Below are 144,179 nucleotides of genomic sequence, written 5' to 3'. Positions count from 1 at the left end.
TTCCTCTTTTCATTTAGCACACAGCCAGCTTTCTGGAGTGACACTGAAAAAAGCGCTGTGAGGGGTTTTTCATGCTGCATGCTCTCCCTCTACAAGCATAGGAATATCGGCCTCATGATTATTACACCTCTGAAGTCCAGCAGCTGAGACAGACATCTGTGAAAGTGCTCTGGTCCTGAGTCCATGCCAAATGGCAAGATGTTGAGGCAGCAGCACCTGGAGGGGTGGGATGAACGTACTGAGCTCCATGTTTGTTTGTTCTTTTCCTCTGCCGGTGGATTGTGCCAGAACCCAGAGTGGGCATCAGCATTCATAAACCATTTAGCAGCATTCAGCTGAGCCAGCTACTGGCCCTCTGAGTCTAACAAACAGCATCTCTCTGTGTGTACTGTCTCATTAGCTCTGAAAGGTCAGATTCAATCCTTACCCTTCGCCATTAACAGACCAGAGAGTTTGGGGATATTTCAAGCACTTGGAATTTTAAAGTAACACAGTACAGTTCACACTAACACAATATTCAGGTATTATGTCAAGTTGTCAAAAGGTATAAAACTAAAAAAAAAAAAAAAATCATGAGATGCTTTTCATTAGAGTAAAAATGCAAACACTAAAAAGTATGTATATGTAGTGCTATTACTTTTTCAGTCATTTAGTACAACCTACATAACAACACCAGAAAACTGCTGGTTTTCTATGTCTTATTGTGGCCAGTCTTTGCATGTGTTCATGTAGCTACCTCTTCTAAAGTCTTTATCCTCTGCTAACCAGCTCTCTATGCTCAAGGACGGTCACTAGAATGACATCAGCCCAGCATCGTAAAAAGCACCAGCACAGACGGAGGCAGATGAAGGTGCTCAGAGTTAAAAGCAAAGCAGCGTGCAAAGAGAGATACAAGAAAATGAAAGTGACACAGAGAAGAGCTGGCAACAAATAGATGGCAGACGGAGAAAGTGACTGTGAAGTAAAGAGGGAAAACATGGTGGAGGATGGAAAGAAGTCAAAGAGGAGGAGACAGCCCTTGTGTTTAGTGCTGTTTGAAGCAGTTTACTTAAACGCATGCTCTTTGATTGTGGGTAAAGTTAAAGTTAAAGTTAAAGAAAGTCATTCCCCACTGAGTATGTTTCAAGTGGTTTATTCTGTAGCGTAAGGACGTGTTCTTCTGCTCAAGTTGATTAGGTCCAGGTGATAAAAGTTTTATTCAAAATTCACACAAAACATGCTTAAACAGAAGTCCAAGTCCATCTTCCCCAGGAAATCCTGCTTATTGCACCTCAGAGGCACTGAACTAAACACAACCCACAAAGGGTCATGTGGCAGAAGAAAATATTTTTTGAAAAAATCTTTGAATACAAGATTAATAAAGGGTGTGTCCTGTGTGACCCAGTAGGTCACTATTGGTGACTGTCTACTTCCTGTGTGCTTCTCCGCTCCTCAGTCCAAATACAGTTGGTATGTAATGTCCTTTATGTAATATGATCATTTGTCAGTTGTCTGTAAAAGGATGTTTTAATATGTACCACAGGAGTTGTTGGGGCCTACTAGCCATGCTGGAAGCTACACTGCGTGTCTGTTGACCCATTTCCACACGCTGCTGCTTTTCCTTTTTGGAATGCTCATTTTTGGTCTTTACCATATGGGATTGGCCCTCTTTGGTCTTTGTAAATACCTCCTTTTTGGCTTGGCCTTTTTACTTGTGCTTTGCCTTCTCCATCTGTCTTTTTACCTGTTCTGCCTTCGGATCAGTTTGCTTCTGGGATCCGTTCGCCTGTGGCTCTCTGAGCCTTTTAACTGCTTTTCCCCTTGTATGTGTTTGTGTGTGTGCTTCGCTTTAGGAGCACTTGACTTTAGAGACATTTTGGGCATAGTTGTCTGTTTTGCTGACCCAACTTTCTTATTGTGCGCAGCTAACCACGGTAGCTGTACTGCTTGGACTCCAGACAACCGTCAGTGTGGTGGTAGATTTGTATTTGGTTCCTTTATGTTTTGTTGAAAAGTTAATTTTGTCTTTAATTTGTCAGTTCTTTGTATCGATGAAACATGTCTTTTACAGATGGGACCTCGTCTCCTGCCTATTTTGCACAATGAACGAGTGTCTTATAAAAACTGGTTTATAATTGATAATCCCTGGGTGAAATTCCCAGGGTGGCATTGTCTCCACCCCTCTGACTCGCCTCATTTGGAAATTGTAATATGTGACATTGTGTTCTGTCCCATTTCATATAGGCTACTCCATCTATGAGATGTGAGTATGTCTGGCCTGGAGTTGTGCGTTTCCTGTGGAGCTCTATACTACATCTGTTGTCGTGGTCTCATCAGCCTGCCCAGTCTTCATGGAATCCTGCAGTTATCCACTCCTACCTGAATGAACAATTCTCCAACCTGCCTATGATTCCTCTTACATTTTCAAACTGTCATGTAACATCATCAGTTTGTATCATAAGATTCCACATGTACACTTTAGTCAGATATGTGTATCTATGACAGATGTATGTTTATCTTGCTGTTCTCTCTTTCTTCTGTCTGTACCCGGCTGGCCTTAGGCAGATGGGTCCCTCCATATGAGCTGGGTTCTGCTCGAGGTTTCTTCCTGTTAAAAGGGAGTTTTTCCTTGCCACCGTTGCCTTCAGGCTTGCTCTGGGGGTTTCAGGCCGGGTTTTTGTAAAGCGTCTTGAGACGATTTGTATTGTTATTGACGCTATATAAATAAAATTGAATTGAATTGAATCTAAAAGATGTATCCTTTTATGTATGTGGAGTCCTGAAGATCCACATTTGTAGCTTTTACCCATCCCCAAATTGCAGAGAGCCTGCTAAGCATTTTTATTTCCACCTGCCATGCATTCTGCCAAATGGTGGCAGATCTGAGAGTCATTACAATGCCAGCAAAAGAAAGACACTAGCTGGACATCCCCCACTGGGTCCTTGCTTCATGCAGCTTTCTACCTTCAGTGTTTTCAAGGTGTTTTCCTGGAATGCTTTGACAATAAGTACATTAAAGTTTACTCTTGTTTCGTGCTAACAGAGCAGGTATTCAGAGTCCTGACCTACAAAACAGGAGACAGACTTCCTAGCAAGACACAAATGGCAATCTAGCACAAGAACTTAATATTGTCGTTCTCTATGGCTACGGAAGCCAGTCGTATTCCTAGGGTAAGTTTCTGCTTTAGGGTTGAGAGTAGTCATCGCCCAACATTCCAGTTTGTATAGCTAATACATGCTCTCATACAGATTTTTCTGTATGAGAGCATGCAAGGACCATTAGGAAATCCTATGGGCTTTTCCCTTCAGAATAAGTCATGGCATACATTATAATTAGTTCTGTTTTAGAACGGGAGAGAATGAATAGTTTTGTGTTTGTGGTTAAGCTCCAGAAGGCTGGATGTGGGAATTTCTTCCAGTATCTCGGAAATGGCTGATGTTCATGGAGGTATGGAAACATTCATTTTTATTGTGGTCTTGCAACCAGTCTGTGCCCGGTAAAGAATGTCATCTGGAATGTTGCTGAGGAGTTTATGATAGTGTGCACAAACATCACATTAAATGTGTGAAGCAAAAATCCATATCCATATCATCCAAACAAGACTTCCATCAGCATGTTGCAGTCCTCATCATATGTGCTGAAACTGCTGCTTTAGGGCAACTCTCTTCTTAAAGACTGTCTTAACCTATCTCAGTGTGTATTGCCACATGAGGAAGATGCCACTGGCAAATATCATAAAGTAGTTGGTGCCTCTAGGGGATCTGGAGAAAAACACAAATTAAGATGATGATCTAAAAAAAAATGATCTTACATTCTTTAAGCTTTGAGGCCCTTTGAGCCAGTACTAAATTCAGTCGATGTGAATGGCAGTGTATCAATAAAGTCATGGGCTTCCTCTCCTTAGCTTTAGCCTGCACCCCAGAGAGTCCAGATCACAAGAGCACAGCACTGTCACAACACTGATACAACTTTATCCAGACAGTCATAAATTTCCAAGAAATGGATAATGTATAGAAGCGTAATGTATTGCTATGTCTGTTGTCTCTGCGACAAAGGGTGCTTTATGAAGCTCACTTTTGATCTCCTCTCTAGTTCAGCAATAGCATTTATCAAATCGTTTTTACAAGAAAAAAATAGCTATGAATAGTTGCCAATGTTTGTGGATCCCGTTCTTTTGTCTTGTACCTTAAAGGAAAGTCCCTGTTTACCCCAAAATATCCTTTTCAGTATTTCCCTTTTTTTTTTCTTAACCTTTTTGTTGTGGCACTCCATTTCCCTATTTTTATTTATTTATTTGTTCATTTAGATCTAAATCCATGTGGCCTATAAATGTCTGGACACACTTTGGTTTGTCTTTGCTGCCTTGGATAGGCCACTCAAGTTTGCAAACCCAGTGGGGCTCCAATCACCAAATTCATCAAGTGCAAATAACAGGCATTCCCAGCAATACAATTTGCAATGCTCCTCAGAGGCTATGAGCCAAGAGAACCATTGGTAGTTGCTGGATTGAAAGTAAGTGGCACACAAAACCTTTTCCCAGCTGAGACAGACCCGCTGGATTTGGGTTAGGTCAACAATTCGTCACTATGTTCAGCTTTTCCTGAAAAGTCCTTCTTGAAAAAGGCTTTGTTTTTCTTCCCTCAACCATTATGAATTGAAAAAAACATACACTAAATCTTCACAATCTTGGTTTCAGTCTGTGCTGTTTGCCATTTATTTGAAATTTCTGATACCTGAACATTTTTCAACACAAGGCAGAAATCTGACTGAACTGGAAGCAACTCAACCAAGAGGCGAGATGTGAAATGAAGAGAGTAGACTACTGGGAACAATTTAATACACAGTGTTAATTAAAAAACATAAAAATATAATTCAGTGATTATATTCGTCAGAGAAGGCCTTGCTGGCCCTGACGGTCTGCCACTAGACCACAATGATTCGTTTAAAACCTTACAGTGGTATTGCACTTTAAGTCACTACTACAATGATTTCAGCCTCAAGTTGTGGTAATTGCTGCTTAATATATGATATTGAACTCATTTGTGTCAACAGAAACGCTTCTCTAATGCACTGACCTCAGACCAGCATTCACAAGCCTAATGCACTCAGTGCTGTGTTCTGTTATATTAGGCCAAGGAGAATTTGTCTCATGTGAATCCTCTGCTGTAGCTTCATTAGTCAGCTGTGAACAGAGTTCAAAGGCCATGGCAGCAGTAATACAACAGCACCAGCAGGACTGCAATCAGCAGAAAACAAGCCTCTATGCACAACTGTATAAAGTAATTAATGTACCCAGATATAAAAGAGCAAAAATAAGGGTTTCTCTATAAAAACACAAGCAAAACAAACTACTACCCCTTCATCACTCAAGCAGCTTATTAGAATAAACTGTATTTGGTAAATGTAACTACTTACCTCCCTCTGCGGATAATGTTAAGCTGTCTTAAACTGCATCTGCTCAGTGACCAGGGTCTGTGTGCTGAATTGCTTTGTGTGATGTGTGGGAGATTGTGTGAACACAGAACTGCACAGAGCAAAGTCTTGGTTTGATCACACGCTAAAGCACTGCCCATAAGGGAAGCAAGAGAAAGAAGAATGGAGGCGAGTGGGCAGATGCATCACACTTCTCTCCCTTGTTGAAAGCTCTATTGCCTGGCCACATGGTGGAAAACCTCTAAAATAGTGCCAGGACCCCCTTAGTCCCATGAGATGAAGACAGCGATGAGTAGGAGGAGGAGGGGGAGTACGAGGATGGAGTCAAAGAGGTGAGGCAATCATTCCTTAAAGCTTCTTACTAAAGATTTTCTGGGGAGTGGCATTCAAGTGATGGACTGAGTCGCTTGCTCTGAGTAGCACGCTGAAAAGCAGAGAAACGATTTATCACAAGGTCTAGAGCATCCTCAGAAACATGCAAGAATATAGTGGGCGAGGAAATCATGTATGTGGAGTCCCATCTATTCTTTGTAGAAGGCTTCTGATGGATGAAGTTAAAAGGGGCAGGCTGTGTGGGCGACAGACATCAGAGGGCATGGGGGAGGGGCACAAAGCATCTCTACTCTGAGCCCAGTTCCCTCAAATCACCACCAACCACCACTGTTCTTCCACTCAATACCCATCGTTCGGTTGTGATCAGGAGGAACAAAGACAAAGATATGTTTTCTCAAGGATCACATCTACTTGTGGTTGTAAGTTTCCTTGCTGGTGTACTGAAACAGCCACCAGCTCATCCACCAGCTACAAGCTGTTTGTTGCAGCCTCTGTTGCACTAACTGATTTAAAAAAATATACACTACCGGTCAAAAGTTTTAGAACACCCTAATTTTTCCAGTTATTTAATGCAATTCAAGTCGTGCAAGTCTAATGAATAGCTTGAAATGGTACAAAGGTAAGTACTGAACAGCCAGAGGTTTAAAAAAAAAAGGTTTGGTTAACCAAAACTGAAAAATAATGTACATTTCAGAATTACACAAAAATGCCTCTTTCAGGGACACGAAGTGGGTTAACAATTTAAAGCTGTTCTGTAGCAATGAAGGTTGAATCAGCCTTGAAAGTCCTTAATTGTGTACTTTAATTTCAGTCTTCTCCTATTGCACTACTGATGCAATTTGTTTGTTTGCCCTCACACTAATATTCAGGGATTGCAAGAGGCCATTCCATGATTGTTTCTCTTTTTATGTTCATAGCAACCAAGGTGGCAGTGGTGTTTTGTACAGCATAGGACAGTGCATTGTCTGCAATACACCATGGTAGGAAATGGTCAGTTTAAAGGGGAACTACTGTTTTTTACAACCTGGACCTTATTTCTAGCATAAAATACAATCGTTTACTCACCAGTATCACTTTTGTTTCATTTGCACTTGTTCAGGAGATAATTAGATCAACGTATATCCATATAACGGGAGTTTTCAGGGCATCAAGATGCAGCCTCTAAATAACGCATTATCTGCAGCGAAACTCATTCATTTCGCCAATATTTTGTTATGATATGCTAGTGCTATTCCCCGTTGAGCCCAGAGTTAGCTGTTATCATCACTCCAGGCCTGTAGATTGACGTTCTGCAACAAATACCATATACCTTATACCCATTTCCCTATTGGGAGCAGTTCAATACGACACTGCCACGCAGCAAAACACATATAAAAAACAAAAAAAATATATAACTCTGCTTTAACTCGCAATCTCATTGGATTTCATCAGCAACAGCAGTGGTTATACTGCTAAATGCAATAACGATAACTTCAGTTCCACATTTACAACTAATCTCACTGCAAACTACATTAAGACAAATATGGCTTCAAATATAGCTCACCTAGAGGTTTAGTTGCAGCTTCTCTGATTATAGGACTGCTTGTGTTCTTCACTTGTTTGACGTGATTTCCCAAACCATTTGACTACCACACCCACAGTGTGGATGAAACACACTGATCACATGGATGCCAGATTACAAGATGGCTAGCATTCATTTATTTAAAAACTGGTGGTGGAGAAAAGGCATCCTCTTTGGCCCAACAAGTCCATGTGACTTAGTGGACTGAACTGGTCAAGTTCTGATAATAACAAATCATTTACAAGTTTGTGATTCTCACAATAATGTCTTTATTGTTTTACAACTGCTCCAAATCCAGACTTATCACAGCAAATATCACAGCAACTAATAGATGCATTGTGAAGCAATCACACTTCAAACCTAGTGCCACTCTGATGCTGACACTGTGGTACTAAGCGAAACTACTGAAGCTGTTTCTGTTTGTAACTTCAACCACCAGTCATTTGAGCCTCATTTTAGAGTCACTTTAGCTGCCATTATCACAAAGACAGAGGAGCCACAACTGGAATTGTTACAGTATATGTATATTTTTTATGTATTCATGTATTATTAGCGCATATTTGATCACAATTTATATATTAAATTTATGATTCACTCATTATTAATTATATATTTTTTATTCATTGATCATTGCTTACATGCAGTTGACTAATTGCTGAGTCTGATAAGCATTAAACAGCTCAATCTTTTCAGCAGCTATAAAAATACTTCAAACTTTCACTTTGAAGCAAATTTTACATGTGCTGCTAAAGACGACTGTGTGCTGAGTTGGCCCTGTCAGCACTCGCATCACTCCAGCTGTGGCACTCTATTTCAGTTGTGCTTAAACCCCCAGTTTTGACTTTCCATTCCATTTAACTTGATCAGTTCATTAAGAAAATGAAGCGTGGGACCCTAATGAGGGCTTCTTAACGAGGGAGATCAAATTGCCTCCATGAGCTGGGTGTTTAATTAGAGGGGAGGGAGGGCATGCTGAAAGCTGAGGAAAAAAAAATAAATAATGTGGAGGAAGGACAGATAGATAAGCCTGCACGGACACACAGGTGCTCTGATTTGGATTTTTCAACAATTCTTTCTAAATAGTATGGAAATTAAATTCCTGTGAGTCACTGGAACTTTATTTGAAAATCATCAGCATTTTAGCATTGTCATTATGACCATGCTGGGATGCTTATGTGTGCCATTGTGCCTAAAAATAGCTTAACAGAGCAACTACTAATAGGTCTCAGACAATTGTTTAGGAAAATGCCAACACTTCCAGACATGTTACTGTATTGCTGCTTGTGTTGGTCCAACTTTGGGCTGTAGTTGTGCCCCAAGGAGACCAGACAGGAAGAAAGCTCATTCTTTGAGCTGGTCAGCTTAGGGGGACCCAGGGTCAGATCAGCACTGTGAAGTGGGGTGGACTTACTCCACTTCACTCACTCTGTTTCCTATCAAACTGATGTTTCAGCAACCTTGTGGGCCGATGGTGCTGGTGCAGGTTCTAAAACTACTCATTTCCTCATTCCACAGGAAGCTTTAGCTCGCATCTCATGATGAGGTGGGAGAGAGTATGTACTGTTGCATGGTTATGTATCATGGTAAAAAAACTTGCATCTGAGAAGGGTCTACCATATGTATTATCAGTGTCTGGTTTAGTGTCACCTACCCTCCAAACAAATATTGTAAAATAGGTTTGTTTTGTTTTGTTTTGTTTGTTTGGTAAAATTCCCCAACTAAGGCTTTTCAGATTGTGGAGTTTTAGATTAATGAACCCAAGCTTGCCTGTGCCCTCTTACAAAAGTTCACTCTACAACGTTTTCAGCTATAGTGTCTGGTTTTGCATCAGTTGCCATGCATACACAGAGCAAGTGTATTGTCTTGATTCAATGTAAAACTGAAAAAAAAGCATTCTTTACCCACATTCATACAATACACATAAAGGTGGTCTGTATGCAGCGTTGGATCGCAGAGCTTAACAGTGATACGTATAGTAATACAGTGCACGTATAGTTTTTCATTGGACCAATAAGCTAAGCTGCCGCTCCACTGTTAGTTATATTAAGCAAATGTGTCACTGTTTAAGCAATTTAAATGTGGGGCCAAAATAGCAAGGGGAAAAGATATTTCAGGTTACAGGTAAAGTGCTTGATATGTGTTAAAACCACCCATCTGCATTATTACTGTGGCTGTTTAGGAGAATCGGTTTGTTAGAGAGATTGTGAAGAATAATGAACTCGTGGGAGGGAAAAATTGTGTATTTCTACAGCATAATCCATCTTTCCTTTCTTTTCTTTTTTCACTTCCTCCTGTTCTTTTCCCAGCCGGTTGGTTTGATAAACAGCCTCTTATGAAAGGACTGAGGGGAGGGAGTGCAGGAATGAAGACGCCACACTAAACCACACACACACGCACACACACACACCCGCACGCACGCACACACACGGATACAATGAGCAGGAGTTCTCATCTTTTAAACAAGAATAAGTCTGAAGTTTCATATTTCATTAAGTGCTGATTATGAGGCTCTGTTGTCAGCACAGCACCCTCCAATAATCTGTAAGCCATTACAGGCACCTAAAAATAACCAAGTTAACATGCACAGCTGCTGAGCCAACCGGCAAAATTTTAATAAACGTCATGTAACTGCTGCAGCAATCAAATTTAATGGGCCTGAACCCGGCAACACTGCCTCGCCCCACAGTACAGTTTGCATAAAGAAAATGACAAGCAAACCCAATAACAGCAGAACGTTTGTTTCTTTTACATATTTAATTCATAAGGTAGTGTTGTGTTTACAGTACTTTACATTTGGCTCAATATCCACTAATGCTCTGCTGGGAACCCAAAGTGTCAAGGATGAAAGGAAAGGTGGTATTTGGAGACAGAAGAGGAGGAGGGCAAGAAAAGGTACAAAATGCCAGAGTGCCCAAAACAAGAAAAAAAGAACTCATCTCGACTGTGATTCAGTGTGCACCAAAAGGTATAAATGGCTCACACCAGCATAGGCTATGTGCGTAGGCCACATGCATAGGTTATGTGCTTTATGGCATTTATGTCCCGTAGAGTTATAAACTCTGCTTAAGATGATAAAGTATCCCTTTGCAGCCTATACCAGGTCCAGGAACATATACACTTATCAGATATAACATTATGACCACCTTCCTAACATTGTGTTGGTTCCCATCTTGCAGCCAAATCAGCCCTGACTTGTTGAGGCATGGACTGGACCCCTGAAGGTGTGCTGTGGTACCTGGAGCCAAGATGTTAGCAGCAGATCCTTTAAGTCCTGTAAGTTATGGCCTCCATAGATCAGACTTGTTTGTCCAGCACATCTCACAGATGCTTTACTGGATTGTGATCTGGGGAATTTAGAGGCCAAGTCAACAGCTCAAACTCATTGTTGTCCTCCTCAAACCATTCCTGAACCATTTTGCTCTGTGGCAGGGCGCGTTATCGTACTGAAAGAGGCCACAGCTGTCAGGGAATACCGTTTCCATGAAAGGAACATGGTGTGTACATGGTGTGAAGCAATGCTTAGGTAGGTGGTACGTGTCAAAGTAACATCCACGTGGATGGCGGGACCCAAGGTTTTCCAGAAGAACATTATCCAAAGCATCACACTACCTCCGCTGGCTTGCCTTCTTCCCATAGTGCAGTGGTTCCCAAAGTGGGGGCGCGGATGGAATGAATGAATCAATAAAGGACACTGCTTGCGATGAGATGGACAAGTTTTTGACGGGCTCCCACGCAAACGCAAACCTGTTACACTGAACATAATTACACAGTAAAGGGGGGGCGCGAAGATTTTCTTATGTACCAAAGGGGGGCCCAGCAGAGAAAGTGTTTGGGAACCACTGCCATAGTGTATCCTGGTGCCATGTGTTCCCCAGGTAAGCAGAGCACACACACCCGGCCATCCATGTGATGTAAAGGAAAATGTGATTCATCACATGCTCACGTGCCCATTGTTGGGAGTTTCGGCAGTGAACGGGGTTAACATGGGCACCCTGACTGGTCTGTGGCTATGAACCATACACAACAAACTACGATGCAGTGTGACACCTTTTTATCAGAACTTCTTCAGCAATTTCAGCTACAGGAGCTCGTCGGTTGGATCAGACCACATGGGCCAGCCTTCTCTCCTCACGTGCATCAATGAGTCTTGGCCACCCATGATTTGACACTGTCGGCTGCTCCGTCCTTGGACCACTTTTGATAGATAATGACCACTGCAGACCGGGAACACCCCACAAGAGCTGCAGTTTTGGAAATGCTCTGACCCAGTCATCTAGCCATCACAATGTGGTCCTTGTCAAACTTGCTCATATCCTTACACTTGCCCATTTGTCCTGCTTGTAACACGTCATCTTTGACAACTAAATATTCACTTACTGGCTATTATATCCAGCCCACTAACAGGTACCGTGATGAAGAGGTAATTGGTGTTATTCATATGAAGAGATAATTAGTGTTATTCACTTCATCTGTCAGTGGTCATAATGTTATGCCTGATTGGTGTAGATTACATATTCAGAGGAGCTAAGGCACCCAGTTGGAGTTTGGAGGAGGACCACTGCTCCTTTGTTTTGAAGGGACCTGGTTGATGTGGTTCATGCATCTGATCAGAATGCATACTGGGCACATTCCATTGCATATTGCATCTGGAAGACCCTGAAAAAATTGCTACACTTGGTTAGCTTGCTTACATCTATCTTATTGTGTCGCCAGTGCAAGTTTATGATTAGCAACATATGAAAATGGTAAACATAATTTTTTGTTGCTGACTTACCCCCAGCCCACACCCATGGTGCCACATCCCTAGACCACTTTGATGGCTTCTAATCTGGCCATACCATGACCTGTAAGACTCTACAAACACATTTTACATGAATGTTTTGCAACAGGTTTTCTATACTTGTATGCATGTCCATAATAAATGCGATCTGCACTTGTTAAAAAAAATAAAATAAAATAGTAAATACTTGTGAAGGCCAAGCAGCCTGGAATGTTATTCTCGGGGGCAATCTAAGTGTTAAATAGCAACACAGCCCTAGATGATTGCATTCATCTTTCTCAGCCTAACCCTGTCCACACGCGCAGGCTATTACTCCCCTCCCTTGACACTCGCTGACAGCGTGTCACCCCCACTTCTTCCCCAGCACAAAGGAATCTACACAGCACCTTAAGATGCATCTTCAAAGCTAATCCACTCCACACATTGATTTGAGCTGGTTTTGTTTCCTTCAGTAGCAGAGGCCAAGGGTAGAAGGAAAGAGAAGAGAACAACACAAGACGAGGTAAATGAAAGGAAAAATCAAGAAATGTGAAGGGTCGATCCAGTACTGTAAAGACCAGATCAACACAAGAGTAAATCAGACACAGAGGAAAACATGTGAAGCTTAAGAAACGAGAGGGAAAGGCAAAAAAAAGAGGACATGAAGCAGCAAAAAAAAAAAAAACGGCTGGAGAATAGCGACACGTAAGTTCATCCCCCTCGTGGCTTGCATCCAAAGCTTTTAGAGAACTGAACCTTTGACTAGAGATGTCAAGCAGAAAATACCAGGTGATTATAAAACCCTGTTAGGGGCTGAGAGAGCGGATCCATTAATGGCTTTGTCATGAGATGTGTGGAGTCAGACCATGTCTTCAGCTAAACACTGAAAGAAATTTTTTTTACAAGAGAACTATAGTCAACAAGCTCCCTACAGAGCCTACAGAGTAGCAGAAAAAAAAGGTCCTTATTCTGGAACAGTTTCCAATAAACTAATTCACGATATTTTAAACCTTAATAACTTTCAGAGAAATGAAGGAAACAAACACAGATGTTTTAGATGAATGAGTGAAGAATTTAATGTCAACTTTGGACAGTTTGACAAATGTCTACATACTAGCTTTTCCAGGCTTTTCAACATTCTCATGGTCATCATCTGTGTTCTGAAATTCTCAGAGCAGCCCACTTTTAATCAGATCACCTAACATTCATGTTAAGACTGAGTGTGAATCGGGCTTGTTATTCTAACCACTATAATAATAACCACTCAATAATGCAAAGGTAGTCACCGAGTAGATCAGTAACTGCAACAATGGCTGACCCTCCTGCCAATAGACTTTTGAGAGTGCCTGAAGAATGCACGGATGAGCCTTTTATTTGTAGCTAAGAACAGCCCCCTCAGCCACACTTCCACTTCCTCACACACTGGTTACAACATCCTCTTCCTTGGCAACCAGCAAAATGCAGTGCCAAGTACTGGTAGTCTGGTCCCTGTAGCTAGCTGAGATTGTGCAGCTTATCCAGCAAATCTTCATGTAGGTTGGTCGAATGATTCCTATACTGAGGCAGGGCCTGGCAAAGGTGGACATAGACTCCAGTTGTTCTAATCTCCATGAGCTATTTAACAGAAAACTGGGCTGAGAAACAAAATTAGCACCATTTAGGATCCACAGCAGCTGCCGTGTGCTATTGCTGCTGTGTACATATTACTGTGTCACAACAGCTTTTCATTTATGCATTGCAACTGGTCTAGCCTTATCCATGAATGCCGCCCATCTCTGAAGCTTTTTCACTTCATCTCCATTTGTATGTGCGCAGTGAAAGGTTAGGAAGAGAGCCCAGACAGCGGAACAGATGGGAAAAGGGTCTGTTTGAATCCTCTTGCATGTCAAGGCCACATTGTAGCTCCAGGCGGAGTCAGGAGAGCAGGCAGAAAGCCATCTCCACTGCTACTTTCTACTAGCTTTCAACCTCATTTTGGCCTCCCCTCCTCCCTTTTGTTCTTCTTTTTCACTCTTCTTCCACTCCCTTAGGCAGCACCTTCAGTCCATCAACACCTCTTCACGGAGAGAAGGAATCAATAGCGCTCAGGTCTGAGCAGTGGAGGAGGCATTGATCGTTCAGTCCCGGCGACTGCCCTTTCTCTGTCTGTTCAGTAAGCTGGAGGCCAGGAAGTTTTAGGGCTGTTTTCATGTCAGGCGAACATTTATCTAATTTTGGACCTCTAGAGATGCAGCAAGACAGCATTACACACTCTTCTCATCATCAGACTCCTTGGTTCGTAGAGTCATGAATCATGAATAACTTCTGACTCTAATACCACATTTATACTTGTTGGGTGTTGGGTGAATTGAACGATTTGACAAAAAACATCAGCTTCAGCATGTTAACTGTTTGCATGCTAACATGATCTCATGGTAAGTTAATATATACAAGACTGTATTAAGTTAACATGGTAAAAGAAAAAACAACTACTAAACATCAGTAAAAATAAGTAGAATGTGCTTTATAGAGCTTTAAAATGAAACTTGAACCACCAGGTTGTGTATGCTGTTTACTTAATATGTCTCGATAAGGATGGTAATCTCATATTTTTAATTCAGCATTTTGCCAGAATGTCACATTTCATAAGGCTTTAATGATCACAGGTGTACAGTAGACGAGTCCATGGTGAGTAAAGGGTTAGGAGTACATTATGTAAAGACAGACACAATGACAGATCTCCAGGACAAAATATCTCAGTCACCCTCTAGTAGCAGACAATTTCTGTCATGCTTTAACATTGCTTTTCTTTAGTGGGTGCAAGTGGTCATCCACCTTTCTATACAGCCTAAGGTGTGTGTGTTTCAGTTTGATTCTAAACAGTGGACTCCATCCATTGTGCTGGATCCATTGCATCTTACCATTAATGATGTGCTGCTGACATCCTGGTCACATTTGTATGCTAGACCTGGTCTATTGTTGGATGAATGGTGAAAATTCAAATAAAACTGCCTTAATTGTCGAATGTCTTACGTTGCAGGCTAATTTCAGTATTGCATTACAACCCAGTTACTCCAGTGCATGTGAACGTGTTCATTGAACACCAAGATAAGCTGGGGGGGGGTTTCAGTAACCTGAGGGTCTGTAGTAGTGATTAAAGAATTCTTAGAGACATTTTCGTACGCTCAGATTTTTTATTTTTTTTTTACTATCAAACCTCATCTTCCTTCTTGTGTTTTTTTAGCCAGTCATGTTCCCAAATCTCTGTTGTTAGGTACTAATGAAAAAAAGAAATAAAAAATTGTAAAAGGTTGTATTTTTTTCTTCACCCTAGGGCTAAACACTCCTGAAAGTTGGTTCTTTCATCCTTCACAGAGCAGTTGGAAGCTAGATATCACTTACAATGAATCTGCAGAATATTCTCAAACCTCCTGCATCCTTATCCACTTATCTACTGCTCCCCAATACACTCACTGTGTTCTGTTCAAGCAGAGTCGTGCCAAAATATGTCTAAATTCTGCTGTAAACCATTGGTTGTAAACAGCTCAGTCTGCATGCCATTCTTATCAACATCTGGCATCTCACACACAGCTCTCATCATCTGGATTACTCCAGAGCTACATAACCATGCATACCTAAAGAAGCTTGTAAAGAGATTAAGCTTTTTTAAAGGTTTGCTCGTGTGGTTGTTCTTCTGCATAATGCTTGCTGACATGACCCTGAATTAATCCAGGAGATTATTAAACCGTCTGGATGGCTGAATGTCTGAAATTACTCCTTTGCTTAAGCAAATAAAATGACCATTTAATGTTGATGTCATTTGGAGAGGGTTGAAGTTTTGCTCCTGGTTTTTATTATCATGGGACTGGCATTTGGTCATCGAGTCCCTTAAACCTCTTACAACTTGGAGAAAAGTGGAGAAAACATTAGATTTGTTGAACAATAATGGACAAGCACTACATCGTCCTCATATGAATGCAGTAAATCGTTATTGAAGTACAGCTCAGTATGGATTATTTATTGAGTTTCAGCATGGAGCTTTAGTGCCACCTAGTGTACAAACTGAGGTAGAGCCTCAACACACACTAACCCAAATACTCTTAAATATACCGCATCGCTTCAGTCTTTACATAACAGCAAACACTGTGGAACATCTTTAATTTATCAAACTAATTTCCATGGCAAAAGCCTTTCACGATAAAATAGATTTTTCCATTAATTTCGGGTTTTGTTTTCCCTTATTCAGATGAGGTGGTAAGTTCTTCTGTCTAATCCTCCTTAGCTAATATTAGTCCAAGCAAGTCCAAGCCCTACATGTGTATTCATGATGAGACACAGCTAAGATCCCTACTTAAACTACATTTAGGAGGATAAAAGATCCACTTTGGGTAACAAATCAGCCTCTCAGTGAACAACACACATACGAAGAGCCATGCACGCACAACGCTTATCACACACTTGCTTTTGCTTTCTCAGCAAGGCTTTTGTGAAATGAGGAGCAAAACTGCTGAGGAAATGGTGTGCTGTGTTTCAGGTCTTATCATGGCTCATACATTATATATCGATGGAAGCACAAGTCATAACCTTTCCTTTTCACATCTCCATATAGTGTGATCTCAGCACACAGCAGCAACTTCTATTTCTGTTCTGCATCACTGAGGCACATTTGTGCAGCTTTCTGTAAAACCTTTGTATGTTCACATTATTGACTCGCCATGAAGATTAATTGCAAACCTCTGAAGGCTGCCCTCCTTCTTCCTTTCAGAGGACACATGCAAGTTTATCTTAGTTACCGAAGAAAGTTTTTACCTATACACAGATGGATGCTCATTTCTCAATCAGCTAGTGTTATGCACAAACACTGTATCCACACATATCAACATATTTCTACAAATATTCCAATCCATGTTAAAATGCAAGGACAGGAAACTCTCCTCTTCCTGGGCATGTGGAGAGGACACACAAGTATAAACTTATGCTCACTGAGCATTTTATTAGGAATGCCTGCACATCTGCTTCCCCGTTCAGTTATCCAATCAGTCATGTCACAGCAGTGCAATGCATAAAACCCTGCAGATGCAGGTTAGGAGCCAGACTAGAGCTGATAGAAAGCCTGGGACCAGTGGAAAAGCTGCCCAGAACAATCCAACCTGGATGTGGATGGACTACAACAGTAAGGTCTAGCGTACAAATGTGACTACAACAGCAGAAGACGACGTAGGGTTCCATTTGTGTCAGGAGAGAACATAAATCTAGGACCGTAGTGGGCACAGACTTACCAAAACTAGAGTGCAAGACGTGGCCCGGGCTGATGAATCTCCAGACTGAAGTTGGAAGACTCAGAATTGTGTGTGTCAACAGTCCAGGTTTCTGCTGGCACTATGATGACGTGTGGGAAAGGTTTTCTTGGCACATTTTGACCCTTAACAGCCATCAGTCGTGATTTGAATGCCACATACTCTATCAGTATTTTTGCTAAGCATGTGCGCCCTTTATGGTCACAGTTTTATATGTCTACTCCCAGTATGGTAATGCATGCCACAAAGCAGATATTGTCAGGGAGTTCAGTCGATTTCAGTGGCCTCCTCAGAACACCTTTGGGAGTTGGCCAAGCTACAGATTGGCAGCACAAACGTGCAGCTGACAAATGTGCAGAACTGATATGATTCTATCATGTCACCACGGACTCCAAACTCCATGGTTTCCAACAGAACTGAGATTGTCTGAAAGCAAGGGAAGGCTTTTAGTATGACCGTCCTGATAGTGCTCACTTCCAGAAAACAATATTATACTGCCTGCCACCATCTGTTTTGTCGCAATTACAATTACAGTTTCTACAGTACTACTCAACAGACTTTAATTCCACTTTTAAAATAACATAATATTTTCATGGCTATATGTGCCATGAGGGAAGAAAAAATCCATTGATGGAATAACCTGACCAGATAGACACGGTAACAAAAAACAAAAACAAAACAAGCAACTTTTACATTTTGCAGTTGCATTAAATGAAAAAGAAAAGATTATTTAGTATAGGATGTAGAGGTCCATTACATCTGGAGTGCCTTTAAGAAAAGAGGGGAATTAAAGCCTAGTTCTAATATAGTCCATGAATGGCTTCCACATTTTCTTAAAGTAATTTGAGATGCCACGCATGGCTTTGTCCAACGCTACTTCAATTGTTCTCTCCCACTACGCCAAAAATGGCTATCAAGGGATCTGGCTGAACCACCATTTTGAAAACTTCTGATAGTGTGTTGAAAATTGAGCTCCATCTGTCACACAATGGGTCCACATCCGGGAACATTCTCGAGAGTCTAAATTTGGAAAAGTGAAGGCGATGCAATATCTTAAATTGGATGAGGCCATGTCGAGCACAGATTGAGGCTGTATCCACCCCCTCTTGGACTTCTTTCCACTGCTCCGCTGTCAGGGTCACCCCCAAATCACCCTGCCATGCAGACTTTATAAATTCCAGTGACAGGTTTTGTTGATTGGACAAGAGATTATAAATGAAGGCAATAGTGATAGGGTTTGAAGGAAAACAGGGATTCCAAAGGGGACTCCTCAGACAGATTGGGATAAGAGGGTGTGTTTGTTTGGAAGAATTTGAAAAGGTGTGATTGTGGTAAATTAAACTTCCCCCGTAATTGTAAAAAGGTGGATAGGGTCATATCGATTATGCCATTACCTTTCCAAATGTCAAAAGAATCATCCATAAGGGGAGAAAAGGTGGCTTGGATGGACAGGAGACAGCAGGGAACCATTATGTCAACCATATTGTTTTCTCTCAGCAGAGCATATTTTCAGAGATTGGGTTACAAGGGTTATTCATAGTGCATAGTGCAATGATACAGAATCTGATGAGCCAATACACGCCCAGCCTTCTCACCATGTTCGTATGATCTATGTTTAGTCTGCAGTAATAATTTAGCTGAGTCATCAGTGGAGAGTAGGTCAAAGTCCAATTGCAGGGAAATCCTCTTATTGTAGAGATCAAGTGATATCCTTCCAGTTTTTAATAATGCGTTGGACAGTTCTTAACACAATTTTAGCAGTTTCTACAATCTCCTTAGATGTTTTCTCTGCTTGATGCATGCCAATGATTTGACCCTTCTCAAACAGACTAACATCTTTTCCACGACCACGGGATGTGTCTTTAGACATGCTTGTTTAATAAATGAGAAGCTACTCATTGCCTCAGTTGGGGTTAAATAACTTGTTGGCACACACACAAAAAATGGTTTAGTAACAAAAAAAACAAAAAAAAAACATGAACAGCACAAGGTGTTGACCTGGCCTCCAAATTCACTAAATACCAAACTGATCAAGTATCTGTGGGATGATCCACAGAGACCCCTCCCCTCAACCCATGTTTATTTAAAAACATGTCATTGATGTAGTGGGTTTATATTGACTTAATAAATTTATGGTAGCCGTTTGTCATATTTGAAACACAGCATCCTTTATGAAAAGTACAATTCTACCTTCCACTACATGTGCTACAGTAGTCAGACACAGGGACTGATGAGTGGCTCAGCCAACCCATCGATGTCAAAAGAAAGGAACCATCTGAAGCAGCACCCGTCTACCAGTAAGCCGGAGGATGGGAGGGTGTATGTGTGAACCTTTGAAGTTTGAACAGACTGACGTAAAAAATAATGTCCTTAATTTTTTGTGCATTTATTTTGTATGCAGACCTAATGAGGAGCAGGCCGTTAGCCTAATTATGGTAATAAATTTGACACAGCCACAGTCCCTTTAAAGCTGTATCATAAAACAAAGCAGCAGTGTTATCTTGTCTTATCTCTCTTATCTACATCTAGAGCAGTAGTTCACACGGTGGCCCTTGAAGATTCCAAACTTGGAAACTACCTCTACTGCCCTAAAATGGCAATCTAAAAATAGTTATACAAAGTTGCACTGACCTATATTTTGACTCAACAGTCAATCAACCTCTGGACACAGTGTTTCTATACTGTATATAATGATTATGGTAATTACATATTGTGCATAGCAGACAAAGGTTATTTTGTATTGTCTTTTAAAAAAAATAAAAATCTGCAATACATAACATCATCATTTCTATGTCAATATTGGTTTTGTCTGACACAGGACAAGGGCAGCTTACACCCTACTAGGGATGAAAGTTTAGAATTATCCATGTGGATTTGGGTAAATGTCACTTATCTGTGGGCAGTTCTGGCAGACACACTAAGTGGGCTGACCCATTACAGGAGGGCCCATTGGAGAAACATCTGCTGATGTCCAGTGGAGAATGTCAAGCATCAGTCTTTGTGGAGAATATCAGACATCAGGCTTAGGTCACATGACAGGCAGACCTCCAGCAAATATGATCCAAGCACAGTCTTAAGAGTCTAGTTCAGTATTTTTATTGAGCCTCTTAGAAGAAATATTTATGGTATGGTGTGTACTGCATCTGTGGAATTCCATGCCCTGTACAACAGGGCAAAACATGAAACATGTGTGGCAGCTAGTAAGGACTGGACAGGGGGAAATGGTTGGCACAGATGTATCTTAGACTGAACAGTAAATGAGTTCTCATTAATGGACTGGTCTCTGCTACATTTATACCCCTTAGCTGCCTGCTCATCTCTGTGCTGAAGTTGCACAGACACCCATTTATGCATGCATGAGTTCTCTTCATCTGCAGTTGGCTAAGTAATCACACTTTTCAAAAGCTTGAACTAATGTTAGCTGGTGAACGTTCAGATGTCACTGAGAACAAAGAAAAGCTTACAAGTGGACCTTGAATTAAGAATATTCTATTAAACTGCTGTTAGCAAGTTGACACTGAGTATTTATAAAGGCTTTTCATGAATTATGTATATCTATTCAATAATAAATAGTAAAATTATTGGTGGGGTGGCACAGTGGAGTGGTGGTTGGCACTGATGCCTCACAGCAAGAAGGTTCCGGGTTGGAATCCATGGGCCGACTGGGCAGGCTCTCCCTGGGTCTCTTCCTCCCACTGTCCAAAGACATGCTTGTTAGGCTGGTGATTCTAAATTGGCCGTAGGTGTGCATGTGAGTGTGAATGGTTGTCTGTCTCTCTGTGTTAGCCCTGTGATAGGCTGAACCTGTCCAGGGTGTACCCTTCCTCTCGCCAGATGACAGCTGGGATAGGCTCCAGCACCCCCCGCAACCCCTCACAGGACAAGTGGTTACAGAAGATGAATGAATGAACAAATGAATGTATATTGGTAATTCATTATTATTGGTATTGGTAAACATTTTTTACCAATAGTGAAAATGTAGGACTAACTCCTCATGGTTAGGAGTTTAGAAGGCCTATAAGGATTATTTTAAGTCTATTTTAATTACATCAGATATAAAATACTCTACAGAGTGCTGTTTGTGATGTAAAAACTTGAACAAAGGTCAATCACATTAGAACTTCTGTACCTTTAATTTAAACATTACCACCTATGAAATAACACTGAAAACCAATGGGGCTCATTTCAGAGAGAGACAGACTTTTTTTTTACAGTCTATTGTAAGACGCATGAGGTCCTCCATTCATCCATTTTTTTCTGTCTGGCTGCAGAATAGGTCATAAGCTCCACCTTCTCCATGTGGATAGGACTTGGGCCAAAGTAAAACACATCAAAGAATTTTTTTTCAAGGATGGTTTCTGTCATTCTAGACAGTTAATACTGTATAATACTGATGCATACTCAAGTGTGCATTTCTTTGATAAGTTTTGAGAAACTTATCACCTCATGATGACTACCAGTTGGCATGCCAACTGCTCCGTAAAGTGGTGCCATAGGACTGTGAGACTTGGGAAAAAAATAAATATGTCTTACCAGTGGTACCATTTGATTGCTTAAAAAGTTCATGAGCATCCAAACTATGTAGTGTCATTAAACGACCACCAGGTGGTAGCACAAAAACACGGATGGAACATAAAGACACTAGAAGTATCATTTTGAAACCATACAACATTTACAGCACTAAGTTATAACTCATTTACAATTCAATTCAATTTTATTTATATAGCGTCAATAACAATACAAATCGTCTCAAGACGCTTTACAAAAACCCGGCCTGAAACCCCCCATTCTTTGGAAAGAATAAAAAAAAGTTTCATATTTTAGTTTCTTTGAAGTAGCCACTGTTTGCCTTGATGACAGATTTGCACAGCTTGGTCTTCATGGGGTCTTGTGGAAGTGTCTGTCTCTCATGCAGCACATATCCCCATGCAACTATTGTATTAGCCAATCCATATTATGGCTAATGTTTCAGCTACAGAAGATCAAGAGTTCTGTCTGCTGCGAGGAGAAGTTCATGAGAGTTACCAGTTTAGATTAAAAGAGATTAAAAGTTAATAATAACTCAGTTTAGAGCTCACATCAGTGCTTCCCAGACTTGGAAAACAATAACAAGAAGAGAACAGCTTGGGACAAGATAACCAGTGAATGGTCATTAGACTGGTGGATGTCTGGACTTTTGTCTGTTGAGGCCAAAGGTAACACAGCAGCTGTGTCTTTTTGAGGTGCAGAAGTTGGTATTCCAATGTGTGCTTCATGAAGCATAGAGGAGAGGCGATAATGGTATGTGTGTGAAATCTGTTGGTCATTTATTCAGAATTCAATGAATCACTTAACCTGTATCAATATTCTGCTGACCTATAAACTAAAGCAACTGCCATATAGATTTTCACTTGTTTTCACAGTGTGCCTTATGGTCTTCTTCGTTTGTTTTTCCATGAGTATGACGTACAAAATGTAGCTTATGTGACTTTACACGAAATGCACGTCTCATACTACCTTGAAGAATTGTTTTGGTGGTCCAGTCGATGAATAATTAACAGAGAAACCATCCAGGATTCTGTCAGTACTGACCCTTCACCTGCTTATATAATGGCCTTAGAACATTAGAATATTACTTTGACCTCAGCTTACTGTGCTATTGCAGACCAAATAGAACAGGTGAGGAAGTGAGTATTTCATAGTTCTTGGTTACAAATAAGACAACTGAGCGTATCAATTAATCAACAATCCAAATGGTACTCAGGTGCATTTTACAGCAAAATATCATAGAGTATTTATAAGGAGACAGAAGAGGTTCGGCTTGTCAAACACTGCAGCTTCGATAATAATAAAATGGTAAAACAAAATGAAGATTGCTTTTCTCCCAGTGTGATAAATATATGTTTTCTATAATGATCTATCTATCTATCTATAAGTAACACACATGCTGTGGCGGATTTGACCTCGTTCTCCATGATCCTGCTTATTCTTATTCTTTAGGTTGTCAGTCAGACAGTATGTTGGTATGTTAGTTGATCTAGGACAGGGTGTTCTTTGAGATTTACACAACTTGTCTTCAGGGGGAGGTGATGTACGCTACAGGGACAGGAACGTTTGTCGATTGGCGTGCTAAAGACGTCAACTGCCGTCATGACTGTCGGGAAAGCGCACTGCACGCTGATTGGCTAGGTAGGCAACGCTCTTCCGTATAAATGTCAGTGCGGCTCAAACTACTGTGTACATATTGGGGGGTGTAGATATCTGTAATGTTTTACATCTAGACTTGTATTAATTTACTGAAACCATAAAACAGGAAGATACATTGTCCACCCGGCTTAGTAATCTTTCACTGTATATTGTTAATTATAGCGTATCTTCTTGGCTTCGGCAAAGCGCTATGGACTAGCCCATTATTGAGTAACCCCTCAGCACCCGGTGTTCCGTGACTCACCAGAAACATGATGTAACTTTTGCCGGCTTTCTATTACAACACAGCCAGAAGTTCAAAGAGAAAAAGAAGACCCCCCGTCCTTGTGTAGGGAAACATTCTCGAGCTATTTTTTGAATACATGGCTCGGTTTCGTTAGTGTGGGTGAAAAGATAGCTGAACGGTGCCAGAAACGTGGTCTTTCTCTTTTGGACTCTCTTTTGGTAGCTACAGTAAAGAATGAATCCTGCTCGCCGCTGTTCTGCTTTATTCGGCCAGCTTTGTGTGCCGGTCCGGGGGAAACAAACGACAAGGAGAACCGTTTTACCAGTTTTGGCTCAGGCTGGGACACGGTACTGTCACCCCGGAGTTGGAGGAGGTGGAGGAGGAGGAGGAGGGGGAGTCAAAGGGACCTGTCCACAGCTGAATCCAAGCGGAGGACACAGCACCGTGGCAGCACCAGGTACTGTACGCCTAAGTGTCTTTGACACCATGACAACTCAAGTCAAACCCATGCCATTTAACCTTTGGTAATCATCTTTCAGTTCCTCTCGTGATACATTCAATAGGTTTCGGTGTAAAATGTCACTGGCCTACTCTTGTTCATTAAACATGTTTGTAAGTTTAGATTCTGCCATGATTGTATTGTAATTCCTGTAAATGGAACTTTCACATGGGAACAAAACTGTCCATTGATGAAACTGTCCTCCGTGCTCAGGATTCCTTCCTCACGACAAAGTAGCACATTCTGTGTCTGTGTCCCCCACATGCAGTACGTGAAGAGCAGAAAGAAACAGGATAAGTTGAAATGAATTTGAAAGGATGCGTTTCAAAAATATCCCTGAGGCAATAAGGAAATATTACCAAACAACTGGTTAGATGGGATACGTGGCAACAGTATATTTCTGCAGAGGGCAAAATGTTAAAAATGTAACCCCTTGGTAAGAGTCACAATGTTCTGAATAGCAGTGAGTGGAAAGAATTTAATGTAGTTTGAAAAAGAGAGTTCTACACTGTTGCCACTTTCATGATTATGAACAACTCACGACATCGTGACTATAAATCGCTTCAAGTACTAAAAGGTGGAAAAGTACTACATAAATGCAAGACTCATTTTTTTCCCATATTTATTGGTGTTTTTGAATGTTAGGAAGTGGAAGAATGATCTTGGTCTTGTGTTTATCCACATGTGGTACTGGGGATCAGACCACTAACCACTCTGGCACTTTACTGTTTGCTCCCTTGAGCCACAGCTGCTTAAATGCAGAATAAATCATAAATACAATTTCACAGGCCTAGATTTGGGATGTGGAGGATTTACACCGATCAGGCACTATGGCCACCAACATTATGACCACCTTCCTAATATAGTGTAGGTCTCCATTGTGCCTCCAAAACAGTTGTGAGTCATCAGGGAATGGACATGGGCCTTCTGAGGGTGTCATGTGGTGTCTGGCAACAGAATGTTGTTATTGGGGGCCTTTGGGTCCTATGGGTTGAGGGGAGGGGCCCCTGTGGATCATCCCACAGATACTTGATCAGTTTGGGATCTAGTGAATTTGGAGGCCAGGTCAACACCTTGTGCTGTTCTTCATGTTCTTTGAGTTGTTCCTAAACAGTTTTTGTATGTCTATCTGTGTCAGGCTGCATCCTGCTGGGGATGGCTGCTGCCATCAAGGAGTGTCATTGCTATGGGGTGGGGGTGCCTCTTTAGAATCTGCAAAACAACACAGAAACATTATGTAATTATTTTTTATTTGTGTAGGTAAATTTGCTTAAAAAGCAAACAGAACAAATACTTACATGGGAGAGAAAACCTTCAACCAGCTAATCTTTGCATTATTTAAACTATAAGACCATCAGAATGTACCATTTATCAGAGATGTTGTTGTTTTCAGTCAGAATAGTAGTTTTCTTCTTTCATGGGTTCAGAAGTTGTCACAGAAGTGTAGGAGTCTTGTTGGCATGCTGGCTAATAACTTTCCCGTGATAGGTGCTGTCTTTATACATGTCTGCGGTCCCCACATACTAAATAAAGACAGAAATCTGTAGCATTTCTTTCTGTCAACCAGTCCCATAGGGGATGCTTTTTTTCCTCCTTAGCCGTAGCCCAGTACTCCTGCTAAGTAACCAGTTCTATTTATTCTCCCTCTACAGCGGTACAGGATAATCTTAATGTCCTCTCATGTGACTCCTAAGCAGGTACCTCTGTGTAGTAATCTGTTCCAGCTACCTAATTTCCCCCCCCCTGTCACTGCAAACCATGACATTGTGATTCTAATCTCACTGCAGACAAAAGAAGCTGATAGATTAGTGTGGAGGACAAGCGCCAAGGTTTGCTACTGAGATGTGAATGCACAGGATTTGCCTGGTTACTTTCCATGTATGGAAATGGCATTAGTGCTGCTTGATTGTACAGTATACCATTGAGCAACTGATTGAGTTTAAAATCTGACAACGACTAGAGTTAAACTGTTATAATGTTTCAAACATTTGGGTCCGACTGCAAATCTATAGTCAAATGTGCTTGTCAATTATAAATCCTGTGTAATCCCGTATTGAAGCATTTGTAAGGAAATTAAGCTCTAAAGACTAAACTTATTACTTAATATTGCTGTGACCTTGCGATCACACAGTGATGTTACAGAGTGATTATTTGTCTCTTACAAACAACTTTACCATGTTTAGTGTCTGGTGTGAGCCACCACCTATGAGAAGAGATATGGTCAGATGGGAACTTTACCCAAAATGGAAACAGCCTTGAAAACATATTGTGACTGATGATAAAAAATAAATAATAGCCTTCAAAAAGTACTACTAGTTAATCATAAGCCAGCCAGAAACTAGTGTTCAGGTCAAAGTTTTCCTACAGTTCTAACCGAGCTGAAGGTTTGTCTATTTTAGGACTTGTCACAAGGAAACAGCTCAGAGTCATCCCTGTGGTCAAGTCACACCTGATTAAATACAAGTACATCCAGTACATACTCAAGCACACCTGACCTGAGTTAGTGGCACAATGGTGGCTTAAATGAGCTTCTTTAATGGTTTCTGTGCTTGAGGTCAATAAAGGCAGAGACTCTTGATGTTTAAGATGATTAATGAAAAAAGTAGTTGCACTTTTTTTTGTCCAGTATACACACTTTTTTGTAGTGACGACCCACAAAGTCACAATAGCCAGGGAATAAAATAAAATAAAAACATGAATCAGGTCTAAATAGCTACTGTTCTGAAACTGTTGAAACATGAGATTTAAGGATTTTAGTGCTGATTATTGGCCGTTTCATTTCAGATGGGTTTCATCAGTCTAGAAGCCACTTTTAAGTGTCTGTATCGTTCTCAGTGGAATTCAGGACGGTGCTTTCACAGACAGCTCCATTTCTGCTCTGGGTTGATGTGAAAGACAAGTGCCTCATTCATTTGCAACCACTCAATCTAATATGGAGTCCTGGTAAATTAGTTAATTGGCACATGGTTTCCACAGCAGAAGGAGGTGACCTGGAATTTGATCTGTGTGTGACCAGCACCATGCATCATATTCTGTCTTATTATTCAGCAGCAGCTTCATTCAGTGCTGCAGTTGGATTTGTGACTCATCCTTTGCTCACTGCTGACAGTAATGTTAGAGGAAAAAAAATCAGTGTTAAAAGTGCTTCTGATAAAAATGTGAGTCATATGCAACTCACTCCATCTACAGTGACTGTTACTGTGGCTTCTTATTGAGCCAGCTCTACTAGCACATGACAAATCTTAGTGTAGCTTCCTGATGCTCCTATATTTATTTTCAGTGACAAAGTTTTACTTTACTTGGTATGTACTGTGACGTGTGTTGCTAGCTACTTGGTGCTTAAACAGGGAATTAGATGGTGAGCTTTTCTCAGTCTGACTGCCTGTCTGACATGTCAGTTTCCGGAGGTGTTCTCACTCCTCCTGTTTTTTTCAGATGCACTTGGAGTTAACATGTCGATATTGACAAACTGATCTCAGCATCCATTTCACATCAGCTAGCAGCTAATTCACAGCAACTAAAAGTCAATGTGGTGGATGAAATTAGATAATAATAATAATAACAATAGAAGGTTTTATCTCCTTCTCCTAAGTTTTTGCCATTAGTGACAGAACTTTCCAGCACAAGAGAGGCTCAGGTGGAACTAGTAACTTTAATGATGGTTCCACTGAGGTTGCATGTAAAACAGTGTGCATAATGGGACCTTGGCAGCTCCTCACATAAACGCCCAAGGTTTAGTCATGACCAATGTTATTAACATCACCTCTGCTTATTGCAGGGCTAACACAGAGAGACAGACAACCATTCACACTGACATGCACACCTACACAATTTAGAATCACTAGTGAACCTAACCAGCATGTCTTTGGACGGTGGGAGGAAGCTGGAGTACAGCTTTTCATACACAGGCAATACTTAAAGTAAGAATATTAGCAGGATATATTTACTTGTTGTTTAGAAAAAGCAAAACCTAGACTATGACCAAAATTTTGCTTTAAATACACTGTTGCCCATAAAGTTGGAGTAAAATGTTTTTTTTTTACCTCTTGAAATGAAATTATTGTCAATGTAATTTATTCATGATAAAGTGTAAATCTTCTCAAAACGTTATTGATCTGTCTCTTCCAAGCATATAACTGATGTGTATAACTGATGTGTATAAATAGGAAGAAAAAGAGAAATGTGTCTGAAAACTAAATTATTGCAACTTTATGTGCAGCAGTTTATTATGGTTGTTGGTAGTTAGTGAAGGTAGTGTATGAATGCCATCACAATTCACACTGAAGTTTTCCCTGACATTCCAGTTCACTGAGATTCCTCTGTGGATTGCCTACACTGCACAGCTCTCATTTGTGTGAGTGTGTCTGAGAGAGAGAAAGATAGCATTCTTGAGTCGGTCCATAAGTGACTGAGTCACCTCCTTCATCTGGCTGCCGCAGCAGCAGCAGCAATCACTGGGACTGTCGCATAAGAGTCACACTGTCCCTCCATACCCACATCCAGCGGACTGTCTTCACCCACTCAGTGCAGGCAAAACGGAGGAAGGGCTGATAGGACAACGAGCAGGGAAGAAGGAAGGGTGCTGGGCAGGTTAGCCTTTAGACAGTCTGAAAACTGTGTGCATTTCCTTCATCAGTTTTGTTCCATGTAAGTATCCATTGATGTTTGTGTGTTAGGCCAGGCGTTTTGTTGTCCTGTTATTGAGGCAAAGGAGGACCGCATCAATCTGTTATGCAGACAAATGGAAATCTTGTGACAAAATTGTGCCTCTGTTAACTCTGGTAACTCCCCACAGCCCTGCAATATACACAGCCTTTCTGAAACTTGACACTGTCAGAGTGGACAGATTCAGTACCGTGAAGGCTGAATGTAGTGGTGAAAATGTTTGGCACAGTGTTACATTGTTGCTGTAACGATGACAGTGCCAGTTGTTTAGCTGTTTGCTTGGAGAGTGGCAGTTATTTTGTAACTTGAGTATCGAATACGTACAGATAGTGGATGGCTTTCATGCACTTATTTGTGCAGGCACTCATGGCTGATGATGGGCTGGATTCAAATAAAAACTTTGGTGTTCCAGTAACTTTTCTTTAACACCATCTAGTTAAAACCTCCAAATCCTAAAATATGTCCAGCACCTTTATGACAGAATATCTTTCGAGAGAAACATGTTTCAAGAGAATGCTATACATATATAACATATGTATTGTTATCTCTTCCTCCCTGGCAGATAAACCTCAGAGACTTTCAAACAAGACTGATATTTATTTCTCAAGGTATACCGTATATGACTAATTACAAGATTACACATTAGATTACATTAGACCCAGTCCACTTACAGTGCAATGGGTCATGGAAACTGTCCACTCAGTCTATTTTACTGTTGTGTAACTTACTGTGTATTTTAACGTAATTGTTAATAGTGAGAAACAATGGTGCTTGTGTGAAACAACATGTCATAGTTATATCTGCACTGACCAGCCTACAAAAGCTAATGTTTGACTCCCAACCAGGGGTAGTTAAAAAAACGCTTAAAGTGCTAAAACTTACATTGACTGACATATTATGAATCGAAAGGTGGTGGTGGTGGTGGTGGTACCTACTTTAATAGGTTAATTAAACAGATGAATAAAAAAAAATTGACGTTTCTACTTCCACACTGTCTAGCCCTGCCATCCCCATCTATTGGACAAAATGCCCCAAACCCCACCCCCTAATTAGGCAACATCCTTATCCATGTGGCACACGCTAACAATCATGCACATGCACAACAGATACACACCTATCCAATCCCCATGAGTCTGTCCTTTTGCCTCATTGGTCCTTTAGTCTCTCTCTCTCTCTCTTCATGTCTGAGACAGGCTTTCGGTGTCTGCCCACTTTCTAGAGGTTATTCTGTCACCGTGACAGCGTGGGGTAGGAAGTAGGAGGGAGGGGTGGAGATGATTCAGAGATGATTCAGAGAGAGAGAAGCAGATAGACGCACTGGGGGATGAGACAGATAAAGGATGAGTCATAGGATGGACAGACCGAGGGGGAGGGTGTGTGAGAGGGAGAGAGAGAGAGAGAGAGAGCGATGTCGAGCTATGTAATGAAAAGAATAAAAGAAAAGAGGACTGGATTGAATGACTGAGAGAGGCTGACTGTCCGGGTCTTCAGACATAAGAAGGAGAAAAACCTTTGTTCAGATATGGAGGGCATAGGTAAGACATTGTTACTTACTTACAGTGACAGGTTCGGTGGAAAAGAGACGAGCAGGTAGCACTAAATCTACGTGTCCAGCATAGTTTTTACAGTGACTTCTCTCAAGGTAAAGCTTTTAGTGATTCCATTTGTATGTGGTTATGGCATCAGAAAGCAGTGATACAAAGTCTACATTTTAAATGAAAGTCAAAAAGGCTTCAGTCTGATGTGTGTCTGCAGTGTGACCTCTGTACCTGTCTGTCCAGCTAACATCAGATTATTCTCATATGCCCACAACCAGGTATCTATTACATAGCCATTGGATCAATGTTGAGCTTAAATTTGTTAATGTATTCAAGATGCTGACATTTCGAGTCAAGAACATATGACGCGCAGACATATGCCTGTCTGCTCATGGGCAGCTTCTGACAGCTGACCAATCAGACAGTTACAGACAGAGGCTGGGGGCTAGTGTGAGTTAATTAAAGACTTACATGAGGACTTTCATGAACTGTACATCATTCAAAGATATGCTGAAGTAGAGCCCCAGCATTAAGACTTAGATATTTAAATGGCTCAGTAGGTGGAGCGGGTTGTCCACCACTAACCCTCCGGCTCGATCCCCAGAACACGCCACATGCCGAAGTGTCCTTCAGCAGGACACTGAACCCCCAGTTGTCAACTGTGCAGAAAACACTGTCAAAAAGAGGCTTAGGAGGCTTTAGAGGAGCAAAACTCAGAGGACAAAAAAGTAGCCAGAGCAACTGTTAAAGTAGGAACACATTATGTCATTTTAAGCATTTAAAAGCAGAAAGAATTCAGTGTCCTTCTGAAAAATGAAAGGATATATTCACTGACATTAAAATGAATAATTGTTCAGTTAGTACTCTGCAGGATTTTGATGGTACAGCCTTTCTTGGTCTAGTATGACCAATAGCTTATGGTTGCTAATGTTAGTAAATGTAACAAAGCTCAAGTTCCTATAATGACCACACATATTGTCTCTTTGTTTCCCCTCCTTCAGTTTGTCCAATGGGTGGCAGCAACAGCAGGTTGTTTGGTACATTGGCCCAGTCACTGAACAGTACCCCCTTGGCCCAACCAGACCCATACTCAGAGGAGAGCCCGGACCAAGACTTGGACCCAGAGCTTCCAGAGGCAGACCCGGATCAGTTGCTCAGAGAGTGCGAAGAGGCTCTGCAGAGGCGCCCGGCCCGACCACACCGGGATTTAGTGTATCCAAGCGGCACGGCGCCGTGCCACCAAAAGCACAACTCCAACGTACGAGTCATGCAGTGGAATATACTCGCACAAGGTAGAAACGTGTGATTAGACTCACATTTATGATAAAGTTATGTTTTGTCATGGTGTGGTTCTTGGGATCTTTGTCTGTCCACCACTATGGTCCCAGATGAAATGCTAGAGTCTGCTAGATGGGCTGAGATTAAATGTTGTACATTATACGGTACATTTGTACACTGACATTCATGGTCCCCAGAGGATGAATTGTGTTGACTTTGGGGGTCCCCTCAATTACCTCCTACCACCACCATCAGTACCATCCTCATTTACAGTTTGTTGTGAAATGTTCTAGGCTATTGTCAGCCACTGGGTGTTTCACCATTAGGATGAACTGCAGTAACTTTGGTGACTTTGTATATAGCCATATAAAGAGCTCAACTTTTTATTTGTCCAGTACCAAATAAACACAAACTTTGTGCTAAGTGTTAAATAGCCTGCCATAGAGCTGCTAGCATGGCTCGTCCTTTTATGAAGATGAATGAATTAAAGGATACAAATCTTTTTCTTTCCAGCTCTTGGTGAGGGGAAGGATGGATTTATCCGCTGTCCACTGGAGGCTCTTAACTGGCATGAAAGGAAGTACTTGATATTGGAAGAGATCCTCACCTATCGCCCTGACATCCTGTGTCTGCAGGAAGTGGACCACTACTACGACACTTTCCAGCCAATTCTGGCCAGCTTAGGTTACCATGGCACCTTCCTAGCCAAACCCTGGTCTCCCTGCCTGGATGTAGAACAGAACAATGGCCCAGACGGCTGTGCTCTCTTTTACCGCCGCTCACGCTTCTCCCTCCATACCACAGCTCACCTGCGGCTGTCAGCCATGATGCTGCCGACCAACCAGGTAGCCATCGTCCAGATGCTGAACTGCCGGTTAACAGGACGGTGGTTATGCGTGGCTGTCACCCACCTGAAGGCTCGTAGCGGCTGGGAGAGGCTGCGGAGTGCGCAGGGTGCTGACTTGCTGCAAAGCCTGCGAAGCATCACATCCCGAGGCGGCAGCCACAGTGAGGTGGGATCGGGCACCGTCCCTTTGGTTGTGTGTGGGGATTTTAACGCAGAGCCCTCAGAGGACGTTTACAGACGCTTCAGCTCCTCTCCCCTGGGCCTGAACTCTGCGTACAAGCTGCTGAGCTCTGACGGACAGACAGAGCCAGCCTACACCACATGGAAGATCCGCCCCTCTGGAGAGAGCTGCAGCACACTGGACTATATCTGGTACAGTCATGATGCCTTAAGTGTGGAGAGCCTGTTGGACATTCCCACTGAAGAGCAGATTGGCCCAGACCGCCTCCCTTCTTATCACTACCCCTCTGACCATTTATCACTGCTCTGTGACATTAGCTTCAGGGAAGATCCCCATAGATTGATGTAGGCAGCATCACAGCAGTACTGGACCAATAGGAGGAGTCAGGACTCAGTAAGTGGACTGCTAGACCAGAAACATTGACTTAAAATATAAGTAAAAAGAAGAACATTTACAATCCATGGTTTATGGTATCATGTCCTACTAGGCAGGCATATGATGCTTATTTTATTTTTCTAGTATCATAGTTACACTTTAAAAGAGCTCGTAACAGACTTTATTCAGAAGCAGCAGGTTTCATGCAGGGATCAGGGAACTGCTATCCTTTCACAAAGGGCGTGAAAACCTGGCAGCGTAACATCGTAACTTGTCACAGTAGGAAAACCACATCACCACCTGTATTTTCCCTACAAAAAGTCTATGGCAGTCTGACTTCCTGTACCGTCTCATGTGTTCGATGCCAAAGACCACATGCCTATGTGGATCTTAAATTGCAAACTTGGCATGTGTGAATAATACAGCTATCAATAATTTAGTTGAGATTTGAGCCGCCAGAGTCTTGTGTCAGTGTTATTGAGTTCTGTATCTAAACATTTTTAATTGAATTTCAGCTGGAATGGCAGCTAAAGGCTTTATCTGCTGAACTTTGAATACTGGAAAACAACTGCAGTTATTTATAAAAACTGTTATCATTCAATTGTATTAAATTATTCTTTGGACTGCTTGTGCAAGCAGCTTTTCCTGTAGTGCTTTAATTTATTTTTCTCGGTTTCATGCAGGTGATCATGGTATCGTTACTTTGACTCTGCTATACATAAAGAATGTTCACATATAAATAATATTAAAATAATTATTTTTACCCTTATTGCTGTCCTGTCTTGTTTGATTTCCTGTCTAATTTTAAGTTTTTGTTTCACCACACACCACTATTGATTAGAAAAATAATTTGCAAAATAAAATGACTGAAGAGATTCCATGAAACAACAGTCTGAAACCAACAACTTTGAGTCTGCAGCATGTCTATGTCTATGTCCCTGTCCTGCACAAACATCATCCCCAGTCAGAGCCTCTTAGGCCAGGCCAAATCAGGCAGTGGTAAGCCTCATTAATGTTCCTGTGGATGAATGTGAGCTAGTTCCTACTCATCCTTTCATTCATTATTGTAACATTCATTATTGTGCACTTGTCCTTGAGAGTGCACACCTACGGGAAATTTAGAATCGCCAACACAGTGAGAGGAAGCCAGAGTACCCGGAGAGAACCCATACAAGCACAGGGAGAACATGCAAACTCTACACACAAGGGCTCCAGCTGGTCGGTGGGTTCAAACTCAGAACCTTGCTGTGAGGCATCAGTGCTAGCCGCTACACCACTAGTTCCGACAGCGCATTCCAAATGTGAAAATCCATCTTGAGAACTGGTGTTATTAGCCAGATGTTCTTTACAGCTTCTAATATTTAGTATTCAACTGAATGAGCTCATTCTTAACAAACCTACCTCAGATAACAAGTCCTTTCCAAGACGCTTTATAAAACCCGGCCTGAAACCCCCAGAGCAAGCCTGAAGGTGACGGTGGCAAGGAAAAACTCCCTTTTAACAGGAAGAAACCTTGAGCAGAACCCAGCTCATATGGAGGGACCCATCTGCCTAAGGCCAGCCGGGTACAGACAGAAAAGAGAGAGAACAGCAGGAGAAACGAGATAAACATTCATTTGTCATCTGACTAAAGCATACATGTAGAATCTGATGATACAAATACAACATACAGCTGATGATGTTACATGACAGTTTGAGAATATAAGAGGAATCATAGGCAGGTTGGAGAATTGTTCATTCAGGTAGGAGTTGGTAACTGCAGGAGGCCATGAAGACTGGGCAAGTTGATGAGACCATGACAACAGATGTAGTATGAAACACACACGAAGATGCAGGGGGAGGGGAGGAGGAGGGGGAGAGGGACACACAGCAGTTAAAATGCTATACAGTTATAGCACAGAATTGCATGACTAGTAGTACAGTAGATAAGAAGTTAGAGGACAAGAAAGTGAAGGATGCAAGGAAGAAGAGGACATATGCTCAGTGCATCGTCCCCCAGCAGCCTAGGCCTATAGCAGCATAACTAAGGGATGGTTCAGTCCAGCCCTAACTATAAGCTTGATCAAAAAGGAAAGTCTTAAGCCTGACCTTAAAAATAGAGAGAGTGTCTGCCTCCTGAAGAGAGGAGCCTGATAGCTGGAAGCTTTACCTCTATTCTACTTTTTGAAATTCTAGGAACCACAAGTAGGCCTGCACTTTGAGATCAAAGTGATCTGTTGGGATGATATGGTACAATGAAGTCTTTTAAGATATGATGGAGCTAGGCCTTTAAGGGCCTTGTATGTAAGGAGGAGGATTTTAAATTCTATTCTAGACTTTAAAGGGAGCCAGTGAAGAGAAGCTAAAACTGGAGTAATATGATCTCTCTTGCTAATTCCTGTCAATGCTCTTGCTGTGGCATATTGAATCAATTGGAGGCTAATTATTGTCAGAATTTCAGCAGTGGTTATATGTGAAGATGAAAGTTAATCAATACAATGCAAGAATAGTTTTTGTAATTGAGCCAGTAAATCTGAATTATATGATAAGGACCATATCTGTTTTCTGCTGAATAGTTTCTGTAGATAACACGATGGGTGAATTGCTATTCTGGTTGTTGGCAAGAATTTAGATAGAGTGTAGAATTTGTTTTCACATATGACAACGTGTGGCTGGGGTAGTTTTCTGATCCAATAAATTACTGAAATATTAGCAAGTCATCTCCATCAATTAAGCGATCTCAACTATAACTATTTTCTGTGGTATAGCTGTTACAAGCTCCTTTTTGTGTGTGTGTCTGTGTCAGGCTGCATCCTGCTGGGGATGGCTGCTGCCATCAAGGAGTGTCATTGCTATGGGGTGGAGGTGTCTGGTCTGGTCTAGGTGGGTGGAACATGTCTAAGTAACATCCACATGAATGCCAGGTCCAAAAGTTTCCCAGGAGAACACTGAATACTCACAAGATGGTCAATGGTTGTATGTTGTGTATGTCTAATTGTTTTGGGAGATGAATAAAACAACTTCAGATGGCTTTATTCACATTTGTCTTTTTTTTATAATACATATTTCAGTAAAATCTACTTCAATACATTGATAGTACAAGAAAAAAAATAGTATATTATACTTCAAATGTGTAGCACACCATTTAGTTCATTTACCTGGACACAGACATCCTTTCACTCCCTTTTTAGGAACAGTAAAAAAAAAACAGAAGAGAGAAGAGCGGGAGAATGTGACAGTGCTGTGGAGTAACAGAATTCTGCAGACAAATCATTGCAGACCGAAACAAAAGAATTCAAACTACATCTGTACTGATACATACCAGCTGAGTATCAAAAATGCTTTTTACACTTTCGTTTACAACAAAGTCTTGTCAGGCTTTTTATATTAGGTTTGATTACAAAAAGACTTCTTTTCATTTACAATCTAAGGCAGCCCATGTTTTCTGAGCTCTGAATGATCTGTGTGTATATGTGTGTGTGTGTGTATGTGTGTGTACAATAGTCCCTTTGATCCTCTGTGGGGCTTCAGCAGCTCCATAGTGAGGGCAGGAATCTCCCTGGAGACTAACATCAGGGTGACAGTCGGAGCCAGGAAGCAGCTCTGCTCTGACAGAGGAAGGTGTGAGAGCAGTGTCCACAGTCACGTCCATTACCCCCCCCCCCCCCCCTCCCAAGGGCAGGGCTCTCAGGACTCTGCTGATGTCTCTGACAGGCTGGAGGGGGGCAGCGCCTCCACTGCCACCTCTGATTGTGCTGCTTCAGGCTGACTGCTGGAGGGCTTCTGGGGCTGGGTGGGGGATTTGGGAGAGCCAGAGTGAGGCTGGCTGACCTGGACAGAGAGCTGCGGCAAAGGCTGGGCCACAGCCGCCGGTTTGGCCAGAATGAGCTGTGGTCCTGACCGGCCTGCTGCTAGCTGGACCGTAGACGCAGTGACTCCATGTTTAACGGTGGCTTGCCCTAACTGTGTAGCGATAGGTTTGGCTTGGATAAGCTGCGTGAGCTGGCCTGATGAATTAGCCTGCATAAGGGTGGCCAGTTGGTTGGCTGGGATGGTGATGATGGTGATCTTCTCTCCTGCTTTGGAGCCACTTGGAAGCATGGTGGGCAGCGCTTGGATCACCAGTTTGGGAGGAGCGCTGGCGGAGGTGTTCGCTACCGTTACTGGGACGCCAGAGGTGGTGGTGAGTATGGAGGAGGAGTTTAATGTCATCTGACCTAGTGAGTTGGTCATGACCACTGGCATGGCTCGAATGGACCTGTGGGAGAAAACATGGAGAGAAAAAAGATACCATGAGTTGCTTTTACACTATGAATCAAGTTTCTTAACTGACTGGATGAATTCAACAATCTATTTTATGTTTATATATGTCAGACCACTTAAATCTTGTTTACTGTAATGCTGTCATAAGCAGATTCATCAGATTCTCAGGCTAAAGACATTCTCTAGGACAACAAACGAGACCAGCCTTCTCAGACCTGGTGGCAGTGTTGCTGGGGATGACCGTGACATAGGTCTGCTGAGGGTGGGTGGCCGCGGGGGAGCTGGCAACCAGGCTGGCGGGGCCCTGAGGTTGAGCCGAATGCCTGCCAGACATCAGGCCCTCGCTGTCCTCCACCTCCTCGCCCTCCTCCTCGTCATCAATTACTCTGATGTTTTTGGGCATGTCCTTAAACTGGTAGGCCAGTCGCTGACCCTCCACTTTGGCGAGGATGCCGCGCTGGTAGTAATACCTACACACACGCACACACACAGAATCACAGCTGTGTTATTACTATAGGATACCATTTCAGAAAGTACAAGAACAAAAGAAAAAATGGATTTATACAAAAAACATATATACATTTTATATCAAAAATTATTCAAAATTACACAAAACCTATCAAAATGATGTTTGTTTTTTTTGTCAAACCGTTTCTCTCATAATTATGACTTTAAATTTCATATTTCTGTCACTTTTAATCAAAGAATTTGTACTTTGATATTAAGTCCTTTATATCACTGACTTCATGTCATTGTTTTATTTATTTATTCTAAATCTAGTATGCAGACGGACTATGATCAGGACTATCAGGTGTTTGTGCGGAGGACAAGCTGACCTCAGGGCTCGACCCATGGTCTCGTAATTCATGTCGGGTTTATTCTTGTGTTTCCCCCACAGTTTGGACACCGCCTTGGAGTCCACTAGTTTGAAGATGCCCTTGTCTCTCTGCATCCACTTGATGTATTTGGGACATGTGTTTTTATCCTGCAGCAGTTCCAGGAGAAACTCCCACAGATAGGTGGTGTTGCCTGGAGGATACATGACACAGAACAAGCTCCAGATCAAATAGTTATCTTCACACTCATGTGTTCATACATTGACGGATGGAACTATCCGGCATTCTAGCATGATAACATAGCTGCTATTTCCCCATGGTAGATAAACACGATGATTTGCAGCCTTCAGAGAGAGAGAGCTGATACTAACCTTTTCCTTCCCTCTGCCTCTTCTTGATCCCCACATCGAAGGAACCGTTGGAGGCAGGCTGGTGTGTCTTGGGCTTTCGTCCACCTGCACTCAACACAAGCCACATATATAGTTAGAATTGCAGTCACATACTTTGACACATTGTCTGATACGTTAGTTTGAGGGTTATGTGATACACCTTAAGGTTTTAACCACACACTGCCACTCAAACCCAGAGATTGCTGACATATTTACAGAGGTGTGTGGACAGCAAGCTGAATGGTGACAGCCCAAACAGTATCATTTATTCATATTATTTCTTTAATAGCCTTTATTACAATCGCCCATAGCCTAAATTAAATACTTACTTCATTATAATTTATTCATAATGACAACTCGTCTTCAACTGAACAGTATCACATTGAGATCATTAAAATATAATAATAAACAAATCCGTCAAGAGAAGCTGAACAGCTGTCTGATGGCGTCAGAGGAAGGAAGCCTCCACTTGCAGCTTCTACATGAACAAGCAGAAGGAGCAACATGTGCTATTAAATGATCAGGATAGTTTTTAGTACCTATTGGACAGCCACCACCATAGACAGCATACCTATATGTCACTGCCCTGTTTTGTGAAAGATTGGAATCTGTGCAACAACAAAATGCACAATTTGATCCAAGTTCAACTGTTCTGTTAGCCTTAGTGAGTTTATCAAACTAGCACATTAAAACCCTTTTACTTTTTAATCTATACTCTTTTAACCTGCATTACCAAAAATACAGTCTGGCTATGTTTGAAGACTACAGAAGTGACATACTATGGCTTTAACATGCTTGTGAGAACATACAAAACATATGCAACCCACTGGTATTACCAGGCGTATTTGGGTGGCACTGACCTCCTCTCTTCTTCTTCGCTGCAGGTTCACATTCAGAAGGAATGGGAAAGGACTCCTCCTCTATGGGTCCACACTCTGTAGACACCTCCACTACCGTCTCCATCATCACATCCTCTGCTGGGGGGGGGGGAGACAGAGAGACAGAGAGAGAGAATGTTGTCATTGACTATAAGCACTATATTCATCAGTACAAACTACCGTAGCTCTTTGCAGGTAAAGCAATAGAGTTTAGTTGCTGAGTGAACGGTACAAAATTTCTAAAACAAAATGACCATTAATAGGAACAGAGAAGAATAACATAATAACCCAGGAGATAACTGAAGAGGAAATGCATATGGCTATATAAAAATTGAAAACGAATTAAATGGTTGGTGCCAACGGCTACCCAGCTGAATGGTATCAAATCTTTACCGGTACTAAAGGACTGCTTTAAGGTACTAAATTATGTAATGTTCTTCGGGGTGGGGAGACCCCATTGTCCTGGACATGAGCAGTGATTCTGGTCATTCCTAAGCCGGGTATGGATAAGACAGAATGGAGTTCCTATAGGCAAATAAAAATTTTGACCCTACATGAGAAGCAGGGTGGAAGGAATTCGAACAAAGCTATACTAATATATCTCTCCAACCTTTATTGGAATCCACAAGAAACACCTAGACTGGATGGCAACACATTTAAATATCTGATACAAATTTTTGAAGACTCAAAATTTGAAAGAAATGCACAGATATTACACTGGGCGGCATATGATACAGAATTTACACCAGACGAATTAGACTCCAGCTTTAAACAATGGACAACTAGAGGCATCATCGCATACTGTAAAATAGCCTGCAGTAAAGGGCAGTACAAGTACAAGAACAGAATTACAATTTGGAGAAACAGGACTTTTTTTAGATACCTTCAATTGAGACATCATGAGGAATGAGTGTAATCAAGATATACACTTATGCACAATGCTAATAGATGACTGATTTCCAGGATGTATTCGCCATTACAGTTTGAAAGGGGATTATACTCAATGTATGTAAAATCAAGATGGGAAAAAATCTGAAGACTGGTCATATAAATACGTAGGACACTGTCTACCAGCCAAGCTCAATACTATGGAGAGGTTTTACGTGGATCAGTGAGTCACATAGACGTGCGCAGATGTGACAGCTGAGACAGGACAGATATTTTATTTCTTACAAATATAATTGGCATGTAGTAAAAAAGCAATAACCAGGTATAACTAAGTAAGGAGCGTCCAACAATTGTGTAATGGATAGATACAATTCAGGAAATCTATATCATGGAACAATTTACCTTTTTTTTGGAGACACAATACTGAGGAATGTGATAAATACGTAAGGGAATGGGAGTCTTACATAGCCTGGGTGTTCCCATACTGCTTTGCGCGCGATTTCATTCTCGCTGCAAAAGCAGTCTGGAAACCATCGCCCATATTTTCTCCTGAGATAGGGAACCAATCACAGAACGGGGGGGGGGGGGGGGGGGGGGGGGGGGGCAGCAAGACGATGACGACGTCTATGCGCGACACCGAAGTTTGTAGTGTGTTAATCCAACATGGCAGCGGACCTAACGTTACCGTTCAATGCAGCCTTAGACAGTGTTTTAAGTAGCTTAGAACGCAAGTTTATTTTAAAAAAAGAGCAACGTTTGGCGTTGAAAGACTTCATTGCCAAGAAGGATGTGTTTGCTCTGCTACCAACAGGCTTTGGCTATGAATCGCGCGCAAGGCAGCATGGGAATTACCAGGGGCATTTGATAGACATTCGTAGCGCCCAATAAACGGCTCTAGGCATTTGTAAAACCACGCCTCAAATACGAGAAAATAAACACGTAGTTTCCAGACCAGCATCTCATTGAGATGTGCAGTCGCGTCAGCCAGGCTAAGTCTTACATGTATCTAAGAAGAATTTCTGTAAATCACTAAGGAATATTACCTTTGTCTGGAATACATGGTTGTATTTTCTTCATTAAGGTTACCACTATAATGGACTTCTTTTTTGAAAACACCCAGACTCTCTGTAATTTTAAGTTAACAAGGAGTCATGGCATGTCAAGGGACAATTATGAACACCTCTGTCTTTTTTTTTTTTATAATTATTTTACATAGGGTCAGTTTGCATACTATAATGCCCTCCTGGCCTTTCTGTGTTATTGTTTTGTTGCATGAAAATAAAAAAATAAAGTTAAAATAGAGAAATCAGAAAGGTATCTGAATTTATATACCCAGACTCTGTTTAAATAAATGCACTCAAAGCCCATCTCCAGGTTTCCATCTATTAGCAATGAAAACAGTCACTTCAGGTGTCTAAATGACTCATAAATTCCGGTGTCTATCAAAGGAGGCAGTTCAGTCACTGTGTTTCTTACCTGTGCTGCGTTCATTGTGCAGTCCTCCTGGAGACTCCATATGAAGAAGAGCTTCAGCTGCTTCAAACGTTTTATCAAAACACACCATGTCATGGCCCGACATCTCAACTGAGAACAGGAGCAGACAAAAACCTGTCAGCACGCACACCTCTGCAAACAATACATGCTCACTGAAACCTATAGCATAAGATAACCAAAAAAATCCTGTTTATAGTTAAAAAAAAAAAAAACTACATGGATGACAGTTTCAAGTCTGCAACTTCAACTACTTTAAAATGTTGACTTCCTTGTTTCAGGTCTGTAGAGGCAGTCTGTTCCTCCCTTCCTGTTTCCTGTAATCTGTCTAAATAGTTTAGTGTTGTTCCTGCCAGCAGAGGGCTGTCTACATCAACCTCAAGCAGCTCAAGATTATACAAAGTATCTGATGAAGCGTTATTATTAAGAGAGTGACACAAAGCATTAAAGTCCCAAATGAAAAGATTGTTTTATAAACTCAGTCCATGAACTCATTCTAACTTCCCACTTTTTCTAAATAACTATAATTATCTTATAAATCATTCCACTATTTATGAGTCAGGTTTGAAACTCACTGGTCTCAGCCACTTCTGTGACCACCTCCTGTTCGTCAGCCACATCCTGCATCAGGTACGTCTCATCATCATAGACTAGAACCTGGGCTGAGTAGCACTCCTCCACATGAGCACTGGGCACCTCCTCCACAATTACAGCTGGACAGCTCTCCTCCTGCAGCACCACCCCTTCCTCCTCTTCCAAGTCTTCCCCCACTATCACCGCCTCTACCTCTTGCTGCACCACTTCTTCCTCCTCTTCAGTGGGCTGCTGTTCACAGGGAAGAACATTTGAGAAGATCTGAGACAAATGAGATTTAACTGCATCGAATTCCATGTTCTACGAGACCAAAATCATACAACATGGCATGTGAAATCTAGCTTCTTTTTTTTTTTACATCTGTTGATAAAATATATACCGAGGGATCTGATTACAAGTGGAGAGCCCTAAGTTCAGATGTGAACGCACCCAGGACAAACTCATTGAGATCCGATCTGGGCTACATTTGATGACATTTTTTTTAGCAGTGTGAACTTATTGTGTTGTGGGCATATTAATGAAAACCTACTCCTCTGCATAACCAGAGTGTCATTCATTTCTGAAAGAAAGATATTCTAGATGATAGACTGCCAGAAAAGGTAAAACAAATGTACATGTGGTCTGTTCATTAGTAAGAAAGCACTAGAATGTCTTTTGTCCTTGTAGCTGGTAACAAAATACATAATTTACAAGATATCAAGAAATAAAAATGTTGAATATCAGCAGGCTCTGTGTAATTCTGTTATAAACAGTATGAGCATTTGGTTAATCAGCCACGTGCTGTTGTTGATGTATGTTTAGTAGCTATGTAGAGTTAAATTACTAAATGTCCACAATAGTGGACACAGCCTTTATTTACTTTATTCATTTTATTACTACAGACTTTTTATCATCAGTCTCTGGGCCAGCTGTTTGTAGCAGTGGCATTACTGTGCTTATCGATGGTCCCAGCGATTAAGTTAAAATCTGATCTTTGACTTACTTGATTTTCGGGATTGTACATTGAATTACAAAATGATTCACTGTTGTTTATATTGGTGGTGCAAATTCAAACTGAAGATGTTCTTAGGGCTCTCAGGAGTCAGCAGAACTCTTTGGTCAGGAAGCTTAATTAAATTTTAAAACATTAACTTAAGTACCTAGAGAGCAGAATCTACTGCTCTCTGTTCTAATAATACGGACTGCAGTCACATTTCATAACACGCAGACTTTCCTGACAGAGGTTGTTTGGATACAAAGGCTTACCTGTTGGGACTCCTCCACGACAGTCACATATTCCACTATGTTCCCTCCACCATCTGACACTACCACAGAGGTCATCACTCATTCCTACCAAAATAAAAGCATAGTGAGGGTCAGGATGAAAGAGGCTGCACTAACAGAACAGTGCTAAAAGTTCTACAAGTCCGGTTTGATTTAATTTATTTTAACTTCTGAGTATGTTTGTAAGCAGAGGGGTGGGGTCACGTGAAAACCCCATGAGCGCCAACTCTCCTCATGACTGCATCCCAGTAGTGTAGTGGTCTTTGTTGCGACAACATTATACCACATTACACTCCAGTCAAAACAATATTCTTGTGAAGGCTAAATTAAGTTTAGAAATGATAGGTAATTAAGGTTTAATTTTAATAACACTGTTAAAACATGTTGAAAAGGCATCTGGTTTTATACAAGAGCCACAATCTGTGAAAGCTAACAACAAGGGAGACAAATCCCAAACTTCTGAATACAACATTTAAAAATGAGGCTTGTAACAGCCTTTTGTATATAGATGTTGTTGTTTCATTGTTTAATTTTGTTCTAACAGTGTATATAAATTCAGAAACCAAATGCAATGGAGATAACTTAAAGGCTCTGTATATAGTGTTATGTTGAACTGATATCAAAAAGAAATGGCTAGATGAACAATTTAACTGTTATTTAAAAATGTTTTTGTGACAATTAACTGTAAAGAAGGCAAGTATCCTGAAAACATGCTGCTCGGGGAATGCCAGGACAAATTATTCAAATCAGGGAGAGTAGCTAAAAATCTAGCAGTGCCCTCCAAAGACACCTCCGACTGGGCTTTAGAGATCAGACACTGACCATCATCATCACCAATGTTTACTTTCTGCGCGGGGCGGCACGTCTATGTGACTCACTGAGCCTATAGCTGCAGCTTCAAACTCTCCAGCTAACTACTTAGCTCATGCTTCGGCTAATAATAAACAAGACCAGGTCGACTTAGCGGCTTTTTACGTTATGGACCTCCCATATTCACTGCCATATACATCAAAACAGCATTACAGCACCAAAATAGAGAATGCCCTCAGTCCAATAACTTAGCAACTGTTAGCATTAACATTTGAAATTGATATCGAAACAGTTAGCAGAATGCTAGCTAGCATATGCATAGTCTATATATTGTATAGCAAATAACTATAAACTGTCACTGACTGTCTAATAAAGCAAATACGACACGTGTGTATGAAGTTGTGATCTACCACAAGGTGATGATGTGAGAATGCAATGAGTTTCCTGCCCTTACCTTGCTTTGCTTCTGCCAGCGAAAAGTAAGCTTCACGGCTAGCGCTAGCTGGGCCAAACGTTAGCTCGCGTTAGCCAAGTTGACAAGGCCAAAACGATTACTTCGCTCGCATAAACCGGCGTTTATAAGGCTCCTGTGCCTCAGAAATAAGTTCGCAGGCACCTATCGATGCCCTGCGCTGAAAACTAAAGGGTGAACGCGGACACGGGCCCTGAAGTTGTGTTTTGATTCCTGCTCGTTCCTGCTATCCTGTAGCTTTCCGGCGCGCCGCCTCTTCGCTACTACCGATTCAGCGGGTCAAAGCGCAGAGCGCCGTGACGTCACGAGGACGAACCCAGCCGACGGTGAGCCGAGTCGACGGGGAGCCGAGCCGACGGGGAGCCGACTGGGAGCCGAGCCGACGGGGAGCCGACGGGGAGCCGAGCCGCTAGGAGCGATCTGTTGGATCGCTGCAATGAGACACAAAAACACGCGTTCCAAATGAGAGAGAAAATATAAATATTCCTTTCAGTGTGATTGTATTGATTTCACAACTGGAATTATTATACGTTTTTTCAAGTCAGAAAATAAGCAGGGGCCCATGTGAATTACTGAAATAAAACAGGGTTTGTTTGCCGTAATCCTCCTTTCTATTAACAGAAGCCAGTAACAATTGTTACTGGCCATTAAAAGATCTTACAGCGCCTATAACGTATGAGGTATTGTACATAATCCATAGTGTTAGTTCTCTGCAAAAGTAGACTATTCAAAAGTTTAAGTCTGACTCAGTCAAATGGTACAAAATGAACCTTGAAATAGTTACTGTGCCAAACTCACAAATTAACAAACTAACAAATAGTTGTTGCCAGGTAGCACTTTAGTAGAAATGCTAAGTAGTCTCATATTTATATAACACTTTTCTACCTAAGCACTTTACACTCACGGTGAAACATCTACCCATTCGCTCACACAAGCATAACATTCACACACCTTTGCCAAGCACTGGAAGCAACTCTGGGTTCAGTGCCCAGCACTATGTCTGCAAAATAATGCAGCTCGGCCTTTTTCTTCACCTTGATGGTGAACTCCTCCCTCAGACCTCCTATTCCACCAAAGCCTGCGGTTTGGATTTAGGTTTTGATGGGCTGTGTGATTTCTGAGTGGGCAACATTAGGAAGATGCAAAACACAAGGGGCAAAGTGGTGTAGTAGCAGTTCATTTTAACTTAGCAGCTTCATTTTTCTGGTGCAAACCGGTATGCTTATTACTTTTACAATAACAATATTTAGTCTAATGTCATATATTTGCAAACAATTTGAGTGAAATGTTGAATCTCTTTCATGACAGCAGCACTCAAATACATGAACTCTAACTCACTAAAACCCATGTTATTTCAATATGATCTGGCAATGTTCCAAAGAGCTACGTTCATGATGGGTAAGAGCAGCAACACACGTCAATGAGTCAATAAAGCTCCTAAAAAATATGGTTTCAAATCATAAAGGTGCCACGTGATGTTTTTTGTAAACATACTAAATTTTACATTAAGTGTAAATCACCAGATGATCTCCGGTGAGCTCAGGTGGATCAATTTTATAGTAGAGGATGCACAGCGGACTTAAAAAATAAAATAGATGGACTGTCAATACATCTCGCTTGGCTGGACCAGTTTGCATGATAGCAGACAACAGTTTGTTTGGACAGGTGACACCATTGGCAACAATTGAAACCGCAATTTGTGTGGTTTTCTTTGTAAATTCAAGTGGCATGTATGGTTTTGGAGAGTGAAATTGTGGATTATTAATTTGCTCCCAGTAGTATTTTCAAAATGAAATCAACTATAAATGATTTCCATGTTGAGTTATATTGAACACTTTTCATAGTGTTAATATAATTTGAACCTTTTTCAGTGTTAAAAAAACAACACACTGATAGTGTTAACTTTTGACACTACACACTAGTGTTAGGTAAATTCAACACTGATGTGTGTTAAATTTCAGCTATTGAGACTGTTGTTCCAACTCTGTTAAAGTGTTAACTGTTTAACACTTTCAAAAGTGTTAGTTTAACTCGATTTAAAGTGGACCAATACAGACACTAGCATAGTGTTGAATTTAACTCCCAAGGATTTAACACTTCCGAATTTGCCGTGTACACTTCATCACTTCATTAAGTAGTTTCTACCTCTGCAGAGGACGTGCTTATTTTTCTATCTTTCTTTCTTATTGCTGCTCTGGGTGACAATGTTTTATTTTTATTAGGTCTACTTCTTCTGCCTGAGTATAGGTTACCAATCCAATTGCAGTGGCTTATAGTGGTTTATTATGCTCCAATTGCACAGTGCCTGGCGTGTGTCCAGTTTAAGATCAAATGGAACTGATCAACATATGCAGGTCGTTAGAACTCAATTGATTGTCTGTGCATGTTTCATGAATCCCTTTCAGGAATCATCTTGCCACTTTGTGTAGGAACAAATATAGGAGAGTAGTGGAATAGTGTGGCACAGTTTCATAGGATGGGAATCTGAGGCCTGAAGCTCAGTGTACCCAGGCTATCTTTTAACTTTTAGCTGTCTGGTTCTGCTCAACAACCGCAGTCAACACGAAATCAGTTACCAGCCTGGCAAGTTCTCCAAATCTACCTATGAGTGTGTTCACATAAAAAAGGTTTGCAGCACGTGACTAGCAAACGGTAAGATCAGATAAAAACTACTAGAACAAATAGTCCTGGCTAAAAGAAACACAGTCGCTGCAGCTAAGGCACAGCTGTCTAAAAGCTGGTGAAATGAAGGCCAGGCTGTCTTCACAGACTATTTTAACAGAGGACCAACAAAGAAGTTCACCCCAATACACTACGACAATCAACTGAAACTAAACAACCAATACCAGCAACCTGTGAGCAATTGTATCAAGGTTTATAATGCATCACATGCATGGTATACAGGTACAGCAGCAATGAAATTAAATTGCAACAACACACACTGTGCTAATTTGGCAAGTGCCTAAAAGCGAAATTAAATAAGGTAAAGAATAAAGAAAATAATGACGAATAAAATTCATAATAATAATAATAAATTAAGTAAAATAATAATCTTCTGTAATCGCTTGTTCCTGTGAAGGGTCGCAGTGTCTGCTGGAGCCTATATGATGAATAAAATAGTGGATAAAAATGTCAGCTATTCCAAGATGAGTTATTGTACAGTATAATTTATACTCTCTATAGCCTGTAGGAAGAAGCTCCTTCTCAGCCTCTCCTGGCGATAAGGAAGCAGAGCTGCTTCCCAGTCTGTGGTTTGGATGGTGGAGGTCCTTGATGATCCGCTGTAGTGGACTAACAGAGGAACAAGAGGCTTCCTGTGCTGGTTGCCATCCATGGAAAAGACGCAAAGATGTAATTTGACATAAAATGTTGTCATAATTAGCAGTTAATTAGCATAATTGCCACCTTTGGAGTTATGGCCAAAATCACAGTGACGTTCTTCTTTAAGATATGCCTGTTGACAGCCACCTTCTTTATGCAGCAAGCTTTCATGGAAGCAATGAAAGTTGAAAGCCGGTCATTTTAATTAAATTCCTTTACAAGATTAACATTTTGTATTGATGCTAACTGTGTCTTCAGATCTTGCTAGCTATTTTCAGATTTGGATTCAAAACCTCCTAAATCTTGATTGGTGCAGAGGTATGTGACATTAGATTTTCCTAAGTGCACTTCCATTCACAGAAAGGATGGAGAAAAAAATACAGGAATGTATAAAGGGAGACATCGAATGTTTGCCAACATTAGATATCTTCATAATCTACTGAAGTAGCTGCACGACCTGCAACTGAGCAAGGCTGCAGTTTAATGATTGATGCTTTTTCATTTGTTGACGTCTATACTGATTGTTTTTTTCTGCCTCAGTACCTTCCGAAGTCCTTACATATATGATGAAAGAGGAGAAAATAGCTACACTTTAAAGACTGTCCACAATACATTTTAATTAACAAGGTTTACACTGAACTCTTTTATTTTACTCTCTTACAGCCAACCCTTTAGATTAATGCAGTCACAACCTACTGTAATTTCTTGATATTTTCTTTTGGTCATTCTAATTATTATAACAGAAGCACAAACTATTGTCTTAGGTCAAGTTAAATGGCACGATTCTGGGGAAAATGGTTAAAAAAGCCAATGGGACGGATAACATTTTAATCCCTCTTTATTTTGCAAAACAAGAAAAACAGTACGTGTCACAGTTTCTGTTCTTTGCTAAACACTTGCTTCCTTATAATCAAAACTAGCCTATGAGCACAGAGTTAAACTACACAATACAACACTGATCTTCACATCTTCCCTCGATGGTCTCATGGCTGTTTCGAGCCAAGCAAACAAAGCCACAAATTCAACAGTAGAGGTGTAAAAGTTAGGAGGAGTGAATCAAGGAATAGTGAACAACAAGAGAGCCATCAAAGCGTTCCACACTGGAGACTTTTCTTCAAACATACTGTAACATTTTCACAAACTTCAATACATACCAGCACATCTGCATCACGTCTTTCAGTACTTACTGCAAGCCTTTAAATTACAGATCCATGCAGGTTTGAGTGTTGGAACAAAACAAGAAAACCTTGAATAGGGACAGAGTAGCAGAGACTGAAAGAGCACAAAATGATAAATTTTCCTACCTAAAGCACGGATGACTTTTCCTATTGGGCCATGACACTAAATTACACTTAAATGTACATGTTTAAAATAGAAAGAACACTGGTCATCAGATAAATCCCTTCCCTGTTCCCCTTTTCAGCGTATGGATTGTGCAAAAAAAGGTTGCAACTTAAGGAGTTTCCTAATATTTTGTACAATCACCATATTTTCAGTATGTGGCAATGTTAGAACTGTAAAGAGCAAAAATACCAGCCGTAGCATCACCAAATGGAACATGGCGAGGAAGGAAGAAAACGCCAACCTAGTGAAAGCAGCATTAAAAGGGCTACTTGTTTCTGTGATCCAGTTAGAACTTTTGAAAATGAAGAATACGCACAATTTAAATAAATGGCTTAGTAGCCGTGTTTTTGGCTTAGAAACGTAACACTGATAATATAAAGAAGAGGTCTGGAGTGTTATTTTAAAGATTTGAAAACATAAACACACTGAGGTAGCACGGCAGCTACTCAGGCTCTTTAGCCACCACGCTCTAAATGTTTGTTATTTAAATAAGAAAACTGCAGCAAGTGCTTCCAGCTGTTCATTTTAACAACACAAGCAGGGGGCAAAACCTGAGGTTGTTCATTGTAAAGCATGATGGTGACTACACCGCTCGCGGAAAGCGATAACTCTGTAGTTGCTGAGCCGTGATTAGGTTAACGGAATTGAGTACAAAGTGTCGACATATTACACTGGAGTGATCTGAGGCAGTCTACTGTAACAGTCAGGAAAGGGTTAAGTGAATGGCTCAGATTAGTCCTCAGCTGTAAACAGAATGCAATTTCACAGATGCTACGAGAATCGTTATAGTAGTGTAAGATAAACCAGAGATCTACTGAACTACACATTGGGCTCACCTCAAACTACAAAGTCAGAGTAAAATGTAGTAATGGGCTATTAGGCCCACTTCTTATATGTTAAGATGATAGCTCTATAAAGCTGGAACCAGTCTAAACACTGAAGTGTTTGTGTTTACACTGGAACTACATATCAGACCCCTGATGTTTCAGGGTAAAAAGAGGAAGGGAAAGTGTTGGAGAAAGGCACATCCTCTTCTTCTGCAGGATTGTCATCATTCAGGAGTTGCTCACTGTGTTGGAGAAAAACAAAACATAAATGTCAACGGTACTGAATGTTGCCTATCTGTATGAAATCATTCCAGTAGATACATTTTCCCACTAAATCCCTAATTGGTATTCAAGCACAAGCACAAGGATGTGGACTCTAAGGGTAAAACAAGTTTAATAACACATTTTTATGTCCACAGTTTAGTCTACCACGGTTGAAGTAATTTAACAGCTGGTACCTTTATTGAAACTACTGCATTTGCATCCTGAGAAGACGGCGCTTACCCTGTGTAGCAGAGTTTTTAAAAGCCATGTTAGTTATGGTTTTGCAGCCCATCCTGATTATAAAGAAGCAGCAGTGAATATTTGATTAGAGTTCTACTGAAGCATTGCGATAATAAAAATTGCTCTCTTCAACAATCTTGTTACGTCTGTAGATGGAGTCTTTAATCAACTTGAGAGATCAGTCTGGAAAAAACAATCTTTTACCTCAGAAGCAGGGACACCGTCATCGTCTTGAGCTGGGATGACTCTACCAGTCACGGGCCCCACTCCTAACACCTTGGGCCTCTTTTCTTCTTTAGGTGTTCCTTCCAGAACGATGACAATGTACTCTTTCTTGGGATTGTCTACCTGGGTTTCCACAGAGACTTCAGCTTCTTGTTGCACCACACGGGTGGCTATTTCTGAGGCAGGTGCTGCTACAACAGCTTCTGCAGTTGTGGTGGTAACTGGTTCTTCATCTAAAGCTGTGACAACATCAGGTTCTACAGGTACCAAGGCTTCAACCACTTGTGCTGGGATTTCTTCTACTGTTACAGGAGCCTTCTCAACAACTTCTACAACTGGTGAAACCCCCACTGGAGCAGGGGCCTCCTCAACAACTTCTTCTAGTGCAGGGGCCTCCTCAACAACTGGAGCCACTTCCGCTGGTGCAGGGGCCTCCTCAACAACTGTTGTAACCTCCACTAGAGCAGGAGCCTCCTCAACAACTGGTGTAACCTCCACTGGTGCAGGAGCCTCCTCAACAACTGGTGTAACCTCCACTAGAGCAGGAGCCTCCTCAACAACTAGTGTAACCTCCACTGGTGCAGGAGCCTCCTCAACAACTGGTGTAACCTCCGCTGGTGCAGGAGCCTCCTCAACAACTGGAGCAACTTCCGCTGGTGCAGGGGCCTCCTCAACAACTGGTGTAACCTCCGCTGGTGCAGGAGCCTCCTCAACAACTGGAGCAACTTCCGCTGGTGCAGGAGCCTCCTCAACAACTGGAGCAACTTCTGCTGGTGCAGGAGCCTCCTCAACAACTGGTGTGACCTCCACTGGTGCAGGAGCCTCCTCAACAACTGGAGCAACTTCTGCTGGTGCAGGGGCCTCCTCAACAACTGGCGTAACCTCTGCTGGTGCAGGGGCCTCCTCAACAACTGGAGCCACTTCCGCTGGTGCAGGGGCCTCCTCAACAACTGGAGCCACTTCCGTTGGTGCAGGGGCCTCCTCAACAACTGGAGCCACTTCCGTTGGTGCAGGGGCCTCCTCAACAACTGGAGCCACTTCCGCTGGTGCAGGGGCCTCCTCAACAACTGGAGCCACTTCCGCTGGTGCAGGGGCCTCCTCAACAATTGGAGCCACTTCCGCTGGTGCAGGGGCCTCCTCAATAACTGGAGCCACTTCCGCTGGTGCAGGGGCCTCCTCAACAACTGGAGCCACTACTGCTGGTGCAGGGGCCTCCTCAACAACTGGAGCTACTTCTGCTGGTGCAGGGGCCTCTTCAATAACTGGCATAATCTCCACTGGTGCAGGGCCTTCTTCCTTTTCAGTGGGGGTAGGTTCCACTGTTGCAGAGGCTCCCTCACCGGGTTCAGTTTCTTCAACAGACTTTGCCTCAGTTAGCCCCAAAGGATCTTCTTTGATGTCTTCAACAGTGGCTACCAACTGTTCCTTTACTTCAGCTATCTTCAGTGCCTCTAGAGTAGAAGCAGCTGCCAGCAGCACTGCAACAGAAAATCCAGCCATCCAAATGTCACTAACGGTCAAGTTATATTTTCATACATTTAGCCTGCAAGTTAAGGTGAACAGCCATGGTAACCAAACATTTGTGAAACTATTCTTAGTGCTAGATGAGTTAATGAAAATATATCTGGTAAATTGCGACTACATTCAGGTGCAATGTTAACCACAAGCTAAAATAGTTTTATAAGTAGAGAAAAGAAGTTGAAATTCCCAAAGAAATATTCCAGAGGAATGAAAACAGGAGCACATCTAACAACATTATGCAGTTTTGATGCAATTTGACAAACTGCTGTGACGGTCTTAGAAAGACAAGTGCCCATGAATGAGGACCTGGTGGTTTGAACACATTATACAATTTTAAAAAATAAACTTTGTATCCTTTGGTTATCAAAATATGCAAGAGTAGATATGCAGAACATGCAGTGAAAAAGTAAAAATAAATATGCACAACCTTGAAAAATACACAGAACATTCAAAACATGTTGTGCAAAAGGACAAGTTTGTGCCACAGTGAATGTCACACAGTGTAGCAGAGTAGAGTTGGTTGCAGAATGTGGTGAGAAGCAAACGCAATGGAAAGCTGAAGGAGAAATCACTATGGATGTATAAACAAATGTAACGTGAAATGACAAAGTAATTCATTTATGAGTAGAAATCTGTGAAGAATAAAAAGGAGTTTGTAACTTATCCTGGCAGGAATGGCAAAAATATAATGTAAAAATAAGATATAATAGTAAAAAAAAGACCAATTCGGACAAAGACTGCAGTAAACCTTTCCATTTTGATAGAAGCTTTATTGTATGGCTTGGTTGATTATCGTAAACTGTTCACAGTGTTCATTATCAAGTTATAAGCAAAATAAAAATATGATCACATGTGGTTTGTATCACTTAATTTGTTTCGTTTGTTTTACACTTTTTTGACCTTGTATCTTTGACAGTTTCACATTATACTAGGGGAAAAGAACACACTGAAGCAGTTACAGAGTTGTGCGCATTGTCTCAGAGCCATTTTGTCTTGCTGTAGAAATACAAAACAGTTTGAAAGTTTAAGGATAAACAGGCTCCTTCTGCTCTGTGATACCTAGCAAAATAGTACAACATTACAGAGGTTTATATCAAAGAAACACAGTGACTCAAAACTCGAATGAGTGCTTCCACAACAAAAGGGTACTAATAGATATCACAGCATTTTGTTTTTACTCGATATTTAGTAGAGTCTGATTGGTTGAAGACAATAACAGTTAAGCCTATAGGTAATTTCATAGGGGAATGACATGGTTTTAAGTTAACTGTCTATTATCAGGGTTAATCTGCACGAGTGATTATTTGTATTTACAGAGTGATCACATTTATTTCACTCATAACTGCAAATGAGCGTCCAAATTGGAAAAGTCTCACTGTTGTGCAGCTGTAAATCATGGGATCTGCCGTTTTTAAAATCCGTAGGCCACATGAGAATACACACAAATGAAGATGCGTCAGTGGGTGATCCATGCTGCACGACAGAAAAGGCCAACCATTGTTGTTACCACTTACATTACACTCAGTGCTGCCCAGTTTTTACCCACTTCAATAAATACAAGAGCAAATATACATTTTTAGGAAGACAAAAGAGAGGTGAAACCAGCCACCCAAAGAGTAGCAGCTAGCCTCTAGTGGTTCTATAGACACTGACTTTAAGTTAACAGTTTATTGTTCCCAGTGTTGTGTGAGAGGATTACGTTCTTTTTGGGGCTCTCTGAAGTGGTTTAGAGATAGTTCTGTGTGTGTGTGTGTGTGTGCGTGTGCATGTGCGAGATAGTATGTTTCTCCGTGCAATGAGTATGTGGAACCTCAGGCTTCTGAGGCAGCTGCCTCCTCCTCAGATGAAGTCGTACCGTTGCATTCAGGCTCCTCAGCAGCTACGGCAGCCGGATCTGTAACAGCCTGTGTGGCCTCCTCAACAGCTTCTGCCACTTGGGCCACTTCTTCTGTAGCCGTCTCCACTTCCTGTGGCTCAGCAGTTTCTACGACCACCTCAGCAGCCTGGGCAGCTTCCTCTGTGACTTCCTCCACTACAGTCTGTGCTTCACTAGGAGCAACAGCGGCCTCCTCTTCCTCAGCCTCAGCCTCAGCCTCAGTCACTACCACCTCCTCCTCCTCCTCCTCCTCTCCAGCTGGAACACAAGAAATTGACAGGACATAAGTGGGCTTGTTTGAGTGCGCACCTTGAGGTTTGAGTGTGTTATTCTACAAACACATGCAGTTTGAAAAGCTTAATGTCTCATGTGGCGACATCACATCAACCATCATTTTTAAAAATCAAAACTATAACAAGAGTTATCAGTAGCTAGGGTTCCATCCAGTTTTTTTTTTTTTTTTTTTTTTTTAAAACTACACAAATCAATACCATCTAAACATTCTTTATGCTAATTTAAAAGTATAGATTTAGTAGTACTCGTGCAGGATTCAGAGAGATGATTGTAATCGGAATTTGAATTTCCAGTGATTGCATAGGGGTTTATTTTTTAACTTTATGTGCAAAAACATTTCAGTAATTGTTATCTCCTGAAAACACAATGCAACAACTTGTGACTTACACTCTGAAAAATAAAAATTAAAATACCATGAGATGTGAAATAGATAATTTTGATATTACAGTATGCGAGTATCATTTGAAACAACTGGGATTGTTCCCTTCAAATTTTGTGAGCCATATACACAGCTAGGTAGAAAAGCGCTATATAAAAGCAAGGCCATTTACCATTTACCACTCTATGATGTACTTCATGCAAAAAATGTCTAAATATTTATCTGGGATTCATGGTATATTCATTACTACAGCACTTGATTTCTAATGTGCGTGTGTGTGTGTGTGTATCCTTTATTTGGTTTCTATCAGCTGTGTCCAAATGAGAGACTGAATGACGGCTGGATGGAAACATGGCTACAGCGAGTGAATGTACTTCAGAATTATTTTCTATCGGAAGCCCTGCAGACCACACTGAAATACTACTTCTTAACATGTCACTTCATACCTTACCACTGACTTACCTGGGGAAAAAAACTGGCATTAACACATTCACAACACAAATTTCATGCAAACTCAAAGAGAGGGAAGAAGGACCAAAAACGAGAGGACTGGGGAAGGAAGGAGAGGGAGGGAGGAAAGTGCAGGTTTAGGTGCAGGGTAGAGGGGGTGAAGAATCTTGGTTCTTACCATCCAGTTAATAAGATATGGGTTATCTGGAACTCTGAAAGTGAGTCAGGCAGTGAGACACCGAGACAGCCCAGGTAGGTTGTGTGTCTTTAATATTTAACCGAGTGATCTCTCCACCATTAATTCCACATTTTTACCATGAACAAGGATACACCAAGCAGTGAGTGACAGGCCCAGCGTCAACATGGACTTTTTGGCTTAAGCATTGACAACTTTGAGTGATAATGGCCAACCTGTTGCAACATAATGAGCTTAATTTGAATAGTTAATCAAATATCATAAACATATTTATCTTATGGCCTTCAGTTGAAATGGTTTTAACATAGTAAATAATGTTTTTCTCCCATCCAGTTTAGTAAAGCCGATTTTTCCAAATGATACAATATCCGCGCAGCCCAGTCCTCAATCATATCGGGAAAACAGCATGACAACAAACATCTTTTGGATAATGTTAACGGAATACCATCACTCACAGTAGTGTGTGCCCATTTGTTATGCAGGGATGACTATGATGTGTCCATTTAGAAATAGCGTCTAAGTAAAACAACTTGCTGATTGCTCACAAAAACAAAGTATTGACATAATTGATGGTTAACCCGTCGTGGTGCTAACAATGATGTAGACCGCTGACAAAAGAAAGATCTGTCAAATTAAACTTGGGGATAGTAGTCAAGACACAAATCCTCTTCACAAATGTAGATATTAACATTTAGCAATACAGTCCCAAAGAAACGATAAATCTCAGTATCCTTCACAGTATTGTCCAGAAGTTCTAGGGTGAGTAGAGGGCTCTTTTTTCTCTTAGAAGTACAGGAGAGGAAGTAAGGAGGAGAGGGATTTTGTTTGCCGGTTCAGATCCAGTTCTAGGAGGAATATCCATGCGGCCACAGAGGACCTTAGCTTTACCATTACACTGAAAAGAGTAAAGACAGACAATTAGACAGATAGGAGGCAGAAGTTTTGCCCTTTAAAAAGCCACATTCAACTCACAAACCAATGTCACTGTCAGTGTCAATTAAACCACAGACTCTATGAATGCAACTATGGATGAGATGGCAAATAGAAAAGCAGCTGCTTGCAAGATGCGCTGGTGGTGTAAATGACAACAAGTGCTCCATGTGAAGAAAACCTAAAGGAATTTACGACAAATTCACTAGATTGTCTCACTTGACCCATGTTGGGGAGAATAAAAGAACTAGCCAGTTCCTTTGAACCAGGGGCATAAGAAACACAATGAAGAGCGAGGTGGAGGGGAGAGGGACGGAGTGGTATCAAATGAGGGCCACTTTGGGTCAGGAGGAAAACCAGGAGAGGTGAAACACAATCCAAGTAGGAGGATACATTTGTCAAAATGTCAAAAGCAGATGTTCCATGTAATGTATATATGGCACATGATCTTGAATTACTGATGCAGATATATTAGGATGAATTGCAACTATGGAAATATAACTAAGGCTACTCAAAATGATCATAAAGCATGTACATTTTTTAAAAGCATCTTGTTTGATTTGCTGTGCAGAAGCAAAGATTTGCACTGTGTTAAATGCGTGCACGCGTATCTCCTCCTACTTATACAGGTACATGTTCACCTCAAAAATTTGATTGTTTTCTACTTCAGTGTTTTGTAAACATTTTTTTTTGTTTTGTTGTGTTCTTGTTCAAGATATTTGAAATACTAACCAATTTAGCAACAGTGGTTTTTAAATCCTTCCACCTATAAATATATTCGAAATGTTGTGGACATTGCCTTTCTGAAGGAAGGCTTCCAGTTAGAACTTCTGTGAGCACAGACTGGCCTCAGTTAATCTGTTTGTTCTTCCTTAGGGTAAGTTTGTAAATCAAGCTCATTTCAATCAGCCGACCTATGGCGTATAGAATCCATTAATAGAAAAGCATTTTGATAAACTTTAGAGAAAAAAAAAAAACCTGTTAGAGCCCTGATGCAAGCTTGCATTAACTTTAGTTAAGCTATTAAATGTGCAGCACCATTAGAAGCCATCATCTTATCCTAATATTGGCTCTTGGCCCTGAATCATACACGGAACAAGACCGTAAGGGGCTGTGTTACTGAAGTGTCTGTTGAAGCTGAGCAGTGCTTTCTAACCTAATCAAGACTGAGGAGACAGCTCTCTTCATCAAACCCAGCCCCCTTTTAATAAACAGGCCTAGAAATCATTTAGGCTGAATGTGTGCTATAGCATTTATTAATTGCCCTTTGTGAGAATTTGCTCACTTTTAAATACAGAAAAATTTCTAAGCATGCCTATTAACCCTGTGTTCAACCACCTGTTTGAGGTTTATTCAGCAATACTCATGGACCTAAGTCTACTTCATGTCTTGCTTAAATAAAGAATGCTTCTATCTAGGCAATTATTACTGTACTTAAAATACAGTGTTGTTTTTCTTGGTGTTATTATATTATGCACCTTAATCTAACTTTGTGTACATTTGGTTAACTCATTTTGCCTTCTAATCTTGGAACCATGCAACGATTTAGTGTGATTAAGAGTTTTTATTACTACATCTAATTTTAGGTTAGTTAAAATATGAAGCACAATGAAGCCCATGCTGGCACTTCTTGCAACCCAGGTTAGTGAGCATCCAGAGTTATCAAGCAGTGAGAATGAATGAAAGCAACATGTGTGATAACACCACTCACCCTCTTCATCGTCCCTGCCTGCAAGCAAACAAAAACATCAGTGTTAATAAGTCATAGAAACTATTCACAACACATTACACCCATACAAGTTTCTCAAATCAGCTACAGTTGAAAGAATCAGGTAAAGTTTGTGCGCATCATTACATTTACCCTTAAAGGGTTTCAGTTTTGTCTTCTTTGTTCATAAGTTTAAAAAGTCATGGTTTATCCTGTGGTTGAAGATTAACTTGTGTTAAATTGTGTGATAATAGAACATTAATTATAAATCCCTGAAACTGTAACCCTGTGTCTATTGTAAGTGGTGAAATGGTTCATCTAGATAACAGCAGTAAGTGATTTCACATAGTTTACACAGATTTATCTCCTTGCACGCACTAGTGACCGGACACAGTGGCTGTGCTGTTGCTGATGGTATCAGTCCCTGCTCTATTCGGACTTGTCAAATTAAATCAAACAAAGTCATCTCATTTACAACAGAACACAGGCAATTTAATGTTAGCTAGCCAGAACAAATAAACAGTCGAGTACTGGTGATCACAAACACTGTAAAAACACTCAAAAAGAACACACGGCAGAGTATGATGGGTCAGAGGAAGTTTGTTTAGAGGGGGGAAAAAGGCCATGTCTCAGGGACAAAAACTGTTTCCAAAATAAATGAATAAAAAAAAATTAAACAGAGAAGAACATCTTCATTTCGCTCCATAGTTGGCAAAGGAATGAAATGACCAGACAGCTCCGAACAGTTTGTGACAGAACTCTAGCCAGGTGTGAAGCACAGTAAGAGAAGGGGCCCATGTTTTTATTTTCTTGAAAGAGTGCCTATATGTTACACACACACCTTAAAATAGCCTGCTAAGCTAACACAAACACAAAAACTATTTAAATAAATATTTTATGCATATGCCCTATAATGTGGAAATGGCTGATTTTAGTGTTGAACACTAAAAATGACAAATTTGACCATTTTTCTCAAAAATGAAACCCTAATTGGCAGAATGAATGATTATATTGTGTCATGGCTGAGATATTAAAAAAATGTGGTTATAATGGCAGTCAGTGAGACATTTTTGTCCGCTAAGGTCAGAAGAGGATAGTAAATTTTAAATCTGATGCTATACATAAACAAATAATGCAATTAAGTCAATATTTTAGATAGTCTTGGTAATATCCAAGACAGATTTGAAAAATCCCCAACCTCCTAACATTAGTATTATGGAAAATAACATTTAAAGGGTTAAAATCCTCAAAATGATTGAATTTTTAGTGGTTTTGTAAAATGCTGGGTTAAGAGATTTATGTAGAAAAAATATTAATCAGTTAAGTTTTCTGTCAGTAAGGGATAGTAAATTAAACTGAGGCCTGAGGGTTAAAATACTGAAGTATGCTGAACTGTAAAGTTGATCAACTGTGTGATTTTTAAGCAATGCATTCATGCTTGACTGGAGGATTTTTAACACTAGATCCTTTCATTAGAAAGGAATGTATTACTATGATATGAATAATAACCAAAGTGGTGGAAGGGAACTGTCAGATCCGCACTAGTATATGGTCAAGGGGGAGGAAAGTGGCTAATGAGGAAGACTTACTCTTAGGTGGCCAGGGTTTAGGTTCCCAGCTGTCTTTTGGTCTGGCTCTGATTTCAGCAATGCGCTCATCGTACCTCATGCCATCTGTGGACACGGTGCTGTATGCCTGTGGAGAGATAAAATGCTCTTAATGCACTTTCTGTATAGCTCCGATTCTTGGGGGGGGGAATAAATAAAAAATGAAATTCCAGTTTGAGATACTTTGCATGTAGCTGCATTTTACAAGCTTTGCTCATTCATTGTTGATGGCAGGTAGCAGGTAAACTTTCCTTAGTGTGTGTAAGCGTCATGAAATGCACTGAACCTGATAGTAACAACACAACTTACATATGCCAAAGCACCAACAAAGGCTCCACCACACAGCACGGTATACAATATGTTCTCTCCAGAACCACCCGGAACTGACGACATTGGTCGCCGCTGCATGACTGCAAAGGATTAAAAGGTCACATGTTAGGTCCTTCTCAATAACCTGATAACTCACACCATTCTTTAATGCAAGTATGTTTACTTTGATTAGAAGGTTCCACAAGATTAGCTTTGCAAAAACCCTGCCAAAAAGGAATAATGTCCTGCATGAGCACATAAGCTTCAGTACTGTCAGAGGAAAAAGTATTGGTGAGAAAGTGCCTCAAGGTGCTCTGCTGGCTCATGATGCCTCCCGCCCCAATTGCATTTAGACTGCCAAGAATATGTTTGTCATGGTGACTCACTCTACTCCAAACCCTTGGAAAGAAAAGGGGTAAGTTGGTACAAGTATTAAACATGAGGGAGATGGAAGAATGATTTTAATCAACTAATCCCACTGCAGATGATTAAAAAGAAACAAAGAAAGAAAACATGAACTAGAGTCAAAGGTAAAAGGGGTATATTTCAAGCTTGTTATGCAAATAAGTAACTTGGACTTAATAAAACCTATTGTGGAACAATTTTTTTTTAATTTATTTATTCATTTTTTTAAAAACTTATTACCGTCTGTGGAATCCCTGCTGTTATCACATGCAGTGGACAAGTCTTCAATTCAGCGCACAACTGTGTTTCTAGACATGCTAACGTTGTTGAATGTCTGCCTTTTTCTCCAGGCCCATTAATCCTGCGATGTTAGCGAGGCACTCTTTTATGAAGTAACCATCTGAGAAAGGTTTTCCATGTCAGGCAACAAGTTGAGTACCTCAGAGATGGTTGTTGTGGCATTTTCCTGTGTTTTGTTTGCATAGAAATAAACTAACTGACATTTACTCTTGTTTGGCACCAGTGTAGGTCTGACGTTTGGTTTCATAGTGTTGTTGTATATTACACTCTTTCTTCGCAGTAACAATTTCATTACATATCAGTCACTTCCCCTCGTTTTCTGTAAAGGAATATTTATTTTTCCATCCGGTCTGAAAGTTTCTGCGCTCATCTGCTACCTTGCGTTTCTTTTGTTCTGCCATTTTTGGTCACCTGTGGCACAAGTCTTCTTTGATTAATCTTGTTTTGTGAAGATGCTGCAGTGTTCAACATGTTAGTGCCACACTGTTAAAACTAAATAGTACAATACAGTCAGTTGCAAGTTCCATGTGTGAGCCATATTCCATTATATATTGGAATAAAGTGCACCACGCAGCGTATTTGGACACACCTGGCCTAAAGCCTCGCAACTGTTGTAAAATGACTTCATGTCCTCTATGGAGAGAAACACTGTTAAATGATTAACTAGCAGTATTTGAAGAAGTTCAGGTCATTGTAGCACTGTCCGATCCAGTGTTGAGGGTATTACACTCATCACATTCTCAGGAGCTAATCCTACGAAGCGGTCTCTGCCACAGCTCCCTACCACCTTGTTATTTATACTTGTTAATCGGCTCAGGTCTAAAAAGGCAGAGTTGAGGGGGGTTAAGTTGGTGAAACTTCGTGACCAGTAGAAGGGATGAAGGTCAGAAAGTCACAGGATTAGATTATGATACCCTCTTCTGATTAAGTGGGACCACTGGAGCGTAAGAAGCCCTGTAACTGGAGCAAGAGCCTGGCATCCAGCACATTTGCTTTGTCACTGAATTCATTTTGGGTTTAGAGCGAATTTATGTCATCTCTTTAGAGGACCCCGGTATGTCCTAACAGCAAGACAGCTAGCAAACCACGCTAGCACCTTTTAGGCTTAGAGACTGCGTTTCCTGAAGCAGTTAGGAATGACTGCAGAGTGGTCAGACACAACAGGAAAAGGGTCAAGGACATAAGCTAACATTTCCAGCGACCTATTGTTTGTGCAAACGTGAAATAAATACTTAGATATTACTTTGTAACCTGTCAAGTTATTCTTGTCATGGACATGACTAACTTGAAAATGGCGACGGTGAGCAGGAACACATTGTCGTCTTATTAACTGTGTACATAGCAGTGCACAAATGATGACGGAGAGGACGGGGTTTGAATTTTCGTCTCGCTAACGTCCAGTGTTTCCGTCATTAATCCTTCCAAGTTATGTCACGGCGTTACCGGACAGAAACCCCAGACAGCGGCGGGCTCGTGGCGCAAGCTTTTGACAGCTGCAGTAGCTCGTGCCTATGCTTGCTTCAAATGCCGCACATCGTCATACGCGCACACCACGTGACTGACGGTGGCAACCATGTTTCCACGCCACGCAGACTAATGAAGGTCACATACACATATATAACGACACAAGAAATACCGGCTTTATATTACTATTTAGTTTACAAGCGTTATTTATTTTGTCGTAATTCACAAAGCATATGCCCTAAATCCCGTTGCGTGGATTTACTTATAAAACGCAACAAACATTTATATTAAAACAGTAACACGCATTGTTTACATTGGAACAAGCGGTGGACAGCGGATTATAAACTTGATTTGGCCTGCGCTTCCTAGCAGGCCAGCGGAGACGAGAATTTTAAGAGGTTTTAGTCGCCGTCAGAATCCATAATCGTTAAACTGTACAGAGATCGCCAAAATTATCAGCTAACGACAATATGAGGTTCAAAAATGTTCATAAAGTCCGAGTATAGCCAAAAGGCCGAGCTGACCGTCACCTACCACGGATAGCAATTCCTATCCAGTGGGGGGTATCAACCATGCACAGAAATTCATTCGAGGACAGAGTGTACTATATCTGCCACAGTCCAAGGGCGAAAGCTGGTAGAGGGTGAAGCGAAAACGCCACATTTAAACACATGAATGGGGAAAGAAATGAACACAGGTTTGTGTTGAATATTCATGCTCACCATCTTGGGGCAACCTGTAGGCTGCTCTACGTGCCAAAGGCCCACACCTTTGCCAGGCCGCTCTGCAGGAAAACATCGCTGCTGTCCGAGGACTATGGCGTGAGTGCTACACTTTCAGCAAATGCTGAATGAATGGCTGCTGGTGCTACAGAGTCAGAGCAACGTGCGAGGAGGAGGAGGACAGACCTGCCCCCCCCCTCTATTGCACAATATATGTACGGTGCAGCCTGTATGAAAGGCGATTAATGCCACAGAGAAGATGCCATGCATGATGGATCATCAAACCTCTGCAAAGCAACATATGAAGTTACTGTATGCGTTTTATTTGGTCCATCCAATTTTACAGTCCCACTCCATACTTGCACGAAAAATTTCCCTAAGAATGTTTTACAATGACGTTTCTCAGTTGCTATGGCATTAATCGCCCTCCATATCCCATGTGGCTTTTATGCCTCCCCCACCTTTCATAGAAAGGGAGGGTCAAAGACAAAACTATAGACCAAAAACTGTGTAAGAATGTATCTCTGCTTTGTGTACTCAATTTTCAGGTATAAAATTATGCTAATGGTCAATGCAATGATTGCTGCTGCTGCAAATAGGCAGATTGGAGATGCAAGACAGTAGTATTCTTTCTTGCATAATCAAACCTTTCAGGTCCTTGAAACATGTCCATGATTTTGTGTGAGTGGCAGCCCTGTGGTAGAAGAGTGACCCTTCCAAACTCGACAAAGCAGTGGAAGATTTAACTTGCACCAGAGGAAATGCGCCATTGGTGCCAATAACTGTCAGGAACAGATGAAAGGTTATCCAAGCTTATACTACCTACGGTGGCCAAGAGAGCTCAGCTTGAGAAAACAACGCAACAAGATGAAACACAAGCAAATTTGGAGAATCTTTTCATTCATTTGTGGATGTGCACAACAGGTGCACTGCATATACTTACAACACAACCAAAAACAGAAACACACTGCAAAAACTCACCACACCAGCAAACTCTTACAACACCTGCGAACATAGAAACACACAACAAGCGCTAACAACAACAGAATTGTTCCCAGGACACTACAAAGTGATGAACTGACTGGGACTAGACGCAGTTGTTGTTCAAAGCTTTCTGACTTTTGGAGTTGTTGATGTTTGCTACTGGTGAGTGGAAATGAGCAGAAACACAAGTTGGTTTGCTGCTTATTATTATTATTATTATTATTATTACTCTAAGAACTCCATTCTTAAAAAGCATTTCGCTTACTGGCTGCCAATTCAAATAATCTGACAAAATACACAACTCATTTTGCAAAGTTATGCTAACATTATGTTAGCTGTCTATTACATTAATATTTACTTTCAGACCCACAAGTTCAAGTTTCAGGGATAAGCAAGTTCAGCTACTGGAATGTTTTGCCGACATGACTATCACTTTGGTCCGTTTTTTATTGGTTATCAGTTAAATAATGATAACATTCAATTCTTAAATTAATTCATTTCCAGGTAGAGGATAGGAACACTACATTAGACAGAACATTATGACTACCTAGTTAATATTGTGTAGATCTCTCTTGTCCCTCCAAAATAGTTCTAACTCATCAGAGAATGGACATGGGCCTTCTGAGGGTGTCCTGCTGGGGATGGCTGCTACCATCAAGGAGTGTCATTGCTATGGGGTGGGGGTGCCTGGTCTGGTTTAGGTGGGTGGTACATGTCCATATATACATTTCTTTACATTTTAAGAATCAAATTTTCTATATATATATATATATACACACACACACACATATATAATAAGACAGAGAAGTTTGTTCAGTGACAGGCTGCTGTCTCTGCCCTGCTGCACTGACAGGTGGAGGAGGTCGTTTGTCCCTCAGGCCCGACGTCTCTACAACGCCTCTCTATGAGGACACATCTGGGCTGTGATTGCTTTGCTACTACCTGCTGGTAGTATTTATTTTTAATTTTTTTATACAGTATTTTATATTTAATTACTTGTATATCTTTCAAGCCCTGTGATAGGCTAGCTGTCCAGGGTGTACCCCGCCTCTCGCCCAATGACAGCTGCGATGACAGGCCCCAAACTGATCAAGAGGGCCAGCTCCATCCTGGGCTGTCCTCTGGATTCAGTGGAGCAGGTGAGGGAGAGAAGGATGTTGGCTAAACAATCCAACATCAGGAACAACCCCTCTCATCCCCTGTATGAGACAGTAGGGACTTTAGGAAGCTCCTTCAGCCAAAGACTGCTGCACCCACAGTGCAAGAAGGAGCGCTTCCGGAGATCTTTTGTCCCCTCAGCAGTCAGACTCTTTAACATCAGCATTTCCTAGCTCTGCTGCTGCTGAGCTTCTTTTCAGGACCCTCACGAGCACAGTATATACCAACTGTCATTATCTCACATCTTTCTAGTGCAATACTTGGTGCAACTCCTACTGGAGTTTTTTTTTTAATTTTTTATTCATGATATTCATGAATGTCAATATGTATATTTAACCTCTTACCACCTCAACCCTCAATTTGCACAAATTGGTTGTTTCAACTTCTGACTAGCCACTGAAAACCTGATGCAATAGGTAAATATTTTTTGTACCATATTTGTCTGTCTTATTCTATTTTTTGTGTCTTTTTTGTATCTTGCACTGTTGTTTCCTGCCGCTGTAACACCCTAATTTCCCCCACGGGTATGAATAAAGTCCTATCTTATCTATCTTATCTTATCTTATGTGTCAAAGAAACATCCACATGGATGGCAGGACCCAAGGTTTCCCAGCAGAACATTATCCAAAGTGTCATACTACCTCTGCTGGCTTACCTTCTTCCCATAGTGCATCTGGGTCTTCCCCAGGTAAGCGATGCATCCATCCACGTGATGTAAAGGAAAACGTGATTCATCTGACCAGGCCATCTTCTTCCATTGTTCTGTGGTCCAGTGGTCATTATTGGTGCTTTCGGCAGTGGACAGGGGTCAGTATGGGCACCCTGATTGGTCCGAGGCTATGCAGCCCCATTCACAACAAACTATGATGCGTTGTGTATTCTGACATCTTTCTATCAGAACCAGTCGTCTAGCCATTACAATTTGGCCCTGGTCAAACTCGCTCAAAGACTTACACTTGCGTATTTTCTCTTACTGCACATTATTCACTTTACCTGTCAGTAGTCATAATATTATGTCTGACCGGTGTACACACAATATAGCTCATGTCCATATTTTATACTGTCACATACTGTATACGAATATTGTTTATTTACACGGTTCCCCAATAATTTAATAGATCATCATTTATATTCCCCGTGACCCTTAACAGGAACAAGTGGTTACAGAAGATGAATGAAAGATCATTTATATTGTACACAGTGATTATACATTTTATATTACCACTTATCTTCAGATCATGCTTTTATATATATATTTTTAATCTAAGTTTATTGTATATAACAAATAATGCAAAATCTGAATCTAAATAGAGACAAATGTAACAGCAGTTATTTAACTAGTTTTAAATCCATTATTATATGTGTAATTAATGATATATTCATACTAGCTAATTAGCTCAAAGGCTGCACAACATTTGCTGTTGTAACACTTAGTTCTACCTGGAAACTTTAGACTGAAAAAGTCCAGTACCTAAATACATTTGTCCATTTCGTAATACATTAGCATTAAGGAGAAAAAAATTATGTGTCAAAAAGCTGTGAAACTATTTTTCTCAACTTTACTGTTGGTGTAGATAATTCTGTGTTTGTAGGCTGTATGCTATAGTACATACTGTCAGACATCTGGTTATCCGATATACAGTGCATCCAGAAAGTATTCGCAGCGCTTCACTTTTTCCACATTGTTATGTTACAGCCTTATTCCAAAATGGAGTAAATTCATTTTTCCCTCAAAATTCTACACACAACACCCCATAATGACAACGTGAAAAAAGTTTTGAGATTTTTGCAAATTAATTAAGAATAAAAAAATAAGAAATCACATGTACATAAGTATTCACAGCCTTTGCTCAATACTTTGTTGATGCACCTTTGGCAGCAATTACAGCCTCAGGTCTTTTTGAATATGATGCCACAAGCTTGACACACCTGTCTTTGGGCAGTTTTGCCCATTTCTCCAGAGATGTTCAATCAGATTCTAGTCTGGGCTCTGGCTGGGCCACTCAAGTTCATTCACAGAGTTGTCCTGAAGCCAGTCCTTTGATATCTTGGCTGTGTGCTTAGGGTCATTGTCCTGCTGAAAGATGAACCGTCGCCCCAGTCTGAAGTCCAGAGCGCTCTGAGGTCAAGGAACGGGTTTTCATCCAGGATGTCTGTGTACATTGCTGCATTCATCTTTCCCTCTATCCTGACTATCTTCCAGTTCCTGCTGCTGAAAAACATCCCCACAGCATTATGCTGCCACCACCATGCTTCACTGTAGGGATGGTATTGGCCTGGTGATGAGCAGTGGCTGGTTTCCTCCAAACATGACACCTGGTATTCACGGAAGAGTTCAATCTTTGTCTCATCAGACAAGTGAATTTTGTTTCTCATGGTCTGAGAGTCCTTCAGGTGCCTTTTGGCAAATACCAGGCGGGCTGCCATGCGCCTTTTACTAAGGAGTGGCTTCCGTCTGGCCACTCTACCATAGAGGCCTGATTGGTAGATTGCTAGAGATGGTTGTCCTTCTGGAAGGTTCTCCTCTCTAACAGTGGAACTGTGCTTGGTTTGTGTTCTGACATGCACTGTCAACTGTTGGACCTTATATAAAAAGGCTGTGAATACTTATGTACATGTAATTTCTTAGTTTTTTTTTAAATAAATTTGCAAAAATCTCAAAAAAATTAAATAAATCATGTTGTCATTATGGGGTGTTGTGTGTAGAATTTTGAGGAAATTTTGAGCGCTGTGAATACCTTCCGGATGCACTGCAGAAGTATAAATCAAACCTGTATAATATACTGTACTGCTACTTGTGCTAGTATCAAAGCTAAAATCCTACCGACTGCAAATTTAAGTGTACAAAATGATCATGACTCCGTTGCAATTTCATATAATAAACATTTATTTTACACAGGATTCAGCATCAAGGAACAGTGGGAATACAAACAAGCAGACGAACGGGTGCATCCTAAAGACAGGATCTGATGACCTCCTGCACAGGACAAGAAATGGCAGTGTTATGCTTTATATGTTATATGTGATATGCAGTGATTTGAGTTCAATGTTAGTATCATGTAAACAAAGAGACAATCACCTGCCAGTTTTGTGGGTTATTCCAGACCATTCCTCACTTTGTATTCATGCACATCTGTGCTGTGCTGTTTGAAGAGCTGCAGGTGGAAGATGACAATACCAAAAGTGATGTACATGTACCAGCTTGTTTATACCCTCCTCACTTAAATACATTCTGTTGTAATATTAAATTATTCACTGCTGTGCAGATCTGCAGTGAAGGACTGTCTTCAATGTTGCTGCATATTTCAAAAGAATCAAAAACTAAGGAACTCCAACTGCACAATGAGAATATTCAACTGATGCCTTTCAAAAATGTGGATCTCAAAAACGTATACACTGGAAATTTAAGACAGATGTCACTGTTTCTGCCTGAAAGTCCTTTGAGCCACCAAGCTTTACTAGTAATCAAATGTTCAACAACAATAAATACATCAAAAATATATCCTTATAATCCAAGAAATGAAACACTTGATTAGTTCATTGCTGCCATCTACTGTGGGAAATACAGCCAGACACTTTCAGATATAGGCACCTGGTGGACCCTGTACCGTGCACTTAAAGCTTTTAATCATGCTGTGAGACACTTGTACAGTTGTTGAAAGACAAACCAAAGATAGAAATTGTATGCTTGATGCACAGACTGAATTAGGTCTCTGTATATTTAAAAAATAAACTCAGCTCTGGATGAATTACCCACAGCACTCTGCAAACAAAAGATTTTACATTATTTCTGTGAAATCATGCAGGCATTTACCAGGCCCCATATGAAAGCAGATGTCCCAAAGGCAAGACCCACTCGGAACCAGTTGGGGTTCACGAGGTCAGGCTTGGAGCTTGTAAATGCAGACCTGGATCCAACTGAAACAAAAATAAAACAACCAAGAACTTTATGAGAGGGGTATGAAGGCAACTGTTGTCAGTGTATTTATAAAGTACATTTAATAATAACGAATGTTGAGCAAAGTGTGTAAAAATACATAAAACATAGAACACACAATCAAACACAGAAAACAAAGACAATGATCAAATCACAATAAGAAGAGAGCAACTGTCAAACTGAATTAATGCCAAAGACTAACAATACATTTTAGGAAGGCGTTTAAAAACAGTCAGTGTCTCGGCCTGCCGAATATGCAGACTGATGGTTATCCAAATACTGAAAGCACCCCGAACTGAATAAAATCCTCTCAATGACATTAAGAATGTGAGTTTGAGGTCTAATTATTATATGTGGTCTCCGGTAAGCAGGTTCTGAAATAAATTTGCCTTACCAGGATTTCTTTTGGGTAGAAAAGTAAATATAACATTTACTGTTAAACCAACACAACAATGAGCAAACAACAGACAAACAAGTCTGTTCGAAATCATACAGTTCAGCAACACTGCCATTAAATCCACAACTTTAGAGGGAGAAATTCACCCGTGACTGAAGTGCTACAAGAATGCTAAGCTAAGGTCATACTTCAAAATAAACACGATGTTCTCGTTAGAAATACCAAGGTAGGATGCAAGTCTTTTCAAAGCATCCCAACGAATTCGTTGCCATTAAATCATTATCTTACCTCTGCTGATGAAAACAGCTCTGGATAATAACTGAGTGGAGATCATTTTAGCTAAAGAACAGCTCCCTTCGTCCGATGTGCGATGCAGCCACCGAGCGGTCGATTAAGTTCCCTGGCAGGTCTGATTAAAAGATAACCGAGAAGTCGAACGACCATATCATTTGTGATGTATAACTACTAAATGTATTAAGAAGCTAATTATTTTTTTTTGGATGAATAGAGTCCTTCTTCCTTAACTAAATCAAAAGTGCAACATATCCATATAATTTGGTAAGTAGTTTATGAAGCCACACAATTCTAAACAGAAAAAGAACACCGATGGAAATTGTTTACTAGTCTCAATTCACCACAAGAAAGGTCTTTTTTATTTTGTAAAATGTTCAGTATAGTTTTTTCGATACAACGTGTCACCAAAATTAAATAGTCAATTTAGTGTTCATCCACGGGGACATCTTACCCTGAGTGCCGGTGTCTAACACGCAGACTCAGAGTGCCGCTTGACCCGGAGGAGAAGCACATCGGCCATTTTGCTCGGAAGGGGGCCTCGGCTTCAACACGTGAGAGAGAGGAGCCTGAAGAGACTGAAACAGTCCAGGATCTCTGCCTCTAAGAGGATATTATTCATGTGTGAGCCGACAGAGGCATAGGAAGCCAACATAATGCCCACAATCACTCTACCGCCGAAGGAGAATGCTCTCTTCAAGAGAATTTTGGTAGGCTAACTGCTTGAGATAACGTTAGCTTGCTAGCTAAAGCTAGTTTGCGAGCAGCCGTCAGTTGTAGCCGTCAGAGCAAGTAGCTAGGGAGTTGTTAGTGAATTAAGCAAAGATTCAGAACTCCAGACGTGTTGCAGTTGTCGCATAGCTGTTTTTGACTAGCAGCAGTGGCAGTGTAATTATGAAAACAGCACATTTGTTTCACGGCTTGTCATGCGGTGTTGTGGATATTCGTTGGCCTTGCATCACGTCCAAAGTATATCAATGACAAAGCTGCTTGACACATGACAGCCATAGAGAAGTTTGACTGTAGAGTTGGAGGGGCCTTGTTGGTTAAAAGTTGCAGTTTTGAAACTTGTCTGGTTGCACTGTCAGTGAAGTTGGTCTACGTTTGTCTTGTGTAAGCGTGTTAAACTGTTGTAGCAGTAGTAGTTAAGTTGACATGTAGCTAGAAACAGGGACATGTCAAGTGCATGGCAAGACAAATGATCTTTTATTCAAGTCATTCACGACATTCATTTCTGGCTACAGTCGGTCTCATAAGTATGTAATCCCGCTGAAATGCCCGGTGATAATTAAAAATGCACTGCTGTACTGTGCAGTGCAATGCTAATCATTTCTTGTACTAACAATTAACTTCCATGTGTCGGGAGTGTTTATTATTTCCGTGTGTCAGTCGGGGACAGGAGTGCAGATACTGTTGTGGGAGTTTGGGGGGGGGGGGGGGGGGGGGGGGGGGGGTCTGCTTTGAGCCAGGCACATCCATCGAGCCACTTGTCTGATCACATCTCATCTACAGCCCTCCACCAAGTGTGGCTGCTGCCATTTATCTCAGTGCTACCATCTCCTGCTGACTGCTTTGTCAGGGCGGCCGTGTATGATACTTTCCTAGCTCACTGCAGTCTCTAGAAAACAGTGTTCGCATTCAGCAGACTTCCAGTAATGTCCTTTTTGTGCACTTGTAGATTCTTGATGTTAACGTCTGCAACATTCTTTGTTGCAGAGATGTTACGAGCACAAGCAGTACAGAAATGGCCTGAAGTTCTGCAAACAGATTCTGGGAAACCCAAAGTTTGCAGAGCATGGAGGTAAGAGGACATCATGTTGGCTTTGCCAACTTGCTACTTCAAACTAAACCAAGCCAGTTTCTTCTGTGTTTTAGGGATGAAATGACAAGGTTTTTCACAAGATGGCTTCACTTTATTTGTCGTTTTTTTCTCGTTTTTCTTCTTCGCAGCCAAGGGTCAGAAGTGTGGTGTGGTTTATAAGGAGTTCAGCCTCTCTTCAGGAGTGTAAAGACCTAATGCAGAGATTATGATTCACTCACATGCTTCTATACTTTCATCTGTGAAATGGGTTAGGCTTGGAATTAAAAATTGAAAAATTTAATAAATAAAAAGAATTACACAAAAAATATTATTAGTGGTTCTGCTATAGTAACACAAAAAGCATATACCACCACTTTCTGCATCGTCAAAAAAATAACTTTATTAACTATCTCTTTTTAATAATTTCTTGTAAATACAAAGTTTTGTTAAATTTTAAGGGATGGATGCAGAAGCTATGTTCAATGTACTGTACATGTACATTTCCAACAAGTTAATTAACTTCAAGTTAACTACAATAAGTTAGTCAGTGTGCTACAGAGCTGTCAATCTTGGAGACCCAACTCTTCAAATAAGTTATGAGCAAGCATCTGGATTGCCGAGGTTAGCATGGTATTGATCATCAGTATTGTAAATGTAGTAAATGTAATATAGTAAATGGATAATGTAAACTCTTTAACTTTGATGCTGAAAGTTTGTTCCCTTGCTCCACATAACTCTTGAGAAATATGACGCAGTGTTGCTGTGGCAACTGGTGCTGAAAGAGAGGATCAGGAAGAGATAGCTTACGGAGTTGCCGATACACTTTCCCCAGATCTCACTCCATCTGGTAATTGGAAGTCAACCCTGGTAACTAATGAAGAAATAGTTGTGAGAGAGGAGAAAGACTGGCCTGTTTCTAGTTTTTCTTCAGAACTAGTCTGTGGTTCAAACATGTATAGCTACAACAACTGTGTTTCTGTGCACTATTTCATCAACTACCCTTGGAACTGTGGCAGCTGAAAGAGGAACCTGTGTTGAATTGTTAGCTGCAGATTCTCACAACTTTTCACAGCACAAATCTTTTTCTGCAGGGAAAGGCCTTAGCAATATGACTAGTCACTCAGTACAATACGCACTGAACAGCAGTATTGAGATGGATGGGGGACTCTTATCTAGGGCTATAGTGTATAGAACTAAATTTGCATGGAATATTCCCAATCATGGTGGCTCCTTCTGCTCCCGTGTGCTTAAAAAACCCAAAACTGAATTTCAAGAGTATGAGAAATGCAGATCTCCCTGGTTTCTAACCTCAAATCATCGAGATGGCTGCATCACTTTTGTCCCCTTGCACCCATGCAGCATGCACATTAGCTCAGCAGGAGAGGATTGATGTTTCAACACCTACAGAATCAGAATCAGAATACTTTATTAATCCTTCAAGGAAATTGTTTAAGGGCAGGGCTGTGAGTTTTTTTTCTTTTTTCATTTTTGGGTATGGCCGCTTAACACCTTGGAAATGAACTGAAACTCCCAACTGTGTGCCAGGTGTTGTCAGCCACAGTGGACCACAGTGATGCTGCTGTGACTGGAAATCTTGAAACTAAACTGATGGAACATGATGTTGCAGTGTGTCCTCATAAGTTTGACCATACAGTATAGATTATTAGATGAATTCTAATAATCAAATAAAGCACGAAAAAGCAACACACACTTGAGTTGATGTTGTCTTTTTTTCATTCTTATTATTAAGATTTTTTTCTATGTAAACAAACATAATTTAAGGTATTTTCTTAAAGTTTTGTTACCAAGATAAGAGTGTTTACAGTTGCCAGTGGTCAAATAAGTATTCTTTCTCAACAACTCCAGTTTAATTTCCCAGTTTAATTTCCCTGCATGTCTCACACCTCCTTCTCTCTTTGTTGTCCAGAGACTCTGGCCATGAAGGGTTTGACTCTAAACTGTCTGGGCAAGAAGGAGGAGGCCTATGAGCTGGTGAGACGAGGCCTACGTAACGATCTCAAGAGCCATGTCTGTATCCTTTCATCTGTGCTTCAGTGCTCCTAGCCAGATGTTGAGTTAAACATCACAGCAACCTGTAATACCTTAGAGAACTTTCTTTTTAACTTTGTACTTGCTAGGTTTTTCATTGTTGTACATTTGCAATCACGCATTAAACAACCAGCTAGGATGTGTGTTTTCTTCCTGAACTTGCTGCCATCATAGGCTGGCATGTGTACGGCCTGCTGCAGCGCTCCGATAAAAAGTATGACGAAGCGATCAAGTGTTACCGCAATGCTCTGAAATGGGACAAGGACAACCTTCAGATCCTCCGAGACCTCTCATTGCTGCAAATCCAGATGAGAGACCTGGAGGGATACAGGGTGAGGGGCACCAGAGAAACAACAAAAAAAAGATTGTCCTTTCTGCTGCACATGATAGACAAGATAAAACAGCTGTGGGTAGGATAACCAAACCGCTGCTTGGCTGATTGCACTTTTGTGATGGTTCTGTGTCTACAGGAGACTCGGTACCAGCTGCTGCAGCTCCGCCCGGCCCAGCGGGCCTCATGGATTGGATATGCTGTGGCTTATCATCTGTTAGAGGACTTTGAAATGGCTGCAAAGATTGTTGAGGAGTTCCGCAAAACGCAACAGGTAAGCTTAGAACAGTGTCTCCCTGGGACCTGCCCACATTTTTATGCTTAAACCTTTGCTACTCTATATTCATGCTGGTGGGATCAGATCATCTGATGTTTTCAAAGCGGCGTAACAAAAGAACTACATCACTTAGAGCACTGCTGTCAGTTTGACATTTCTAGACTATGTAAAACCGGAGATAAGATATATTTGCTGACGCTATGGCCGTGGCCAAAAGTTTTGAGAATGACACAACTATTAATTTTCACAAAGTCTTGCATACATTTGCATACTCCAGAATGTTATGAAGAGTGATCAGATGAATTGCAATTAATTGCAAAGGCCCTCTTTGTCATGAAAATGAACTTAATCCCCCCCCAGAAAAACATTTCCGCTGAATTTCAGCCCTGCCACAAAAGGACCAGCTGACATCATGTCAGTGATTCTCCCGTTGACACAGGTGAGAGTCCTGACGAGGACAAGGCTGGAGATCACTCGGCCATGCTGATTGAGTTAGAATGACAGACTGGAAGCTTTAAAAGGAGGGTGGTGCTTGAAATCATTGTTCTTCCTCTGTTAACCATAGTTCCCTTCAAGGAAACACGTGCGGTCATCATTGCTTTGCACAAAAAGGGCTTCCCAGGCAGGGATGTTGCTGCTAGTAAGATTGCATCTAAATCAACCATTTATCGGATCATCTACACAAATCTAGAGAGAGGTTCAGTTGTTGAAGGAGGCTTCAGGGCACCCAGGGCACCCAAGAAAGTCTAGCAAGTGTCAGGGCCATCTCCTCTAGTTGATTCAGCTGTGGGATCAGGGCACCACCATTGCAGAGCTTGCTCAGGAATGGCAGCAGGCAGGTGTGAGTGCATCTGCACACACAGTGAAGCAAAGACTTTTGGAGGATGGCCTGGTGTCGAGCAGGGCAGCAAAGAACAGTTTGGTGACGAACAATGCCTTTTCCAGCATGATGGAGATAAGTGGCTTGGGGAACAAAACATTGAAATTTTGGGTCCGTGGCCAGGAAACTCCTTAGATCTTAATCCCATTGAGAACTTGTGGTCAACCCTCAAGAGGCGGATGGAAAACAAAACAAAAACCCACAAATACTGACAAACTCCAAGCATTGATTGTGCAAGAATGGGCTGCCATCAGTCAGGATGTGGCCCTGAAGTTAATTGACAACATGTCGGGGAGAATTGCAGAGGTCTTGAAAAAGAAGGGTCAACACTGCAAATATTGACTCTTTACATAAACTTAATGTAATTGTCAATAAAAGCCTTTGGCACTTATGACATCCTTGTAATTATACTTCAATATACCATAGTAACATCTGACAAAAAGATCTAAATACACTGAAGGAGCAAACTTTGTGAAAACCAAGGCTTGTGTCATTCTCAAAACTTTTGGCCGTGGCTGTATTCTGCATGATGAATATACCAGAGAGGTCTGATGTTGATTGGAGGGAGGCGTCTTTGGCAGCTCCCACCGATCAACACGACTTTGGTGAGAAAATGGAGATTCTAAATACTTATATTTCACTGTTTCTTTTTAAAAGGCCAATAAAGTGAATTTTACTTTTTACCTTACAAGTTTGAAGGATGAAGGCTACAGAGACAGAGCAGCCGAAACTTGTAAGGTAAAAAGTAAAATTCACTTTATTGGCCTTTTAAAAAGAAACAGTGAAATATAAGTATTTAAGTAGGCAAAATGAACCTCTTCAATATATAAGGGATTCTAAATAGTTTGAAATATTTGTATGTTGTTGATTACGTCTCAATGTTACATTTGCACTATTTCGCACTCTGGATATACACAGCACTGGTGTAGCTCTCTGTATAATTTTGCACATAAGTTTGTTTTGAAGAGTTTGAAGAGTTACTGACGAGGTAAAAACACCTATAAATTTACATGGTTTTATGGGAATTATTTCAATTCAGTTTTATTTATGTGCCATCAATAACGATATAAATTGTCTTTGTATATAGCTTTGCTTTCTGTATATTCTATATTTCAATTTCAAAGGGTTAAATATGTTTTTTTTTTGTTTTTTTTTTTTTCATGCTTGGCAAGGCGTACCTCCAGACAGCTGTTTAAATTTATAAGTTACAAATTTTCTTTCAGGATTGTTCAGCCTCATGTGTCACTGAAGCTTTCTAGTTTCACAGTCTATAAAATCTGTGATTCCAAACATGAAAACACAGCTGAGCCTGCATGAACACTACTGTTAGCCAGTAATATTTGGACTCAGCTGATCCAATGCTGCAGAAGATATCTGTCTATATATCTATCTATGTGCTGCTCACATCTCTCTTCTAATGTAGGTTCCCATTCATAGCCTGATGATCAATAAAAGAAATTCAACAAAACAAACAAGAATATGACTCAAAATGTGAATTTGACCCACATAATTGTCATTGTGTTTGTGTGTGTTTGTCTAGACATCTCCAGACAAGGTGGACTACGAGTACAGTGAACTGCTGCTGTATCAGAACCAAGTTCTGAGGGAGGCCGGCCTGTACAAGGAGGCTCTTGATCACCTCAATAACTACGAGAAACAGATCTGTGACAAACTGGCTGTGGAGGAGACCAGAGGTGGGCTAATGACTGTCATTCAGTCAGCAACTCTGCTCTTTAAGTTGTGAAGTGTATTTTGGTAGAGCTGCTGAATGATGTTTAGTTGTTGGTATTAAGAGCAATAAATAGTCATTTCCATCCTACCTGCTGTGCCACCAACAGAACAGGTTTAGTGCATGTTATTGAGGATCAGGTGTGCTTTAGACTTCAGTGCACTGTGCTTAGTTAGTGTTCAAAGTATCTAAACTGTAGAAATGCAGTGTAAACGTGTGTTTGCAGGAGAGCTGCTGCTGAAGCTAGAGAGGCCCGAGGAGGCTTTGGAGGTTTACAAGAGACTCCAGGAGAGGAACCCAGAGAACTGGGCCTACTACCAGGGCTTGGAAAATGCCTTAAAGCCAGGTGAGTACTTAAATTAGGTCAATAGCTGTATGAGCCACGACATTTGATGGGTTGATAAAATTTTCAAGTGTCATTTAAGGTAAATGTCCTTCTACTCATAAAGCACTTTTCTACTTTTTGGTGCTCAAAGCTCTTTACAGGCACAATGACACATCTATTCATAATTGGCACAAGCACACATACATTCACAAACCAGTGCCAAGCACCAAGACACTTTGGTATGTGGTCAATATCTATTTATTGAACCGCTAACTTTCTGGTTCCTGGACACCATGCTCTGCCTACTGAGCCCCATTATTAGAGCTTAACTGCAATAGCAGTTCTCTTCAGCAGGAGTTCCAGATGATTTCTGTTTTGTCATATTTTTGTTTTTTCTGACCACATGATACAGTTTGGAATTGTAAGTGACTACTTGTTATTACACCATATATGCAACTGTGATCATTATTATCTCCATCCTTTGTCTGGTCACAGTGCACTTACAGCTGTCACAGCTAATATCTTGGAAACAGAACTGTGAAATTTTCCACATTATGAAGCTGTTTCTTTGTCTCTAGGCAATGCAGAGGAGCGTCAGAAGATTTATGAAGAGTCCTGTGTGAAGTTTCCTAAAGGCCTGGTTCCCCGAAGGCTGCCTCTTAATTTCCTCAGAGGTAAACACAGTACATCATATGGACAGTATCACAACAGTGCTGCTTGGACTCAGGATGAGTCCCCTTGATGGTCAAGTGAATCTTATTTGATTTTATTTTCTATACAGTGCCAGATCAGAACAAAAGTAATTACATGTCACGATTCCTATAGAACAGGTCTATACCTTGTTCTTTTATTAAACAAGCTACATAGCCTTGTTTCAGTTTTACATTGTCGCGTTACAATTCTCCTCTGCTCTCTGTATCTCGCATGGCCGAGTTCCGCCCTGATGTGCAAAACAGACAAAAATTGTAAAATGAAAAAGTGATCCGATTTAGTTCAATGTACAGTTCAAATAATTGTTCAGTTGTTATATTAACCGCTATCATTAAAATAAGCACATGAACGCCATGATTCCTTTAAATGTTTGTGTCGGTGTCCATCTGCATCATTAAGTTCAAGTCTTGTATATGATTGTCATTCAGTGCTATGTGGCAGTTCAAATCTCACTTTACTGTACCTTTACTGTGTGTTGTGCTGGCCAGGGGAGAAGTTTCGTGAATGTCTGAACAGCTACCTGAGGATGAACTTCACCAAAGGCTGCCCGCCTGTCTTCACTACCCTCAAATCCCTCTACACTGACAAAGAAAAGGTAATCAATTTGTCATTTAAGCACAGTTTCTGTGCTCTTACATTTATATTTCCCTCTGGAATAAAGTTGTGAACTTGTTCTTCTCATTCAGGTTACAATCATTCAAGAATTAGTAGTTGGCTTTGAAACCTGTTTAAAAAGCTGTCGAATGTTTAATGAAAATGGTAAGTGTTTCTTCATAATTAAGTAATAATTGTTTAATTTGATTGTTTTTTAAATTATCATTAATCATGACCCAAACCATCAATATCTGAGTTCAGTGTGACTTGTATTGAATGTGTATTGAATGTGTATGTAGATGATGGGAAGGAGGAGCCCCCCACCACCTTGCTGTGGGTACAGTATTTCCTGGCCCAGCACTTTGACTTCATAGGCCAGGCCAACTTGGCTCTGGAGTACATCAACGCTGCTATCGACAGCACACCTACACTCATCGAGCTCTTCCTCATCAAAGCCAAGATCTACAAGGTTTAATAGAAACACACACTGTACATACACACTGTACTTGCGTTTAGTGGGGTGTTATGTCTTTCCCTCTCCTCTAACCCTCTTCTTCCATGGCCCTGTAGCATGCAGGCAACATAAAGGAAGCAGCTCGATGGATGGACGAGGCCCAGGCGCTGGACACTGCAGACCGCTTCATCAACTCCAAGTGTGCCAAGTACATGCTGAAGGCCGGCCTCATAAAAGAAGCAGAGGAGATGTGCTCCAAGTTCACACGGGTAGGAGAAGGATTGCGTGTGGAATGATGGAAAGTTTCTCTCAGCAGAGTTTTGATTTGGTAAATTAACAGGAGTCAGTACTTCATGTACTAGATCATATATGATCAATTAGATCATATATGATCTAGTATTCATGTACTAGTCACTGATTACATGAGAGGGTTCCAGTTTCATAGCTACATTTGTGCCTGAACTGAGAAGTTTTATTATTACAGTTTTTGTTTGTTTTCAGTCTGTAAGAGGGCCAATGACTGTGGGCAAGTGCCTTCCAGTTTTCAACAATAACAATACTGAATATAAAGACTTTAATGTCTCCAGGGGGAGCAGTGTGGCATATAGGTCCTGTAATACATCCACTGACATTGCCAGCTATGATTCAATCTGTTGATTTAAAAAGTGCCTAAAGGACTTCTAGCCTTGTGAATTTGAGGCTAGTGTGAATGAATGGAAATGGATAACGAAAGATGTGTTCTAACGTGATTTCAGGAAGGAACATCGGCCGTGGAGAACCTGAATGAGATGCAGTGCATGTGGTTCCAGACCGAGTGTGCCTTGTCCTACAAGGCAATGAACAAGTTTGGAGAGGCTCTGAAGAAGTGCCACGAGATTGAGAGGGTGAGTTTACTCTCCACCTAAAACTGCCAAGTTTTATAATCTGGATAAAAACCAGATGAAATTTGTGAAATCTTCCGCCTACGTTCTTCTCTAATCCTCACAAACCAACTTAACTGATCAGGACGGAACTTATTGGAGCCATATTATGAGTTCAGACTCCTAATATGACTTTAAACGTCTTTGGACCACAAAATCACAGTCATTAAGTATAGCATATATGTTGGCAACAAATGAACATTTAGTTTCAAACACGTTTAGACATGGATACAATTTGTGTTTTTTTTTGCTGTTTATCAGAACATACTGAACTTACAATAATGTAAATACACCTTGGCTTAAAGCGCAGACTCAGCTTTACTTAGATGGTATTCACATCCAAATTGGTGAGAAGTTGTAGGATGTATACCCATTTCTATACACAAACATATAAGCGATAGAACAAGTTAACCTGATCAATCAAACATTCATATATAATACCTCGTAGAAAGACCTCTATTATGTACTGTGTAATAGTTAAATGCAGTCAAACTAGACCAGATATAATTTCTAACCCCCTACGTTCCCAGTTATTCTACTTTTATTTTATTTCAAATTGTTTGCTTTCCATGAATAAAAGAATGACACATTCAAACTCAGTACCATAGGTAATAGGACTGGATATACAGTATAGACAGTACATGTCAATGGAGCAACTAAGATACCACTCAAACTTAACTACTGTAACTGTTTTTAATAAAAATAAAAAAAAGAGAGAGAGTTTGGATATTTAAAGTGATATTAACTACAATAGCGAGTAACCTATACCCAATTATCCTCTAGCCCATTTTTTTCTCTGATGTCCAATGCTACCTGTTTGTCTATGAATGTGAACACACAGTCAGCGCTCTCTCTCTCTCCTCCTCATTCTCTCTATCAGCATTTTGTGGAGATCACTGATGACCAGTTTGACTTCCACACCTACTGCATGAGGAAGATGACATTGCGCTCCTATGTGGACCTTCTGAAGCTGGAGGATGTCTTGCGGCAGCACCCGTTCTACTACAAAGCGGCTCGAACCGCCATCCAAATCTATCTGGCGCTGCACGACAAACCTCTGACCGACGACAACAAGGAGAGCCAGGCAGATACCGGTCAGACACTCTCTCTTTGTGTGCATTATTCAGATGAAATGACTAAAAACTGTAGAGCCTACTCAAATGTTTTACAAATACCATTATGTCCAATAGCAGTCAGGCAACATCCGTGTGTACCCTCAGTCCCTTCTCTTCCTCTGTGCTCTTCAACAAGGGCAGGCCAACTGATGGTAATTTGTGTTAGTCTTCTCCATTGATCACTTCCTTGTTAACTCTGTAGTCCTTCTGAATGCAGAGCTTTTTTTTTAATCAGGAGCATCAGAGGCTTTTCTTGGACACGTCCTAGATTTTACCACAACACTCCTAGTTGCTATTACCTACTTTGTCTCAGTTACTACAACTAAACAAAGTTGTATTTACTAATAGGTCAGTGGTAAATATCCACCAAACATTCAGCTGGTCATTTGCTCTGGAGACAGGTGTTTTGAGGTTTCAATACATTTTTAATCTCTGGCACCCAGCAGCAGGGGCTGGGATAAAAAAAAAAAAAAAACATAAAAAAAACATAAAAAAAATTAATATTCTGTTTGGAAGGGTCCGAAATCAATTCATGAGATCCACCGATTTCGTGTTAATTCTTATTAAAACTGTGTTGCTGCCACTCTTGACCAGGTCAACCTTATAAAAGAGATCTTTTATCTCAAAGGGACAAGCCTGGTTAAATAAATAAATATTGTTGAAATCCTAGACTGTTTAAAGACATGAAGCCAAATGATGGCAGAAATGGGTGTTGCCATCTTGTGCTAATGTTGTCTATTTTGTTATATCTCAAACTACTGTTGTTAAATTTTGACGGGTCTTCAGATTTAGTTGGTACACAAAGTGGAATGCGTAACTACAACTCTGTTGTTTCTAAAGGTTTGCAGCTTGCAGCATGGTTTTAAAAGTGGTGCACAATTATTAGAAACTAAATTAAAATACATTTTGTTTTTGTTCTGTGTAGAGAATCTGACAGACAAGGAGCTGAAGAAACTGCGCAACAAACAGCGAAGGGCCCAGAAGAAGGCCCAGTTAGAAGAGGAGAAGAAGAATGCAGAGAAGGAGAAGCAGCAAAAAAATGCAAAGAAGAAGAAGGAAGATGATGATGAGGAGATTGGAGGGCCGAAAGAGGAGCTAATACCAGACAAACTGGCCAAGGTGAGCTCATTTGGCCGACCTGACGGCGTGACTGAAGGCTTTGCTCCATGCTGTGTGAGTACAGCTGGTCCATTTATTGCACATTAATAATGGGACACTGTAAACTTCCTTTAACAGCCAGAGAATCCTTTGGAGGAGGCAGTCAAGTTCCTGATCCCTCTTAAGAACTTGGTGCGCAACAAGATCGAGACTCACCTCCTGGCGTTCGAGATCTACTTCAGGAAAGGTCAGACAAATTGTGACTTGTTGGTCCACATTTTAAATTCTATTTTCAAAACTCAGCTGTAAGCAGTGGTGGAAAAAATCCTCTATTGCTATGCTATTATTTTTCAGTTCATATTCAACCTTGATTGTGACCAACTGCAGCCTACCAACTTAATAATTAAATTAAATACCTTTAGGTCTATTATACACCTTGTCCAACAGATTATATTTTTCAGTTAATCGCTTAGTTCCCTGGTTTTGCTCAATCTAAGAGTGAGCTGTTGTTGCCTGTTGTTTTCCTGACCTCAGCACAGTTATACGGAAATGTCTTTTTGTCTTTTTGATACTGGAGGGTTTGAATGACAACAGTTCTGCAGGTGAAGATTTACCCAAGGCTGCTGCTGCTGATGATGTTGTGCCCCTCGTGATCCATTAGCCCTGGTCGTAAAATTGTTAAGTGTATTTAAAGCTAACTGTTGACATTTTGCATAAAAATTGCAAATAAGTTACATTTCCATCAAATGATGATGAACAAATAATCTAGCTGTGAAGTTCCATCAGAAGGTGGTGGCGTAGTCTACATTTCACATGGTTGTAATAAACAGTGTGAAAGTAGTAGAGGACATGAACCAAAAACAAATCAAAAGTCCTTGAAGAGTCAACAAAATCAGTCACCTTGCCCATCTATGGAAAGGACAAGTTGTGTTTGTGTTGTGTGTTCCTTGTGTCAGCTGGCAATGGTTCTAATGCATGCAACAATGGTGTGCATGCATACAACTGTATGCCGTACCTATAGGGAAGAGTCTTCTCTACAAGTGGAAACTGTTGAGCAGCTGTTCGCTACATCTGAACTTTTTGGGATCTCCCATAAGGTGAAATTGAGTTTGTTTAGGTTAGGTTTGTTTAGGTTCTTCCAACTTTACAGTTTCTAATGCAGTACTTCCACATATGGTCGTTTGAAAGCACAAGTCAACAGTGAAAATGATAAATATTTTCAGCCAAAATGCGCTCTCAAAGGTGGTCAGAATATCATAGGGGAGGTAGGCCTGATGAAGACATACCTTCTACTCTGTGGTGTGCTGGGGAAGCAGCATTAAGAAGAAGGGCACTTTGTGGCAGGTTCTGTGGTAGGGGCAGAGCTGGAGTCCCTGACATCAGTGGCAGAGGCAAGGACCTTAAACAAACACTGGTCCATCTTGAACAATATCCACCACCCTCTACACGACACCACAGTCAGGCCTCATTCAGTGACAGGTTGCTGTCTCTGTCCTGCGCCATGGACATGTTGAGGAGGTTGTTTGTCCCTCAGACCATATGACTCTACAATGCTTCCTTGTGAGGAAATAACTGGACTTTGTATATATTGTAAATATTTTGCCCAGCATTATATATTTATATTATGATATAACTTAATCATCTTTATATCTGTTTTTATGTGATGAAGCTACTGGACACAGAATTTCCCATGGGATAAATAAAGTATCTCTCTAATCTGATCTAATCTAACCCTGCTGCTTTCAACACTGGGACAATTTCCCTGTCCTCATATGCAGTTTGGTGCAATAACCATAAGCATGGGATTATTTATTATTGATGATATGGCATATGTGAAAGATATACACTCAGAAATAGTCATCAGTTTTAGAAAAACAAATGTAAAAATTAAATTAATAAATTATTTGAAAGATGTTTCAAATTGCAAAAACTGCTCAGCGTATGTAACAGCGTTAGAAATACCTATGCATTTTACGTCTAAACTCACTTTGTCTTTGTTTCTCTCCCTTCCTCCAGAGAAGTACCTGCTGATGCTGCAGTCAGTAAAGAGGGCTGTAGCCATAGAGCCTTACAACCCATGGCTACACCAGTGTTTAGTGCGCTTCTTTAAAGGAGGTGAGCATCAGCCACAGTTAGCTAAATCCTCAAAGTTGCATGAAGTATTCTGATTGTGAGTCATGATGTTGGTAGAATAGCGTTAAAAAAAAAAATGAAAGTCTTTTGGATAGATGTTTTTAGAGGTTCATTGGTGTCTGCTCATCATGTACGCAGTGAGTGAGAGTGCGGATTTGGCGGAGGCAGTGAGGACGGTGTTGAGGCAAGAGATCTCCAGGCTGTTTGGAGAGAGCAACCCTCAGAGCTTCAACAAGAACTACCTGAGCCAACACTCCAGCTCCATCCCACACCGACTGGCTGGTACGCAAAACACAGACACACACTTGACACTCAAACAGGTTTCAAAAAACACAGTTGGATGTGTGTACAAACACTCATACCATATGTGCAGAAAAACGACTTTACCATTTTAGTCTCCACAGGTGGTCCTTGAGCTCCTCAGACCTGGGCAGATGATGTGTATATTATTTCAAACGGAGTCTCAAGCCATGATTTGACATGTAGTGGAGATTTCTTTCATTCCAAACAACAGTGTTTTTTAACCTTGCATGGTACAGTCTTAACATTAATGACTGCATTCTTTGCACATGTGTCTGATGTTAAAATGTTGAAAGTTAGACCTGGTGGGGCTGCACAAGAAAACACACAGGGAAAATGTGAATCAACATCTTTTCTGCCAATATGAAATAATATTAAAACATGTGGCGAACTGTTTCTAAGTCACACACAACAGCAGATCCTAATCTGCTTGACTCATTTGCTTTTTATTTCACCATTACAAATGATTCTTTTCAATTATCTTATGTTTCTAGATCAACACGCAGTTCTGTAAATAGATGAAATGATTCACCAAGAGAAGTGTTTGGTTTAATGCCATGGATCTCCAGGCTTTTGTGATCATGGGAAAATTGTCAATTAAACATGAGCTTGAAGAAGGATGTCATTTGAGATTGCAGTTCAGACATGATTAGTTGTGTAAGCCCTATATCCTGATAAGATGGCAATTGTGACTTCAGTCTAGAAGTGTCTCAGACATGAGTCCAACAAGTTCAGGTTTGTGTAACAGTTTGTTCTCTCTTGTGCTCCAAGCTGCTAAGATGATGGTCTACCTGGAGCCTTCCACTGATAAGATGGCCTGTGAGATAGCTACAGCCCTGGATGAGTCACTGTCTGGAAAAAGCATCCAGGTCTGTGATGATGTCCTTAACATCTGCACTAGCACACAACTGCTGGTTCTGCTTTAGAACATGCCCACAATAGTCCAGGTCAACTAACTGTGAATGTTTGTGTTTGTGCAGATCTGTACTGAGGTGCTGGAGGCTCTGCGTGATGGGCAGCTGGGTGAGGGTCAGCAGAAGGTGGCTGAGGCATACCGAGCAGCCTGCCATAAGATCTACCCCTACAGCCTGGCCTTCATGCCTCCCGGCTACCAAGACAACATCACCACAATCAGTGCCAACGGCGACCTGTCGGCAGGAGAGCATGACGACATGGCAAACGAAATGTGAGCTTGAACAGATGGGGAGGAGGAAGACGAGGAGGTGCGAGCACGCCGCCAGATGCCCTAGTCCAACAAAACACCCATTTCTTCAATCCCCGCCCCCTTCTCCAGTTCTTGGGCTATGGCTGCTGTGATTCGCCCCTACATTGCACTGATCTGGATGGACTGAGCGCCACAGGAGAGACGGGAAAAGGAGCTGGCACATGGAAGAAGATGTCCATTTAACTTTTTCAAACAATAAAAAAGGCCCTGTCCACAGTTGTTCTGTAACTGAAAAAAGTGGATGAATACAGTATGTGGAAGCAAGCAAGGATTCTGGGAAAAGTGGACATTGGCTGGCTATGATGGCTTCTGTGAACACAGTCTAGGTTTTCTATAACTCCTGTGTTTTCACGCCATGTCCTTCTTGTAGGTGCATCTGCTTCTCACGTTTTTAAAAGTAATTTATATATTACAAACTGACAAATGAATTAATAAAACAATGTTTGCAAAACCAAGCGATACCATTGTGATAGTGATGATGTTTTTGTTTGCTACAGGCTGTTTGCCAAAAATGTAGACAAAGGGGAATTTTGTAGTAGGAAGCTGTCTGCAGGGCTCTCCTCATGAGGGCACAGCCTGCACCCCACTACCTGGGAGGGGCAGATGGTGGTAACATGCAGGACAGGACAGCTGAGCCGGCTTCTCAACTTCACACTAAACCCTTCACTTGTCTGCACCTCTTCACTTCACCAGCTGAGAAAAGATGGTGATGTAGTAAGCGCTTATTTTTAGCTTTCATTAGTCAAGGAGCTTTGAAAATCTAGATGGAGGGAAACTAATTTTCTGAAGAGTGGTTCAAATTGCTTTGAGAGTCAACAGTGGTTAAATGTTTGGACACACCTACTTTTTCCATTTCCAACTCTAGACTCAATACCGTGAATGCAATAGAATGCAATATATAATTCATAAAGTGCAAGCACAGCAAAAGTGTTTTAAATTTTAGACTCCTTTGTTTTCACAACCAGCATCATGTCCATCCCCTGGAGAATTTCTACTCATCCTCCAGTATTCACAGTGGGAACCATACGTAGAAGCTTTCTGTTTAACCTTTACCGCCCCATTCCTTGTGTTTCTTGGTCCAAGCTGTTCTGTTTTTGTTACTGGTCTTCCTTAGTTTCATTGCAGCCATTCAGCCACCATGGTCTGATTCATACGCTCTCCTGAAAAGTTGATGTGTCTGCTGTTTGCTGCAGCAGATGAACAGGCTTTAAAAGATTAAAATGTGTCTTATTTGTATTTTGCAATAACCATGAATCTTTTTTTATCACTGGCATTTCACAGAGTATGTTACAAAAGGAGGTTGTGGGTTTGAACGCAGCTGTGTGGATTTAGATGTTCTCCTTGTGTAGTCTTCAGTGTGCCATTTGTAACATTTTCTGTAGCCAACAGAAAGGTTTAGACTTCTACAGATTTCTGAAAGTTGCCATAGCTTTTCAAGTTTGCCTGAGTCTGAATCCTCTTTTCACTATTAATCTTGCTGCCTGAAATGTATTCTAGTAAGAAAGCAGGAAACCTTCCAGTTTTACTTACAGAGGAAAGCTGTGCTTCAGTGGGTAGAGCAGGGTGTCCACCAACCACAGGGTTAGCAGTTTGATTCCCAGTATGTGGAGCACATGCTGAAGTGACCTTGAGCAAAACACTGAACACCAAGTTGCCCCCAGTGTTAAGCAGTGATGTATGAATGTTGATAGATGTGTGAGGTACTATGTTTCTCTCAGAAAGTGGTAAATAATCAATCCGTTTACAATACTTTAGGATAAATGCATATTTTCTATATTCTCAATTTCAAACTATTTCTGATCATCACATCAGACTGCAACAAACCAGCCAGTCCTCCATCCAGGACTTGGACACCTCTAAAATCAGGAAACATGTCTGCAGATCATGCACACCCTGAACTTAGCCTGTTCTAACTCTTCCCCTCTGGTAGGAGATACAGAACACTGTATGCCAAAACAACCAAACACAGAAATAGTTTCATCCCACAGGGCAGCACTGTGATGACCAGTTAACAGTCTGAGACGAGCACATCATCTACTTCTATAACAGACTATTATATTCATATTACAGTTCAATTGCACTGACCTGATCTTTTAATTTATGCAAATGCACAAATATTATGTGCTACTGTGATAGTATGCCACCTGTGCAACAAGTCCATTCATGAAATTTCCTCGCTACTAAATATTCCACAGTCAGCTGTCAGTGGTATTATAACAAAGTGGAAGCGATTGGGAACAACAGTAACTCAGCCACAAAGTGGCAGGCCACGTAAAATGACGAGAGCGGGGTCAGCAGATGCTGAGGCCTGGAGAGCGGTACTTGTCTGACTGCATTGTGCCAAGTGTGAAGTTTGGTGGAGGGGGGATTATGGTATGGGTTGTTTTTCAGGAGCTGGGCTTGGCCCCTTAGTTCCAGTGAAAGGAACTCTGAATGCTTCATCATACCAAGAAATTTTGGACATTTCCATGCTCCCAACTTTGTGGGAACAGTTTGGGGCTGATGCTGATCTTCTACTCTCACAGAACTATAAAACTTGGCATAAGAACTTGGCATAAAGTGCCAAGCTTTAATTTTAGTACCTCTGTCAGTCTGTTTGTTAACTTTACCTCAAATTAATCAGTTTAAATTATTTTAAGTTGTGTCTTTCTAGTCTGTCTAATGGAAAATGCAAATACAATCTGTTTATTATTTTTATTTTTATTTTATACTGACTCCATACGTGTCTTCTGATGATTATCAAATCAGATTTGATTTGATTTGATGATTCTCATATTTTGCATACAAATGTCCACTGCAATTTCATGCAGTTTCAACAATCCCAAAGTGATGTCCACAGGAAGCTCTCTTCCAGATGGTCCTTCACAGTTTGGACAACTGCAAGTCTGCATCCAGAGCCTCCACCTGTCCACCTATCTGCGAGCTGAGAAAGGAGTGGTCCTGGTTCAAGTAGGTGGTGATGAACTCTGGGAAATGTCTCTTCTGGACCACCTCCAGGAACATGTCAGCAGCTGTGTGAAACCTCTGTTTAGTCCTGAAAAGAAGAAGAAACACATCTAACTCCCTATAAAAAGAAAAACTTGATGAAACATTAAGGAAAGATGGAAATACAAAATGCTCACATTAAGTCAAAAGCAGGAGCTGTGCCCAAATGTTGCTTTCTTTCTGTCTCAGTATTTGGATGTAACATTGCCCAGTGCTTTTTCTGAATCCCCTCACCTCATTCTTCTGCTCTCCCAAAAGTATTCCAGCTGCTGTTTATAACATGCTTTAAATGTGACACATGAATAAATCAACCAACAACTGACTTTAAACCAGTTTTAATCATGCATTTCATTTATCTTAGCAAAACATATTTTCTTTGGACAACCGATTATCTGCACGCACTTACATAAAGAAATACAGAAAAATGTTTCACAACCAGTACAATAAGAGAATACAATAAGAATAAAACATCATTCATGAACAAATAGCGTATCTGAGTTGCTTTTAACCATATTTAAAGTCAAGATGAGGATGGGCAGTCATGATTAGAATCCAGCTTGGAAAAGAGGCTGGAGTGTGAGTATTGTTACATTAAATGAACTATCCTTTTACAAAACATTTTATGAATGACCTGAAATTTCTTAAGAAAAAAGTGCAGTTTCAGCACCTTGCTGCCATCTGCTGTTTAGGTCTAGGTCTCATGTTGTTGTTATATCCGCAACTTTTACTAAAAGCACAAAACCCTTAGGGGACAAATTAGAAATCTTTTTTTTTTTGTTTTGTTTTTTGGAATTTTCGCAGCTGCTGCATGATAATTGTCTCATTAAAATAAATGTTAATGACTGCAGCGACACTACAATCACATTTCAAGGCTTGGTAATGACATACATTTATCTGCACATGTCCCCATCTTGTATGCATTTGGCTCCTTGTCAACTAATGTCTTATCATTACATAACATATCTGCATCTCAAATCATCACCGTTATCGCTACCTTCACTCTTCCACCAAAACAGAAACCTTCTTTGGTAATATCTTGATAGGAGGTGCTTCTATAGTAGAAAAATATGGAAAGAGCTTCTTAGTGAAAGTGTGTATGAATGTGTGTATGTGCGTGTTGGTGTCAGGATCAGAGAATGACAGTTTCCCTCCGTCACAGTCCAGGTACACTCTGATCCTCTGAGGCTGTCCGATCACTGAGAGGTCAGTGCCTTCATCTGACGGAGCGTATGCTGTGTATTCCTTGGTAAATAACTGGATTCTCCACAATCCAGAGTCAATCTCTCCTTTTCTATGGACAAAATCTTCCAACACTCCCAGGACCCACCATGCGTTGTCTCCAACCTGAACATCCCAGGTGTGAGTGCCTGAGCTGAAGCCCTCAGAGCTCACGACAGAACAGTCATCATCAAATCTTTCTGGATTGTCAGGGACCCGCATCTTTTCTTCATACCTCACACTGGTCAGATTATCAGACAGGATTAGGTCTTGATAAGCAGTGTTTGGGTCCAGAATTAGAGGAGTGTACGAGACCATCTCCTTCATCTGGTTCCAGATGTTGAAGGTCAGGTTGCCCAGGTGTTTGGCCACGTCTATCAGCGCCCCTGAGGGCAGCTTTGGGGCATCCAGCAGGGGGCGTTGCTGGACTCTTTCCACTGCAGCCTTGTAGTTTAGTAGGAATGAGACGTCTGCAGCTCTCAGCTCCTTCTCTGTGGCTCTGACTGTCTCTGACAGATCCACTATCTCTCTGCTCAGAGCCACAATCTTCTCCTTTATCATCCGACTCTTCTGATCTTCTTCCTTCTTCAAAGCAGTGATCCTGGCCTTCTCTTCCTCTTCTAGAAACCGATGAAGCTTCTGAAACTGCTCCTTAATCTGCCTCTCTGTGTTTTGAGCCTGGACCTTGATGTGTTGTACTGTCTGCTCCCACTTGTCTTTCACTTCACGAATGTTCTCCAGTTTGTCCTGTACTGGTCTCAGGGCCTTTTCAAGTTCCTCTCTGAAATCCTGTGCAGCTTCATCAATGGGTCTGAAAGTGTGGTTGACATGTTTCTTAGAGTCTCTGCAGATGAGACAAGCTGGCTGCTGATGATCCAGACAGAAGAGCCGGAGTCTCTCAGAGTGCAGTCCGCAGACAGCCTCAGAGCCAGGCGAAGCGCTCTGATCTCTCTTCATTAAGAAGGCCTCACACAGGTTCTTTAACACCAAGTTGCAAGGTGGTTGACTCTTTGACGACCTTCTCATACAGACTGGACAATTTTGGCTCTGTTTCTCTGTCCACCAATTTTGCAGGCAGGCTTTACAGAAGCTGTGGCTACATGATAGGACGACAGGCTCTTTAAAGATGTCATGGCAAACAGAACAGCACAGATCCTCCTCTGAACATGAAGCCATTTTCTTCTGAGTGAAGCAACAAACACAAGCATACACAGGTCAGTCTAGTGAGGCTCCACTTCCTTGTTTAGAAAGTTTCCAAAACACTCCGTCATTAGACATTCTTACTGAACTGCAGTCACTGACCTGTTAAACTGGCAGGATCCCAGTGCTCTCGGACTCCCTAACACAGTGGTTGTTGCTTTTTTTTCTTTCTGTAAGTCAGTATATCAGCGTCTCACTCTGCTGTCAGAAGCAGTACCGGTCTGTGCTTCCTGGTTTGTGTGTGAGGTATTCAGGTCAAGGGCGGAGCTTTAACATAGTTTCTGAATCACTGCCTGAATCCATAATAGTAGCAAAAACACTGCGCTTGTTGCCTCCATTTACAGTAAATACTATGTGCAAGCTGGCTCACATGATGTGTAGTTAGATAGTGTTAGTTAAAAATGGGAGACTTGAATAACACAGAAATGAGCATATTAAACTAAGTAAGATGAGCTACAGGCTTATTTAAAGTTTGAATCCTGCCAGTTCATTAGGTATACTAGTTGAAACAAATGCATTTTAATGTAATAGTCATCTGTTGTACATCTCAGCTTCATGCAGGTTATGGTATTCAGCACTCAGTTCAAATAACTGAGAGAGCTGTTGATTCAACTGTGTTTTCATTTTAGAGGCTGTGGTGTGTAGTACTACTGGAATGTATTGTGTTGTACTGACACATGTTCCTGTTATTTTGACAACCCCATTTTAGTCAATGGGCTTGGCTAAATTACAGAAACACAATCCATTTTAACACCACCACAGACTACAACATAAACGGAACATTAGAACAGTCATGAAGCTAATATTTACATATTTACATTATAGATTAATTTATAATGCATTCCTTTTCACTAGTGTACCTAATGAACTGGCATCTAAATGTATATAAAGACTATATATAAAGTTAGACAAACCCTCTTCGACGTCACCCTTAGGATTCCCAAAGAGCTGTTTTGGAGAGCAGCATTGTGACCCTGGTCATTACCATGACCAAAAATGGGCAAAGAGGCAGAGCATGAGTAGAGCCAAGGCAGGCGCTTGTCACCTAGGCATACAGCTAGTGTGCCCACCTGTCAGTCAGTGGACAAACTTTAAAGGAAGTTTCAGGAAAACAGTATTTCCCAAAAAAGTCCCCACTTTTACCTTCCAAAGGTTCAGGACTTATGGGGGTGATTGGCTAAGTGATATTTCCCCAAGATCAAATCTGCAACAGTAGTCCACTTCATTTTAAGCCATTGTGCCTCATCAAAAATGACAATGCCTTGTTTATCACTGATTGAGAAAGACCTTCAGAAGTAATTTCTGTTCAGGGTGTCATCGATATTGCCGTTGTCCCATTGCTTTTGGAAGTATGAGCTAACTAATATGACCAATCCTCTCAGGGCCTTAGGTTGCGTTGCACATACATAAGTTTCCTTTAGTTCCATGGAAAGCTTTGGTGGAAATATGTAAATATGTGCTTGGTTGTAGTGTGCTAGGAAATCCTCAAACAGCATTACTCAGCAAATATATTCGCTAACTGCATCAAAAGAGCCTGAGATGGGTCAACGATGTGTTCCACAAACATCTGCCTCGAAAAAGCATCTGCTTACCTAAGAGAGTGGCTGAGAGTGCTGAGCTCTATAATGAGCTCCTTGGTGAGGTCAGTCACCAGCTGCTTGCTCACCACCCTGTTGTCATCCTCCAACCGAGTCTGATGCCGGATCCACTGCCACACCTGACACACAAAGGATATTTCATCAAGTTATGTATAATTGAGGGCCGCTGAGGTTTTACAAGACAGGTTAACAATAAACTACACAAATAAATGGATTTTCAACACAGGTGGAATAAAATCCTGACAAAATATTTCATCAATTAGCTCCTCCCTCTGAGCAACAATTTTGTGCTCAGAACAGTTTTTTGTGGAAGAGGTCCATTCGACAAAAACAACCATGAATCTAGCTACACCATAGGAGGTACCAGCTTTATGAACAATGTTCACAATAATAATAAAAAAAAGTAAAAAATGAACCACCTGACTGGGTTGGTCAGTAGTAATACCTGTGTTTATCAGTGAAGTGTGTGAACTATGGGGTGAGTCTCATGGTGACAAGGAAGGTAACTTGTCTGCTTTGGTCTTGTTATGCTGGATTCCTTGGCTTAAAAACATCTGCCATTTTTTTGACATCCTATCATTTTGTTTCTTAATTTAGATAGTTTGGTGTCATTTAGGACCTACATAAATCTCCAAAGTAAATGCTCTGTGGTGTTCATTTGGAGAAGGCTAAACCCACCTGCGATCTAGAAATCTCCGCTGTGGCTGAATCTTCGACCTGTCCTCGGTAGAAAAAGTGGCCTTTACCTATAGAACACAGAGCATGTTTTAACAGTTAGAATGCTCAATTAGATACTACCCTGCCTATGAATGTGTGAATGTACTTACCTGAAAGCCAAGCATTAATAAAGAGAACACCAACTGTAATGTTGTACTTCAGTCCATAAAGGGTGACACCTCCCTAAGGAAGAGCACAGTACATTACATTATATTTAATGATTATAAATGAATTCAGTTTGGGTCTTTTACATTCTTGCTAGGTTGGGATTACCTGCCATGTTCTGTGAAATGCAAGTAAATTCTGACTTAATTTTTTAATCCAGTTGGACACATATGGAAGATTTTGGAGCAATAATCTGTATGTCAAGGAGCACTGAAGCTCTTCTGGAGGCTGGTGATCTGTATTTTGTATAAGGGACTAATACCCTCTTGTTGCTTGGTACCACAATGTATTCATAAATCTGAACAAGGCAGTCTAGCGGCCAGAAGACAGCATCAGTCTGTTCAAAAACTGTTTAGTAATGTAATATATTGTAAAATGTATAAAGACTTTCTCTTGACTGACAGAAGGCATGGACAGAAGGTCGTCAGGAGTCACTACAACGTCATTCCGAAGCTGGTGGAGCTGGTTATCACCTTCAGAGTGGAGCTTGAAGAGCTGGAAGAGGTGAACAATTATGTAAAGAGAAGAAGTCATTGTTAGCCACTTTCCATGAATAGGCATCATTTTACAGCTCATGAGCTAGTGCTTACTTTTTGCATGGGCTCAATCAGATTCAGATCATATACCATGAAACCGTCCACACCTGCATTGATCTCCAACAACTTTAGCCTGAAAGGTGTAAAGAAACAGTGTCAACCTTTTTCACTTTAAAAAATCTAGGCAAGGAGACAGCATTTGTCAATCAGACATCCAAACAAGTGTAAATATACACTGACTGGCCAAAGAAAACGTCACCACCTGGATTTAACTAAGCAAATAGGTACGAGCCTCCTATTGGATAATTACTGCATGGGTGATTATCTTTCAGCTGGCAACAAGTTATTTAACCCCAACTGATGCAATGAGTAGCTTCTCATTTCTCAAACAACCATGTCTAAAGACACATCCTGTGGTCGTGGAAAAGATGTTAGTCTGTTTCAGAATGATCAAATCACTGGCATGCATCAAGCAGAGAAAACATCTAAGGAGATTGTAGAAACTACTAAAATTGGGTTAAGAACTATCCAACGCATTATTAAAAACTGGAAGGATAGTGGGGAACCATTGTCTTTGAGGAAGAAATGTGGTCGGAAAAAAATCCTGATTAATGATGATCGGTGATCACTTAAACATTTAGTGAAATCGAATTGAAGAAAAACAACAGCAGAACTCAGGGCTATGTTTAATAGTGAAAGTAAGAGCATTTCCACACGTACAATGTGAAGTAAATCTTGTGACATTGCAGAAGCTTATCGAAACAACGCCACAGTGAATGTGTGCTGTAATCAATGCTAAAGGCGAAATATTAGAGTGTGTGACCTTTTTTTTTGGTGGCAACTTTTCTTTTTGGCCAGGCAGTGTATAGCTGAAATTAATTAGGAGCTCATATTTTTAGTTCAGAGATAATGGCCTAAACCAGACAATTTAACAAAGACACATAACATGTCATTTCTTAGCAGTGGCACACATGGTACACATTAAAATCCTGCCTTCAAAATCCTACTTCAATAAAAGCAATCAAGTATCATTTGTGTTAGTTAGTTTAATGTTTTAGTTTGGCCCATCCATTAACATGGAGGAGGTGGAGCTTATACTGCAGCGAGACACCAGGTGAAGCTCTACTTGGTTTGGCCATAGACTGTAGGCTTTGGCTTCACTTTTGAGGAGCTCTTCTGCTGCCCATCTTCGTTGGTACTTGTATGGGAAGTACCAACAGCTCAAGGAGCTTCAACTAAATACTGCTCTTTAACGGTCGGAAACCAAAAAGGAAATCTGGTGCAATCTCTCTACACTCCTCTCACCCAAACCAAGGCAGACTGCCACTTATCCCGAACCTGACTCTGTTGCAGGTTTCTTACTGTTAAAATAAAGCTTTTCCTCGGGTTTCTGGCTATAACATTGTATGATCTTACTATTACTATGTAAGGTGCTCTCAGATGAATGAAAACACACAAGATTATGGGTTTTTAATTAAAAATCTAATAAAGGTAAGTATATTATTTCTGAAAACTCAGTTTAAGGTTTAAAGGTTTATTGTCATTCCAAAACATGAGGTAGATGAAAAGGAATGAAGCAAGGATCCTCTCCCCACACAATTGTAGAAGGATGAGAGAACTGCAGTACCCAGGTCAGCCTTCTTAAACCTCCTCAGTAAGTATAGGCCTTGATGGGCCTCCTTCATCAAGGTGGTAGAGAGCTGTGCCCGCTGGGATCATCTTGTATGTCTTTTTAAAAATCCTTTTCAGTGAATTAATTTACTGGTGTTCTACTGAGGTTGAAAACAAATTGTATTTTAGTCATAATCTCATTATTAGTCTAAGGCTATGTTGGATTTCACTGGCGGACACAGGGATAGTGGCTCTTTGACGAAAATAACTGCCGCAGTAAATCCATGAGGAGTTTCTGCAATCATTAGTATTTTAAGCATTTGCATGTCCAGGGATGTTCATACCTTTTAACAGAATCCAGCACTCTCTTGTGGGAGTCACTAAGTGGGTCCTGAGGCAGCAGCAGGGCGGCCATGCCTCCTGTTGCCAGTGCTCCACGCCGATGACATGTCTGGACCAAGAGATCCATGTAGCTGTGCAGAAAACGCTTCTCCATGTTGACATATTTACTGCGGTCGGGCAGCAGGAAAGCTGCCCTGTGGCCTAGACGAGAAACACATGATCTCTTGACTTCAGTGAGACTTTATGGACATATCATAACATGTTGCTATGCAATGTATGGTTAAATACAAGAATGCTTGACTCACCAAACTTATTAACAAAGGAGGCTGAGTAATCCCAGATGCCACAGTTGAGTCCTGCTGAATGATCCCGCAGCTCATACAGTATCTCCTCCATCTCAAATGCTGCTAATACATTTTCAATCAGCACTGTGGCTTTGATGCTACCCAGTGGGAGGCCCAGCTAGATGCACACAGACACTCAGATGCAATTATACTGTGCACTACCAGTCAAAACTCTGTATTTGCGTTATTTTCCAGACCATGTAATAACACATATGGAATATTTTCATGGATGGTGGCTCTTTCAAGGTAGCCCACAGTGGTTCCAACAGTCAAGCATGGAGGATTGGTGTTGCGCTGATATACAGCATAGACTGTAAATAAAGATGGACAGCGGAACAGCTCCTCAAAAGTGAAGCCAAAGCAAGTAGAGCTCCCCCTTGTGTCTGGCTGCAGTATAGGTCATAAGCTCCACCTCCTCCATGGTAGTGGTTGGGACTTGGTGACTCAGGTGGCTCCACTATCGAACCGTACTGCACAGACTCTGGCTCCAAACTTGCAAGATGGCACAGATGGCCCATATCCCCTGGAAATTAGGTTTGGCCAATGCAAGGGAGTAGAGACGAGTTGTCCATATTTATACACAGTCTATGGTATATATAGGAGAGCTTTGCAAATGGTAATGTATTCAGAATTCAAGAAATCACTTAACCTGTATGGCTTCGTCAACAAGTAACACACCATCCTGTTTAGTCTGAGAAGAGCTGTTTGACTGAGAAGCGGATATATGGATCGCTATATCAGAGTACCTGACCTCCACAAACACTTGAACTCAACCCAGTTGAGATAGTCTGAAATACTGACTGGTGTGTTTATAGGTATTATAGGTAGGACTGGGAAATCATAGCGCTAATAAACAAATAAATAGAACAAATACAACAAATTAACACGGCTTTACTGGCAGCCGCTGTAGGTGTTGTCCAAAACCACGTTTTGTATACTTTCCCCTTTACTTTTCACCATCAATTGGCAAATACTATGAAAACACTGTCTGCTGGCAGCAGATATTACAGATACAGAGTATGTTTAATGTGTGCAGACCTTCTGCTGTGTCCAGACAAATATTCTGTTCCACAGTCTGGCTTCCATGAAGCTCTCCACCTGGAAACAAGGACAAATAGTACAGTATACTGCTGAAATGTATTTTTGGAAAAACAAAATGGAATAACGCACTTTGGCACCAATTAAGGATGATGACACCCCTAATTATTCCACACTCCTGTTTCATAAATTTATCAATTTTGATGCTCCCAAATCATAAATAGATAGATAGATAGATAGATAGATAGATAGATAGATAGATAGATAGATAGATAGATAGATAGATAGATAACCTTTATTGTCCCATAAGGAAATTTGTTTTCACAGTCTGTCACAGAAAAACACGAAACAGTGCATATAATGCAGACATGAGCAACATATACATACAAACAAAAAGACCATAACAAACGCACCATATTGAAATATTGAATCCTGTTTCTGTATGACCTTGCTACTCAAAGCTGAAAAAGCTAAATTTCAGCTCCTGTTAAAATGTTGCCAAACCTTACATTAATTACATCACATGATCACAACTGACATCTTTGCTCGTAACAGACATGCAGCTGTAGAGCAACACAATGTGGTGAAACTCGACATACTTGAGATGTGTTTTGAGATTATGCAGAGAGGTCTATGTGCACATGCATGCCGACTATGTGATCTCTGTACTTGTTTATGGGCCATTGTTGATGCTGAAATGTAAAAAAAAAAGGCTGTCCTGTGTGTACAAAATTTTTGTTTAACGTAGACTAATCAGTCACAACATTAAAACTACTGACATGAGAAGTAAATAACATTAGCCATCTTGTGACAATGCAATGTTCTGATGGGAAACTTTTGGACCTGACTTTTGTGTGGATGTTACTTAAGACCATTAGACCAGACCAGTCACCCCCACCCCATAGCAATGACACTCTTTGTTGGCAGCAGCCATGCACAGCAGGATGCAGCCTGACACTGGCACACACAAAAATGGTTTAGGAACAACTCAAAAAACAGCAAGAACAACCTGGCTTCCAAATTCACTAGATCCCAAACTGACAGTATCTAACTTCGAATATAATCTAAATATCACAAAAAGGTGAAAACATGAGCATCATGACTTAAAGGGTCTGCACAGGTGTTTTCTAATCAGCAACTAATCAGCAGCTAATCAGTTTGCATGCACATACACAGTCCCGAGAAGAGATTTAATCAGGTAAAATAAATGAAAACTCCTGTGTGTGGGTGTGAACACATTACTTTTGACAGGTAGAAGAAGGGTCCACTCGCATGTTCAACCAGTGTCTTTCCACAGTGAAACATGATGAGTCCAAAGTCAAAGAGAGGACCAGGCGCCTCCTTCCCCTCCACCTGAGAAAAGAGAAAGTGAAACAAAGAGAGAATGTCTTCTTTCACTCGTGGACAATTTTTTGAGTGATCATTTTAAACTAATTTTGTGAACCCTCCTGACTCCTGAATGACAATTTATGACAATCCCACTCATTGACAATCCCACTCAATGGATCATTTATGTCAGCTAGCTGTCAAAACAAAGATTGTTTGTCCAGTATGTCCAACTGCTCATTTCTTCCACTCCTTGATATAGATCTTGTCTTGATGATTTTGTGGACTTGATGTTTGAAAGCATTGGCAAGCTATTAGAAGTGATTTCCACATATTCAACACAATACATACAAACAAAGCAGGTACATTCTGAAGTCTTGATTATTGTACTATTATTAGTTGATTGATCAATGATTTGATCAATGAATTACTGATTTTAGATACTGGTAGATGTTGGTAGATGATGGGAAGCAGCTTCATGTCTCTACAGAGATGTTTTCTGGGGTTTGAGCTTGGCCCCACAGCACAATCAAAAGATTCTTAGTGTTTATCTTGACATGTAGATTAAATTGTGTACACAGAAGCATGCCTTTCTAAACTGCATTATGTCATGTGTCCAGGAAAGTCAAATCCTCACACGTAGAGACTGTTATTGACGCTATATAAATAAAATTGAAATTAAAAATGAAATTGCAAGTAAAGCAAACCGGATGAACCTGACATAAATTTGAAGGAACAACAAAATGCATGCGTTTGTAACTGACAGATTCCAGTTTTTGAGTTTTAATACATTGTCGAAATTTCAACCCTTAACATGGACAAGCGGTTACTGAAGATGAATGAATGAATGAATGAATTTTTGTCATTGTTGGTCATTGAGTATAAAATCATGGGGAAAATGACAATTGTATCCATGTAAAATTAATCCTGCAAGACAGCGAAATATAGATGAATACTTTCTGAAGAGAAAGTGAAGTGTATGATTCTAAGATCCTTCTGACTGTTTGATGATGGTCGTTCTATATTACCACTAGTTAAATTCCAATCCTACACACACAGTCTTGAAAAATCTTAACATGTATTCAAAAGACAACATAACTCAACATATTACGGAATCAAGCCTGTGACACAAGTCTGTTTCCAGTGAGCTGCTTTTGAAAGCAAAGATACAGTATGTAACCAAACTTGCAAAATAAGGAGTAAAGGTTGAGAAAATGACTACCATCATGTTGTGCTCCACCATGTTCCAAGCCCGGGGACGCAGCATCAGAACTGGAGCCTGAGATATATGTGGAACGTCTGTTGACACATGAAGGGAGGCGGTTCAACAATAAAGTTTATAGAAATATGTGTGCTCTGTTTATTCCTCTAATTTCTCGTGATCCACTAACAGGTACTGTACAGTATATTCATAACATGCAAAACAGCCATAACAACATGAGTATTAATTTGCACACTTACTGGGGAACTGATTGCATGTTGCCTTAACAACATTGTGAATGCCTTTGATCTGGTTGGAATATGTTGGGCAGTTCCCGTCATCGAAGTCAACCTGAGAAAACAATGAGATGCATTATACTCGGTCTATAATGGAATATAGAAATGATGCTTGCGATTCATTTGGGGCAACAATATAGAACGCAATAGTCAAAAAACTACTGGGAATTTTAGCATTTTGATTTGAACAAATAGTTGTTGGGAGCTCTGTGAGGCTTTTTAAATATGTCTTTGCTGGGACACTGCATGCGTAGAAAGAAATTCTCAGATATCAAACATGCAAACTCGTTCAAATAATGTATAATTTGAATTATTTAATTAATTAAAGTATTTTAATACATTCAACCTTATACGGTTTGCAGCTTCTTTCACATCCTCCAAGTAATAAAGTAAATAAAATGAATGCAGATCATGTTAAGGCGTGAGCATGTAGGACAAAGTCCTTCTCAAACACATGGAAAAGCTACATAGCATCACGGCTAACAGTGACGCCTCACACACCATATGCTGACAGTGTATGTATGGAAAACTATGGCAAATAAGTGACAGGCTTATTGAGGGATATTGGTCATAATCCCCACATTTTTTAAAATAACAATGTTTAACAATACAAAAAACAGCAGCGGAATTATTATTCAATTTGACTGAGATTGGAATGTAAAAGACAAAGACAATTCCTTTCATCAGTGTCAAAATCTCTCTTTTTTGATAATTTTATGTGGCTAGTTAAACTATAAACATCACAAAAGACACTGTAATCTGATTAATTACTACGCACACCGCAGGAAATATTACATTTGTTGGGGCCTGTCAGTAGCAGATAATATATGTACTTCTGGGTTTCTAGTGAATATACAATGTGTGAAAACAGGATGGTGTTTGACTGACTTAAAACAGAATGTACAGTATCAATCTTATAATAAATTAAGGTATCCCTGACCAAAAAGCCAAATGAGAGGTACCTGTATGCCTTGTGCTGGTGACTGAAGAGCTTTAATGAAGCGCTGAGTATCACAAGGGGCCATATCTCCAATATCCACATGTCTCTTTTGGAGCCTTGGTGGGACGGGGAGAACCCTCCAGGCTGGGTCTCTCCTAATGTGTGTAGTGCTTTCCAGGAAAGTTGGGAGGTCACCTGAAAGATCCAAGTGGGCCTTTCTGGACACTCTCAACTGCAAGATCTTAAAAGAAAATTGTGGAGTAAATGTTTAGTAAAAGAAGTATTTCACAAAGACTGTACTTCTTGAGAAGGCTGAGAAAATTGTGTATGTCAACCAAAATCCATCAATTTTAACAGCTGTACAGGTGAGAGTGTCATCACCACCTCACTCACATGTGGTTTGGAACTGCCAGGGTTCCACTACATCACTACATCATCAAGGACAATACTACAATATTACCTCTTCACACTCCTGACCTCTGGGAGACGCTACGGGAGCGTGAAATCAAGGACAACGAGAATCAGCAGTTTCTACTACCCTCAAGTCTAGTAAAAACTCTTAACCAATTTCGCACTTAATTCAAGAAATGTATCTTACAGCTTGTAAGGTTGTATATCTCTTTTATTCATGTTGTTAGTAAGACAGACTTGCAAAATAAGAATGTTGTTTTTACAGTTTTTACGGTGCACATGACATTAAACATCTTGAATTCATTCAATAAAAGGACCTTCTTTAAGCTGTCCTACCTGATCCACCTCCTCATCAAATGTGGAGATTAGTTCATGCAAGAAGACAAGAGAGTCAGTAGTGAAGAGCACTGCATACTCTGCTTCAAGACCCAAGGGAGAGGGAGCCAGCTCCATGTTGATCGGATCCTGTGGGCAAAAGGTTTGCATTCACTTATAGAAGTCTGTGTGATGTTGCTTTGTCAGGGGACACCGAGATGTAGAGGACACAGTTCCAAAAGAATAACAGAGAACATTCATTCATTCATCTTCTGTAACTGCTTGTCCTGTGAAGGGTCGTGGGGGGGTGCTGGAGGGATAGGCACCGCCCGTGGGTGGGACAGGGCTAACACAGAGAGAAAGACAACCATTCACACTCACAGGGCGGCTGTGGCTCAGTAGGTAGAGCAGGTTGTCCACGAAGCAGAGGGTTCGATCCCCAGAATGTGCCACATGCTGAAGTGTCCTTGAGCAAGACACTGTACCCCCAGTGCGTGGCACTGGTGTGTGAATGTGTGCGTGTTGTGTGTGTGTGTTTGTGTTAGCGAACGGGTAGATGTGTCTGTGACTGTAAAGCGCTTTGAGTACCAAAGCTATATAAAAGCATGCAGGCCAATTAACCAGCTTTAGAATAAGCAATTAACCTAACAAGCATGTCTTTGGACAGTGGAGTACTCTCTCTGGAGTACCCACACAGAAAGGCCCAGTCTGCCCATGGATTTGAACCTTCCTGCTGTGAGGCATCAGTGCTAACTGAACTGAGGGAAGACTACAAAGTCTGTAATAATGAGCACCCTTTTCACATTATTATGTCTATTTTATAAGTGTACAAGTGTACAAGACTTAATAACAAACAAACAAAACAACAACACAAATTATGAGAAAGCAGACCATTGAAGTGATCACATCTAAGTGTATTTTAGGTCCAACACAAACACGATGCCGCAGCTAACGATTACTGTTAATTATTCATGACTTAACTGATTATTCAACTTTAAAAACGGCTGCAGATGACTGCTTGTCCTGCTGTCAGTTTAACTGGTCTTTGATTTAAGCTAAAATGTTAAGAGTTTTACTGTGACAGTTTTAATACTTGTCAAAGATAATCATGCGACGGGCAGCACAACTACTGCGTAACATTAAAGCTTAAAAAAACAAAACAAAAAAAAAACAGTTCAAAGTCCATCATGTGGCACACTTGACTCCTCGCATCGTAATAAAACCATTCATAATGGTGTATTCCTTGGTTTTATGTCTCTTTATCTGCAAAAGAAAGCACATGATCATACTCACAAATGTGATGACAGGTCAGTTTTCACCACAAAGAAGTGGACTTCGATTATGTACTCACTTTGGCCACTGTTTAAATAGGAAGGGGTTTGTTTGTACCGGTTTGTACGCACAGTTTAAAGTCCCGTATGTGGAGAATCTGTACATTGACATTCATTCATTCATCTTCTATACCCGTTTAGTCCTGTTAAGGGTCACGGGGGTCTGCTGGAGCCTATCCCAGCTGTCATCGGGCGAGAGGCGGGAGCTGTACATTGACAATTGAGGCTATTTATCGTATGGAGTATTATAACTCCTTACTATATCTCATCTATATATCTGCAATTGTGTCAACAAGACTTAATATGTATGCTTTGAATATTCGTGTTGTCCAACCTTGTACTCCGCAATTTGGAATAATTCTTACGCTTATACGGTGAGTTTGATAACATTAATGCCATCGACCGTATATACTCTTTTATTTCGAAAATACAGACCGGAAGTTGTAGTCATTTCCGTTTCCGCTTTCCGCCACCATTTATGATCCTGACAGCTACTGTCATCCAATACATCCATGCTGTAGAGACGCTGGCGTTGAGAACAGTGCTAGAAATACATTTAATGAAAAGCCATGGAAGACAAAGCGCAGATACAAGAAGCGATTAAATGCCAAGGTGAAGTCGTTAGGAAGTTAAAGTCAGAGAAGGCGAGCAAAGAGCAGGTCAGTACTTAAAATGGATTATGATTTTAATACAAGTTTGCAACATGCGGTTACAACATGCTTATCTGACTTTTAACTAAAGGGCTGGAGCTAGCGCCGGCAGACGTAGAAGAACTGCATTCATTCTGTGTAGCTAGCTGTTAAACCCACTACCAGAGGCTGTTTAATTTTCTGTTCATTTACCACAGCTCGGTGTAACAGCTAGTTACATGGAATTGATGTACGACATTAGCTGGGAAAACTGCACTAGTTTAGCAAAACGTCATCAGTTGTATTGTAGGGTTACATGTGGTGTTTTCACCAGTGAGAAGTGGGTAAACATTATATTCTGTGCCTGACTGTCAACAATGTTCCTGGAGTAGACATAACAACTAGCTGTTTTTTTCATTTTAGCTGCTAGTTTTAACCTGAAATCGAGCGGCTAACGAGCCGTGTATGCTAACCGGCCTCCTGCGTTCAGTCGGGTTATCTAGCTAAAGCTAACGTAATATATCCTAGCATGTGTAATTAGCCAACCCACTCACAAGTCACACACTGAATTTTATTCACATTTGGGACTTCTTTGATATTTATGACACATTGCCATATCACATTAGGTTTTCTGTGCTTATTGAAGATGTGTAAGGTCATCTGATGCAATAATTTGCTCTGTTAAGACAGGCGAGTTTATAGGGAATTTGTCAGAGCTTGTGACAGTTAAGACAGTGTTTTTCAACCTTTCTTGAGCCAAGGTACATTTTTTTCATTGAAAAAAATCACAAGGCACACCACCAACCGAAAATGTTAAAAAAAAAAAAAAAAGAAACTCTGTAGCTTATAATAACAATATAAAGTCATTCTTGTCAAAGTGGCTTGAATAGGAATCAAATAAACACAAAGAAAAAAGTCTTATATGTATGTATGTGTGTGTGTGTGTGTATATATATATATATATATATATATATATATATATATATATTATAGACACTTGACAATGGCATATTATTTGCAGATAATAATTAATTCGTTTTCAGAAAATGTTTTTTAGACCAAATAGGTGAAACTGGATAAGTTCCCACTGCACACCTGACGATCTCTCACGGCAAACTAGTGTGCCGCGGCACAGTGGTTGAAAAACACTGAGTTAAGGTCATGCTACACATAAATGCTGAATATATCTGACACTACTGTATAACGCAGTTTTCGTTATCAGCAAGAACATAACTTTATATTCTATGTCCCAGCTTTTGGCATCATTGCATTAAAATTCCATCAATTTGTATCTTTCCTGATCTTATTCGGTTTAAGCTTCTATGTTAATTGATTTACTGCTTTTACGTTGGAGTCTGAGCTTTTATAATCACCAGTGAGTGCATGTTAAACGTCTCATCTCTGGAGATGAACAATGCTGTAAACGGCTGCTTCTATAAGTGACTGTTAGAGACAAAGCCTTGGTGTTGGCTCTGTTTTAATATAAACATCCCAGAAAGCTGTGGCAGTGAGCCGGCATGACAAGGACTCTGAAATGAAGCAACTAAATTAAATTCAGATGTCATTTACAGCTGTACATTTAGAAAATGTAAATGTAAATAGGCTTTATTAACCAAGTTTATAAATACACGTACAAGAAATTTGTTCTTAGCTTTGAACCATCCATTCAATTGTATGCACAGATAATAGTGAACCCTTGGACCAAAGCACTCTTGTATTATTAAATACACTTAATAGAAAACATACTTTTCTGCTATAATGCAGAATCCATATTTACAGTACATCCAGAAAGTATTCACAGCGCTTCGATTTTTCCACATTTTGTTATGTTACACTCTTATCCCAAACTGGATTAAATTCTTTTTTTTCCCCTCAAAGCTAAGAAATCACATGTACATAAGTATTCACAGCCTCTGCTCAATACTTTGTTGATGCACCTTTGGCAGCAATTACAGTCTCAAATCTTTTTGAATATGATGCCACAAGCTTGGCACACCCATCTTTGGGCAGTTTTGTCCATTCTTCTTTGCAGCACCTCTCAAGTTCCTTCAGGTTGGATGGGAAGCGTTGGTGCACAGCCGTTTTCAGATCTCTCCAGAGATGTTCAATCAGATTCAAGTCTGGGCTCTGGCTGGGCCACTCAAGGACATTCACATAGTTGTCATGAAGCCACTCCTTTGATATCTTGGTGTGCTTAGGGTTATTGTCCTGCTGAAAGATGAACTGTCGCCCCAGTCTGTAGTCAGGAGCGCTCTGGAGCAGGTTTTCATCCAGGATGTCTCTGTACATTGCTGCATTCATCTTTCCCTCTATCCTGACTAGTCTTCCAGTTCCTGCTGTTGAAAAACATCCCCACAGCATGATGCTGCCACCACCATGCTTCACTGTAGGGATGGTATTGGCCTAGTGATAAGCGGTGCCTAGTTTCCTCCGGACATGATGCATGGTTTTCACACCAAAGAGTTCAGTCTTTGTCTCATCAGACCAGGTGCCTTCTGGCAAACTCCAGGCGAGCTGACATGTGCCTTTTACTAAGGAGTGGCGTCCGTCTGGCCACTTTACCGTATAGGCCTGATTGCTGCAGAGATGGTTGTTCTACTTACAGATGATGGAGGCCACTGTGCTCATTGGGACCTTTAAAGCAGCAGAAATCTTTCTATACCCTTCCCCAAATTTGTGCCTCAAGACAATCCTGTCTCGGAGGTCTACAAACAATTCCTTTGACGCCATGCTTGGTTTGTGCTCTGACATGCACTGTCAACTGTGGTGCTTTACAGGTGTGTGCCTTTCCAAATCATATCCAGTCAACTGAATTTACCACAGGATGACCAGTGGAAACAGGATGCATCTGAGCTCAATTTTTAGCTTCATGGCAAAGTCTGTGAATACTTATGTGATTTCCTAGTTTTTTATTTTTAATAAATTTGCAAAAGTCTCAAAATAACTTTTTTAATGTTGTCATTATGGGGTGTTGTGTGTAGATTTTTTTTTGGGAAAATGAATTTAATCCATTTTGGGATAAGGCTACAACAAACAAAATGTTGAAAAATTGAAGCGCTGTGAATACTATGCGGATGCACTGTATTACATTAAGTTGACAGAGCGAGAAAGGCTGAACTCAACAGGTAGAATACAGTGCCTTACTTGACATTTATTAATACTTAATAAGTGACTCTTCAAGATGATGTTGAAGTATTTGGTGAAAACAGTCTCTTTCCTCCCTCTGTAGACATAGACTTTGGCCAGTAAATTGCAATTTCCCCTAATATGTAGGAAGGATGTGCAGGATAGCAGTAGCAGGGTCTCTGTTTGTGTGTGTGGTGGGGGCTGCATTGGGCTGGCTGCTTTGATTGACTTGGTACATCTCATGTTCTATCCTCCACGCTGTGGTGATGATGATGATGATGATGATGATGCATCATGCCCCGCCCTCCCCTAGTGCTAGGGTTGCTTACCACTTTTCTCCTGTTCTTCCTGCCTGATCCTGGATGACCTCTGCCTGCCTCACCCTTCATCATCACCATCATCTACCTCACCACCTGGGGAAATCCATCCCGTTTGAACTGCGCTGCACAATCACTCCCTTGGTCCTTGGCTGCTGACCGTTGTGATTGGCTGCTGTGACTGGACCTTGGCAATACTCATGGATGATGGTGGACCTCTGACGTACTTCTGAATTTCTGCCTGTGCGGTTTCTGGACTCATTTTTACCCTTTTTTTCCTCGCGCCCTCTGGTGTGGGATGAACATACTGGGCATGTTTTGTGTTCGTGCTTGGCCTGGTCTCGCGGGCTTTCGGTCACGTGTCCGATCTCTGCACGCTTTTCCTGGGATCACTGTGGCTCAGGTAGGCCACTGTGTCCACGTGTGACAAATTTTCATGAGTGAATTAATGGTAGATTTCAACTTTCTTCACAATGTCAGCAAACGCACTATGCTTACTGTAATGCAAACTAAATGTTTTTCCTCTATGGTAAATGTGTGTATCCCAGATTGACGAAGAGGTAGCCAAACTGCTGCAGCTGAAGGCTCAGTTAGGAGATGATGGAAAACAGCAATTTGTCCTCAAAACAGCAAAGGTAAGACCTCAGGGCTGCTGTGCAAACATGATGTTATCTGTATCTGAATATCCCAAACCTGAATGCAGGTTACAGTGTGGCTCACATTATTATTAGACAGTAGGATATATTTGCAGTTGAAGCACATTCAGACAGTTTAAGTACTGAAGACCATCTCAAGACTGCAATTCATAACGTATTACAGTGTTAAGGATATAGAGTATTTTCCAAACACACCAACAGATGGATATGACTGAACAGTTTCCTGGTAATGTGTGCAGTTTTGTGACAGGGTTGTGCAGTGGTTGCCTTCTCAGTCAAATTACTTGTGTGTAAATTTAATTTTAGCTTAAGTCATTTGCAGATTTAGTATTGTGTCAACAGGATTATGATTTAATTAGTGGATCTGAATTTGATATGAGGATATGATTGCAGGTTGATACCAAGTGAGCTGTTCTTTTGTTTCATTTTTTGTGAATCACACTTAATATTTGAGTGCAACTTGGCACATCAACAGTAACTGATATTAACGTTATTAGGACATTCATTTCAAAACCATCACTGGATGCACAGCTAATGTGCATATTAAAAAAAAACTAAATTGAGTCAACGGACAAATGGAATCAGAGAAAATATCTTTGCTTGACAGGGAACAAGAGACTACAACCCTAAGCAGATGGCCATCAGGGAGAAAGTCTTCAACACCATCATCAGCTGCTTTAAACGTCATGGAGCAGAGACCATTGACACACCTGTTTTTGAACTGAAGGTAGATTTTCAGACGTTTTTTTAAATATATTCCACTTGGTACATAAACGCAATACATGCATGCAAACTATCACCTTGTTTGTTTAGGAAACGCTAACAGGGAAATATGGAGAGGATTCCAAGCTCATCTACGATCTCAAAGACCAAGGTGGAGAGCTGCTGTCCCTCAGATATGACCTCACTGTATCCTTTAAAAGCACACTACCAGCTGTTCTCTTCTGTGTGTCCAGTTTCTGAAGTCAGTGATGTAGATTCCTTTACATTATTAGTTTTTTATGTGTTTTTTTTTGGTCAACACAAAAGTTCTTAGTGTGCCTAGGTCAATGTGAATTTATAAATCACACATTCATACACTGCTTATGAAAAAATGTCACACAAATGTTTTATACTGTAGAGAACTACTACTTCCTCTGCCTGGATGACAACCAGAACAGGTTCTTCTGTTTGTCCACTTCAAGCTTCCTGTTTTAGCTGATAATGTAGTATAGTATGATGAACCTCTGTGATGTACTCCTATCAGTATAGTGATAAACTGGCTAAGCTGTCCTCCATGCTGGACAATGAGTCCCACCCCCTGCATGGTGACCTAACAGGACTGAGGAGCAGCTTCAGTGACAGACTGCTTCACCCTCGATGTGTGAAGGAAAGATTCAGAAGGTCTTTCCTTCCTGCTGCTGTTAGGCACCACAATATGTGCAATATATCTATTATTTATTATATCTCTGTCATTTCTGCGTGCTGTTGCAAACTGCAATTTCCCCATTGTGGGACAAATAAAGGTTTTTCTTATTCTTATTCACTCAAAAATAATTTTTTTATTTTTTTTTTTTAGATTAATTGAGTCAAGGTCATAAATCTGTTTTGTTCCGAGAATTGGTAATATCAAATAACATTACTGACACGGACAGAATGTAATTGGCAATGGTTAAAATTGGGAACAGGTCAAACTGCTAAATCAAAGTTTAATTTGCTAGTGGGGGAAACAGACTAATCATAAACTACAGAGTGTGATTGTTCAGGAATGTATGTGGTTGAATATACAATGTACTAGAAACCGTAATTACTTCAGCATACTTTGCTACATCAAAGGAAAGAGTGGTGTGTTTGCCTTGACTTGCCTTGTTTTAGGTGCCTTTTGCCCGCTACCTGGCTATGAACAAGATAACCAACATCAAGCGTTACCATATTGCTAAGGTCTATCGCCGCGACAACCCAGCAATGACCCGTGGACGATACAGAGAATTCTACCAATGTGTAAGTCATCCACACATACTGTACATGTTTCCACTTCTGCCAGGAGCTACAGAGTTATTGACACATGGCCTTCTTCCTGTATTCTAGCCTTGTTTGATTTGCGTTCATGCGTTTCAGGATTTTGACATAGCAGGGCAGTATGACGGCATGATCCCAGACGCTGAGTGTCTGAAGATCGTACATGAAATCCTCAGTGAGTTGGACCTTGGAGACTTCCGTATTAAGGTTTGTTTGTCAGTTCAGCTGAATATTCAGTAGGACAGTCATCAGTAGTTCTCACTTCTTAATCACATCTCCATTTCCAGGTCAATGACAGACGCATCCTGGATGGGATGTTTGCCGTGTGCGGTGTTCCAGATGACAAGTTCCGCACCATCTGCTCAACGGTGGATAAACTGGACAAGGTAGGGAGGCTGTGTACCAGAGGTTGCACTAGACTTTTTCGTTGTCTGTCATTTTGACTGACAGGGTCATAAAAATCCCGTCATGATCTGTTTTTACCCGTCACTTTAATTTTTTAAAAATGATAATAATGACATATTCAATGGCATTTCATTTTCATTAATTTGTAGTTAATATTCAGTAGCGCTGGAAAAAAATATTCGGGATCCGGCTCATTTAACCAGCTAAAGATGACTCAAGAATCATGAATCTAGACTAGTCTATTTAACCTGAGTCCTAACACATTTGTTTTATATATATAATCAACAAACTGTACCGATCAAACATCTTACATCTCACTTGGCAGAGAAACAAAACGTACTACCCGACTTGACCACTAGCAAACTAAGGCTACTCACTCACTTACGCACAGTACACAGAGAAATGAAACTTAACCAACTCTTAACCGAGACTGGCGGATCCCTGCTTAACCAAGAGCCAGTTAATATGCTCACTTGCCACCAAGTGGTCAGGGGTGTGAATTGCAATCTGTCATTTTGACCTTCAGATTTTGCCGTCACCGTTTAAAAAAAAAAAAAAAAACTAAACAAAACAGGCAATGACGGAAAATATTTGGTTAACGCGACCCCTGCTGTGTACACATAACAAACATTTTAGTTCCAGACTCAACTGTGTTAATTCTGATGTGCGAGGGAAGCTAGTCCTTATACTGCTCTAGCTTTTTTTCCCTCGTTTGTCACTCAGCAATTTTTGACGATTGACAATTCACGTCTTCTTGAAAAGATTGACATACACCATTACCTTTTTATATACACTCTCCCCCTTGATCACAGTCGGCTTCAACAACCAGAAATGCTGATTTCTGATGTGGTTCAGTGTTAACATCTTTGATTCTTTCCTATCTTTCCTATCTTTCTCCCTTGACAACACAGAGCTTGTCTCTAAAGTTTATAGCTGACACATTGCTTTTTTTTATATATATATAATTCATGCTAACCTTCTTTGGTAGTGTTTTACATTTCAACTCCTGACTTTACTTATTAGTAATATTAAAATACTAGGACTAAACATGTTGTCCACACTGAGACAGATAAATGAAACTGAAAACTGATTCTGACACTCCTCACTACGTCTCCCACTTGTCTTTAGTCTTGTTTGTGCAGCATTACTTTCTCAGTCACTGAATCAATCTGCATCATTAAAGATGGCATGTTTTGAAACAAGTATTTAAATAATGGTTGAACAATGCTTTTTAAACAGTAGATGGACGAATATGCACATTAAGCTATTTTAATTGCCAAAACTGTGGCAGTCCTTTTCAAGCACAGACATATTAAGCTGTGTTACTGCTAAAAATGAATATCTGCAGTATACAGACACATTTTAACACAGTTGTACTTCATTTAATGTTGCAGTCAAAGTCAGCATTATAATCCTGAAATCACCCCAGTTCTCTTTGAGTTACCTCTTCATTTACAGGAACGAGGGTCGATGTTAAGATGGTGCTCCACAAGGGCTATGTTCTATTGATGCTAACCTTCTTTTATTCACATTCTACTGGTGTATTTCACTTTCTTAGTCAGTCATTGCTGTCTGGCTTTAGCCTATGTTCAAATTGTGCTGCTTCTCCTCCAGATGCCCTGGGAAGAGGTGAAAAAAGAGATGGTGAATGAGAAGGGTCTGTCAGAGGAGGCTGCTGACCAGATTGGGGAGTACGTCAGCATGCAGGGTGAGAGACATTCACAGTGGTGCTGTGGGTTAGACAGGTAAAACATCTACCTGTCTAACCCACAATTAATGGTCCTTAACAGATTCAGGACCACTGTTCAGGATTCTGGATTTACTTAGCATAAGTACCTTTATTTGATATTTACACTTATCCCTAAATATGTTCCAAGAATCGAAGATAAACACAATATACATAATTGATAGAGTAAATACAGTTCTGACATGCTGAAGACAGCTTTCCTATATTACACCAGCTCTGAAAAAACAGATCCACAACCTGGTGAACACAAAGAAGACAAACACAGACTAACTGGTGGAACATTTAGCAGCTGGGGAGCCAGATGATTTTCTCTGGAGTGACTGAGAATGGACAATGACGGAGCATGAGTATTCATCAGGTGTACACCAGCACACTGTATCAATATGAGACGGTTTATGTTGCAGGTGGAATGGACCTAGCTGAACGCCTCCTTCAGGACCAGAAGATGTCTCAGAGTAAGCAGGCCTGTGCCGGCCTGACAGACATCAAGATGCTCTTCAGTTACCTGCAGCTCTTCCAGGTCACAGACAAGGTGAAACATGCTCTTATTCACTCTTTCCATAATAATCTCACATGAATGAGTCTTACAAGCACTTTCTTTACTTGTACATACCTTCCCTTTACATCCTTTTATGTATTTGTGATCTCTCCCACTCTGGCACTTCTTTTCTTTTTAATTCACCTTTCGTACTCTGTTCTCTCCAGGTGGTGTTCGACCTCAGTCTGGCCCGGGGTCTGGACTATTACACAGGAATCATCTATGAGGCAGTGCTGACTCAGGCAGGTGTGGGCCCAGTCTCTAATGAAGCCCAAAATGGCGCAAATGCAGAAGAGAGTGTCAGTGTGGGCAGCGTCGCTGGAGGGGGACGATACGACGGCCTGGTGGGCATGTTTGACCCAAAGGGTAGGAAAGTCCCATGTGTGGGTGTCAGCATTGGCATTGAGAGGATCTTCTCCATCATGGAGCAGAAGGCTGAGGTAATGTAACAACTTAATGATTGGGGAAAAAAGAAAACCTAATGACTTTGTTATTTGTTGTTTTTAAACATGCCCTAGTTGAATTGTGTTCCATATTTCTGTTCTGACTGGCTGTGTTCAGGCCTCAGCAGAGAAGATTCGTACTACAGAGGTTCAGGTCATGGTGGCGTCCGCTCAGAAGAACCTCCTGGAAGAGAGGCTCAGACTTGTCACTGAGCTTTGGAATGCTGGCATTAAGGTGTGTGTTCTCTGTTTGTTTCTTTGTTTCTATTTCCTGTTTTGCTTTTTAACCGTCTGAGTTCCGTCACCTTCACCTTTTAGAGTGTTGAGTGACCTGACACCACCGCATTATCATAGATAAGATAAACCTTTGTTCAAAGTTTAGCTGTGGTATTAGCTAAATTGCAGCTATTCCATTAGCCTACTGTATATGCAGCAGTACATTACATATATAGTGCTTTTCTACCTATTGGTACTCAAAGCGCTTTACAGGCACAATGACACATCTACCCATCTGCTCACACACACATTCACACACCAGTACCAAGCACTAGGAGCAACTGGGGGTTCACTGTCTCGCTCAAGAACACTTCCGCATGTGGCATGTTCTTGGGATCGAGCCGCTGGTTCATGGACAACCTGCACTACATACTGAGTTATGTCGGTTATTTGTCAGGCTGCTGTAGTAAAACATCTTGATCAGATATTGCAGTAGTTCTTAATACACAGTGTCTTATTGCTATGCTGTGATAAAAATTGAATCATGATGCTAGTGAACAGCATAAAGTTAAAGTACAGGTAGCTTATGGTGTGTGTGTTTGTGTGTATCCAGGCAGAGGTAATGTACAAGAAGAACCCCAAACTTCTGAGTCAGCTGCAGCACTGTGAGGAATCAGGGATCCCCTTGGTGGCCATACTGGGAGAACAGGAGCTAAAAGATGGAGTGGTCAAACTCCGTGTGGTGGCTACCAGAGAGGAGGTATGACTGATACTGAGTACAGGCACAGCTATACTGGGACCATCGTGAGTCATACACTATATTGCCAAAAGTATTCGCTCATCTGCCTTTACATACATATGAACTTAAGTGACATCCCATTCTTAATCCATAGGGTTTCATATGACATTGGTGCACTCTTTGCAGCTATAACAGCTTCACCTCTTCAGGGAAGGCTTTCCACAAGGTTTAGGAGTGTGTTTATGGGAATTTTTGACTATTCTTCCAGAAGAGCATTTGTGAGGTCAGACACTGATGTTAGACTAGAAGGCCTGGCTCAGCTCCTGAAAAACAACCCCTCCACCAAACTTCTCACTTGGCACAATTCAGTCAGACAAGTACCATTTTCCTGGCAACCGCCAAACCCAGATTGGTCCATCAGAATCCAGATGGAGAAGTGTGATTCTTCACTCCAGAGAACGCGTCTCCACTGCTCTAGAGTCCAGTGGCGGCGTGCTTTACACCACTGCATCCGATGCTTTGCATTGCACTTGGTGATGTATGGCTTGCAGGCAGCTGCTTAGCCATGGAAACCCATTCCATGAAGCTCTCTATGCACTGTTCTCAAGCTAATCTGAAGGCCACATGAAGTTTAAAGGTCTGTTGCAACTGACTCTGCAGAAAGTTGGCGACCTCTGTAAACTATGCGCTTCAGCATCCGCTGACCCCACTCTGTCATTTTATATGGCCTGCAACTTTGTTGAGTTGTCATTCCCAGTCGCTTCCACTTTGTTATAATTCCACTGACAGTTGACTGTGGAATATTTAGTAGAGAGGAAATTTCACGACTGGACTTGTTGCACAGATGGCATCCTATCGCAGTACCACACTGGAATTCACTGAGCTCCTGAGAGCGACCCATTCTTTCACAAATGTTTGTAGAAGCAGTCTGCATGCCTAGGTGCTTCATTTTATACACCTGTGGCCATGGAAGTGATTGGAACACTTTAATTCAATTATTTAGATGGCTGAGTGAATACTTTTGGCAATATAGTGTCCATGAACAACACGTGAACCACATGAGACCAGTTTCAATGAAAGTTTGATTAAGTGGAAGATTTTTGTCTAGTGTTTTATTAATGTCCTTCTGTAATCACGTACTACACTCACTTGCACGCTAGTGAAAACAAATGCATTCTCATATAGCAGTCCTGCACTAAATCTCAGCTTCATGAAGGTTCTGGTAATCAGCAGTAGTTTCAAAAATAACTATGAGCTGTTGTTTCAATTGTGTTTCAGTACTATTGAAAGATTATCATTACATTTATCTCACACTGGAAAGATTTGCAGTGTTGCAGCAGGATATAGGACAGTGCACACAAGAGATAGAAAAGCAAACATTAAATTAATAAAAATTAAAAAAAAAAAAAAAAAAAATTATATGCATATATATACATACATGTCTACTGGGAGCTTGGTTGTACAGCCTCACTGTAGCAGGAAAGACCTCCGGTAACACTCCTTCACACATCTTCCACATTCTGGATGAGGCCGATGACTGCAGTCATCTGAACATTTCTGCACTGACAACCAAACTTTAGAGAGTGGGCTATGCTAAATAACAGATACACTTTAGTGTTTAATTCAGCTCAACTACATCATCCAAAGTGATCATCCAGTTGGTTTTCCACCTTTCAGATGCTGTTTCAGCATCAACTAAATATTAGAACAGTCATGAAGGGTGATTTAGTCCAAGACTGTTATACTAGAGTACCTAATGAACTGGCAAATGACTATATACTGAGACCAAAAAGGTAAAGTACATCCGGAAAGTATTCACAGTGCTTCGCTTTTTCCACATTTTGTTATGTTACAGCCTTATCCCAAAATGGATTAATTATTTTTCCTCAAAATTCTACACACAACACCCCATAATGATGTGAAAAAGTCTTTTGAGATTTTTGCAAATTTATTAAAAATAAAAAAATAAAATCACTTGTGCATAAGTATACACAGCCTTTGCTCAGTACTTAGTTGGAGGGCTACAAACAATTCATTGGACGCCATGCTTGGTTTGTACTCTAACATGCACTGTCAACTGTGGGAACTTATATAGACAGATGTGTGCCTTTCCAATTCTTGTCCAATCAACTGAATTTACCACAGATGGACTGCAATTAAGCTGTAGTTCATCTCAAGGATGATCAGTGGAAACAAGATGCACCTGAACTCAATTTGAGCTTCATGACAGAGGCTGTGAATACTTATGTTCATATTATTTCTTAGTTTTTTTTAAAATTTTTAATAAATTTGCAAAAATCTCAAAAATGTTTTTCACATTGTCGTTATGGGGTGTTGTGTGTAGAATTTTTAGGAAAAAAATTTAATCCATTTTGGAATAAGGCTGTAACATAAAATGTGGAAAAAGTGAAGCGCTGTGAATACTTTTTGGATGCATTTTATATAACACTGCAAACAAAAAAATCGCTAAATAAACTTTTGTCTGTGCTCTTTCCAAAGGTTGACATTTCCAGAGCAGATCTCATCGATGAAGTAAGGAAGAGGACCTCTGAGGCATAGCCATTCTCTTCTGTCCAACCCCAACTGCATCATCTGATTGGTTCATTGGCTCTGCAGAAACTTGTAAAGAATCCGCCTTCCAGTGTCTATAGAGCATGTAGGACACAAAGACAGCCCTGAAACACACACACCAATCCTATTTCCATAGGAGCCCCATGGACTGGTTTTATCGTGAGTGTGTGGTGCTCGTGTTGTACTCTTACATACTGCAACAGAGCTGGACGCCAAATGCGGTGAAACTAACTTGGGAATGTGTTTACGATGATGATTCAGCTTACATGTAATGTGCTTTGGGAAATGTCTGAAAGACATGTACTTGCTTTCAGTGTCCACTTTGTCCAATTGTATGCTCCGGTGAACAAATCATATGTCACACCTGCATAGTCCAACATGTCAGTGAACACAAATATGTAAACTGTCCAGGACCAATGTTACATTCACTTTCAGCACATGAACCATCAAATGATTTCTTGCAGTTATAACTTAAACGCTTAACAGAAAAAGGCTCATTTCTACATGTATCAAACATGCTGTACTTCCCAGTGTCTGAAATAAACTTTCATTTTGCTCTACGCAACTGCTGTTCTGTGATATAGAGTGGTCTTAGTTTTGCGTCAAGACAGTAGTTGGACAGTGACAGACAGTTAACAGCTAGCACAAAGTTATACACCAATTACTATTTTTTTTTGCACTTACCATGCAGATGCTATGTGGTTTTAATTTAGTTCAGAGGTGAAGTAAATAATAAAACTTTATAAATGAGGGTGGATTAAACCATAGCATGTCAGTATACTGCAGCCAGCTCTATCTCGGTGTGACATTAATATCTGTTCACCTCAACGTGCCAATGACACGAGAGCAGTCTGCAGGTTAGCCGAATTAAAGAATTAGTTCTTTGATGCATTAATTTATTAGTGAAGAAGTAAAGACACCATCACATTTCCATTGAAATCTCATTTAATTAAAATGAGGAACCATTCCAGTAACGCGTAACACTGCAACGTTCAATAAAAGGCATGCATAAAACAAACCACACAAGTCCAAACAACATAAACCTGCTCTAACACAAACATAGAAATTTTCGAACTACATATTTTTTAAATATAACATCAATAACACAAACCAACAGAAACACTCCTGGAGTGTTCATGGTTTACAGCACAAACTGGCTGTTGAACACCTTCTGCAGGACCTCCTGGGCTGCAGCCCTCTCAGCCTCCTCTACTACAGTGTTGAGGTTGGGTCCTGGCAAGATCATGACCTGCCCACTGAAGGGCGCTGCGATCCCAGGGATGTGCACCTTATAGGTGTAGTAAAGAAATCCATCTGGCCCAATGTGGCTGTAGTACAGATCAAAGATCGGCTGGCCGACCCCAGTGACCTCACACACCTTCCGAAGGAGCGTCACAGGGGACCCCGCAATTCCCGGTTGGCCCTGAAGGGAGGAGCAGCTAGGAGGATGGGGTTTGGTGGCAATGGGTCCTCCTACGGCTCTGCAGAAACCTGGGGAGATGGAGGGAGGGACAGCCGGGCGTGGAGGCAGGACTGAGGGCATCAGGATTTTCGGGGCATGGCGTGGGGGTTTCGGGGGTGATGGTAGGCCCTTCGGGGGTTTCTGAGTAGACCATGACTTGTCAGGGTTCACCATCTCTGATGAATGCCAATTGACTGAGATGTTCAATCCATAAAGCCTTTTGAATGCTGGAGACAGAATATATATATTTTTTTAATTTGTTGGAATTTGAAATTTCTGCAACATGTTAAGGTTGCTTTCTCACTAACCACAAAACAACAAGAAAACATCTCCACGAGGTGAGTTCTATGAACCACTTACCATCTGCTGGACAGTGAAATTCCTGACAGTATAAACTTAATCATATTTTAATCTTAATTAATCTTATTTTATATAGTTCTGAACGATATTAATATTGGCAAATGGATATGAGTAGGTCTGTTGCATTACATAGCAGCTTAAACAAACGCAGAAAAAGGTGATGCAGTAGATCGCCTTTAAATGAGTTGTCAATCACACACACACACACACACACAATAAACCCTCAACTGAGGATCCTCACACCACAAATGAAGAAAAAACATTTGTAGATCAGGCTAGCAGAAATCCAAACTGTTCTTCCTTTGCATAGTATTTATAAGAATTATCGTATATCACCACATAATGTAAATTATCATTACTTTATATTGTCAGTCAAATGTAGATGAGACATTCCAAAAGCTTCCAGAAGCCCTTTTTATCTTTGTGCCAAGGAAACTACATCCAAAAAATAGAAATAGAAAAACAAGTGCCAAGTAAGGATTAGACTGGTACACTCTCATTATCATATGCCTGTCAAAGTCCACTAACAGACACAATAGCACTGAAACACACCATCAACATGTCCAGGCTATGCTGGCACATAAAGGGGACCAAGCTGCAGCGCTACACCGATGCCCATCAAGAGAGGCTCTCTTACCTTCCACCAGCATCTTCTTGGCTGCAGAAGCAGAGTAGTGGGATGAGAAGCCCACTATAGCAGTTGTCCCCTCTATACCTGGCCCGCTCTTCAGGGCCACTCTCTCCACCCCGTCTGCCAGCAAACGCAGCACCTTAGAGAATAAGTTACCAACAAGACATTTTTTTTTATCCTCAGAGCAGTAACAGTCACAGCTGTTCTCACTGGAAGGTGTCATTTTCACCATTCAAGTCACAGAAATGAGAAACTCCTGTTCCGTTTAATATAAACTTTACTCACACTCTGTGGACCTCCCCAAACCGCCGGTCAAACAATCTGGGAGACGTTCAGTCCCATTCAAAAAGCCGGAGAAGCCAATATTGGTGCTGGAATTGGGCTTTATTTGTGTACTGTCTTTATTAGTTTTCACACACATCGTCTGATCAAGCCAATCTAATCTACAAAATGCAACCTGTTTCACAGATAGAGTAGGTGGTCTTCTTATTTTTTATTGTTTTGACAATGAAGGAATGTTTTGCTTCCCCATTCAGCTAAACAACAAATACCTTTAGCAGGTCCTCTGGCTTGGTGGTAGTCGGGAGAGCTGAGAGAGAGAGGTGTCTCTTCTCCACGCTGCGGTTGACACTGAGGTGGAAGCCAGGCTCCAGCATGTAGCCGTGCAGTAGGTGGATAGCCTGGGTAGCTACAGCCGAGGAGCCATATTTGGCGTAAGCAAAGCCGCGGTTTTGACCACTGAAGTTCATCATAAGCCGAAACTCCCAGAGTGGTCCCACAGAGCTGAACAGAGGGATCAGCTGGTCCTCATAGGCATCCCGTGGGATGTGGCTGATGAAGACCTCGCAGCGAGCTCCTGGGGTAGGGCCGCTCCATACTGACCATGTAATGGAGAAGAGATGGGGTAAGATGATCATTTGCTTGACTGAAATATGATAGTAACAGCAAAGAAAATGACAACACTGTGTTGAATTGCTGCTCATCTGTGTAGGAAGAACTGCTTACCAACATTACAGAGGTGAGCTGCACATGTAGTTACAACCATGTAGGATGTATTGTTAGGATAGAGCATGCCGTTTGTAGCCACATTAGCAGAATATGAGTTTGGTAATACGCCATTCATATTTTATTATGGGGCGTGTTTCAACCGATACAGAGAGGAAAAACAATAATACAGTTGCACACAATTGGATTGTTTCGAACAAACTGAACACTCAGATGATGTGTATGACTATGTTGTGGTCCATCACCACACGAAGCCCACCTAAATGATTTGATCGACTTAGCAGATCTTCACCGAAACATAATCAGTTCCAAATGGAGGGACTCTAGACCAACTTTTCCCCTACAAACACTTATGGGCAGGGCTGTTGGTCTGGCTCCAATGCTATGCCTTTTAATGGTTTGCACTTTGAATGGTGGGACAAACATTTTGTGAAGTTATCAGTGAGTTCATCATACTGAAACAATCACTGGGCTTTCAACAACCTTTAGATATTTACTTATATGACTTGTGTGTCTTCTAATAGATGTGTTTTCCATCTGCAGCCAACTAAAGAATTTTTTTTAAAGTCTTACAGACAACATTGTTGTGTTGTTGTAAACACTGTATTTACAGCTTTTCACAGTGCATTCAGAGTTATAATAGCAGCTTTACTTTGCGGACTCACCACAATACTGAGAAGAATTTAACCATTGGCCTCATCATGTTAAGAGTCTTAATACATATAATCCCCAGTGCTTAATACATATCAATGGCAGTCACTTTCTGTCCTAAAAACGTTAATTAATATTTTCATGTCTTAGTACAAGGGCCACTGCAGAGAACAGTCTGCAAAGCCTCTCTCACCCTCAGGTGGTCCTCCATACTTCCTCTGACCATTAACTTGAATCAGCTTTGTGTTTGTGGTTTTCAGCCAGGTTTCTAGGGCCTCCACCCGCTCAAGGTTCAGCACCTGTGGTGGAAACAAAGTTGGAACATCTCTGTGACAGCATTTTTGCAACAAACAAAACACATTAAACTTACTTATGAAAAGTTATTATGTTTCGCTTGTTGACCTCTGCATATGAGATACTGTTGCAGTTGTGCTCTGTTTTCAGGAAAACATGAGGTTACTACTGCAGGTTTATAGCAGCATTACTGCAAGTAATAAGAAAAAGAATCAGTAACATCATAACAGCTATTCCTTATCTCAACTGTCGTAGTGCCTGAAGCCTGCAGCAGGCGACAGCAGCTGCAGATGTCTGTCTGCTCACTCGCTTCTCCCTCTGACACCGTTTGAGGAGATATATAACACAGCTTCCTTTGGAGACACTGAAAGCTGTGCACTGCTTTTATCACATAGGCGACTGCACAACACCGAAAATCTGAACAACTGATTGAAGAAAGTATTCATACACCATCAGTGAGCATGGAAACAGATGCCAAGATGAAGTACACTGAATGCAATGGAGGAAAACTAATTCCTCTTAACAGCAAGTTTCAGAGCTAAGTTTGTCCCAAAAGTCCACAGACTTCTGTGACAAATCATTCCAGTTGTTGGCTGTTGTTGGACCAAACACCATTCAATTATTTCAGAACCTCTGGAGAACTTTGGTACTAAACATGTATAATCCTAGATCATACATTGTTTCCAAAACAACACTTCATGCATTGACTTTTATATTTCTGGTTTTCTTCTGATTCCATGTAGCTTCTAGCTGACAGATGCGCTAAAAGGAGCTCCTTCACTGTTGGGCTTAGTGTTTTTCTTCAAGACATGTGTCTTGGGTTATCTGACCACAAGTGGACAGTTCAAAGAATGTGTCTTTCTGCAGACCAAACCTGTGATTTCTCCGCTCATCAAGACCCCAGCTGCACTGTCAACTGGAGGATGGATGCATGAATATGATGCTGGTTGTTTTGATTTTGTTTGTTGAGATGATTTCTGTTATGTTAGATTATTTATTAACAGAACAAACTAATCTAATTAATATAACAATATGATTAGTAATATTTGAGGCCTAACATCAACAGGTGCTAGTTTGGACATTGATCATTTAAGAGCATATTATACATACCTGTCTTTTCTGATAATGCTGTAATTCAATTTAAGTATATGACACCACTATTATTTACTTCAGTGCCAAAGCAGCGAAGGACAGCTACTGTACCAAACTTTTACTCATAAGTTGATCATCTTGTAACAATTTCCTTTGTGAAAGGGAAGGCTGTGAATCAGAAAAGGCTAGCTACAATTACAAGTGTGCACTTTAAAGCTAACATGTCAAAAGTTGTAAAGAAATTAAGAAGAATTCCACCCAGTCTGAAAAGAAAGTTTGAAGACATGTTAGACACTCTGGTTTGGATCTTTGTGGAGAAGAATTCCAGCAGCTGTTAAAACCTTGAGGAACAATTTATGGACCAAAGGATACATTTCTGGTGCAATTCAAGAGTGAGAAAAACAAACTTCTGGAATTACAAGGAGCTTTTTGGATCGTTGAGAGGTCATGCTGGAATGACATATGGAATCCACGCAGCTCTAGTGCTGCTGTCATTAAAATGCAAGAAGGCCGAGCTCTGAAAAGTTGGGTGCTGCAAACAAATGCGATATTGTTACATTTTTCATTTCTAATACATTTTGGTATTAAATCTGAAACAAATGTAAACAGAAATATCTTCACTAGTGGTCACACACACACAGGCCTACAGATGTGATACTGTATACAACAACATGGGATGTGCACCATGTAATAATATGAGATGTGATAAGCTACATCTAATTGAGATGAAGCTTATTGCCAAAGTGAACATCATGACTGTCACAACTGAATCTGATAATTTTCAAATGTGAAAAGATACACTGAAATACCCAGCACAGAAACACCACTGCTTGGACTGGAGTTTTTTGTTGTTGTTGTTGTTGTTTTTTTAACTGTAAGTAAGACGATCATTTAAGACGATCATCAAAATAACTTCACCTCTGAAAACAGGTCGAACGTTATAATGGGTGTGTCATTTCTAGTACAAGGAATAAAACTGTAGAACAGTGGCTGGGGCTTTATTTCTGCAATCAGCGACAGGTGGGAAACAATCAAGCGCTGTGCAAAGAAAAACAAAGAAAACTCCAAAACAAAGTTCAACAAAGACAAACATTAGCGCGAAGAGCAAGCGCCATCGCGGAGGCACTTTCCAGCCTACAATGTAGCCAGCCATGCGCGCGTTTGTAACAACTAATTAACTAGTTGTGACGGGCGCCATTACGGTTGCCGCCTAAATTAGACAGCTTTTTAACTCTCCTTCGACGGGCCGACTCCCGTCGACTTTTCAAACAACCACACTTAAATGTCAACATGCAAAGAGTTCACGGTAGCAGAAGGTTACCTGGAGGTTCTTGCTGTCCATCATCTCCACCGAGGTTGTTGTTGAGCTCGCACAGACAGTGATGCAGATGGTGGTCGCACCTGGAGCCGCCTCTCCAATCAGCTACCTGGCAACGCTGAGGGGTTTTGGGTAAAAAAAAAAAAAAAAAAAACTATTTATTTATTTAAATTTAATTATATTTCTACGTTCTTAATTCATCTTTTTGTAGTGTGCAGGGGTAAAAAATTAATGAAGTAAAAAAATACACCATTGGGACCGTTATTTTTTACTTTTATTTATTTATTTATTTTAATATAATCATATTTCTTTGTTTTCAACTTATCTTTTTTTTGTAGTGTAAATGGCTTAAAACATAAATAAAATAAAATAAGAGACATACAATCGCGACTAAGATTGACTAAGATGTCTTTGACTTGTAGACTTGCACATAAAGTGGTTTGCCTGATAATAACATCAATGCAATGTAAACATGTAAAGTAAATACAAAATACACACCACAAAACGAGTACACAATTTTGTGGTGTATTAAACACCACAAAATGAACTTTTATTTTTGAATTGGTTGACACACATGTAATATATGAAGAATTTCACAAGATGTCAGTGTTCTATCGTGTCTGTTTTCACTTCAGGGAGACGACTAATAGCACAGTTAGCCCTGCGATAGACTGGAGACCTGTCCAGGGTGTACCCCGCCTCTTGCCCGATGACAGCTGGATAGGCTCCAGCTGACCCCGCGACCCTTCACAGGAATAAGCGGTTACAGAAGATGAAGATGAAGAATAATAGCACAATGAACGCACAACAACATACGGATATGAAAGCATCTTCTGTGATATCACTATCCTGAATATGAAAACGGAAGCACTTCATATCGCCTAGGTAGTAGGCTACGGACTGAACGATAATGGCCACAGAATAAAGGTTAAGGATAAATTAGCTCTCTAGCTCGTTTTCAGTTCCTTCCCAATTTTTAGCCATATGTCCTGACAGTGTTGTCCAGTAATTGTTATCTGTCTTCATAGATCAAGGCTGAAATCTAGACAGCCGTAAGCCTTTAATCACTGTATGAAAAGACCAAACTACAGCCACATTTAGGAAACAGTGCTAAAAGCTTGATTAGAAAAAATAAACAGTCATTTTGACATATGCATATGCTTGGGTCTACAACTTGTAAAACATAATTAACTCATTAAGCCTTCAATGACTTAAGATTTTTTTATTTATTTTTTTATTAGGGAGGTGGTAAAAAGCTGATATTCAACAACTTGTGGTAACACTCAAAAAACATTGGCTCCTCTAAGAAACTTACTGAAGGTCTGAAATGAAGTATAAGATGCTTACAATGTGTGAAAGGCTACACGGAGATATGAAAGAGCTTCCAGTCTGCAATTTCCAAAGTCTGAAACTGCAATCAATGCATGTCTGTATAGAAAGGTAAACCCCCATCTAACTGCAGAGGTACGACAGGAAGGTGTGTCTGATTCAGGAGCAGTGAAGCACCGTTCCACTGCAGCACTAATGCACAAGAAGATCTACACGGAAGAGTCACCCGGGGGAAACCTTATCTGCCACTCATCATGGTTGTGGGAAAAAAAAGTACTGTGAACAGTGTGTTTGGAGGGAAAGGACATGCAACAATTAGTGTTTGATTTTCTTCTTTCTTTATGTTACGATCACAAATTGTTCACAAATGTTTCAAACCATTGCGGTTTTATGTATGTTTAGGTCTGAGGAATGCAAATTAAAGAATAAAATTTATTAAAAAACAAATTAGAATAAATTATATTCAGTCCCAGTCTTCTGCATACTGCATCATTTCGTTATCTGTAGATTTGTTTTATTTAAGCCAGAACAATAGGAACTAATGGGATTTGACAAGTTTCACTGTCTTCTTTATAAAATCCTAAAACTGATGGATATTAAAATAAATCTGCTAATTACCAGTGCATTCATTCATTTGCTTTTTTCATGTTATTGTCATTCATCTGTACTGTTCTGCTCTCTTCATCTGACTGCAAATGTGTTTAAAGTTTTGTCAGTTTAATTAATTGTGTGCTTTGTTCATTGTCTCATTGTATACTGTATTTGCTATGTTGAGAGCATCACATGAGTCTGGTCTTTTGTCGTTGTGTGATTTATTAAGTTATTTATAATTTTGTCAGAAATGCCAGAAGTGAGTGAAAATAACAACACCAGTATTCACCAAAAAACAAGTTAACATATTTAAATTCCTGCTTTTGTCAGAACAAAGTCAATAACCCTGAGAAACTAGCAAATATTCCCATAGTATTAATTACAAAAAAAAAATAAAAAATGATTCTGCTGACTTATTTACTAGATTTTCATCTGAGCTATTTGTGTTAATTACACAGCCATCTCTGTCCCTTTCTCTCTATCTGTGTGTGTTCTTGTTTTTATTTAGTTGTGTGGGCTACAGTCTTGTGGAATACCAACATTGGGGGGCCATGTTTTTGAGGGTTTAAACATGTGAAGGTTAAGGTTTTAGGATAAAGGTTATGATTAGGTTATGGTTGAGTTATGTGTTAAGGGCTCGGGAATGCATCATGCCAATAAAAAGATAGAAACACGAGGTTGCATGTGTGTGTGTCTGTATCCATAATTAGACAACATGTTTATGACAAAGATACTTGAAGGAAGAGGCAGGCACACAGGGAAATCTCTAGTTTTGGTGGACTGAGCACAATCAGACTAGAAGCTGAATGTAAGCTTCATCGCTGTAGAGCAAAGATGGGTGCAGTCTTGATCCAGGACAGGCTGAGACTTTTTCAAATCATGTTTTACATGTAATTTACACTTGTCTGATTACAGGGGGAGGTGGTGATATTATTCAATTTTATTTATATAGCGTCAATAACAATACAAATTGTCTCAAGACGCTTTACAACATCCAGTCTGAAACCCGGCCTGAAACCCCCAGAACAAGCCTGAAGGCGACAGTGGCAAGGAAAAACTCCCTTTTAACAGGAAGAAACCTTGAGCAGAACCCAGCTCATATGGAGGGACCCATCTGCCTAAGGCCAGCCGGGTAGAGACAGAAGAAAGAGAGAAGAGAACAGCAGGAGGAACAAGATAAACATACATCTGTCATAGATACACATATCTGACTAAAGCATACACGTAGAATCTGATAATGATGCAGATACAAGATATAGCTGAAGATGTTACATGACAGTTTGAGAATATAAGAGGAATCATAGGCAGGTTGGAGAATTGTTCATTCAGGTACGAGTGGGTAACTGCAGGAGGCCATGAAGACTGGGCAGGCTGATGAGACCACGACAACATTATATGTGGACAATCGACAGAAATACAAATAAATATCCTTGAATGTGCTTAAGAATTAAGGAAAAAGACGTTAATGAATTAGTTTGACAATAATACATGTTAAATGTTTTCTTTATTATAAAGGTGTCTGTACATTCATGGTACATCACAAACAGGAACTGGTAGCTTTAAAAGCATCATAGCATAATCATAACATTTTCTATAAACAAAAAGAACAACAGTACTTACTTGAAGCTGACATTGTTCTTTATCGCAATTCAGGACTAAGTTGAATCAGAGCTATACCAGGCAAAGTGCTGTGTCTGTGTCAAATCCAAGACACTGATCAAGACTGATGCTTTCACTGTTATAGTAGTATAGTTATAGTTTACATCAAATGCTGTATAGAAGTCCAACACAAAATATAGAGCTTGCATATGAATCTATGTATGAATACTATGCCAGATGAGTATAAACAGTGTGCATTGAACTTTGACCCATTTGCTCATATCCATCATATTCCCTAGTGACAAATCTGATTATTGTTAATAAAATGTCAGTTTTAATCTAACCCAGGAAATACAACAAAACTGGTGTGTAGCTGTGAGTGGGCCCAGGTGTCGCAGGGCAAGCTACCAAGTGTAATTTCCAAATCTTGAACTGTTCCATTGTCAGTTTTAATGCAGGACCTTTCCCTCCATTGAAGTAGCTATTTTTTTAAAGTATACTAATCTGAATGCTTCTTACACCACTGGTTTATAATATTATTTTTTTCTGCATATATTTTAGTTCGGATATTATTTTCTAATCATATACATAACCTGTGTGTATAACACTTAAGGATCTCTGCACACACAGATTACATCAAATGTCTGACCTGATGACATTCCAGCCGCGTGTCAGCGAGTGCTGTCTTTCAGTGTCCATGTGTGGTGAGAGTGAGTGCTATCAGAGTGTCTGCACTGAGAGAGGAAGATCTCTTGCTGTTCAGTCAACTCCCCGTCACATCTGCACATCAAGGCTCCACACTGCTCCCACAGCCGGGCTTCAGCTGGTAAAAAAAAAAAAAAAAAAAATCAGTTTACCCACGTCTCAAATGTTTTATTCAGTAACAACCGTCTGTGCCTGACAGTTTCTGCATGTGGCTATGTGTGTGTGAGTACAAGAAGGAACTTGTGGGTATATAACGGATTCTTAAACATAAGTAGAATTTCCCAAATAATCAAATATAATGATTCTGTTTTGGTGTCCAGTAGAGCTTACACCCACAAATTTCCCTCTGCATGCAATTAGATAGTCCTACAAGCAGTCATTCAACCTCATGGCACTCAGACGACGTGTATGACTATGTTGCTCTCCTCTTCTGTCCATTACCACATAGAGCCTGTTAAAGTGATTTGATTGGCCAGGCAGATCTTTGTCGGGGCGGAGACACTCCTGACCAACTTTCAGACTGCCTTCCAGGCTAGCTTTATCCAAATGTACAGTATGTACCAATTTGTTTACTTCTGTCTCTTCTCCCTCTTTTACCTGTGTTGCCTAAAGCAGATTGGTTCACCCATGTGAGCAAGGCTCTGCACAAGTTATTTTTCTGGTAAAAAATATATTTCTCCTTTCCACCACTTCTTCAGTGCTTGCTCTCTGGGTTTTAGGCTCTAGGTTCTATAACGTTACTTGAGACCATTTGGATTTTTATTGATGCTAATGCCGCATAAAAGTTTTTGCAACCTTCAGAATTGTCTGCATAAAAATGACTCAAAACATGAATGGATTGTCCTGAAAGTAGACAAAGAAAATCTAACATAATCAAACAAACTGAAATGTTATATTTGTGCATTTATTAAAATAATAATAATAATAATAATTTTAACTTATTTCTTAGTTGCAAAAGTAAGTGAACACTTGTTTTCAGTATCTAGTGTGAACCTGTGCAGCAAAAACATCAACTCAATTTTTAAACTGCTGATCAGTAGTAATTTTAGGCCTTTCCTCAGTCCAGAACCATTTCAGTTGTGAGAGGTTGGTGGGTTTCATCACATGAACTTCTTGTTTCAGTCCCTTCCACAACATTTCTATTGGATTAAGGTCAGGACTTTGACTTGGTCATTGGAAAACATTTTGTTCTTCTTTAACCATTCTTTTGTACAACATTGTGTTCCTGAGGTTGTTGTCTTGCTTCATGACCCAGTCTCTCTTAAGATTCCGCTCATGGACAGATGTCCTGACATTTTCTGTTAGAATCTGTTGGTAAAAATCATTGGTCCATTAACCCTTTATTGGACAAGTTCCCATGCAGTGCATCCAGCATTCACAGCGATTCACTTCTTCCACATTTTATTATGTTACAGCCTTAATTCCAAAATGGATTAATTTTCCCACTCAAAATTCTATACACAACACCCTATAATGACAGTGTGATTTTTTAATTTAATTTAATTTTTTACAAATGTAGTAAAAATAAAAAAACTAAGAAGTTACATGTACATAAATAATCACAGCCTTTGTCATGAAGCTCAAATTGAGTTCAGGTTTATCCTGTTTCCACTGATCATCCTTGACATGTTTCTGCAGCTTAATTGGAGTCCAATCACTATGTCCCAATGAGCACCATGGCCTCCATCTTCTGGAAATGGAACAACCATCTATGCGGCAATCCACCAATCAGGCCTGTATGGTAGAGTGGCCAGACGGAAGCCACTCCTTAGTAAAAGGCACACAGCAGAGTTTGGAGTTTGCCAAAAGGCACCTGAAAGACTCTCAGACCATGAGAAACAAAATTCTCTGGTCAGATGAGACAAAGATTGAACTCTTTGGCATGAAAACCAGGCGTCATGTTTGGAGGAAACCAGGCACCGCTCATCACCAGGCCAATACCATCCCTACAATGAAGCATGGTGGTGGTGGCAGCATCATGCTGTGGGGATGTTTTTCAGAAACAGGAAGTGGGAGACTAGTCAGGATAGAGGGAAAGATGAATGCAGCAATGTACAGAGACATCCTGGATGAAAACCTGCTCCAGAGCGCTCTTGACCTCATTCTGCAGGACAACGTCCCTAAGCACACAGCCAAGATATCAAAGGTGTGGGTAAAACTGCCCAAAGATAGGTGTGCCAAGCTTGTGACATCATATTCAAAAAGACTTGAGGCTGTAATTGCTGGCAAAGGTGCATCAACAAAGTATTAAAAAAAAGGCTGTGAATACTTATGTAAATGTGATGTCTTTGTTTTTTTTTATTTTTAATACATTTTCAAAAAAAAAAAGTTTTTTCACGTTGTCACTATGGGGTGCTGTGTGTGGAATTTTGAGGAAAATAAAAAGGAATACAATCCATTTTGGAATAAGGCAGTCTTATCTTTCATGTGCGCTTTTCATTCTTGTTTTTCTTATCACTGTACCTCTTTATCTTTGCCTTTTCTGACAACAGGGATCTTTTTCTTTTGATAGAATAGCACAGTTGTTGTTCCACCATTCAACATTTCACCGCGTGGGAAAAGCTACACATAGTTACGTCAGAAAACAAAAGCACTGCCCTCTTTTTGTTTAGGGAACTTATTTCTGTATGGCGCAAATTTTGCGCCATACAGAAATGTACTAACACTGTAATACTAACACTGTAGCAACAATTAATGACAATTAATGTGACTATATATGTATATATATACATATATATACACACACACAGGGGTAGATCACTTTGACTTGGTTCGCAGAGGCTTATAGGAAACCAATTTATACACTGATGGTGTTGTTATTGTAAAACAAAGTCTACTAAAACTCTGGTATACTGCAACATACAGAGGGGTTTATTTGGTGCAGATTTCCTTTATAAGAATTAAGTGAAATCATTTGCCAAGGGCTTCAATGTAACAGAGGCTCATTCATACATAAATGTCCACTTCAGTGTTAAATAGCTACATTTTTCTTTTTAAATTTAAACTGCATAATGCTTAACAAAGGGAAATGTTTCAAAAACCCCTGTACTAGACGAATGCACAGTCTGTTTTTACTTGCTGATAGTTGCCTCTTGATGCTGTTCGACAGTTTTCACACTAAAGCCCTTTTTTCATTAGCAGTCACAGCAGATATTTTTTTTGCCACAGAGAAGAAGGTAAGTGTATTCTGACCATGGACACATTTACGTGGCCTTGAAGAGCCGGCAGGGATAGCAAATACAAAACACCCCCATGGGACCACTTGTGCACAGCTTAGGTGATTGTGGATAGTGATGTGAGTTTCCAGATAGATTCTGTTTCTCTGTGTGTGTAATGGATCTGCAGTGTGTTTCAACAGCTATTCAAAAATGTTTACTAGGTAGGGTAATGGGAGAATTAATTACCGTTTTTAGTGGAAAGTAATCCAGTAGTAGAAAGTGACTTATTAAATTTGCACTGTGACTGGACCTAAGTACAGTTTTGAGATGCATGTACTCTTCTACGTGCTATGTTTACCCTCTACTACACTACTTTGGTACATTTTCTGGACTGGTTGGTTACTTTACATGAATCAACAATCTTATAAAACACCACTGGCAATTAGACCTGTGGCTCTGGTTCATTTTCCATACATTCATTCATTCATTCATCTTCTGTACCCGCTTATTCCTGTTAGGGGTCGCAGGGGTCTGCTGGAACCTATCCCAGCTGTCATCGGTCGAGAGGCGGGGTACACCCTGGACAGGTCGCCAGTCCATCGCAGGGCTAACACACAGAGACAGACAACCATTCACACTAACATTCACACCTACGGCCAATTTAGAATCACCAATGAACCTAATGAGCATGTCTTTGGATGGTGGGAGGAAGCCGGAGTACCTGGAGAGAACCCACGCAGACACAGGGAGAACATGCAAACTCCACACAGAAAGGCCCAGTCGGCCCATGGATTTGAACCCGGGACCTTCTTGCTGGTGCTAACCACCTCACCACTGTGCCGCCCCATTTTGCATACAATCTGACTTCAAATAAACAATAGTACTATGGATTGACAGTTAAGCCTTTCCAAAGGCAAGTGGACAAAATCTTTAGCAGGCAACTGAAACTGCCTGGATGACTGAAAACGAGCTGATGGTGAATGTCTGTGGCCCTAGTTTTTCTGATGTGTCCCACACTGTTAGCAGTAGTCATACACATGCCATCTCTTCAGGTGATTTCAGGTGATTCAGCATGCTGAATCAGTGGCAGACCAGGTCGACGACAGAGATTCTTTTGATTGGTTATTTCCTTTTATCCAAGCACAGAATGTATGTGCCAGCTGACTGTTGACTGTAGTCTTTGTGATGTGTTCAAGTGCAACTGTCTGGCCCAGACACAGGCAATGCAAGGTAACGTCAGACTTCATTTGTTCTTTGATGTCGGTTCCAAATCAAGTCTTAAAGGGAGGTTTGAGGCAAGCTTAAGTCTGCTATCACAACTAGAAACTGAGGTACAACACAAATGCTGGAGTCAGGATAACAAGTCGGGGGAGATATAATTGTTTAGGACCTTCTGAAAGTCTGCTAGAACACGTACTTTCATTCTTATGTGCACTGCTGGTGCATAGCTGTGCATGACAATGAAGAAGTGTCATCTAAGTGAATGCAGCACTACAACAATCCCTACTATGACCATAACTGAAACCAACAAGCAAATATTTGCCACAGCAACAGTGATCCCTTACACACTCGGCTATACGATGAACACCGATCACAAGTAGCAGTGTCCTTCAAGAAGAAAGAAGTTGGAGGCTGAGATCGGCGCAACACTAGAAAAAAGTTAGACAGCTATCAGAACTGCAGATAGGAATGACGGGACGGAGAAACCTAAGAAGTACAACAAGTTGTTAATACCCGAGGCTGCCAAGCAAAGACTCATAGTCCTGGCTACCCACCTGAAGAGATACACTAGAGAGGTAGAGTCAAGGAGAGGCTTGTGACTGAACAATATTGGAAAAACATATGGGATAAGAAGATGAAGCATCACACGACACTAATATGCAGTGGCTGGTTGACCTGAGAGCGGACCACAGCAGCCTCCTTGAACAGTCCATTAACCATCCCAAAGGCAGACATCCAAGAAAGGGTCGCAAGTCTGAAGAGCTGGACAGCACCATGCCCTGACATGATCCACACCCAAAGAAGCTAACTGCTAGTTACCAATCTAGTTGCAAGGAACAGCAAATGGGAGCAAAGCACCAACTACTAGTATGTAAAGCAGTCATGAGACCAACCTGTGTGCTTCCTGGCTGAACTAAACACAGGCCTTTGACTCAATGCCTCACAGATGAATCCTAGAATGCTTGAAGTTCTACATCATCAATAGAACTCAGAAACCAGCCTTCATGAAGAAGCAGATGTTGATAACTACAAGTACCCTGCAAATGGAAATCATGAACAGGCCACAAGGAAAGTAGTCACAGTCAAATACCTATAGAGGTTAAAGCAAGTCCTGAGAGGTCAGCTGAATGGGAAGAACAAGATCATTACCTATGCCCTGACGGTCATCAGATACCACACAGGCATAATAAGGTGGCCAAATCAGAAGAAAGCAGCCACTGACGTCAAGACAAGGAAGCTCCTCACAATGCATGGAGGATTTGACCCCAAATCCCAAGACTCTGATGTTGTACACTAAGTGGAAAAAAGGAGGCTTACTAGTGAGTATTAAAGCTACTATCCAGCGTGAAACAACAAAGGTAGATGGCTCCTCAGATGGCTCTGATCTGACAGCAAATACTTCAAGCAGCACAAACCAGAGAAGAAAGAGACAGAAGAGCAGGAACCATCATAGGAGGACAAACCCCTGCACAATATGTACCACCTGCAGATAACAGAAGTGGCTGACATCCGGAAATTGTATGAGTGGCTTGAAAAGGCTGGAATGAAAGGCAACACAAAGGCGCTAATCATGGAGGCACAGGAACAGGCTGGGATCTACCACACCAAGAGTGACCCGAGGTGCAGGCTGTGCAAAGTCACCCCTGAGACATCCAGGACATAACAGTTGGGTGTAAGATGCTGGCAGACACGTCCTACATGGAATGCCATAATCAAGTTGCTTGAAAAAGCTACATGAAAAATACCATGGGCTGAAAGAGGAACGAGAAAAAGATGTCGAAGTTGAAGGCAACAGTGGTCCATGTAGTGATAGGAACACTTAGGGTAGTTACCCGAAAACTGGAGTGGCTACAATAGATTCCAGGAACCTGTGTGTGATGTGTGAGTGTGTGCGTTTGTGTGAAATGGGTATATGGGTTAATGTGACTGCACAGCGCTTTGATTACCAATAGATAGAAAAACACAATGAATAGTGTTCAAGTCCAGTCAAAATAATGTTAAAAATGTTTTAATCTTGCATATTTCTTTTTATTCATATTCCCTATGCTTTTCGTGGTGGTGATAACCATTTGGTCCATATGGTTATCCCATTAGCAAAGATTTGTCAAATTTGAAAAAGACAAGGAGAAAACAGGGCTTGTTGACGCCTTTCAAATCAAAGTTGTGCCACAAATATTGTAAGTGCTACATCAAATCAACACCAGGTTTTTTGTATAGTATAAATGTACTTACATAAAAGGAATTTTGACTGAACTGTGCACTGCACAGTGACTTCTCTTTGCTTAATTCAATTTTAATTCAATTAAGAATATAATTTATTGTTTTGGAATTTATCTCTGAACAAAGGCTGGGAATGAGAGAGTCCCAGGATCTGCCAAGATGACCTTTCACCTTCCACCATAAAGGTGTATGCACAACATTGACCAGATCAGATATAACCATCTGAAACTCAAGAGGACAGGAGGAGAAACTTATTTTTGGCTAGACACCAAAATTAACAAAAGGAGATTGATTAATTAATGACCTATGGGTCTCTTGGGAATGCAGAGAGCAAAGAGAGTTTCTTTTTCATTTACTGCATAGAGAGGCACTTCAGTCTGGGTCACGCATAATTTTAATCTTTTCAATGAGCTTTTCAAAGTTTCAATGAGCCCAACTTAGAGCCTACTAGCGACTAAGATAAGAGAGCCACATTTTCATTTCTGTTTTTGTTACCTTACTATGTCTTGGTTAAATGTAGTGGGATGATTCTCATTTTCTCATTTGATTCTCACTTAGGCCTATTCAAAAAGCAGCAGTAAAAAAACATGTGAGTAGTAAAGTTAGTAAGTAGTAAAGTAACCCAACTTCACAGGTGGCCTTTCACACCTACCTGCTTCCAAAGCACACCTTTACAGTAGCACCTGCATCACTCTGCCCTTGAGTGGAAATGTTGATCACCTAATTCAGCCAGCTGTTGGATCAACATCTGGTGCCGGCAGCACTCCAGATAGAGTCAGCTCACAAGGGATATGCATAAGGCCAGAACAAAACCACAGCAGGTCCAAGTGAAAGAAAGCTGAGTTATATGTAAAATAAATTACTTATTTTAATAGAAAATATCATAACTATTTAACAAAAGTGAAAAGTACCTAAATAATTTGCTTGTTATTTTCACAACTTCACCATGGTAAAAAGGTATTGTGGTGGTGTTAGAATTATATATTCAAATACAAACTTGTGGAATTCATGCAGCTAGAATGTATGTCAAGCAAAACAGTGACAGATTTTCAAGTATTCCTAAAATCATGGACATTTTTTCAGAGATTTGGCTTTTCACTCACTTGTTAAACTGATGTTATCATTTGTAAAAGAATAGTTTTGTAATAGAAATTAATTCAAGAAATGTCCTGACTGGCGATCTAAAATATTTACTCATGGGTATTTAAAGTCATGTAGAAATGCTTAATGACTGTATTTTCCAGGCCCTATAGATGTACCTCCTTTTGGTAAAATACTGTATTAAACACTTATAGGGCCATTCATTTCTGGGTGCTTTTACATTAAATTTTTAGGTACACTTTGTTAATGATACTAAACACTTAAAACTAAGTTATATAATCTATAGATCTAAGCACTGTTTGTTATATAAAGCACTTTTACATTTTTGTAGAGGTACTTTGCCTGTACAGAGTTTGTATATTTCCTCCACAACAGAAATCCTTGCAAAGTGCAGTACTGGCTGTACTCAGGTCCAAGAGCTGACTGCCAGTTGTTATTGTGTGGGGAGCACTGGCATTGCTCTGAAGGTTTACTGATCAACTGGCCCCCCTTTTCTGTCTCTCTGCCTCAATCGGAAGGGGTTGGGGGGTGGTTGGGGTGTTAGGCTGGGGTGTGTGGTTAGGTACAGCTCGCTGAAGCAGCGGGTTCAGAAATGAAAAACAAACAAAAACACTGATGACTTTTATGGATTTTTTTTTAGGATAATGCCTTCACTGCAGGATGTGGTCTGCTTGGTTCATTGTGCCAAAAAAAGAGAGGGAGTTGCAGATGAGAAGGGAGAGGAAGAGGGAGGGGAATGGAGAAAGTGAGGGAGTTAATCTATGAGATGGGGACGGTATTTTAGAAAGTTGACAGAGAGGAACTTAGATAGAAAGATAAACGAGAAGAAGAAGACAAGGGAGGGGCAAGAAGGAGAAGGAGAGGGGGGGGGGGGGGGGGTATTGAGTTGAGGAATACGGTGTTTCCTCCTGCCACGTCTATCTTGTTGTTGTTGTGTTCCCAGCAGAGGAGTTTATCTGAAGTATCTGGATAAGTGAATTACTGTAGCCTATCTCCATGCAGCAGATAAGCAGCCTGGGCTGCTTTCAGGACAATCAGATCTACATCAAGGTCTCAGGGCACTTTTATTGACCATCTGAGGGTCCCCATGGAGTTAATACAGGGGTTGAATTTGCGTGGCTCTGTGTGTGTGTTTGCATCAACACTTTTTTATTGCCATGAGCGAGCACACACACACTGACAAACACACGAGATCATTGTATGTTGGCCTTGTAATTTCCCACTAGAGGTGGGTGAGTGTTGGTTAGCTGATGAGTGGATGTGGCATCCTTGTTGAACGTGTGTGTGGCCTTTTGATTTGACTCTGTGCAGGCTGAACCTACTGCTTTGCAAATGGGTTTGAGTATTTCAACCATTTACTTAAAGAGGTGATCCTTCGTCCAGAGCTTATTCTTTAGTTTTTGATATGAGTCTCCATCTCTATCATGAAGCTCTCAGCAATCCTAATATATTATATTATCAACTCCACAGCTCTATGTAACTCATACACACAGAGGTTATTCTTAGTGTTACGGATCTTTGAAAGGCCTGACTCACCTAATTACACACACACACACACACACACACACACACACACACACACACACACACACACAAACACATCTCCTCTGCATAGAGCTTATTGTGTTTATTCGGATTTTGTGATATCTTCTTCTGCCTCCACCTCACTGCAAAAGGATTTAATAAAATTTGATTTGTGCTGTTGAAAGCAAAGAAAAATGACATTTAAAAAGACTTATTTGAAAAATGTTGGTAGTGTGTCTTTTGGACTATTATTATGATTCTTGTGATGATAAAATAAAAAAAAAGTAAAATTAAAAAAAAAACTAAAGTTGTGCATGGCTCTCTACTTTCTGTCCCTGTTAGTTTCTTCAAACGTCCAGGAGCAATATTTCAAATGAATCTTAATGTTTCTCTCTGTGTGTAAGTAATCAGTTATTTGCTAACACATTACAGCGCAGAAAGCACTGAATAACACCAAGAAACGACATCCAAATAACATTATAGAACTGTGCCTTCTGCTAGCTCCCTATAGTGAACTACTAGCAACACTTATTATGGTGATACTTTAGCAGCAAATAGATGCAGGATTAATGACAGATGGGTTAGGGTTAGGTAACTGTTTACTGTGACAGCATGTACTTTGGGCTTGTTTCATAGTTGTACCAATAAAGAGAGAATATTGACAACAGACACAGTGCGGTTGCATATCGTTTATAATAATTACAAACTGTACATAAATCTAAAACAACATTTGTAGATGCTGAATTAAATTAATTAAATTGTGTGATTTTAAATAGTCTCAGGCCCATAAAACTCTACACAGGAGTCAGACATAGGAGTCTTGCAAATCTAGTCTGGTTACGTCTAATTGACTCTAGCTTTCAGAAGAACTGGTTACATTTACATTTTTCTTTTGTGGTATTAGAAACTCAGTGAGAATCAGTCACTTACTTATTTTTGAAAACAGTCATGCATTGTAATTAGCTTCTAATTAGTAACTAGCTGGAGTAGAGTCACTGGTGTAAGCTATATACCAGTTTGCTTCTTTGTTTTCTTACAATTGCACATGTTAAAAGATATAAAAAATCAGGTGCTGGCAGTTAGTTTTGACCAGATGTGTAGAACGAATGAAACAAAGGATCAAACATTAAATCATATGTCTACACAGGTAACACATAGACAAATGGTAACGGCATCGGGTATCATCAATGCCAGACAGAGGCATATCTAATTTCTTCACACTTGTGTGTATTTTATCTTCTGATGTCACAAACAGCTGAAATAAAAGATTGTGAAACTATGTAAAAAAAAAAAAAAAAAGAGGAATATTACTGTTGTTTGTGCAGGAAGTTGCTTTGTTTCAGTTCACTGACTTTTAATGAGAAACCACTAAAAATACAAGAAGCACTTCTCACTTTCTCTTGTATCAGAATATATCCCACATGCATATGTGTTAGCACTGCAACCAAAATACCTTGCATAATTAGACAGATTGCTCATTCACATTGCCTAGAAGGTCGCTTTCTTGAAGTATTCTTGGTGTGATTGTTGCCAGCTTTCAGTCTGAAAGAATCAAGTTAAATGTGCAAACGGCTTGCCTATAGTAATTAAATCAAGTCACTTTAGTAATGTTTAACTGTGATGGAAGTCAGATCAGGGAGTGACCGAGGCCCTGTTTAGACCTTACATTAACATCTGTTATGTACAATCCCAAATTGCCAGCTTAAAGTACAATATTAACCCAGGATGCATTGGGGACGCATTCAAGTGATCCAGTCTAAGACCACATTTGGAGTTGGTTGTATGTGTTTCCTCAGTAATGGCCAGTGTCTTTTCTACTGGAGATATTACCTCACCACTACTAACAGCACAGCAGTGAAATCACAGTGCATATAGAGGCTTGCAGGGTTGCAGCTATAACCTAAGCTTTGTATTCAGGTCTCTACAATAACTGTATATCAGGGCAGAGATCAGTCGATAAATAAAAACTTAATGTGGGTGCTTTCATTGATAGAGAGAGACTTCACAGCTTGTTCAAAAATATGCATCATTTCCCCAAGTCATGACGCACTCACAGCAAACAATGCTGTTCATAGTTCTGATACAACAGTTCATCAGAGACAGTCGCAGTTGTAATATTCAATTGCATCTCAAATGCTGCTGGTGTTTATTTGCATACAGTGCAGGAATCTGAGATTGGATCTCAAGTGCTGGGTGGGGATACATGTGGAGATGCATTTTAATACTAGGTGTGACCACAGGTCACTGGCCATTTGCAATGGGATTGCCCAAGTCAGATGTTAATATAAGGTCTGAATGGGGCAAGAGCTGCCATGTCTGCAGGGTAACCCTCTCACAAGCATTTCTCCCCAACTCCCACACTGTGAGTCGTGTAAAGTTGTTGGGGTTAGCTCATCCTCATCATCATCCTCATCATCATCCTCATCTTGAGCTCTGTATATATGCTATATCTTCCACTGGCAGGATGTGAAAAGTTTCATGAGCATCTCATGTCATCTTCCTCAGAGTCAAATTAGTTTGTGAAAATCTGTCAGTCTGTCGCTAAGAAGTGTCAGCTGCTTAGCGACAGCAGATCCTGAGCCGCGGGGCCTTGTCTGACACACACACCCTTGCGGAAACACACACATACACACCCCCACACACGCACACACACACATACACACCAAAATCTTCAGAAATGCACACTATGTGCCATATATGTGCACATGCCTGCAATGTATACTCATTCACTCTTATACAGTACCCCCATCCCCCCTCCCACACACACGCACAAACACACACACAGCTGTGCTCTCCGCCTCTCTCGCCTAAACATCAGCAGGGGTGATCTGTCTTCCCAGGTCTCACCTGAGGGTGAGCTGCGAGCGCTGGCAATCTGTCAGTTGTCACTCTCCATCACTTTTCAATCCTCATTCCCCTCCGATACACACGTGCCGCAGCCTGGCTGCAACAACTCTTTAAGGACTTTGAAATGAACTTAAGTCATCTGGCAGCAGTTCAACAGCTGCTCAGTAATGAAGGGACCTTGATGTTGGGAGGTCCAGACCTACTTGCCCCCTAACCCTAACCCTCAAAATTAAAATTTTATAAATTTCAAAAAGTGTCTTGGAAGTGATTCTACCATGTGTTACTTTTGGGACCTAATATTGATTTTGGCCTTCTTCACACACACTTACGCAGACTGAGATCCATTTTAAGTCTCATGCGTGACATTAATGCACTTTGTTAGTTAAGACATGTTTTTAGTTTTGTACTCTGCGTATTAATACACACCATTTTGAACAATGCACAATGTGTACAGTTTCTCCTCTATTCATATTTTTTGAATTGCTCAATTCCTAACTCCATGTTTATGTTTACAGTACCAACCACCACAATTAATTCCTCGTATGTGTGAATACATGTGTCAGTAAAGACGATTCAGATTCTGAAATGAGTGAAATGGTCAAAGGGCAATATAAAATGAGTTATATTACCAGGTAACCAAATATACTGACTCACTGAGCTTATGGAGGTCACCAAAGGTGCCCCCAGGATTTTCAAATAGCAGTATAAAATAATGCTGCCTCAAATAGTTAAAAGCAGCTGTGTGTTGTAAAGTAAACATGACTGGACAATCATCTGTATTTTCAATCAAATCTTTGATTGGAAATAGGTCATTTCCTCCAGTAGTGGTGAAGAATGCAAAACAGAACCTTGACATAACCTGTATCCTTGATTTTATTTTTGATTGATCATTTATAATTTTATAACTGTAATTTCATTCATTTTGACGGATATTATAAAAAGCAATTTTACCTGAAGGACGGCAGTAAGGAATGGAAGGTATTCCTACTAGTCTTTTTGAGTCTTTTCACACAATTTCTTATGTCTGGCAACATGAACAGAAAAATACATTGTGTAAGACTGAAGACACATTAAAAATCTGGCATATTTGTTATAGTAGCCTGGAATTGGTACTAATAAGAAAACCCTTAAAAAGGGAAAAGGCAGCCGAGATAGAAGCATAGCAAAGCAATCTTATCTTAGCTGAAGGTTTCCAACTGTATGTGATGCATGGGGTTCTAAGCACTAAAGCTGTATCCAAAATGAGAGAACACCCTTGGTACAACAATACATTAGCTTTTTTCACTGAGTCATAGAAAAGCAACTTCATCACAAATATAGTTATTGAATTAAGAATGAAACAAAAGTCCTGTCAAATAAATGCTGTCTAGTAGTTTCTGAGAAAGGGAAACATGACTAAACACTGGTGAGCTGAGACATAAGATTTTCAATGTGGATGATGGAAAAAGATCAAGTTAGGGATGTGTGGTACTAACAGAAGATAATATGTAGGGAGACTACATCGTTTTCCCTCTCCGTTTTCCCTGGCATCGTTTCAAGAATATCTGCGTCCACACAGATCCGTTTCAACACGACTGAAAACGCTACTTCATATTCCAGCCCTATAGGTGGCGCTGTTTCAGTTTCAGAAATTCACCAAAAACAGAGAGGAAGAGGCGGAGCATGGGCATAAAGCTTGAGCGCTGTTTACAAATCGGCTTTAGAAGAATCCAAACTCAAGGAGAAATGATATTTTGCCCTGGTAACCCTAATAGGCTCAATATCTTCTCCAGCAGGAACACGAGCATGTAGTCCGCCCTTGTTGATGTTGTTATGAGACGTCTCGCGGGATATAAGCGGAGGAAGGCTCGAGGGGTGTGGCGATGACATCATCGAAACGCTCTTCTCCGTTTTTGCCGTCCACACGAAAACGCCACCCCTGGGACCCGGTTTCAGAAAAGTGCGTTTTAGGGCAATGCGTTTACAGGATTCGTGTGGACGATCGGCCAAAACGATGCAAAACATCTGCGTTTAGACCAAAACGCGTTTCTGTGTGGACGGCCCCTAAAAGTAGAGAGATTGCACACATGGTTTCAGCATGTGAATATTCATGTCTGGGGGTATTTTGCTGCTCTTGTCTATTCAGACCTGGCAGGAAAATGTGACCTGAGTGAGCAGCAGTTTTCTTGTTTGCATCAGTGAAGCTCTGGTAAATAGAGAGGTCATCGTTAAATACGTAAATACATAAATCCATATATTATATCCATACATGGCTATTTACAACACGGCAATTAGTTTTATTTTTAAATTTTATGTCAAATTACACATAAAAAAACTCACATTTAAGTGTGTTGTGTATGTTTTTTTAAAATTTTATTTTAGTTAACAGCCAAAAGGACAACATGTTGTACAAGGCTCTTATGAACAGACAACACTTGCAGCACTTTTTGGGTGATCATTCAAAAAAGCACTTGCATGTTTTTTTCTGAATGAGTGAGGCAAAATTCCCATTTATGCATGATGACTTCAGCTGAGTAGGCGGTCTGTCAACCTGGCCAGGTGTGATAGATAGATAGATAGATAGATAGATAGATAGATAGATAGCTTCATTACATTCATCACATTGAAACAGATATGGAGGATTGTTCAAGGTCCTTGCATCTACCACTGATGTCAGGGACTCCGCCTCTGCCCCTACTACAGAGCCTGCCTTCTTCTTTTTCTACGAAAGAAATGTGGTCACAAGCGGCCAAGACCACCTCCGAAAGTGAGTGATCTGAGTGTGTTCATACCCGTACCTTAAGCTTGCCACTTGCTTGCTGAGTACAGGTCTATCAATCACCAGGTCTGAACAGGGCCTCTGACCAAAGAAAAGAAGCACTCTATACGTCAGAGACATGCTACACCCCAAACACAACTCAAAAAACTAAAGACTAAAAAAAGACCAAGTGATATAAAATACTTTCCTTATTTTAAATCAAAGAATCAAAGAAAGAGTCATTGAGAAAACAGGTAAATTTGGGGTACGATATTCTGTATGAAAAATATGTAAGTGTTCATGATGTGAAAACATAAAGTAGCTTTGTAGAGAAATTCATTAAACACAGAGTAATAAAATGCCAACAACCTCTTTCACTTGGTTAATTACTGATCCACGTTGCGCATCAGAATGTACCTTCAATTGTCAATAACTGATCTCCTTACCACTCACATCAGGCATTTTGAAATGCAACCTTCTTGTCTGTAAACTGTTGCATATAATCAGCCTCAGTTTTAAATATATAAAATGCATTCCATTGAAATCGTGGTGTTTGCTGATCTAATTAAAGAGCCCTGCAGTTGGTTTCAGGAAAAGGTAAATTGGCCTTTGTTTCCTTTTTAATGTAATTAGTTAAATCTTTTAAAACACAATTAGGCATCAGCAGCTGTGTGCGCACGAACGGAACCTGGGTCTTTTAGTTTCCCCTTTTATTGCTTATGCAAGGACATAAATCAACCTCTTCTGTGTTTTTCTTTTTCTCACTTGAAAGACAGAACTACTAACATTCTCTTGGGTTTTTCTTTATCTTACTAATCGATAATAGGTTAGTAATATGTGATGAGTGGTAAGAATATTAGTTTTCTTTTGTTGCTATGTTAAGGGACCTTTTCAACATAACAAACTGGATGTATTTTATACTTCACAGTGTCAGTTCCTATAACACCATTCTTACACAGCATATCTGCACTTCTTCCCTTTGCTCCTTGGATATGAGATATCTTTTTACCCTCATTTAGCCACTTATTTGTTTGTGTCTCTGTATTGTGACACGTCTTGCTGAAACTTCTCTGTTCAATTAACACCGATAATAAGCTCAGTAAATCCACTCAAGGGCTGGTTGTGAATCTGCATACTTAAGCCTTCATTGCAGTGCACATTTAAATGTGAAGGGAGCTCCTCTTTCATAATTTTGTTTGCGTGTGACAAACCAGAGGGGCAACCACTTTTCACATCATACTAACACACTGCGCCAACTCAATTAAAATCTGTTTGAAAGCTCTT

The 144,179-nt window shown here is 40.6% G+C and overlaps 8 protein-coding genes across 14 annotated transcripts; 3 read left to right on the top strand and 5 right to left on the bottom strand.

Moving 5' to 3' along the window:
- The first annotated feature begins 23,930 nt into the window (after positions 1-23,930).
- On the top strand, positions 23,931-36,023 carry LOC311491982 (nocturnin-like). 2 transcript variants are annotated; one of them, XM_084550082.1, is made up of 4 exons: positions 23,931-24,211; positions 31,458-31,748; positions 32,248-33,155; positions 33,821-33,857. In XM_084550082.1, exons 1-3 carry the CDS (start codon positions 23,989-23,991, stop codon positions 33,108-33,110), a joined length of 1,377 nt encoding a protein of 458 aa, XP_084406208.1. In that variant the 5' UTR covers positions 23,931-23,988; the 3' UTR covers positions 33,111-33,155; positions 33,821-33,857. The 2 variants fall into 2 exon arrangements, with proteins under 2 accessions (XP_084406208.1, XP_084406207.1); XM_084550081.1 differs by having other exon boundaries at positions 32,248-36,023.
- Positions 36,024-36,133: 110 nt separating this feature from the next.
- Positions 36,134-45,280, bottom strand: elf2a (E74-like factor 2a (ets domain transcription factor)). 5 transcript variants are annotated; one of them, XM_084550076.1, is made up of 9 exons: positions 44,983-45,280; positions 43,701-43,784; positions 42,437-42,716; positions 41,847-41,954; positions 39,465-39,581; positions 38,587-38,670; positions 38,216-38,408; positions 37,595-37,849; positions 36,134-37,374 (listed from the first exon to the last, which is right to left on the bottom strand). In XM_084550076.1, the coding sequence occupies exons 2-9, from the start codon at positions 43,773-43,775 to the stop codon at positions 36,804-36,806; spliced, it is 1,683 nt and encodes a 560-aa protein (XP_084406202.1). In that variant the 5' UTR covers positions 43,776-43,784; positions 44,983-45,280; the 3' UTR covers positions 36,134-36,803. The 5 variants fall into 5 exon arrangements, with proteins under 5 accessions (XP_084406202.1, XP_084406203.1, XP_084406204.1 ...); XM_084550077.1 differs by having other exon boundaries at positions 39,465-39,578; XM_084550078.1 differs by having other exon boundaries at positions 42,437-42,686.
- A 3,648-nt stretch (positions 45,281-48,928) lies between these two features.
- On the bottom strand, positions 48,929-63,862 carry mgarpa (mitochondria localized glutamic acid rich protein a). Its single transcript, XM_084549607.1, has 8 exons — positions 63,383-63,862; positions 60,492-60,592; positions 60,165-60,270; positions 58,579-58,596; positions 54,598-54,876; positions 51,201-52,699; positions 50,951-50,997; positions 48,929-50,734 (listed from the first exon to the last, which is right to left on the bottom strand). Exons 1-7 carry the CDS (start codon positions 63,456-63,458, stop codon positions 50,962-50,964), a joined length of 2,115 nt encoding a protein of 704 aa, XP_084405733.1. The 5' UTR covers positions 63,459-63,862; the 3' UTR covers positions 48,929-50,734; positions 50,951-50,961.
- A 6,465-nt stretch (positions 63,863-70,327) lies between these two features.
- LOC311492070 (N-alpha-acetyltransferase 15, NatA auxiliary subunit-like) lies at positions 70,328-86,592 on the top strand. Its single transcript, XM_084550211.1, has 20 exons — positions 70,328-70,859; positions 71,866-71,950; positions 73,878-73,982; positions 74,174-74,331; positions 74,470-74,604; positions 77,028-77,181; positions 77,443-77,562; positions 78,120-78,215; positions 78,741-78,847; positions 78,939-79,011; positions 79,146-79,315; positions 79,417-79,569; positions 80,056-80,184; positions 81,101-81,314; positions 82,261-82,454; positions 82,572-82,680; positions 84,450-84,548; positions 84,705-84,848; positions 85,638-85,735; positions 85,847-86,592. Exons 1-20 carry the CDS (start codon positions 70,806-70,808, stop codon positions 86,054-86,056), a joined length of 2,607 nt encoding a protein of 868 aa, XP_084406337.1. The 5' UTR covers positions 70,328-70,805; the 3' UTR covers positions 86,057-86,592.
- A 1,682-nt stretch (positions 86,593-88,274) lies between these two features.
- ugl (ureidoglycolate lyase) lies at positions 88,275-102,478 on the bottom strand. Its single transcript, XM_084549310.1, has 14 exons — positions 102,356-102,478; positions 101,631-101,849; positions 100,633-100,723; positions 100,394-100,470; positions 99,088-99,198; positions 97,846-97,905; positions 96,769-96,925; positions 96,466-96,664; positions 94,565-94,643; positions 94,377-94,469; positions 93,920-93,992; positions 93,771-93,838; positions 93,087-93,211; positions 88,275-89,125 (listed from the first exon to the last, which is right to left on the bottom strand). The coding sequence occupies exons 1-14, from the start codon at positions 102,470-102,472 to the stop codon at positions 88,954-88,956; spliced, it is 1,641 nt and encodes a 546-aa protein (XP_084405436.1). The 5' UTR covers positions 102,473-102,478; the 3' UTR covers positions 88,275-88,953.
- Positions 89,145-92,260, bottom strand: LOC311491405 (zinc-binding protein A33-like). Its single transcript, XM_084549309.1, has 2 exons — positions 91,597-92,260; positions 89,145-91,476 (listed from the first exon to the last, which is right to left on the bottom strand). The coding sequence occupies exon 2, from the start codon at positions 91,468-91,470 to the stop codon at positions 90,073-90,075; it is 1,398 nt and encodes a 465-aa protein (XP_084405435.1). The 5' UTR covers positions 91,471-91,476; positions 91,597-92,260; the 3' UTR covers positions 89,145-90,072.
- Positions 102,479-104,145: 1,667 nt separating the features above from the next.
- hars (histidyl-tRNA synthetase) lies at positions 104,146-117,610 on the top strand. Of its 2 annotated transcripts, none has more exons than XM_084550461.1 (13): positions 104,146-104,324; positions 108,286-108,372; positions 109,001-109,120; positions 109,207-109,302; positions 110,248-110,373; positions 110,491-110,598; positions 110,679-110,777; positions 112,411-112,504; positions 112,948-113,075; positions 113,249-113,521; positions 113,643-113,759; positions 114,354-114,500; positions 116,979-117,610. In XM_084550461.1, the coding sequence occupies exons 1-13, from the start codon at positions 104,235-104,237 to the stop codon at positions 117,036-117,038; spliced, it is 1,545 nt and encodes a 514-aa protein (XP_084406587.1). In that variant the 5' UTR covers positions 104,146-104,234; the 3' UTR covers positions 117,039-117,610. The 2 variants fall into 2 exon arrangements, with proteins under 2 accessions (XP_084406587.1, XP_084406586.1); XM_084550460.1 differs by lacking the exon at positions 104,146-104,324 and adding an exon at positions 105,178-108,140.
- An 82-nt stretch (positions 117,611-117,692) lies between these two features.
- Positions 117,693-123,915, bottom strand: dnd1 (DND microRNA-mediated repression inhibitor 1). The gene is made up of 5 exons (XM_084550167.1): positions 123,867-123,915; positions 121,353-121,458; positions 120,055-120,380; positions 119,510-119,642; positions 117,693-118,739 (listed from the first exon to the last, which is right to left on the bottom strand). Exons 1-5 carry the CDS (start codon positions 123,888-123,890, stop codon positions 118,192-118,194), a joined length of 1,137 nt encoding a protein of 378 aa, XP_084406293.1. The 5' UTR covers positions 123,891-123,915; the 3' UTR covers positions 117,693-118,191.
- Between the last annotated feature and the right edge of the window lie 20,264 nt (positions 123,916-144,179).

Source organism: Chelon labrosus, assembly GCF_963514085.1.
Source record: "Chelon labrosus genome assembly, chromosome: 8".
Lineage (NCBI taxonomy): Eukaryota > Metazoa > Chordata > Actinopteri > Mugiliformes > Mugilidae > Chelon > Chelon labrosus.
This window is presented reverse-complemented; position numbering and strand designations above follow the sequence as displayed.

Coding starts and splice junctions, on each gene's coding strand:
- LOC311492070 (XM_084550211.1), top strand. CDS start 70,806: ATGCCCACAATCACTCTACCGCCGAAGGAGAATGCTCTCTTCAAGAGA. Junction 74,605..77,027: donor AGTTCCGCAAAACGCAACAG/GTAAGCTTAGAA, acceptor GTGTTTGTCTAG/ACATCTCCAGACAAGGTGGA. Junction 80,185..81,100: donor AGTGCCACGAGATTGAGAGG/GTGAGTTTACTC, acceptor TCTCTCTATCAG/CATTTTGTGGAGATCACTGA.
- LOC311491982 (XM_084550081.1), top strand. CDS start 23,989: ATGAATCCTGCTCGCCGCTGTTCTGCTTTATTCGGCCAGCTTTGTGTG. Junction 24,212..31,457: donor CAGCACCGTGGCAGCACCAG/GTACTGTACGCC, acceptor CCCCTCCTTCAG/TTTGTCCAATGGGTGGCAGC. Junction 31,749..32,247: donor GTGGAATATACTCGCACAAG/GTAGAAACGTGT, acceptor TTTTCTTTCCAG/CTCTTGGTGAGGGGAAGGAT.
- ugl (XM_084549310.1), bottom strand. CDS start 102,472: ATGGAGCTGGCTCCCTCTCCCTTGGGTCTTGAAGCAGAGTATGCAGTG. Junction 93,993..94,376: donor ACCTTCTGTCCATGCCTTCT/GTCAGTCAAGAG, acceptor GCTCTTCCTTAG/GGAGGTGTCACCCTTTATGG. Junction 93,839..93,919: donor TATTAATGCTTGGCTTTCAG/GTAAGTACATTC, acceptor TGTGTTCTATAG/GTAAAGGCCACTTTTTCTAC.
- elf2a (XM_084550076.1), bottom strand. CDS start 43,775: ATGACCTCTGTGGTAGTGTCAGATGGTGGAGGGAACATAGTGGAATAT. Junction 41,955..42,436: donor CACAGAAGTGGCTGAGACCA/GTGAGTTTCAAA, acceptor TCCTGTTCTCAG/TTGAGATGTCGGGCCATGAC. Junction 38,671..39,464: donor AGCGAAGAAGAAGAGAGGAG/GTCAGTGCCACC, acceptor TGTTGAGTGCAG/GTGGACGAAAGCCCAAGACA.
- LOC311491405 (XM_084549309.1), bottom strand. CDS start 91,470: ATGGCTTCATGTTCAGAGGAGGATCTGTGCTGTTCTGTTTGCCATGAC.
- dnd1 (XM_084550167.1), bottom strand. CDS start 123,890: ATGATGGACAGCAAGAACCTCCAG. Junction 119,643..120,054: donor AGCCAGAGGACCTGCTAAAG/GTATTTGTTGTT, acceptor TTATTCTCTAAG/GTGCTGCGTTTGCTGGCAGA. Junction 118,740..119,509: donor CAAGAAGATGCTGGTGGAAG/GTAAGAGAGCCT, acceptor TTCTGTCTCCAG/CATTCAAAAGGCTTTATGGA.
- hars (XM_084550460.1), top strand. CDS start 108,036: ATGAACATACTGGGCATGTTTTGTGTTCGTGCTTGGCCTGGTCTCGCG. Junction 110,374..110,490: donor ACAGAGAATTCTACCAATGT/GTAAGTCATCCA, acceptor CATGCGTTTCAG/GATTTTGACATAGCAGGGCA. Junction 112,505..112,947: donor GGAGTACGTCAGCATGCAGG/GTGAGAGACATT, acceptor TTTATGTTGCAG/GTGGAATGGACCTAGCTGAA.
- mgarpa (XM_084549607.1), bottom strand. CDS start 63,458: ATGTTTTCCTGCAGAGCGGCCTGGCAAAGGTGTGGGCCTTTGGCACGT. Junction 60,593..63,382: donor CTACAGGTTGCCCCAAGATG/GTGAGCATGAAT, acceptor AATCCTTTGCAG/TCATGCAGCGGCGACCAATG. Junction 52,700..54,597: donor TGAGGAGCCTGAATGCAACG/GTACGACTTCAT, acceptor TTTCTGTTGCAG/TGCTGCTGGCAGCTGCTTCT.